Below are 144,179 nucleotides of genomic sequence, written 5' to 3'. Positions count from 1 at the left end.
TATTCAAAAAGAACACAACTTGTTACTTGATTGCGAAATGGCAGCGTGGCGTAGCGGATTAGTCCTCAGACTGATAACCTTTTGACTATTGACCGATGTGGTTCGAGTCCCATTGTTGGTCTTTTTTACAACTATATTCAATTGGTGTTTTCTTTTTTCTTTTCTGTTTTTTTTTTCTCATCACAAAAGCGTATTTTAATATAAATAATATTCAGAAATGAGTTGTTTATGCGTATTTATTTCAATTCAAAATGGTAAATTTAACTGTTAACAAATTTTATAAATGATGAAACACGCATATATATTTATTTCAATTCAAAATGGTAAAGTGTTAACAAATTTCATATAAGAGATCAAGGTGTCATTCCTTTTGCAATAAAACATTTTCAATTGGTATAGCAAATGTAAACGAACGTGACGCCTCGTGAGATGCGGCCTAAAAACATAAAATGTCGATTTTGGACCATTTTGTCATTATGGTAAAGTGATACATTTTGAAGTTTCTACTATAGGGTGCTTGCATGGAAGATCACAAAGTTCAAACCATCCTAAAGACACGCTCCAGAGGACATGCAAATGCACGGAGTACAATACCAATCACTTGTTTAACTGGTTTTGGTCAAAGTAATTCTTTGTACTCCATGCATTAGCATATATTATGGAGCGTGTCTGGATGATGATTTGAACTCATGACCTTTCGTGCAGGCACTCTATCTAAGTTTACACTTTCCCCGATACCTGACTGCTATAAAAGAACAAAACTTGTTACTTCGATTGCGAAATGGCAGCGTGGCGTAGCGGATTAGTCCTCAGACTGATAACCTTTTGACTATTGACCGATGTGAATGGTTCGAGTCCCAGTGGTGGTCTTTTTTTAAAAAGTATATTCAATTGTGTGTGTTTTTTTTCTTGTTTTTTCTCATCGCAAAATCGTGTCTTAATAGAAATAATATTCAGAAATGAGTTGTTTCAAATTGTTACATCATAATCTTTGTTTCGGATATGCCTACACTCAGCATACACAAGTTTTCCAGAAAACATTTATATATGCCTATACTCAGCAAACACAAGTTTTAGACAAAACATTTACATGTTGGGTTATATCATAAAGGGTGCAAAATGTTTGAAGTTTTGATAACATTGAAAATATTTTGGAAACATGCTGCAAAACATTGTGATATTGTAAAAAAAATGTATTTGTAGTGTTTTTGAGTTACGAGACAAAAACGAAATTTGACTACAGTAGAGGGCATAATTACGAAACTTGTGTAATTTAGCATAGGAGGTGTTTTCAGTGACCACTCCCTGAATAACCCAACATTTTATCAACAATTTTATTATGATTCAAAAGGGTATTATCTACTCTCAAATCTGGTGCAATATGAAACTCATACAACATTCTGTTTTTGAGTTATGGACAAAAACGACATTTTAGAGCATTTTAGAGCCATGATTAAGAAACGTGAGTAATTTAGCATAGGGGGTGGTTCCATTGACCACTCCCTAAATAAACCAAATTCTTTATCAACAATTTTATTATGATTACAAAGCATATAATCCACTCTCAAATCGTGTGCAATTTGAAGCTCATACGACATTCCGTTTTTGAGTTATGAGACAAAAACGAAATTTAGATGAAATATTTTGCATTCGGTAGAGACAATCAAGGAAAAAAGTCTTGGAACGCTTGCGTGTAAATAACGGAAAACTGTCCCCCCCTCTCCCCCGTGCAATGTTGAGAAATGCCAATGTCTTCAGCGGTTCCCCAATGTGTTCCAACATTGCTTGATGGGGAGACGGGAAAGGTAAATCATTGTTGTAGATGTCATGTTTCTTCCCAAACACAATATAGGTCATTTCCATGAACATAAGAAATTTTGCACGGAATTTCGACAGAGTGTGCCAAGCGTTCCAAGGACTTTTTTCCTTGATTGTCTCTACCGAATGCAAAATATTTCATCTAAATTTAGTTTTTGTCTCATAACTCAAAAACGGAATGTCGTATGAGCTTCAAATTTTACACGATTTGAGAGTGGATTATATACTTTGCAATCATAATAAAATTGTTCATAACGAATTTGGTTTATTTAGGAGTGGTCACCGAAAACACCCCATATGCTAAATTACACACGTTTCATAATTATGGCTCTAAACTGCTCTAAAATGTCGTTTTTGTCCATAACTCAAAAACAGAATGTTGTATGAGCTTCATATTGCACACGATTTGAGAGGGGATTATATGCTTTGCAATCATAATAAAATTGTTGATAAAGAATTTGGTTTATTTAGGGAGTGGTCACTTAAAACACCCCATATGCTAAATTACACACTTTTCATAATTATGGCTCTAAACTGCTCTAAAATGTCAATTTTGTCCATAACTCAAAAACAGAATGTTGTATGAGCTTCATATTGCACACGATTAGAGAGTAGATAATATACTTTTGAATCATAATAAAAGTGTTGATAAAATGTTGAGTTATTTAGGGAGTGGTCACTGACAACACCTCCTATGCTAAATGACACACGTTTTGTAATTATGGCCCTCTTCTGTATGATACTGAGTCAATTTTCGTTTTTGTCTCATAACTCAAAGACACTACAAATGCATTTTTCGTACAATATCACAATGTTTTGCAGCATGTTATCCAAAATGTTTTTTTTTTTTTTTTTAAAACGTTATGTACCCTTTATGATATAACCTAACGTGTAAAATTAATGTTTTCTCTAAAACTTGTGTTTGCTGAGTATAGGCACATCCGAGCGAATCAGAAAGATTATGATGTAACAATTTGAAACAACTCATTTCTGAATATTATTTATAACAAAATACGCTTTTGCGATGAGAAAAAAGAAAGAAAAAGAAACAACAATTTAATACACTTAAAGAAAAAATATAGAACACCATTTGTACTCAAACCATGCACATCAGTCAATATCCAAAAGGTTACCAGTCGGAGTACTAATCCGCTACGCCACGCGGCAATTGCACAAACAAGTAACAAGTTTTGTTCTTTTATAGTAGTCAGGTATCGGGAAAGTGTAAACTTGTATAGTAGAAATGGCAAAGTGTATCAGTTTACCATAATGACAAAATGGTCCAAAATCGACATTTATTTCAATTCAAAATGGTAAAGTGTTAACAAATTTCATATATGAAATCAATGTTTTATTCTTTTGCATTAAACATTCTCAATTGGTATAGCAAATGTAAACGAACGTGAAGCTTCATGAGATGCGGCCTCAAAAACATAAAATGTCGGTTTTGGACCATTTTGTCATTATGGTAAACTGATACACTTTGCCATTTCTACTATACAAGTTTACACTTTCCCTGATACCTGACTACTATAAAAGAACACAACTTGTTACTTCGATTGCGAAATGGCAGCGTGGCGTAGCGGATTAGTCCTCAGACTGATAACCTTTTGACTATTGACCGATGTGGTTCGAGTCCCATTGGTGGTCTTTTTTAAAACTATATTCAATTGGTGTTTTCTTTTTTCTTTTCTGTTTTTTTTTTTCTCATCACAAAAGCGTATTTTAATATAAATAATATTCAGAAATGAGTTGTTTATGCGTATTTATTTCAATTCAAAATGGTAAATTTAACTGTTAACAAATTTTATAAATGATGAAACACGCATATATATTTATTTCAATTCAAAATGGTAAAGTGTTAACAAATTTCATATAAGAGATCAAGGTGTCATTCCTTTTGCAATAAAACATTTTCAATTGGTATAGCAAATGTAAACGAACGTGACGCCTCGTGAGATGCGGCCTAAAAACATAAAATGTCGATTTTGGACCATTTTGTCATTATGGTAAAGTGATACATTTTGAAGTTTCTACTATAGGGTGCTTGCATGGAAGATCACAAAGTTCAAACCATCCTAAAGACACGCTCCAGAGGACATGCAAATGCACGGAGTACAATACCAATCACTTGTTTAACTGGTTTTGGTCAAAGTAATTCTTTGTACTCCATGCATTAGCATATCTTATGGAGCGTGTCTGGAGGATGATTTGAACTCATGACCTTTCGTGCAGGCACTCTATACAAGTTTACACTTTCCCCGATACCTGACTGCTATAAAAGAACAAAACTTGTTACTTCGATTGCGAAATGGCAGCGTGGCGTAGCGGATTAGTCCTCAGACTGATAACCTTTTGACTATTGACCGATGTGAATGGTTCGAGTCCCAGTGGTGGTCTTTTTTTAAAAAAGTATATTCAATTGTGTGTGTTTTTTTCTTGTTTTTCTCATCGCAAAATCGTGTCTTAATAGAAATAATATTCAGAAATGAGTTGTTTCAAATTGTTACATCATAATCTTTGTTTCGGATATGCCTACACTCAGCATACACAAGTTTTCCAGAAAACATTTATATATGCCTATACTCAGCAAACACAAGTTTTAGACAAAACATTTACATGTTGGGTTATATCATAAAGGGTGCAAAATGTTTGAAGTTTTGATAACATTGAAAATATTTTGGAAACATGCTGCAAAACATTGTGATATTGTAAAAAAAATGTATTTGTAGTGTTTTTGAGTTACGAGACAAAAACGAAATTTGACTACAGTAGAGGGCATAATTACGAAACTTGTGTAATTTAGCATAGGAGGTGTTTTCAGTGACCACTCCCTGAATAACCCAACATTTTTATCAACAATTTTATTATGATTCAAAGGGTATTATCTACTCTCAAATCTGGTGCAATATGAAACTCATACAACATTCTGTTTTTGAGTTATGGACAAAAACGACATTTTAGAGCATTTTAGAGCCATGATTAAGAAACGTGAGTAATTTAGCATAGGGGTGTTTCCATTGACCACTCCCTAAATAAACCAAATTCTTTATCAACAATTTTATTATGATTACAAAGCATATAATCCACTCTCAAATCGTGTGCAATTTGAAGCTCATACGACATTCCGTTTTTGAGTTATGAGACAAAAACGAAATTTAGATGAAATATTTTGCATTCGGTAGAGACAATCAAGGAAAAAGTCTTGGAACGCTTGCGTGTAAATAACGGAAAACTGTCACCCCCTCTCCCCGTGCAATGTTGAGAAATGCCAATGTCTTCAGCGGTTCCCCAATGTGTTCCAACATTGCTTGATGGGGAGAGGGAAGGTAAATCATTGTTGTAGATGTCATGTTTCTTCCCAAACACAATATAGGTCATTTCCATGAACATAAGAAATTTTGCACGGAATTTCGACAGAGTGTGCCAAGCGTTCCAAGGACTTTTTTCCTTGATTGTCTCTACCGAATGCAAAATATTTCATCTAAATTTAGTTTTGTCTCATAACTCAAAAACGGAATGTCGTATGAGCTTCAAATTTTACACGATTTGAGAGTGGATTATATACTTTGCAATCATAATAAAATTGTTCATAACGAATTTGGTTTATTTAGGGAGTGGTCACCGAAAACACCCCATATGCTAAATTACACACGTTTCATAATTATGGCTCTAAACTGCTCTAAAATGTCGTTTTTGTCCATAACTCAAAAACAGAATGTTGTATGAGCTTCATATTGCACACGATTTGAGAGGGGATTATATGCTTTGCAATCATAATAAAATTGTTGATAAAGAATTTGGTTTATTTAGGAGTGGTCACTTAAAACACCCCATATGCTAAATTACACACTTTTCATAATTATGGCTCTAAACTGCTCTAAAATGTCAATTTTGTCCATAACTCAAAAACAGAATGTTGTATGAGCTTCATATTGCACACGATTAGAGAGTAGATAATATACTTTTGAATCATAATAAAAGTGTTGATAAAATGTTGAGTTATGTAGGGAGTGGTCACTGACAACACCTCCTATGCTAAATGACACACGTTTTGTAATTATGGCCCTCTTCTGTATGATACTGAGTCAATTTTCGTTTTTGTCTCATAACTCAAAGACACTACAAATGCATTTTTCGTACAATATCACAATGTTTTGCAGCATGTTATCCAAAATGTTTTTTTGATTGTTATTAAAACGTTATGTACCCTTTATGATATAACCTAACGTGTAAAATTAATGTTTTCTCTAAAACTTGTGTTTGCTGAGTATAGGCACATCCGAGCGAATCAGAAAGATTATGATGTAACAATTTGAAACAACTCATTTCTGAATATTATTTATAACAAAATACGCTTTTGCGATGAGAAAAAAAGAAAGAAAAAAGAAACAACAATTTAATACACTTAAAGAAAAAATATAGACCACCATTGGGACTCGAACCATGCACATCAGTCAATAGCCAAAGGTTAACAGTCGGAGGACTAATCCGCTACGCCACGCAGCCATTGCACAAACGAAGTAACAAGTTTTGTTCTTTTATAGTAGTCAGGTATCAGGGAAAGTGTAAACTTGTATAGTAGAAATGGCAAAGTGTATCAGTTTACCATAATGACAAAATGGTCCAAAATCGACATTTTATGTTTTGAGGCCGCATCTCATGAAGCGTCACGTTCGTTTACATTGCTATACCAATTGAGAATGTTTTAATGCAAAAGAAATGACACCTTGATTTCTCATATGAAATTTGTTAACACTTTACCATTTTGAATTGAAATAAATATATATGCGTATTTCTTTCAATTCAAAATGGTAAAGTGTTAACAAATTTCATATATGAAATCAATGTTTTATTCCTTTTGCATTAAACATTCTCAATTGGTATAGCAAATGTAAACGAACGTGACGCTTCATGAGATGCGGCCTCAAAAACATAAAATGTCGATTTTGGACCATTTTGTCATTATGGTAAACTGATACACTTTGCCATTTCTACTATACAAGTTTACACTTTCCCCGATACCTGACTACTATAAAAGAACACAACTTGTTACTTCGATTGCGAAATGGCAGCGTGGCGTAGCGGATTAGTCCTCAGACTGATAACCTTTTGACTATTGACCGATGTGGTTCGAGTCCCATTGGTGGTCTTTTTTAAAACTATATTCAATTGGTGTTTTTTTCTTTTTTCTTTTCTGTTTTTTTTTTTCTCATCACAAAAGCGTATTTTAATATAAATAATATTCAGAAATGAGTTGTTTATGCGTATTTATTTCAATTCAAAATGGTAAATTTAACTGTTAACAAATTTTATAAATGATGAAACACGCATATATATTTATTTCAATTCAAAATGGTAAAGTGTTAACAAATTTCATATAAGAGATCAAGGTGTCATTCCTTTTGCAATAAAACATTTTCAATTGGTATAGCAAATGTAAACGAACGTGACGCCTCGTGAGATGCGGCCTAAAAACATAAAATGTCGATTTTGGACCATTTTGTCATTATGGTAAAGTGATACATTTTGAAGTTTCTACTATAGGGTGCTTGCATGGAAGATCACAAAGTTCAAACCATCCTAAAGACACGCTCCAGAGGACATGCAAATGCACGGAGTACAATACCAATCACTTGTTTAACTGGTTTTGGTCAAAGTAATTCTTTGTACTCCATGCATTAGCATATCTTATGGAGCGTGTCTGAGGATGATTTGAACTCATGACCTTTCGTGCAGGCACTCTATACAAGTTTACACTTTCCCCGATACCTGACTGCTATAAAAGAACAAAACTTGTTACTTCGATTGCGAAATGGCAGCGTGGCGTAGCGGATTAGTCCTCAGACTGATAACCTTTTGACTATTGACCGATGTGAATGGTTCGAGTCCCAGTGGTGGTCTTTTTTTAAAAAGTATATTCAATTGTGTGTGTTTTTTTCTTGTTTTTCTCATCGCAAAATCGTGTCTTAATAGAAATAATATTCAGAAATGAGTTGTTTCAAATTGTTACATCATAATCTTTGTTTCGGATATGCCTACACTCAGCATACACAAGTTTTCCAGAAAACATTTATATATGCCTATACTCAGCAAACACAAGTTTTAGACAAAACATTTACATGTTGGGTTATATCATAAAGGGTGCAAAATGTTTGAAGTTTTGATAACATTGAAAATATTTTGGAAACATGCTGCAAAACATTGTGATATTGTAAAAAAAATGTATTTGTAGTGTTTTTGAGTTACGAGACAAAAACGAAATTTGACTACAGTAGAGGGCATAATTACGAAACTTGTGTAATTTAGCATAGGAGGTGTTTTCAGTGACCACTCCCTGAATAACCCAACATTTTTATCAACAATTTTATTATGATTCAAAAGGGTATTATCTACTCTCAAATCTGGTGCAATATGAAACTCATACAACATTCTGTTTTTGAGTTATGGACAAAAACGACATTTTAGAGCATTTTAGAGCCATGATTAAGAAACGTGAGTAATTTAGCATAGGGGGTGTTTCCATTGACCACTCCCTAAATAAACCAAATTCTTTATCAACAATTTTATTATGATTACAAAGCATATAATCCACTCTCAAATCGTGTGCAATTTGAAGCTCATACGACATTCCGTTTTTGAGTTATGAGACAAAAACGAAATTTAGATGAAATATTTTGCATTCGGTAGAGACAATCAAGGAAAAAAAGTCTTGGAACGCTTGCGTGTAAATAACGGAAAACTGTCACCCCTCTCCCCGTGCAATGTTGAGAAATGCCAATGTCTTCAGCGGTTCCCCAATGTGTTCCAACATTGCTTGATGGGGAGAGGGAAGGTAAATCATTGTTGTAGATGTCATGTTTCTTCCCAAACACAATATAGGTCATTTCCATGAACATAAGAAATTTTGCACGGAATTTCGACAGAGTGTGCCAAGCGTTCCAAGGACTTTTTTCCTTGATTGTCTCTACCGAATGCAAAATATTTCATCTAAATTTAGTTTTTGTCTCATAACTCAAAAACGGAATGTCGTATGAGCTTCAAATTTTACACGATTTGAGAGTGGATTATATACTTTGCAATCATAATAAAATTGTTCATAACGAATTTGGTTTATTTAGGAGTGGTCACCGAAAACACCCCATATGCTAAATTACACACGTTTCATAATTATGGCTCTAAACTGCTCTAAAATGTCGTTTTTGTCCATAACTCAAAAACAGAATGTTGTATGAGCTTCATATTGCACACGATTTGAGAGGGGATTATATGCTTTGCAATCATAATAAAATTGTTGATAAAGAATTTGGTTTATTTAGGAGTGGTCACTTAAAACACCCCATATGCTAAATTACACACTTTTCATAATTATGGCTCTAAACTGCTCTAAAATGTCAATTTTGTCCATAACTCAAAAACAGAATGTTGTATGAGCTTCATATTGCACACGATTAGAGAGTAGATAATATACTTTTGAATCATAATAAAAGTGTTGATAAAAATGTTGAGTTATTTAGGAGTGGTCACTGACAACACCTCCTATGCTAAATGACACACGTTTTGTAATTATGGCCCTCTTCTGTATGATACTGAGTCAATTTTCGTTTTTGTCTCATAACTCAAAGACACTACAAATGCATTTTTCGTACAATATCACAATGTTTTGCAGCATGTTATCCAAAATGTTTTTTTGAATGTTATTAAAACGTTATGTACCCTTTATGATATAACCTAACGTGTAAAATTAATGTTTTCTCTAAAACTTGTGTTTGCTGAGTATAGGCACATCCGAGCGAATCAGAAAGATTATGATGTAACAATTTGAAACAACTCATTTCTGAATATTATTTATAACAAAATACGCTTTTGCGATGAGAAAAAAAAAAAAAAAAAGAAACAACAATTTAATACACTTAAAGAAAAAATATAGACCACCATTGGGACTCGAACCATGCACATCAGTCAATAGCCAAAAGGTTAACAGTCGGAGGACTAATCCGCTACGCCACGCAGCCATTGCACAAACAAGTAACAAGTTTTGTTCTTTTATAGTAGTCAGGTTCGGGGAAAGTGAAATAAGTATAAATGCAAAGTATTTCAGTTTCATAATTCAAAATGGTAAAGTGTTAACAAATTTCATATTTGAAATCAATCTCATTAAAGCGTAAACATTCTTCAATTGGTATAGCAAATGTAAACGAACGTGACGCTTCATGAGATGCGGCCTCAAAAACATAAAATGTCGATTTTGGACCATTTTGTCATTATGGTAAACTGATACACTTTGCCATTTCTACTATACAAGTTTACACTTTCCCTGATACCTGACTACTATAAAAGAACACAACTTGTTACTTGATTGCGAAATGGCAGCGTGGCGTAGCGGATTAGTCCTCAGACTGATAACCTTTTGACTATTGACCGATGTGGTTCGAGTCCCATTGGTGGTCTTTTTTTAAAACTATATTCAATTGGTGTTTTCTTTTTTCTTTTCTGTTTTTTTTTTCTCATCACAAAAGCGTATTTTAATATAAATAATATTCAGAAATGAGTTGTTTATGCGTATTTATTTCAATTCAAAATGGTAAATTTAACTGTTAACAAATTTTATAAATGATGAAACACGCATATATATTTATTTCAATTCAAAATGGTAAAGTGTTAACAAATTTCATATAAGAGATCAAGGTGTCATTCCTTTTGCAATAAAACATTTTCAATTGGTATAGCAAATGTAAACGAACGTGACGCCTCGTGAGATGCGGCCTAAAAACATAAAATGTCGATTTTGGACCATTTTGTCATTATGGTAAAGTGATACATTTTGAAGTTTCTACTATAGGGTGCTTGCATGGAAGATCACAAAGTTCAAACCATCCTAAAGACACGCTCCAGAGGACATGCAAATGCACGGAGTACAATACCAATCACTTGTTTAACTGGTTTTGGTCAAAGTAATTCTTTGTACTCCATGCATTAGCATATCTTATGGAGCGTGTCTGGAGGATGATTTGAACTCATGACCTTTCGTGCAGGCACTCTATACAAGTTTACACTTTCCCCGATACCTGACTGCTATAAAAGAACAAAACTTGTTACTTCGATTGCGAAATGGCAGCGTGGCGTAGCGGATTAGTCCTCAGACTGATCACCTTTTGACTATTGACCGATGTGAATGGTTCGAGTCCCAGTGGTGGTCTTTTTTAAAAAGTATATTCAATTGTGTGTGTTTTTTTCTTGTTTTTTCTCATCGCAAAATCGTGTCTTAATAGAAATAATATTCAGAAATGAGTTGTTTCAAATTGTTACATCATAATCTTTGTTTCGGATATGCCTACACTCAGCATACACAAGTTTTCCAGAAAACATTTATATATGCCTATACTCAGCAAACACAAGTTTTAGACAAAACATTTACATGTTGGGTTATATCATAAAGGGTGCAAAATGTTTGAAGTTTTGATAACATTGAAAATATTTTGGAAACATGCTGCAAAACATTGTGATATTGTAAAAAAAATGTATTTGTAGTGTTTTTGAGTTACGAGACAAAAACGAAATTTGACTACAGTAGAGGGCATAATTACGAAACTTGTGTAATTTAGCATAGGAGGTGTTTTCAGTGACCACTCCCTGAATAACCCAACATTTTTATCAACAATTTTATTATGATTCAAAAGGGTATTATCTACTCTCAAATCTGGTGCAATATGAAACTCATACAACATTCTGTTTTTGAGTTATGGACAAAAACGACATTTTAGAGCATTTTAGAGCCATGATTAAGAAACGTGAGTAATTTAGCATAGGGGTGTTTCCATTGACCACTCCCTAAATAAACCAAATTCTTTATCAACAATTTTATTATGATTACAAAGCATATAATCCACTCTCAAATCGTGTGCAATTTGAAGCTCATACGACATTCCGTTTTTGAGTTATGAGACAAAAACGAAATTTAGATGAAATATTTTGCATTCGGTAGAGACAATCAAGGAAAAAAGTCTTGGAACGCTTGCGTGTAAATAACGGAAAACTGTCACCCCCTCTCCCCGTGCAATGTTGAGAAATGCCAATGTCTTCAGCGGTTCCCCAATGTGTTCCAACATTGCTTGATGGGGAGAGGGAAGGTAAATCATTGTTGTAGATGTCATGTTTCTTCCCAAACACAATATAGGTCATTTCCATGAACATAAGAAATTTTGCACGGAATTTCGACAGAGTGTGCCAAGCGTTCCAAGGACTTTTTTCCTTGATTGTAGGTTATTGCTTTATAATTTGTTCCTTTTGTTGTTTTCATTTATATTTTTATGTCTTGTTTATGTGCTATATGTTCCCATCTTGTAAAAAGAAATCATAGAAAGTTAATATGCAAATTATGTAAGAAATATGTTCACAAATGTTGCAGTGACCTATCTGCAAAGGAGTTCAGAAGTAATGACTTTACCAAATATTGGCATTGTTCTAATTGTAATGAAAATCTGGCACTGCCTTTTAATCACTTTACTGATGAGCGTGAATTTCAACTTGAACTGTACAGGTGCTTTGAGGATATGTCGGCTGATACTGAATATCTGAAATCTCATTTTGAAAACATGAAGTATAATCCTCTAGACAAGAGTGATGCATTTGAAGTAAATGATTGTAATAACAACACACAGTACTTTTCCACCGATAACCTAAAAGAAACAGCTGGTATCAAAAGCAACAATTTATCCTTACTTTGTAGTAACGTAAGAAGTCTGACTAAAAATTTCGATACACTAAAGGAGTTACTCTCAGAAATTGATGTCAACTTTCAAATCATTGGACTGGTTGAAACTTGGTTGAACGAAAAGCCTCATGATTACTATCATCTAAGAGGATACAACCTCGAATTGTGTAATAGAAATGACAAGAGAGGCGGTGGTGTATCTATGTATGTTGACGAAAATATTGCTTATAATGTTAGACATGATATTAATGATCTAAATCAGCTGAAATATACTGAATCGTTGTTTATAGAAATTGAAAAAAGTAATTCGCAAAACAGTGTAGTTGGTGTAGTATATAGACCACCTGACCAAAACATTGATGAGTTTAATAAGTATATTGATGCAGTATTATGTAAAATAACGGGTCAGGAAAATAAGCTTCTATATATAATGGGTGATTTTAACATTAACCTATTTAATGACGATGTTCATAAACCAACTGGTGAATTTGTAGATGTTATAACATCATACTCTTTATACCCTAGTATAACTAAACCGACTCGGATAACTAGAAAATCAGCAACTCTTATTGATAACTTCTTTACCAACAATTATGCAAATCAAACATCTGGCATTATTCTTACTGATATAAGTGACCATCTTCCTATATTTGTGTCTACAAACCTAAGTGTTTATGGTAAAGATACCAATGATGTTGTCATAGAAATTAGGGATATGAGTGTTCAAAACATTGATACACTTAAAGATAACCTTCGTAAGGTTGACTGGGCCAATGTGTGTGAAAATCATGATGCTAATACATCGTACAACAAGTTTATTGATAAATTTAAAGAGGTATTTGATGAATGTATTCCTAAAAAGGTAGTTAAGAAATCTCGTACTAAAAATAGGATGCCTAGGGCACCTTGGATAACCTATTCTCTGCTGAAATGTATTCGTAGAAAGAACAAGCTGTTCAAAAAACAAATCCAAAAACCCACTGATGCAAATGTACAAAGATATAAGATGTATCGTAACAGGTTAAACTCCTTATTAAGGAGGGCAAAACAAAATTATTTCAGTTCCCAACTGAACAAAGAAAGGTTTAATATGCGAAATACATGGAAAATTTTGAATTCGGTGCTCAGATGTCCGAAAAAGACATCTTGTCAGAAGTTTGTAAGCAACAATGAAACTTATACTGACCCCCTAAAGTAGCAAACAAATTCAATGATTTTTTGCAAGCATTGGTCCCTCATTAGCTGCTTCTATAAAACATCAAGGTAAAAATTTTGATGAATACCTAATTAATAGCAGCAACTCTACCTGTTTTTTCCAACCAACTGACGAAAATGAAATCCTGAAGATTATTAATAATTTGGGTAATAGAAAAAGTCCAGGTTATGATCAAATAAAGTCTGATGTGGTAAAATTGGTTGCCGATGAAATTGTATATCCATTGAAAATCATATTTAACAAGTCGCTCACAGAAGGAATAGTTCCTGATGCCATGAAAATAGCAAAGGTAGTGCCTATATACAAGAAAGACTCCCTACAATCATTTGGTAATTATAGACCAGTATCTGTGTTGCCTTGTTTCTCCAAAATTCTTGAAAGAATTGTTCATGAAAGATGTAGTAACTTTTTAAATGCCAAAGAATTATTGTACAATAGACAATACGGGTTCCGTCATAAACATTCTACCTATATGGCCGTATTAGACTTTATTAAAGATACAAATAAGGCTATTGATGAAAATATGTGTACTGCAAGTATCTTCATGGACCTTTCAAAGGCCTTCGATACTATTGATCATGACATTCTATTACAAAAGTTGTACCATTATGGCTTTCGTGGTGTATCATATGACTGGTTCGAAAACTATTTGTCAAATCGTAAACAATATGTATCCTTTAATTCAGCAAATTTATCTCATACCAGTGTTAAATGTGGGGTGCCACAGGGTTCCATCCTGGGGCCACTACTATTTATTGTATATATGAATGACATCAGTGAAACATCGAAACTTCTATCTTTCATATTATTTGCAGATGATACAACTGTTTTTCTTTCTGATAACAATATTCAAAGGCTTTGTGATAATTTAAATAAAGAGTTGAAGGAAATTGTTAACTGGTTTAAGTGTAACAAGTTATCCTTAAATGCCAGTAAAACAAATCTTATGTTTATTGGAACACCTCATTAAACAAAAAATGTAACTGAAGTTCACAATGTATTTCTCGATGGATGCAAACTTTCACGTGTGTATGATGTCAAATTTCTGGGAATTACACTTGATGAAAACCTTACTTGGAGGTCACACATTAACAACATTTGTAAGACCTGTTCTAGGAATATTGGCGTCTTAAACAAAGTAAAGTTATTTTTACCTAAACCAAGCTTGTATCAGTTGTATTGTACACTAATCTTACCATATTTAACTTACGGTATAGTATTGTGGGGTTCTGCTAATAACTATAATTTAAACAGAATTGTGAAGCTCCAAAAAAGAGCAGTTAGAATTATCACAAATAGTTCGTATCTTTGCCACACCAAACCACTGTTCGAAAAGTACAATTTACTTAATATATGTCAATTATTTAATAAAGAACTGGGTATTTTTATGTACAAATATCATATGAGTTTATTACCAAGATCATTTGACAATTTGTTCATAAACATGAAGTCTATTCACAATTATAATACCAGAAAGAAAGAGAACTATCGTACTGATATCCATAAAATGACTGATGTTCTAACACTTGGTCCTAGGTTATGGAATAGTTTGCCAAGTGAAATTAAAGAAGCTAAACGGGTAAATGAATTCAAAAATAGCATTATAAGGTATTTAAAATCTAATTAATACCTCTCAAAATCTCATAATTTCTTGTTTTTGCCGACTCTGTACACAATTCACCATAATGTATTATCAAACACTGCTAAATTATTTGTTGCTTTAATTTGCATTTTGCATAACTTAAGATGGGTTCTTTGTATGTTTTTATGTTTTTGTGTATAATTAATGTTTTGATTATTTAATGTACAATTATAATTATATGTTATAAGGTGGTACATCGTTTTCAGGCCTCTTGGCCTTGTGATGTGCCTGCCTTCATCAATACTTGTTAATGTGCAATAATTTAATTTACCTCTGTTGTTACATTGTATGCTTTATGAGATTGATGAAAAATAAAAGATTGATTGATTGATTGATTGATTGATTGATATCATTGCACAGATTTCCTTCCATTATACTGAATACAAATCAATAGAATTTACTGCAACTTTCAAATCGTGGGTTACATTGATTTAAATGTACGCTGTGACATCGATATTTAACAATTGCTACAAATGAGGTGTCAAAATGCACAGAAATAAATTCTTCTTCCAACGCATTTTACAGATTTTAATACAATCGCCCCTTTTGAAAAAAATGCCGTTATTTAAGGGGGGTTAGTTACTTTTTTTGAGATGTTTATATATTGTACGAGGCATGGCTAAGGATTCTGAGTCTGAAAGCTGTTTGTTCAAGAGGGTATTAATGCTATTTTGTCTCGGAGGGGGTGTAATACTAGTAAGCTCCTGCTCAGCACAGATAAGACGGAGGTTATCACCCAGTTGTGTGGGGGGGGTGCCCTCACTTTTGTCAGTGGGGAAAATGCACCCAATCAGGGGGAATTAGGGAATAAGCTATTACGGCGAGCGAAGTGAGTCAAAAATTTTAGAACAGTCGGGGTAATCGGGACCCGTGGAACCTGACTTTTGGAAACCTGCGTATGCCACTGTTTATGACTTTATGCGCTGGCCAGATTGAGAATGATACTATTTGGCACTCTGATATCACCTTTCTTTTGCAAAGCCTGTTTAAGTACCTCGGTGTTCGATTAGATCAAACTTTGTCTATGTCTGAACATTATTATCAGTGATATCTGCCATGGCTCATATCTAGCTTTGAGACGTACAGGGTGTATCAAAATGATTGGGACTCATCAATATCCCTTGAGCATGGCCAAGACTGTCACATCAAAATGCAGTACAACATCCACCTGCAGTTTTATGTTATGAAAGTTATGTAATCTGTTGTCATTTCAAGGATCTAATGCTGAATATGGAAGAAGCAGGTATTTCATTAGACAAGAGCTGATGGGCACCAATCATTTTGATACACCCTGTATTGGCTAAATTCGATACTTGTTTGATAAAGCAACACCCTGTCTAGTTAATTCAATAATTCTTTCGCAGCTCAATTTCTGCAATCTTTTTTTTTATTCAAGTTGGAGAAATAAAATCCTGCCGAATGAGGTATTGACCACTTTATTTTATAATTTAGTTTTAGTACCGTATCTTGGGAAATTGCTTTTGTTTTAACTGTAGGCTACAAATGATGTGCTTAGTACCTAAATTGATCCTCACTCACTATCCTAGCTCATTTCTGTAAGTTCTGACATTTATGTCGTGTTTTTTTTTGTTTGTTTGTTTGTTTTGTTTTGTTTGTTTTATTATTCATTTATTTTTTATTTCTGAACTATGCAAGGCATTAACAGTTGCTCTCAGTTCTATCATTTCTGCATTCTGTCTTTTACACCGGCCAGCAAAATGCATGTGTGTTATGGCGGGGGTGGGGAGGCAAAATCAACCAATTGCTGCAAAAAGTGAAAATGTTCGTAATTTTGGATTTTTACGGGGGGAACTGGGGGTAAGAGTTCCGACTATTGGGGATTTTCCCCCATGCCCCCGTGGCGCCATAACTGGTGTTATATAATTATATATTAGTACTATCACACAATGATCCCCAAATACCAGAGTGACCGGACCAGCCAGAGTGTTGTTGACAATACTGGAAGCCTCTAAAGTTCAACTTTATCAAGTTAAAATTCACGAAGAGAAGCTACATTCGCAAGTACCAGGAATGAACGAGGATTGAAATTTGCTTCAACAATTTTAGCTGTGCCAAATATTCCACGTACAGCTGTAACGTGTAGCATATTAATTAGCCTAATAGATATATTTGTATAACGACAATCGGCATTCTCGTGAATATTATTACAAAACAGGCCCCGGAACAGACTCAACATTTAAGATCAACACGTTTTTAAGAGTTGGTGTATTATTTTGTTTTTCGCTATTTTTATAGAAAACTATTTATGTCTCAGTAAAACATTGCCCTTTTTTTATTAGCGAACCATGCACTTATTTGCCTACAATATTTTACAGCACAAATTTGTTGCTACTTGACTTACTTGACTTATCTGCTCAGGCCGGTATGGCCCTTTGCACTCTGCCGAGTAAGCCTCCTCCACTCAGTTCGGTCTGTTGCTTGTGTCTTTGCTTCATGTGGGGTCATTCCCAAGTCCCTCTGAATTTGGTTCTTCCATCTGGTTGGTGGACGACCTGGTGGTCTTTTCTTGCTAAAGTCATTAATGTAGGCTTGGTAGGGAAGCCGATGTAGAGGCATTCTAAAGATATGCCCAGCCCATTTCAAACGTCTCCGGCAGATAACATCATTGATGGAGCTAGTGATGTTGAGACTCTGTCTGATGGAATTGTTGCGGATTTTGTCAAGTAGTGAGCCTAAGGCATCGCATTTCAAAAACATCCAATCTGTGTCGATCAGATTCACGTAACGCCCAGGATTCTGACCCATAGGTGACAATAGGGAGGATGAGCGACTGGTAGATCCTTACTTTCAGCGATCTGGTGATGTCATGATTAGACCAGATGGTATTTTTCAATCTACCAAATGCCCAGGCTGCCAACTTTGTGCGACGTTTAATATCCTCTTCTACTGAGGGCACACTACTACACAGAAAGACAAAGTTATTTACTTTGTCAATGGGCATTTGGTTCAGCATGATATCTCTTGGATCGTCAGACATGATCTTGCATTTTGTTGGGTTAATTTTCATTCCCCAGCTGCTGCATGCTTTTTCCAATTCATTCGTGGAGATTTGCAGGTTCTCAAAGTCCATATCCATGAGTGTGGTGTCATCTGCATATCGGATGTTGTTAATGCACATGTCACCCATCTGCACACCGGAGCCAAGATTTTGGATGTCCTTCATGACAAACTCCAGATATAGATTGAAGAGGCATGGTGAGAGAAGACATCCCTGTCTAACCCAACTAGAACTTCAAACCAATCGGTGATCTTTCCATTTACCACGACTGAGCATTTGGTTTGCTCATACATTTTTGCAATGAGGTTCACCAGTTTGGCGTCTACTCCTACTGATCGCAGACATTTCCAAAGGGCCTCCCTCCATGGTGTCAAATGCTGCTTTGAAGTCTACAAAGTTCAAGTGTATTGGAATGCGTCTTTCTTTAGCCTTTTCAAAGACTTGGCGTACTGTAAATACCGCATCTGAGGTGCCTCTGGAACTCCTGAACCCACGCTGTTCCTTATCTACAGTCTGTTGAATTCGGTAAATAAGAACCATCCTACAGAATACTTTTCCCGGGATTGACAGGAGGGTAATAGCTCTGTAGTGGGCTGGGTCCAGTTTGTCGCCCTTTTTGTACACAGGGGTTATTAGACCTTTACTCCAGTCTTCAGGGATTTTTCCTTCAGCCCAGGCAGTGTTGATGATCTTCAACAACATTTGTTTCAACATGGGTCCTGCTTTCAACACTTCTGCTGAGATCTTATCCCAACCACACGCTTTGCTGTTTTTAAGCTTCTTGATGGTCTCTTCAACTTCACCTATTGAAAAGGGCAAACTTGCTGTAGCGGGGTTAACAGGCTCCGCGATGGAGTTAAGTATATTACAGTCTCTGGGGAATTCTGTATTCAGATGTTTACTGAAGTATTCCTCCCAGCACTTCATTACTTCCTCTGGGGCTGTTTTCAGTGAACCACGTTTGTCTTTGGCTGCAGTTTGAACTTTGGTTTTATCACCTGCTAGTTTTGTGACTTTCTTGAAGAGATCATGGCTTATGTTCTTTGCATGGGCTTCTTCCATTTCTTGAACATCTTTTTCAAGAAGTTTTCTTTTCCACTGCTTCACTTGATATTTGACCCCTTTGAGCACGGTGGCCGAGCGGAACGGGCTAGGACTCATAATCTGAAGGTTGCGGGTTCGAGCCCCGGCGACGCCATCGTGTTGTGCCCTTGAGTAAGGCACTTTATCTCGATTACTTCTCTCCACCCAGGTGTGAAATGGGGAGCTGTTATGAATACTGTCCATTGAGCGCCGCCCAAAGGTATGAGCATGCCTTGGGCACTGTATGGCAGCTGACATATTCTAATGACGGCGGAATAAATGTAAAGCGCTTTGGTACATGTTCACATGTGAAAGGCGCTGTATAAATACCAACATTTATTTAAATACCAACATTTATTTGTTCAGCTTCCGATAGCAGTTCTTGTTTGGAGCTGTGGGGTTGTTTAACATCAAGACTCTGGCTTTTCTTCTCAAGTGGCACATTTTCCTGACTTCTTCAGGCAATCCCTTCACTTGGCGAGCCCTCCTAATACCAACTGATTCTTCAGTAATTTTGTTTGTGGTGTCTCTGAACTTAGCCCACAGGTCTTCTACATCAGTATCCTCCAGTTGAAGCAGGGGTTCAAAAGTGCCACCAATCTTGGCTCTGAACTCTTCTGCAATCAGGGGGTTGGTAAATCTTCTGACGTCATAGCTTTTTGGAGTTGTTTTCAGGCGTTTGGTTCTGACTGGTGCTGACACCACTTTAGCGATCACTAGATTGTGATCTGAGCCCACATCAGCTGAGCAGTATGATCGGCAATTCTGGATGGTACTTAGGTTCTCCTGTTGAGTTATGACAAAGTCAATCATATTTTTGTATTTCCCACAAGGTGAAGTCCATGTTACCTTTCTACAGGCTTTATGCTGGAAGTGGGTGTTACAAACTGTCAACTTGTGGAGCATGCAGAATTCCAACAGTTTCTCTCCTCTGCTGTTGATCTTACCAATACCATACTTGCCCATTGCGGGAGTCCACGCTTTACTGTCAGAGCCTATTTTGGCATTGAAATCCCCATAAGGATAAGTTTCTCCTTCTTATTGACTTTCTGAAGGTGATGTTGTAGCCCATCATAAAATTCATCACTCTCTTCATCACTGTGCGTAGTGGTGGGGGCGTAAACATTAATGATGTTGAGTATTCCATCCTTTATTTTGAACTTTGCTGTTAGGATTCTAGAAGAGACGGATTCATAGCTGACAAGGCATTCAAGAAGTGGCTGTGATATTAGAAGCCCAACACCTTCTCTTCCAATGCTATCTTTCCTACCTGCTAGAAGGATGGTGTATTCATCTTTGTTGCTACATTTGAAGTAATTCATTTTGTAAAATGCATTTGTGAGCGCAAATTTCACATAATATTTTGTCCTTTCATGTTCTGACTAAATACATTTCTTCTGTCTTTTTATTTAATAAAAAACCCGCTAAATTTTATACTACATACAATGTTTGTACAAGGATTGAAGCCATAGTTTGCCTTACTACGTACTATGCCATGAGCGAGGAGTCAAATGTCAATCCTATTTCATCGGGTTATCTCATCTCTGGGGATAGGGAAACCTCCTCATTGTACTGCAAGTACGCTTCGGGTGAAAACCAGTTAAGGGAAATCAGTCAAAATAATTTAAACCATTTAAAAAAATACTCAAATTATGTTGTTCTTAAAATATTGTGTGTGAGGGAGGGGGCGTAAGGTTTATTGGGCGTTCCATTTAACAAATAAATGTAAAAATGCTGACATCCAAAGACATTTCCGCTCTAGTGATCAAACTTGGTGAGTCTTTACAGTTCAGGTAAGTAAATAAGGATAATATACCGGGTGGGCAATTTAAGTTATTTTTGCCTTCAAATCAGGAAAGATAATAATCTGGGTGTGGACCTGCTTTTGAAGAAATCGGTTTTGATGTAAAAAGTGAACTTTACCTCCTAAATGGATTTTTGATGGCTCTTTTTGTCAAATCTCAAAAAATGGACCTTTTGTGATTGCCATGGTTCAAGAGAGGACTCCGAATTATATCATCATCATCATCATCATCATCAGCCGTATTCAGCCCACTGCAGGGCAAAAGCCTCCCCAAGTTGGCACCAAAGTTTCCTGTCATTTGCTTTTGCCATCCACCTGATCCCTGAAACTTGCTATCTCATCCCTCCATCTGACTTTCTGATATACAATACAATAAACGGAATTTATATAGCGCCTTAGCATAAGTATGAACATAGTCTTAGTCCTATAAGTCATGATAATTGGCGCAATGATGGGGGGGGGGGCAAAATTTCAAATTTGTCCCACTCAATGGCTTACATACGAAAATGTGCAATTTCTAGTTATGCTAAAATCCCGAGGCAATGTTAGTCAATTTAGTCAATTTAGTCAAATTAGGAATTATGAAAATTTGTTTGCTTGTCAATTGGTAATTTTTTGTGTGTGATAAAACACCAGGAAGACTTATATCCTTTGCGTATAAATCCTCGCACAGATGACAACCTCCAATACGTTGCTGCTTTCACCTATCACCCATTTTTAGGAAACAGACCACAAATAAAATGTTGTTCCACCTGTTTCCATTTAATGTTGACGGACATGTTGTTATATAAACCAGACTTCAGCAAGTCGACAGAAGAATATATTCCCCTTTTTGGAAGTGAAGAGTAATTTGTTGCACTCGAAATTTCCTTCATTTGTGTAATGATGTGGACAATACCTTCAAAATGTTTGAAGATATGTTTGATCCAGGAGCGCAATTGGCAACATTGGAAGGATAAATAGCAAAATATCATAACATGCATGGAACCTTTATTTTGTAAATGACCCCTGTGCATTTAAATAAATATGAAGCGAAATTGCTTTGGTATTATGGTTATGACTTTCACAACCGTTAAGTGTTATTGCCAACTATAACTTCAGTAGGGGTTCGTGGGTATCTAAATATTTGAAGGTATGTATTCGTAAACGGCAAAATAGAAGGTTAGAAATCGAATATAATAACGATAATGATATCTTCTCACGGATGAGAAAAATGATAATTTAAGGCAAACTATTGACACAGTAGAAAACCTTAAAGTCGTAAAGTAATATGATATCTATATTGCATGTGGCATGCCTGAGGACATCTAAAGCTGTCTATTCAAGAGGATATTAATGCTGTTTTGTGTGGGATGGATAGTAAAAGCCTTTTTAGTACCTCGGTGTTGGATTACGTCAAACTTTCTTTATGTACATTATTATCTGTCATTCCTGATTTCAAGATTTGAGACATATTGGATGCATTCGACCTTCCCTCCCCTTTACGAAATTACTTTCGTATTATATGGTTATGACTTACACAACCGTTACGTGTTATTGCCAACTATAATAGTTAAGTAGGGGTTCGTGGGTATCTAAATATTGGAAGGTATGCATTGGTAAACGGCAAAATAGAAAGTTAGAAATCGAAAATAATACCAATAATAATATCTTCTCATGGATGAGAAAAATGATAATTTAAGGCAAACTATTGACACAGTAGAAAACCTTAAAGTCGTAAAGTAATATGATATCTATATTGCATGTGACATGTCTGAGGACATTTGAGACAACTATATCTGTCTATTCAAGAGGGTATTAATGCTGTTTTGTGTGGGATGGATAGTAATAAGCTCATACTGAAAATGACGGAGGTTATCACCGTTTTAGCATTTAGTTAGCAAGATTGGGAATAATACATATACTATACAGATTTCAAAAGCCTTTTAAGTACCTCGGAGTTGGATTACGTCAAACTTTCTTTATGTACATTATTATCTGTCATTCCTGATTTCAAGCTTTGAGACATATTGGATGCATTCGACCTGACTCGACCATCACGTCTAGTTATAAGAATCGCGGCTCGATTTCTGCAATCTCTTTTTTTTTTATTAAAGTCATTGAAATAAAAATCCTATCGTGTCGAATGAGGTATTGGCCACCTTATTGTTAATTTAGTTTTAGTGTCTTAAAGGAGGATTTCGTGATCCTAGCATTCTCTTTTTATCACATTTTTCAGTAGATATCCATCTTTTTCCGAAAATTTCAGTTGATTCCGACTTTGCGTTTGCGACTTTTGCATGATTGTGTGTAATTTACACTGCTGCATATAGGCCACTGTTGTAATTTCGTTCTGGTATAAACCAGAACGAAATTCAAATTTGACGATATTTTTGCCCAAACGAATTAATCTGCAGAAATGTTTGGTACATAAACATTATGTAGCCAGAGGTTTACAGTGGTATAAAAATCTCAACTATTTTTGAGAAAATTGGGGGATGAGGATGTGGATCACGAAATGCCCTTTTACGAAATGGCGTCTGTTTTTAAGTGTAGGCTGCATTTGGTGTACGGATACTTTTTATGGGTACTAGTGATATAACATATATTTCAAATAATTATGCCCCCATTCCCCCGATCAATGTTGGTATTTTTTTGGTCATGCAACCCTACAAACATCCAACATTGACAGTGGCGTACCGTGGCCGCCCCAACCCCGGGGGGCTGAAGCACGAAAAGGTTGACCCAATTTTTTTCTCGGTCGTTAGAAAAGTGAAGAGCCAAAAAAAAAAAAAAGGGTTTCAGGCGCTAGTGTCCTAAAAGCACATTTTGATGTATAGTACCATCAAATTTTTCCGTCCTTTTTATGTACTAATTCTTTTTGCCGCCCCTTCGTTTTTGCCGCCCCTGTTTTTGCCGCCCCTTCTTCTTCCGCCGCCCCCCTTCATTTTCGCCGCCCCCTGCTTTTATCCCGGGGGGCTGGCGCCCCCAAAGCCCCACCCCCCCAAATACGCGCATGATTGATTGGTGGGGCAGGGGAGAGTTGTAGTAGTCGTTAACGGTTCAGACTTCACACCAAAGAAAGCGAAATTTTAATATGTAAAGTATAACAGAAATACGGTTTCAAACAGTCCTACTTTGACACAAGTGTTCCAACTATTTATGACCGGGATTGTAGCTCATTTCTGTAAGCTCTGACATTCATATCGGGTTTTTTTTTGTCTGAACTATGAAATGCATTAACAGCTGCTATCTATTCTGCATTCTGTCTTTACACCGGCCGGCAAAATGTGTGTATCCCCCCAGGGGAATATGTAAAATCTAAAAAAATTGCCAAAAATTGCTGAAAAAAGTAACAATGTTCGGAATTTTGGGTTTTATAGGGTGATGGGGTCGGGGGTGGGCAAGAATTTTGACAGTGGGGGATTTTCCAGGGTATTGTTGACAATACTGCATATGCCTCCAAAGTTCAACATCCAAAAAAAAGACCACGTTCGTAAGTATGTACCACCAATTTGTAAAGTGCGCCACCACGGATGCAGGGTAGGGTGTAAAGTTAAACCTGGGATGAACGAGGATTGAAATCTGGTTCAACAATATTAGCTGTGCCAAATATTTCACGTACTACAATAATGTGTAGGATATCAGCCTCGTAGATGTATTTTGATAACGACAATCGTACGTCATACTGAATGTTATTCCAAAACAGACACCGGAACAGACTCAACATTTAAGATCAACTCATTGAACAGGTTGGTGTATTTTCACTATTTTTCACTATTTTTATAAAAATTAAATTTATACCCTATAGTAAAACATTGCTTTTTTTATTACCGAACCATGCGCTATTTGCCTACAATATGTTACAGCACAATTTTAGTATTTATATTTGTTGTCACAACTCAGTACCTGAGTTTTAGCAACTCATTTGGTGAAAATGCATTTGCGAGCACAAATTCCTGTAATTTTTTCTTTTCCTATGTTTTGTCATAATGCATTTCTCTTGTCCTTTTATTCTTGCTGAATATACGCGTACGGCGGGTTAAAGTCAGTTCGTGTGAAACCCCACACTACAATGTTTGTACAAGAAGGGGAAGGATAGTTGGCCCCTATACTACTATTAATGAAATGCCATGAGCGCGGAGTCAAAATGTCAATCCTATTTCATCAGGTAACCCGCACCTCTGGGGTAAAACTCGTCATTGTACTCAAATAAGTACGCTTGGTTGCAAACCAGTCATGGAAATCAGTCATTGCGCACGAGCAAAATATCCTCAAAATATTATAGGGTTTATTATGTGTTGTGTTTTTTATCCATTTAGCAAATAATTGTATAAGTACACACACACCCAACTTAACAAGCAAGGGCAAATTTAATTTGTGAATTGGGGAAAATCTTGATAATTGGGCGTCATTTCAACGATTACACTCTGGATAATGTTATTGCGCACATTATTTGGTAACATCAGCCTATTAACAATGATCAAGTTAAGGGTCATAAAATCATAAAAAGCCTGATTTTTACCCAAATTTGAAATATTTTTGGTGAAGTTGGTCACAAATAAAAAAATTAAAAATTAAAAAAAATTAAAAAAAATAAAAAAAATTAAAAAAACGGTTCCAAGATATTTTATATATTTTTTTTTTTTAATTAATAATTTTCTTTTTGGCCCCAGAATTTTTTGTTACGTTGATCGAAAAAATTTGAGTGAAAAATGAGCATTTTGGCACAAATTTGACCGCACAGATGAATTTATCAGGTCTTTGTGTATACTTTTATATACTTCAGACCAACAGTTTAGCAGTTACGAGGTCCGAAACTTTCCATAATTCCAGGGTTAAGACCACCCTTAAATGGTAATCGCCTATCTATTACATGCACTCTATGACGTACGAATTGAATTACAATACACTATTACATTCTCAAACATGTATGTTCGCATTTATATAATAATATATAATTATGGGAATATGTCTATTATATATAAGCTTTTTATGGTCTCATTTTATTGTACATGCAACGTAGTTGAACTGGCTTTGAACCTTTGAAGGTATTAATATTGCTTTAGGGTTGATATCGGTATCAAGGATTTACTTTTCAATTTCAGAAATGGCTTTTCGAGCACTACACCAACAAGTTCTGGTGCTGATTATATTAGGTAGGTACGTTTGATAACTACTTTGATTAGGTTGACATGTTTTAAAATGTGAGTTTTTACTTGATAAAGTTTGACGTGACCGATGTATTTTCTTGATTACTTAATATTAGAATTTGGGTTTGTGCAAAATTATGAGGGACAGGTTTTTTAGGTGGACCAAGCATTTTTAACAGGTCGAAAGATAGGTGTTCGCATTTTTCCCAGATCGAAGGGGTGATTTTTGGTTTGAGAATTCATCCTCGGGCCGGGTACCCCTATAATTGAACAATCACACAGAAGACCGCAAATTGTGTAAATTGGAGGATCAGACATTCAAATTACCAGTGATATCAAAATATAATATAGGCTCTATAGAATGTAATGTAATATAATACAATGTAATGCGATGAAATGCAATGCAAATTACTGTAATGTAATGTAATGTAATGCGATTCAATATAATGAAATATAATGTATAGAATGAATGCTTTTTACTATCCTATAAGAAACTGAAAATTTGATATTTCCAAGTTCCGACTGATTTTGCTTGATCGCATCACATATAATGTTATGTAATGCGTTTTAATGCAATGCAGATTACTGTAATGTAATGTAAAGCGATTCAATTGAAATATTATCAATCAATCAATCAATCAATAAATCAATCAATCAATCAATCAATAAATCATGTTACAATTATGTATTGTAACGTGACGCAGTGCAATACATGAAATAATGCGATGCAATGTACTGTAATCATGTGATGTAATGTAATGTAATATGTAATGCAGTGTACTGCAATACAATGTACAACGCAATGTATCAGAAAATGTTTATAAAAGGTCAATAAAAGGTTAATTAAAGGTTAATCAAAGGTTAATGAAAGGTTAATAAAAGGTTAATAAAAGGATAATGAAAGGTTAATGAAAGATTAATAAAAGGTTAATAAAACGTTAATGAAAGGTTAATGAAAGGTTAATAAAAGGTTTATGAAAGGTTAATAAAAGGTTAATAAAAGGTTAATAAAAGGTTAATAAAAGGTTAATAAAAGGTTAATGAGAGGTTAATGAGAGTTAATGTGTGGCCGAGTGGATAAGGCGCCCGACTCATAATCCATAGGTTGCGAGTTCGAGCCCCGCTCGTGCCAACGTGTTGTGTCCTTGGGCAAGGCACTTTATACTCATTGCCTACTGGGGGATGGGGTTGGGTTGGATTGGATGTTTGTATAGTTGTTTGTTTCAATGTTGCAATATTGGCGCTGATTAAGCTGCTGCCTGCAAATTGCATTGTGTCTGTTTAGGTGTGTTTAATGTACAATTCTAGCAATTTGACCTGCGGGTCACCATTAGAGTTTGAAATTTAAAAAAAATAATAATGAAAGGTTAATGAAAGGTTAATAAAAGGTTAATGAAAGGTTAATGAAAGGTTAATAAAAGGTTAATAAAAGGTTAATGAAAGGTTAATAAAAGGTTAATAAAAGGTTTATGAAAGGTTAAGAAAAGGTTAAGAAAAGGTTAATAAGTTTCACTTATCAAACATGCTAAAAAATAATGAATGTGTCTTTATTAATTAATAAGGTATCCTTATTGTGACCTCCGAACCCATGCCAAAGAAAAAAGGAGTCTCTTATGTCAACAGTGGGAAGTTCCGCTTTAAACATGACGCCGATATAAGCGAAAGAGAATTACGTGATTGTGACCCCACCCCAACGGTAAGACGGTGTGGCAATCATTATCGTTTTTGTTATAACTTGAATTAGTATAGAAAATTAAAAACCATGTTTAAGAAGCGCTTGGCAATATTAACATGATTTAATAAGTAAAAGCTGGAAACCACCGTACTTTAGTTAATTTGAGTATGCTGATATTTTAATATTTTACTGTGATATGATCTTCCAAGAACTCCAGAATCTTCGTATTAAAAATAAAAAAAGATGAAATAATGGTGCAATTTTTTTTTCTTTTTTCCAATGCAAAGTTCTTACCACCAACAACCATCAAAACTGACGAGCGATTGAAAAATCTTCGAGATTTAATGGCGAGTCAAAATTTAGCAGCATTTATGGTACCTTCAGAGGATGCACACCAGGTAAGAATTTAGAAAACAAAAATAAGAACATGTAGAAAGAAACAGATTGTTGTTGATATCAAGGTTTGTATGAACACTGGAATTATGGGACCTATTGGGCCTCACTGTTAAATAATTGTTGGTCTAAAACATGTAAACGATAAAAGTATACATATTTAGAATCAGGGGTTATTTTAGGAGAAAACAGTCACTGCACGTTAGCAAAAGTATAATAAGTTGCCTAGTTGATATGGATTGGACAAACAAAGGTAAAATATGTACCAAAATCACAAAAGTGAAGCTTATGAAAACCTATCTACTCTAATGGTATAGGTGACAAGAAATGCAATTATTTTCAAAATTACTGTAGTTTGGTTGTGGAAACTTTATACCTATATGCCTTAATACGGTTTCGTTGAAATAATGTCAGTAGCTCAAAATACACAATTGAAATTATAAGCATTTTAACTGATTTGTTTTTGATGTGTGTGCGTCACTAAAAAACACCAACTTCATTAAGTCATTAATTTATTCGCCACTTATTTCCATTTCACATCTTTTATATATCAACATTATTTCTCTAATGTGTTAGCAACGCGTATCCAAAATTTTCAACGAAATCTAAGTGAATTAAAACAATGCAGTATATAATTCAAACCATAGTAAAAAGATTTCCATTTGGCTCAGAATAAAAGGATTACTAAAATAAGTTTCCTTGGACCTTTACCTTTAAGATGCATTTCATCATACGATTTTTCAGAAATAAATTGAATGTGCCTACCCGAATCAAATATGATTTTGTCAAAACATTACGTAACCTTAAGTTACCTGATTGGACTCTTGACACTTTCGAATTATAAAGCAATACTAAGTCTGCAAACAAGCACACAAAATACTATGTTTACTTTTACTTTGTGACGAATTAGTACACAAAAATCTCACACTTTCACTAAAAAAACACCCTGAAATGGAATGAAAAAAGCAACTTGACCCAGCAAACACAAAACGTTTTCGACATCATTAGCAAAAGGTTATAAAAGGTTGTCAGAAAACGTTTAAATGTCGGGTTATATAAAGGGTATATTAAGAGTATAAAACGTTTTCATAACCTTAAAAAACATTGTTTGATAATCTAGTGCTCAGCAAACAAAAATGTTTTACAGAAAACGTCTAAATGTCGGGTTATATAAAGGGTATAAAAACGTTTTAATAACATTCCAAAAACATTCTTGAAAACTCGATACAAAACATTCTAAACAGAATGTTATTTTTGGGTTGAAAAAGTATTTTGCGAAAATTGTTTGCCCAAAATATTTTCAATAACGTTTTAAAAACGTTTTCATGACCTTTATATAACCCGACATTTAAATGTTATTAAAAGGTTTTGAAAAAAACATTTTAAGAACATTTTTGTGTTTGCTGGGTTCAAATATTTTAACATAATGTTATTTAAGTATTGACACAATATTTGACAAAAATGTTTGCAAAAATAGTTTACAATAACATTTTTTGAAAACATTTAAAAATATTGTTGTAGTGTGTTTTCATACAAAACGTTTTTAAAACGTTATCGTGACCTTTATATAACCCGATATTTTAATGTTATTAAAACGTTTTTACCTAAACCAAAAGCCAAAATATAACTTATTTAAAACGTTTTTAAAACGTTTTTTTTTGTTTGCTGGGGACCAAAGACAAAATGATTTTAGGGTGAAAACACTGCATTTAAACGCTTTATTTATTGTCATGCTTGTATGCATTGTAGGCAATGTTGCTTCCCCAGCACTCATGTTTATAAGTAAAAAATAATAATGTCAAAAACGACAATGCATGGATATATTTTTAAAACAAGAATCAAATCGAAATTGAAAGGCTTTGAAATGAACCAAAAGTCAGATCATGCAGTGGTCCGCAGCCAGATATTGGTTTGGGTTATTTAGAAGGGTTAAAGGAGTTTTTCGTGATCCTAGCATCTTCTTTTTATGATATTTTTCAGTAGATATCCACGAAAAAAGCTTATTGCCAAAATTTCAGTTGATTCCGATTTTGCGCTTGCGAGTTATGCATGATTATGTGTATTACACTGCTCCATAGACAATGTGTTGTAATTTCGTTCTGGTATACCAGAACGAAATTCAAATTTCACGATATCTTTGCTAAACGAATTAATCTTCAAGGAATTTTTTGTACATAAACATTATGTAGCCAGAGGTTTCCAGTGATATAAAAATCTCAATGTTTTTTGAGAAAAGTCGGGATATGATGCTGTGGATCACGAAATGCCCTAATGTATATTCATTTAATTGACTTGTCGTTATTTTTTATTACCTACAGCTCCATGAAAGTACACACCAGGTTCTCTAATGTCATTAAGTTTATGGTATTATGATTAAACGATTGATCAGAATGCAAAAAAAACGAATACAACTCTGCATAAATGCATAAAATGCACACAGGTGCCTGCAATTGCACGAAATTAAGCTCTGAAAAATGTAATGATAGTAGTAATAAAAAATATTTCGATTTATCTATAAGGGAAGGTTGTCATTTAAAAAAAGTACACAGCTGGTTTTCTGATATCAAGTTAAAAGGTATAATGTTAAAAAAATGTTAATCATGAAAATGAAAAACGCATACAAAAGTATGTATCAAATGTTGCAAGAAATGCACGCGTGCCCCTACCATCTCTTAAAATGTCGCACAGTGTGATAAAATTCTCAAAAACGAACAAACAAAAAAACCAAAAACAAACAATTTTTTTTCAGTAATTATCATGATTAAGCAGTGCTTTTATTCACTGACCTGGACTCCTCTCTACTTATATGTCGCAAATAAATAAATTATATGGTCGTAAAAGGTTTCTTTGAGCATGTTGGGGAAAGCCGCGCTTTAACACTAATTCACACTGATTTGGCCGTAAGTATTGTAATTTTTGATCATAAATGAGTCTAAAAGAAGAGGTCCGGATCAACTGCACCGAATTTGTTGCCGAACTTGTCCCGATATTGAGCCAGAGGGATTATCAAGATGCCCCCATTACCAGGTCTATATGCCATTACAGGCTGCGCCCTTGCTTTTTACTGCTGTCCCCAGTGGCAAATTCCCGGGGCAAATCAGGGGTGAGCAGCGATGAAAATGTTCCTGGTGGTCATAATTTTTGGCCTCTTTTACTGGGACAATTGTGCATGAAGCGCGATAAACATTTCCATTTTACACTATTTTCGCCCAAAACAAAGGTGATATGTTGCCCCAAATTAAAGTGTTTAACGGTATAAAAAAAAGTTCTGGTCAATTTCGGTAAGTCTGGTCCACTGCCCCCCCCCACGCCTGCTGCGGATTTCCTGGTTCAGAGGCTTGACCTAATAATTGGGCAGAAAGGGCGTTGCCAGAGGCGTTGCGAGGCAAAATTTCTTGATTTTACCCCGCCAAATGAATGTTTGACTGATTACCACAAACTATACCCTTTTTGCATATAGGATTTTCCGAATCGATCAGTCTTACTTTGTGGAGGAACTTCTTTAACTTCCTGGTCAGTTTTTCGGGCTGAAACTAGTATATTTTAAGCACGGATTTTTTAATTCTCACTGCACTGATTTTTATTCTCACTGCACGAACGTGCCTGGAGGCATGTTAAAAATAGCCCCTGTTTAGAATGGAAAAATTGAATTTCGGTTCAAAATAAAATGCTTTGTTATGATTTACTGCATAATAAAGATTTTTTACATATATTTGACGTCACAGCTGGATTCGTCTAAGGTTTTCTATTCTACTTGTGGGTACCCGACAATGAAGAAGATACGTCACTAGAAATTTTACCATTAATAGATTCCCGGATGAGTCTGCTAGACATGTGTGATTGGAACAACCTTGTACAGGGTGTCCCTGAAAGAACTGTATATCGGAAACACCTTCATTTTCAAACCTTTCCACGGATTCAAATATCAATCGATGATCTGTATTCGGAGTGCTAATCGCCGCGCATAGCTCATGAGGCGTCTATTGTCATTGATATATATTTGAAAATGAGGTTGTTTCGTAAAAAAATTTATTTCTAAAACGGAGCGGTTAATTGTCAAAATTCAAAAAGTATGTGATAGCCGATACATTCCTCAACAACCAAGTTATGTTTGGTTTATGCGTTAAACTACCCATAAAATTCAGTTCTCGATGATACAGTTCTTTCAGGGACACCCTGTATTATGTATTCCTACATGTAATACATATAAGGTGACAAGTAACACGCATACAAAAATAAAACTGCAATTTTGACAAGGTAGCCCAACTGGGTCAGATGAAGTTGTTATAACATTTTTGTTCAGGGTATATGATTCGGATGATACTATAATTGGCTCATATAATAAAATAATTACTTTTTGTGTTTTTTATTCATAAATCTAGAGTGAGTATATAGCAGAACGTGACAAAAGAAGGAAATATATCTCTGGACTCAGTGGTTCTGCTGGTAAGTAACCCAGCACACACAACACGTTTTCGACATCATTCGCAAAAGTTTATAACAGGTTGTCAGAAAACGTTTAAATGTCGGGTTACATAAAGGGTATATTAAGGGCATATAAATAAACATTAAAAATCATTTTTGATAATCTACTGCTCAGCAAACAAAAAATGTTTTAGAGAAAACGTTAAATGTCGGGTTATATAAAGGGTATAAAACGTTTTAATAACATTCCGAAAATATTTTTGAAAACTTGATACAAAACATTGTAAACAGAATGTTATTTTGGGGTTGAAAAAATATTTGACATTCTAATGTTATTAAAACGTTTTTATGTAAACCAAAAGCCAAAATATAACATATTAAAAACGTTTTTAAAACGTTTGGGATTTTTGGGATATTATGGCGCATAACAGCAGTGTGTGGTCAAAATTCTACTCTTTTCGAAACTGACTGGACACGTACCTAGTTGTTTTTGTACGCGGAATGCATCAGCATCCCCTCCAAAGGACGAGGCACTCTCATGGTAGTATATTTGTCTCAATTTAAACTTAGCAACACGCAAGAAATTGGCGATTACACATTCTAGTTCAAGATTATGGGAGAGCTTGGCCTAATGGTTCGGGTACTTGTCTTAAGTGCTGGATAATGACTGGGGATGTCTGAAATTAATTGACAACCTCTGTAGATTAAATTCAGACTGCCGTTATTCACATGGTTCATTTAGAATTGGGTAAATGAATCGTACTCCGTCCTTTGGAGGGGATGTTTAGCCGTCGGTCCCGTGTACAGAGAGCCGTACCTGTACATGTATCTCACAGCCAGTGTCGAAAAGTATAAAATACATGTATGTGTGTTCAAAATTGGGTGACTTGTGTTTGGCAGGTGTGAAATACATCTGACTGGGCGTATCAATTATGCTGCCTAGAGCTGTTATGTGTTTAGTCTATACACCATCACTGACTAATGTTCAGAAATTTGACACATGAATAGCTTATAAACGTGTTTACAAAGTGAAGGCAAAATTGTGTTTAGAAAAGTGTTTAATTTCTACACACTGTTTATCATTCCTTTCTTTTCCTTTCTCTGTATATCCTTATTCTTTCCTGGGCCTACACTTTATCACTCCCTCACTCTTCTTCTCTCTCTCTCCTCCCTTCTCTCTCCCCTCTTATTTTACTTTTTGCCCCCTTTCACTCTCCCTGTCATTCCCACCATTTTCCTTATCTTTCTATTTATTTACTTCTCTTTGTTGCTTTCTCTTCATTTCTTCCTCTTTCTCTCTTCCTCCAGGCTCCTCCTCTCATTCTCCATATCCCCTCCTGGACAGCTGTCCCCCGGGTACGCCACTGTGTCTAAAAATGTGTGAAAAACATTTATAGGGCTATGCTTAAACATGTTACATACGTTACCATTATACAATACTATAGACACGTGCAGCCTTAATACGTTCTTATGTGTAATCGATCAGCAAGAGCATTCAATTTCTTTAAATAAAGCGTCTAAAGTCAGATGGGTGATAACGAACTGTACATCAACGGTTAAAGTGTTCCTTTTGTGCTTTCGGCTAATCAATCACACCCTTGGGGTGTATGGTAACAAAAGGTACCTCTCGCTCGTTTAGGCGCTTTCACGTGACTTTCGTTTGGTCACTTATTGACAGTAGCCTGTCTATTATAGCGTTAATACGCTGTCAGGTCAGTTACCGATTTAATGGCGGAATCCCTTTGTCACGAACAAAAGGTACCTCTCGATGAATAGCGTGTCGGTAAATCAAATCGGCACAAAGGAACAATGCGTTACGTAATCTATTGCCACTCTATGTTGGTAAAAGTTCTTTGCTTCCATCAATAGAGGCTTTCTTGGCTTACCCAGGGTTATCAAAACCCGAACAAATCAAATTATAAAAATGACTGCTTTAGGAAACTAAGATATAGTTTGCCTATTACTGTTATCATATAGGTCTAGCCATAGTTACTGCTGAAAAGGCTGCATTATGGACGGATAGTCGATATTGGTTACAGGCAGATATGGAACTTGACTGCAATTGGCTGCTCATGAAATCGGGTAAAACGACTTTATGTTTTCTTTGTTTTCATATTCTTTAATTCTTTAAAATACTTCGTGTCTTTTTAGATTCTTTGAAAATTGGCAATTGACATTTTGTTGGAGTCCTGTCAAACACAAAACGTTTTCAATCATTATTTGCAAAAGATTAAAATATGTTACCAGAAACCGTTTAAATGTCGGGTTGTATAAAGGGTATATAAAAGGTATAAAACATTTTCATAACATTCAAAAACCTTTTTTTTTTTTGAGAACTTACAGCAAAATATTTTAACATTTATAATATTATTTAAGTGTTGACAAAATAGTTTGAAAAACAAAATGTTTGCAAAAATTAATTAAAATTAAAACCAAAACCCCAAATGTAATATGTTTAAAATTTTTATGTTTGTTGGTAGTCAATAAACGTCTTTGAAATACAAACGTTTAGAATTAAACAAAAGACGTTTTTACAAATAGACTTAATTCAAACATTGCTTCAGTAATATTACAACCCAAATAGAACTTGAAATCTAGTTTTGTTATGGTTTCACAAAGCCCTATTGATATTTAAATGTTTCTTATTTATGTATCTCCAGGAGAACCAGATGTGCCCAACTCTGCCAACTGGTTAGTTGACAACCTGAATCCCGGTGTCTACGTTGGTTTTGACTCAAGACTAATGGCAGTTAGTAAGTTGCTAAAAGAGCGGGAAATTTAAAGCACGTGGTATACTGCATGTACTATTAAGAAAATAACGGTTACAGGTCTGTAGTCCGTAGGATCATTTGTCCAAAAACCCATTAACTTGGTTATAAACCCTAATCCTTGCCCTAATTCTAACCGTAAATTTCACCCAAACCCTAACATAAACCTAATCCTTAATTGTAAACCTAACCCTAAACATAGCCCTGACTCGAATCCAATCTCTGACTCTAATTTGATTAAATTTCGAGTTTGTTTAATGATTATTTTTGTTTACATTTCAATATCATAACTTTCCCTTTATAGTTGTAAAATATATAATTCCTTTCATTGATTGACGAATTCGCAAGCGTGTTTAATACAAATAAATAGGATAAAGGTTGAATTTTATTCACTACTAGAGATTATAATTATATTAATAACACAATTATTTTAATAATTCGGAAACTTGTACTAAAACATTTTTTCTCTTTTCCATTTCAGTGTTTCTGTTATCTGTTACATTTATTTATTTATTTATTTATTTATTTATTTAACCAACATACCTTCCAGAATATGTAGTCGTCACTCTGAGTTTCATGCCTAAAAGGCTATCGTCAGACGATTATTGATTTATTTTATTTACCTTTTTATCCGTTATGTATCTATTTGTTTTGGTTATTTTGTTACTTTATTTACGTTTTGTTTGTGTAGTTTTCTTTCTTTCTTTCTACAGGCACATATGACTATTACAACAGCACCTTTGAATCCGCCCAAAACGGTGGTCCCGTTTTGGTTGACGTGTCAACTACCACCGGCAATCTAGTTGACACCATCTGGAACGCAGACGCTGAAAACCCACAGCCTTCCTATCCAAATAAACCACTTCTGATTGTGAATGCAGAAAAGTATACAGGTAAGGCCTATTAGTCTGGTAGGAAGAGGGAGAATAGTTCCCATTTGGCGACGAAAAAAAACCCTGTTCTACGGGCCCAACCGACCCAGATTTTGAACAATTTGGGAGAAAAAATTTTCCTGTACAAATGAATGCCGACCCAAATTTCGGAAAATTTCAGGAACAATTTTTTTTTGTATTTTCTCAAATTGCAAATTATTTACAGATTTTGGTGATTTTTTCGGGTCATTTTCAAAAAAAGAAGAAGAAGAAAAAAAAAAGGCCGACCGACCGACCCTACTTGAAAGGTCCGTCCGCCCGTAGAACAGGGTTTCTTTTTTTCGTCGCCTTATCGGTAATGTTTCGTTAATATATTACGCGGAAAAGAAGTTATAGGTGTATGATCTAATGGAAATTTCCCTTTTAAACCAGCTTTTCAGTTCTACCTTAGTAATTATGCATCATAGTTGATGGAAGCTATTTATTTAAGGCCAGTATAAAAATTATCGTTTTTTGTAGTGTTTTTCATTGCGATAAAAGCTGCGATTTGTGGTTAAACAATGCGATTTGCGATTCTCGGATGCGATTTTTCTGTTTTCCGCTGCTATTTGCCGTTCTCCGCTGTGTTTTGCAGTTCTCCGCTGCGTTGTGCGGTTCCCCGCTGCGTTTTACGGTACTCCGCTGTGATTTGTGGTTCTGCGTTGCGATTTTGGGTTCCCCTCTCCGATTTTGGGTTCCACGCTGCAATTTGCGGTTAGCTCCTCTCCAATTATCGGCTCAGCTTTGCGGCTTTGTTTTCCAACGTTAATTTTCCATTGTCTTCCTTTAATTTTCTACTCTTTTTATCCAATTATGAATCATCTAAGGTGAAACCTGGCGACAAAAGATATGGCAGTTTCCCGAGACAGAAAGCATACGAGGTCAAATGTCAGCTAAAGATGCAGATGCACTGGTGGTCACCAAGCTGGATGAAATTGCATGTAAGAATAAGTCAATATCGACTTTTATCTTTTATTTTGCATTTTTATCAAGTTTTTGACAGCTTGAGTTCCCAAAGAAATTCTGTAGCTGTCACTAAGATAAGATAAGTAGTAACAGCAGAATCTTAATAATCTGAATTGCCGGCGAATTACCATTTGTTTTTGTTTTCTAGGGATATTCAACCTCCGTGGTGAAGACGTTCCCTATAACCCAATGTTTGTATCATATGCCATAATTACTACTGATACAATACAACTCTACCTATACGACATGAACACAAGGTTAACGGACGAGATACGGAATCATCTAGGCATTGGAGGTCCCGGATGTGAGAGTAATGGTGAGTTTGTGCAAACTGTCGAATATGAAAATTGGTCAAGTCGGATTAAGAAAAGAATTATGGCGAACATGTAGGAAACAATGTAAATTAAATATTATAGATCCCAATTTTCAGTTGTCTTTCCCGCAATACTATTTTTTCCTTTTATGTTGATCAGAGGATATTCATTTGAATTACATAATATTTTTTTTGTTATTGAAAAACTTTGATGAAAAGTAACTTTTATTTCAATTTTCACTTTAAAGGTATAATATATACATTGAATTTGCATGAAATCACTCAAATCAGAACCGTTTTTGAGGATTATAGCCATTTAGAAGGAGAAAGGTGACGAATGTGTTTCTTCTTTTTTTCAGACGGAGATGAGTGCGTCACTGTGAAAGACTATGAAGATTTTATACCAGATTTAATATCACAATCGTTGACACGAGATAAGATTTGGATTAGTGATACATCGAGTTATGCAGTCTACTCAAACGTACCTGAGGTAAAAGACTATTATACACATTTATTATGTTTGATGAATCCAAGTGTGTGACAATATTTGGATACCAAACATAATAATGATAAATTTGGATGCTTTACGCCCAAATGTTATTGGTCCCGCGATGAGTTTTAAAATATTGGAGTCGAGTACGTCTCGTCCAATATTTTAAAAGTCATACCTCGACCGACAAATATGGGCTCAATCGATCAAATTTAATACCGAAAAAAAAACCCAAAGAACTTCTGACGAAAGGCACTGCATTGTCTTTTACATCTATCTTGCTTAGTTCGGCCCTAATGCCGACATTATGTCATGGTGATTGCGTTGATTCACAAAATGGCAAATGCTTATTTCGTCATGTTCGATGCATGTTATTTCACTGATTTTGGTATTTTAGGCTACGTCACTGTCTCTTCCTAAAATGTCTCTCACCTGGATTATATAATAGACCATTGATTTCAGTAATTCCTGGAAGCATTTGCCAATTTAAACGAGAATACATAATCGTTATTGCGCAGTTCAATCATATTCAGTATAAGTCATTAAGACGTATGAATGTTTGAATCATCCAATAGTATAAAATGGACAATAATATGAATCAAATTGTTTGACTAATCAATGATTTTTAGTAACGTTGCGATCCGTTCACCGGGTATTCATCAGACTGCGCAGCGGAGATAAGAAGGGGGATCTCTGTTTCCTGCTATCGCACGTCAAGGAACCCACCGTAAAACTATATACTTTCTTGACGTTTACCATCACGTAACCAAACCATCAGTCAAGTATCTACTCAGTCTGATGAAGACCCGGTGAACGGGTCGCAAGTTCGCAACGTTACTAAATATCGTTGGTGAGTCCACAATTTCATTCCTATTATTGTCTATCATTAGGACGTATTTCGCATTCTGGGAATTATATGTAAATTGTTTCTTTTCAGAGTAAGCGTTTGCTTGAGGCATCACCCATTCTCCTTATGAAGGCAGTCAAGAGTGAGAAGGAAATTGAAGGCATGAACTACGTACATGTAAGAATTACCGTAATGATTAGTTAAAAATTTACTAACTTTAACCTTTAGAAATCCAATAATTAGAAAAACATTTGAAATTTGCCAAAAATGTTATACTATCAGTGAAAAGATTCATTTGAGTAGGATTGTTGAGATAAACTGGTTAATTTTCTGTAAGTCAAATCTATATGATCCGATACTATGATTTTATGGAAATCTAGTCCAAGATCATTGGATTACGCAGTAATTGTATAAAGTTCGTTATTTTCATGCTACTGTCTAATTAAGTCATAAATATCCGATATCATTTATACTTTTTTGGTATAAAAAGCAAAAGACGTGGCATAAAACTGATAATAATTATTATTTGATTTCTTTATATCGACATGTTTTCCATTTTCTATAGTATAAGGATTCAATAGCCCTCTGTCAGCTTGGAGCGTGGATGCAGGAAACGGTCGATACTTTAGAGGTAAGCTTTAGCAGAGAGACCCATCATTATCATAAAGAAGGATATCCTGGATATTGAGCACACAATAAAGGATTTTCCTCACACAAAACAAGAGCAAGATATCTGATTGCATATTTTTGTACGTTTGAAAGAATTAGAATATCCTACGCATCATAACCCTAAATCCAAACACTAACTCTACCCCTAAACTTCATCCTAAAACATTTGCAGGATGCGTTGTTGTTTTATTTCAAACACCATTTTGATTCAGTGTAAATTACAAAATACATGTAGTTGCAATAAACTGGTTGTATATTAATCTTTACGCTTATAGGACCCCATCAACGGTGACATCAATGTAATAAGTGAATTAATTGTGGAAGCTAAAGCAACAGAGTTCCGCAGGTAAGGATGATTAATAACAAACGACCGTATTTTCTAGAATATAAGCCACAGCATAAATTGCATTCACTGTGCACTCACTCACAAAGTGCACACATCCCGTACATATATACATGTATTTTATACATGGGACTATTTCATCAACAGTAAAGAAATATCGAAACAAGCCAAGTTTATATATTTGTAATAAATAATAAATTTAATAGCAATCAAAAGTTATCATGGATTATATAACTCGTACAAAGTTTCTTGTCATTTGATTGGCCAATTACTATTGATTATTTCTGCTATTTTTTAGCGGCCAGCTGCAAAAGGACTATTGCACTCCGCGCGAGTGCAGTAGTCATTTTTCCATTGGACTGACGCGGAGTTACCATAGCAACGCTGACACACCCGCGAGTTTATAGCGCGAAGTTTCCACCTCGACTCGCCAATTATAGGTGTGGATGATACTTCTATAATAAATGCATTTAGATTATTTTGATTTCCTGGTATTTATAAAATTAAGTGGAAGCAAGGGAACTTATTTTTGAGTTGAATGTTTTTATTTGTTCAATGGACAGAATATTTCCATTCGGTGAAATATGAACTGTTCTATTCAACTCGGCATGGGACAGTAAATATTTCACCTCATGAAATTATTCGTAGCATTGAACTCTTAAACATTCAATATTTGTATAATTATTCAAGTTTTTTGTTATCATTTGCTATTCTGGGAATACGTTTAGATTTTGTTACACGTTTGTTCGTTTGTCTTTTTTTCAGCGCACAGCCTGATTACCGTGGCTTAAGTTTTCACACTATATCGGGATTTGGTCCGCACGCCGCTGTTATTCATTACGGGTAAGATAAATGATTAGACAAAGTAAAAGAGCGAAATAAAATTACATCTTCTTTTTGATTCGATCTCTCATTGTTTTACAACCTATCGTTTCCTGTACTGGCCATTGTATATAAGGTGTTCACAGTTAAACCAATCTGTAAAACGCTATAACTTTGTCAATTCAAGAATATTACAAGAGAACAAGGTTATCTAAGATTCCCTTTAAAATCTGTCGAATATAAACCTTTTACGTTTCCTCATGTAAAACAATCATTAATATGGAAAAGGTCAGAATAACGTCGGCCATCTTATATGTGTGCTTTGACGTTTTGATTGGAATACGTCTGACTTTATAAACCTTCTTTCATTTTTCATCGACAGTTCTTCAAAAGAAACAGACATTCCAATTACCAAAACGAGTACCTTTCTGTTTGACTCAGGGAGTCAGTATCTGTAAGTGTAATTTTTACCGTTACGTTGGTCCTTGATATAACAAGTTGTTGTACCCCATAGAGATGAGTAGTCAGTTACATAGTTGCATTCGATGTTCAGTCCAACTTTCCAGGACGTGACCTTCGCCTGCGGCAATATGTTGTAAAATGTTTTGATGTAGGTGTAAAACTCAATACACACATATGTACACGTAACACATTGTGTCCATGCGGGTCGTATTGGCACGGTAAATGCCGTGCTGATATTCTGTATTACATCATACGTACGGGCACGGTGTACCCCGTTGTAAATTTTTAACACTATAGAATATAAAAAACAAGTCGTACATTATATTTCAAGATCGTTACATTACTCAAGGTTTTAACATTAAGGTTAATTTTTTTAGAGACAGCCCGGCACCCTTACGGTTACTCATGGGATCCCATTTGGAGTGTTTAGTTGTCGCATGGGAGTCGTCGACCTCGAGCCTGACGGTCATGCGGCCTTGATCAAAAGAGTACCTCATCCTCATTAACCATAACCTCAACCAATGATCAGCTTCAGAATTTTTGTTTGTTTTATTAAGATTACCCTGATTAACTGTTTCATTTCTAATACTATTGTGTATTAATTGCTTTATTTATGCCAGAGATGGTTCAACGGATATCACTCGTACTTTTCATTTCGGCACGCCGACGGCCTTCATGATAGTGAGTCTTATTGTAAAAATTGCATAAAAGATTAATGATTGCATTGACCACTTTGACTTTGTGTGGCGATCATTTTGATTGCGATCAAATAGTGATAGTAATAATCTGATTACACGTAACACTTTGATGGTGATTTTTCAAGGAATTTTCTGGGCTGCGATAGTTATTTTAACTGTAGACTGATTTGGGTACTGCGCTCTGAATTACGCCAAAATGTCTTGTTAAGCGCAATAATCTGATTTGATCAATTAATCTTATAATGTATAAATGTTTACATTATCAAAATATCAACTTGCACAACGTTAAATAGCAAAATGGTCTTTTTGGTTGTGTTGCTTTTGTGCTTCTTTTTTTTTTAAAGAAAATGCAAAACATGGGGAATAAATGTTATTGGGTTAATGTTACTTGGAAGAGCTGTGTAGATAAACAGTTTTGCACGCTGCAGTATGCCTTTTGCTAAGTAACATTACTAAACATGCTCAAACAGTGTGTTTTGTTGTGTATTCTGAAGTGTATTTGAGTAAAAGGTGTTTTGGGGTTTGAATCATTAACGACTCGTAAGAACATATTTAATAGCCTTATTGTCCTATCCTTGATTTTTTAGGAAGCTTATACACGGGTTCTAATAGGGCATATCGATCTTGCTCTTGGGGTGTTCGCAAAAGGACAGATTTACGGTAAGAAATTCACACTGCAAACAAAAATAAACAACACATTAAAATTGGTTCAAAAATAAACAACATAATGAAGTATATTCTATTTGCTTTCTATTTACTTTTACAAAATTTCAAGCTCAAGTTGTTTATATGTGCCATGTTTAAAGAACTTATCATGTTGTTTAAAACTAGCTTTTAAGCAACTTGAGTTGTAGAAAATATTTTTTGCTGTGCAGAATCTTAATGGATCAAACAGTTAATACTAAATTTTTAATACGATTTTGTAATAGAAGTAATAATCTAGCATTAGAAATTGATGGAGAGTATCAATCGCTTCTATAAATAGTAGCATTAAATACTTTTCGTAGGGCCCTATGGGTCTTCGGCATGCAACCGGATTCAAGGCCTTGTAATTTAGGACGGTCCGCTTTATACATCAACCGATCAAGTCACTAAGATCCACAACATGCTCATCTATCAGGGGCACAGTTCTTAACCCCCAATACATTTGTACATTTATGAATGACCTTTAAAGATTTAGGTACAAAAACTCATACTCTGCAACTTGAGGTCACATTTTGCACTATGATTATGTAATTGAGGTTATTGGACTGTGCCATTCGGATGAGGCTATTGTGGTCCATAGTGAGTGGTCGGGGCACCCTCTTGATTTACATCTGTCGACTTTTAATTAATCTTTAACGACTGTTATTTTTTCATAACATCAAATTATTTGATTTTGTAAATCTTCAGATAAATAAAATGTTTCCGGAAGTTCTCATGGGGTAATAATGCATTATATTAAAGTAGTTACACATCTCGACGGCGACAAAGTGGTACACCGAAGCTCAAACACCTACGCTACGGTCGTGAATGACATGACTTGTCCGCATTTACAGTAGGCCTAGTGAAGACTACTGGTCCATAATAGTAATTGTACCTACTTCCCGACTCGAAGTTGACACAGTTAAACAATACCTTGGGACAGTTAGCGTTCACTACTTACCTTAGTATATTGTGGATCAATATTCTTCATAGGTCGTGACATTGATGCCTTTGCACGTGAACCACTATGGCGAGGAGGCTTAGACTACAAGCATGGAACAGGGCATGGAATAGGACATTTCCTTAACATTCACGAAGGTATGTGCCTGAGTACCCGGAGTATAACACCCAGCACTGCACCTTCAGATTAGGTAAAATGCGAGCCTAACACTTTCAATTGTCTTCAAATTGTAAGCCTACAAAAACAACCATTTTCAAAGTTCACTAACTTATGCGGAACATTTGGCCTTTGTATTTAGTATTAGATCCTGAACCTGAACAATTTAAAATACCAACAACCCAATAGTGGAATCTCGCATTTCTTTGCCTAAAGGCTAGTGAACCAATAATTTCAAGTTAGAGTGTTATCTAGGCCTACAGGCACTGCATTAACTAGGGACAATCTAGCAAGAAAGATAAACTTCCCCAGTATGCCCATAATGTTTTAAAGATATCAGTAATAATAGAGGTATGTCTGTAATAATTTCTTTTGTAATCCTATATAGCTCCAATCAACATTAATGCCGATTACGAAGGAGAAGAACCTATTGATCTTAACGTTTGTGTCTCGGATGGTAAGCTCTATGCCTCTTTTTCCTTCTTTCATACTGATCTTTTCTTTCTTTCTGGATGTGTCTTCTTTCTGTTTTGCTTATCTTCATTTTCTTTCTATTATGTTCAGCGTATTGCACAAATTGGGAAAAGTGATTATAACATCATATGAGGAATACCAACAGGAAGTGTTGTAATGTGACAGAATGGTCAATCAATAGGTCATGTGTTTTTTTTATGAGTGTAAAGGTTAAAGCAACTTGCTCTTGGCAGAATATGAAGAGAGTTTGTAAGCTCTCCATGTGTTGGTCGTCGTGCTTCAAAACGAGATACATTTGAACCAGTTTGTATAGCCAATATTTGTGTTATTTTAATACAACAACGAATGAGATTTTGAGAGACTTGCTGGAGTCTGCTTTATAAAACAACACATCTGTCAATAAAGTGGAGCAGTGCAGAAAGAATCGCGTTTCCTGGAGAAAGAGAGTGATTGGTGAAAGGAACACCCTTTTTGGAGATTGTCATCTGAGTTAAGTGTTTGGTGAACTGCGCAAGGAGTTATGTGTTAGGTGAACGAGCAAGGAGTTAAGTGTTTGAAGAACTGCGCAAGGAGTTAAGGGTTTAGAGAACTGTGCAAGGAGTTAAGTGTGGAGAAAGCAGCACCATTTCTGTGCGAGGATTTTATACGCAAAGGATTTTATACGCAAAGGACTTTACGCAAAGGATTATAAATTATTGAAGTGTACAGTGGACTTCGCTGGACAGTGATTTTCGCAGCACAAGTTAATAAGTATATACTTCAGCCATCCAGAACTCTATAATCACCAAGAAGATGACTGCCGGCTAAATAGTAATTAGTTAGGAGTGATTATATTTGATTATATTGTATGTGCATTTGTTGTCAAGTATCAAGCATAATTTCCTTTCAATTAAAGACTTGACTGATTTTGTTAACTTAATCAAACAGTATATTTTGTTGTGCATTCGTGTGAAAGGTGATTTTGGCCTTGTGTCATTACGGCTCGTAACAATTTATACTCTTAAACCCTATTCGTAAGTAATATCTGATCTTGGTTGGATTGTTTCAATTATTTTCATTTTGTTTGTCAATTATGTTTGTTTGTGTAGAGCCTGGTTATTATCAAGATGGTGAATTTGGTATTCGTATTGAGGATATCATGTGTAGTGTGGAAGCAGACACGGAGGTTTGTGAAACATTGTTGTTAATGTCAGGAAAGTTGATATTACATTACATTTGAATCATCCAAACACCCAGCAAACACATACGTTTTAAAATCCTTAGTCAAAACTCTTTAAATACATGTAAATTCAAATATCTGTTTCATGTTTCAAAACCATAGTTAAAATGTTTTTATGTTGACAAAATTGTATGCAACATATTTTGGCCAAATTGCCAAACATCTTTAACAAGTTCATTTCATTTTTGTTGTTGTTTTAAATATTGTCAGTTGCGGTCATTTTGTGGTAAAAAGCTTTTTGTGAATAGTGATATGTTGATCTTGTTTCACCCTTATATAAAATAAAAATGAATAAAATAAAAATGAGATCTAAAACATTTTTGAAGCTTTTTATCACGATACGACGTTGTGTAATAATACTACTACACATGTCTTACTCACACAGCATAAGTTTGATGATGCGACATACATAACGTGGAAAATGGCATCTCTAGTTCCACTGGAACCTCCTCTAATTGATTTCAGTATGTTCACTGATAGGCAGGTAAGATTGGTATCAACTGACAATGTATGCGTTAATACACGGAACTTGATCCTGGCTGCTGTGGTGCATTCTATTTAGCCTAATAAGGGTACTGCACATGTATATTGTTGCGTTACTGTTAAGGTTAAATGAATTGTGAAGTTTTTAAAAATACTATTAAAAAGGAAGTTTCCGGCAATCACAACATTATGTTAGAAAAATAATTATCAAGCACGCATCACGTGATTTTATTTTAAACAAACTCATATTGGGCATTAGAAATGAATAACAGCCGTCTCTCAACACGCGATAAGCCTATTCTAAATTCCCGGGTACTAATTGTCTAGTGCAATGACGTCTAAGTACAATGACGGCTGGCGACAATTGAACACAAATAACCATTACGTCATTGCACTAGAAGTTTTCGACGCGGGAATGTTGAATATCGTTTTTTGAGAGCCGGTTGTTTTTATTCGTTATTATGGTCAGTATTAGTTTGTTTACGAAATGATGTGATTCCGGAGAATTCCTTTAAGACGATTGGTTTTGCCCACAGCTTGATTGGTATAACGCCTACAACCAGCGTATTCGTACTGAAATCGGATCAGCTCTCCTCGCTCTAGATGACAATAATGACGCATACAACTGGATGATGTCAAAGACCAAACCTATCACGTACAAGTTCTCACTAGGCTCATCAGGGTATTCTAAGAGTCATGCTAAGACTGTCGTTATATGGTTACTGGTATGCGCGGTGGTAATTTTAGCAGTTTCTTTGATATTTATTGCAACTAAACAATATTATAGTAGACAAAGATTAAAAAATAGAGGTTTTTAAGACCAAAATGATAAAGTACCTGAAATGTTAGATTTATCATTTAAAGTTAGGTAAACATGGTAGAAACTTTATCCTAAACTCTGGAGGCAGAGGGATCAGTAGTTTCCTTTTATCAGCACATTAATTTTATATACGTTAATATCTATGGTTACCGCAGGTTTTTTTTACATATTATATTTTATTGGAAATCGATAAGTGCTTAAACAACGCAATGTGCCTTGTGCCAGATTCAATAGTTTAGTTAGAAACAGAGCAACACCATTAAATAAACATTGTTCTTGAGAAGTAATATCCATCAAAAACAAAACTATGAACACCAAAACAACGTCATACCGACTAGCAGCCGGACTAATTCCAGTGAAAACGAGAAATCACGAAAGTAAATTTCTGTTATTTTACATTTGAAAGTTTATTATAGTATGAAGTAATCATGATTAAATTAAATTGCAAGTACGATTTACTCTTACATTCGATTTCCCAACAATTTTCGGACATCACTGTAGATTTATTCTCATGCTTCACCACCATGTTGACCATACGGCAAGGCAATAAATGCTTACACAAACTGTACATACAAACTTTCAGGTCTGCAAACTTTATTCAAGTTCGCCTATTAAGTTATTTTCTTCTTGGTAGATATAACGGGCAATTGTGAGTTCTTTATATTGCTAATAAGATTCATCCTTAAATAAAAAGAGGTGAGTTGTGATTCCAATTTCTGTAGAGTCTTATTTATATTTTATTTATACACCTTATTTTAATTGATGGAAACATTCAACATTTTGATGACGTCCTATAAACAAAGGGGAATGGTCGCGTTTGTAAGAAAATAGTTTAAGTATCGGTCAATAATGATAATTTTGGTTGGAATATTCAATATTTTTCGTTAAAGAGGAAGGACAAATGAAAGCACTTTTGTTTATAAGATGTCATCGAACTTTTGCTTTGTTCCCTTACATGCTCCTCAATCATGTTAATAAACGAAAGGCTAATGCATCTAAGACTGAACCGTGTGCCTTATTTGCATTTGGTCTTGGCTCAAATGACAAAAATCCGCCCATTTCTTCAAACAGAAATATATGTTCTTGTCCATCGACAGTCTATCCCCAATTGTTCTTCATCAAAAGTGGGATTTTGGTATCAGAAATCTCATATTTTTCTCATTATCCCATTGAAAATTTTCAACCTTACTAACAAGTAAAAAGTCAGTAGCTCTTGGCAAAATGTTACAACAACCAAATGAAAATCAATGATTTGACTGCAGAAACCAATGATGGGCCTCACCAATCCCCTCTATGGTTTGATGGCCAGTCATACCCCCGTGTAAGGTGCTGGGGTAAAACATTTTAGTGCAAAGGAATGATCTACGATTAGCTTAGGTCGTTTGGACGTAAACGCGTACGGTTTTTCATGACGGATAAAATATATTGGGGTGGCAAAACTCCCTTTCGTAGGGTTAAATGGTGTGAACAAAAACGTAATGATTTATGAGTAGGTATTATCTTAAGGGGCATGGTTATACACGTTTTTGCTTCTCATATCAAATCGACTGGAACAGTACAACGCGAAATTTGGAAACATATTGTTTTAACGGATCGGTCACCCAACTTTTCACAATATTTTTGTGGGGCCTGAGGGCACATCGGACATGGCGATATGTATTCTGAATACAAAGAATGTCCTTCTGATATCAAATAATTTTGAGTTTTTGAAATTCGTGATAAAAATAATACAGTTTTTTGGGCAAATTATTAAAAACTTATAAATAAAAGGCGTTTAAAAATACTTTGAATCTGGCGTCTGTTAAAACATCAAGATTTTCGTCCTTACCATGCTAAAAACTATTTGTTTAAAAACATTATCACTGTCTTCTCTAAAACTTTAAAGTACCAGTAAATGGACCAAAATACACAAACATATTTACACTTTACCAATTAAAATATATCTTATCATAACAAACAAAAGAACATACACTACTAAAAAAATGTAAAGGAACAGAATCTGACAATTTTGATTTTCCCCTTTCTTTTTTGTTCTTATGGTGCTAACAGGTCTTGCCGTTTGAGGCGAGCGATCCCTCTCGCTCGCCACCGCTCGCCCATACTTGATTTCTAGTGAGCAATTTTCCACTCGCCATAGACACTAAATAATACTCGCTGTGAATCTCCCAAAATCAGCCATCGAATCAGCCAATTCATCGGAGAAAGTCACAAATTTTAGCGCACTTCTTGCGCATTTCATCATAAGTACATGAATACCGTTTTAAGCCGATCTACTTGTAAAAAGTGGCATTTGTGAAAATCTGACCACACGCCTAGCATAATACTAGCGAGTGATTAACTACTCGCCTTTAAAATCTAAACGGCAAGGCCTTAACCAAAGTGTATTTCAGTATCACTGGACTTCAGTACTTGGTAGTGCAAGTGTTCTGTTGCCTAAAACATTACCGAATGAAATGACACTCGTCTGATTTACAAGGTTAATGCTGTTTTTGAAAAATGTTAATAAATAAGTCTGATCACTTTAATTTCTTTGAGTAGTGTATGAATGAAAGTGGCGCTCAATAATTCACGTAGTCGTAGTTCGAGGTGGTAGAGGCATGGGTTGTATTGCCTCATAATCTGGATCATACGGCCCTGCGTTATCTGCAAGAAAAGAAAAAATACCAATTTATCAGAATGTATACGGACATTCTAGTTTGGTACAACATTTCTAAGATATGGGGTATTTGTCAATTTGAATGGTCAAATACTGAGTGCTGCAGCCAGCCTGTAAATAGCGTCCATCCAAAAAGGGCTATACATGGTCATCAGCCTAACCAAATTATCTAAATATGGACAACAAAATAGTTATCTGGACTCTTGTTGTTCCTCTTGTAATCTATACTGTAAACTGAAATATAAAGCGTACCTTCATGCCTTGCAATGTTCTAGAAATTTATTTTTGTATTCTCACTTAGGAACCTGTCCTTCTCAAAAAAAAAAAGTAAATTGATTTATTCAAAGTATTATTGTCACTGGGCGGGAAAAACATCATATGTACTTTTTGCCCTTGAACATGGATGAAGCAAATCATTTAATATACAGTCTACACCTACAAGACTTTATCCATTTTCAAGGACCAAAAGTAAATATGAAGTTTTTCGTGCATGTACTTTTGGCCCTTGAACATGGATGAAGCAACCTCTTCAATATAAAGTCTACACCTACAAGGCTTTATCCATGTTCAAGGGCCAAAAGTACATTATGAGGTTTTTCCCGCCAAATGACGTTATGTAAACTCACCATATGTATTGTCGGTGTACGATGTAGGGTGATACGTGTTGCTACTATTATCGTACGTGTGTCCGTTGCTACTATTATCGTATGTATGTCCGTTGCTATTATTGTCATACGTATGTCCGTTTTCAAACTGCGATATCCTGGAGGACACAGCAAGAGGAGACATCGATGATGTTGAGATCTTCTGTTGCTGGGTGATGCGGCGAGTTGTGGCATCATTGGATGGGTAAGCTGGAAAGAGAAGACATTTTAATGTCTTGAGTGATGTAGGTGAGATTTCCGTGTAGGGATACGACACCGAAGATACTGATAAATGCAATACCGTTTTTTGCAAGTCGCAACATCGACAGGAAGTTATAAGCTGTATACACATGTTGCAACGTCTAGTTAAAAAATTTGCTGCACCTCATAATTATCATAGGCTGGTTTCTGCACCATCTTGCACTTCCTCAACACATTTAATGTATATTCCTCTTTCCACTCTTCGTCATCGTCGTCATCATCGTCGTCGTCGTGATCGTCATCATCATCATCATCATCATCATCATCATCATCATCATCATCATCATCATCATCATCAAACAGCAATATTTCCATTCAACCCATAGCCTACACTACATTCCTGTTCTTTTCCTTAGTTACCGAACATTCTTATTATTTATTAACCATTAAAAATTATCTACGAATGCTTATAAATTTTCAAAGTTTTAGGGGCCCGAGCTTTCGATCCTAGCATGATCTTTATCAAAGGCAGAGTGACCATTAATGCTTATAAATCTCATAAATACTTACGATCATCTTCAGGTGGTGCACATTTGGGACAGCACACCCTAAACCATCTTCTACGTATATCAGGATTGAGAACACATTGAAAAAAGAATAGACTGAATCCTTGTAATGAGTTGAATATTGCGAACAGGTAGCTGAATGTGAGATCTGCACTGCCCACGGCGAAGATGGCCAGGATCCAGGTTAGCCCCAAGAGGAAAGTTATGCTGAAGGATTGAGAAAAAGATATAAAAAAACAATAAAGACAAGGAGAAAAATGACCAAAATGCAGCACATCCCTTACGGATGGTCTTAACCCTGGAATTATGTTAACTTTTGAGCCTCATAACTGCTAAATAATGCTTACGTAAAAATAACATACTTAAGAATTATTTAGCAGTTATGAGGCTCAAAAGTTTAGGCCTACATAATTCCAGAGTTAAAATTGCATAGAATATATAACAAGAAAAAAGATGTTGGTCGGTTGGTTGTATATTGGTTCAAATTGAATACATGAATACAAAACCCACCCAAATACATGAAAAGTGATTTTGAGAAAACTATTAAAAATGTGTATCATTTTAATTCCTTCAGTTAGTTTTTTTTTACATGCAAATGAGTGGGTTAATTGAATTAGTTTTGACGATTAGCATTTCGGGGACTTCGTGGAGTGTCATTTTGTATGCCGGACTTGGGTTGTTCTTTTAATCATATAGTTCGTGTATTCTTCACCCTTTGCTCTCAGTCTTTTTTCCTATTATTTCTTCCCAATAGAAGCACGTAGATGGTGAATTTGTGTTGTTCTTTTATACATTATGATAGGGTTATATATTTGCAACAATTTCACATGTTTAACTTAATTTGGCCAAAGTATGGAATTGGTGGCTTTTGGATTCAGGTATTCAATTGATTTTTAGGTTTTTATTATTTCATTCAGGGATTTCAAAGAATTAAGACACTTGTTGTTTCGTCTGAAATGTTATGATATATAATACAAATGAAATAATAAAATGTGGGTTTAATTTCAAAGTTACCTGAAAGAAGCTCGGAGTTGGGCTGCCAGATCAAAGCTGTCGGATTTTGTGATTTTTCTCTTGCGCATGTCACACAACTGTTTTGTCACCATGATGAATACAATAGAATTAAACAGAAGTATTAGACACACAGGAGCGAGAAAAGCAGCGTAGAATGGAATTGTAGACAACCAACATCTAGAACGGAAAAAAATGGAGAAAAGATTATTATCAGCGTAGAATGGTATCACGGACAACCAACATCTTAACGGAAAACAATGGGAGAAAAAATTATTATCGTTTAATGCTCTGCATGATAGCCCAAGTTTTTGAGTTATGACGATAGGCTAAAATAAGTTTTCGCTATTTCCCCCTACAAGGAAAAATCATGCACATGGTGGAAAATAAAACCCATTACAATGAGCTTTGGGATCTTACGTATTAAAACCGTAACCATATCTTCCCAGTGAGTGTGGGCTTTATTTTTCTCAATATGTGAGCACCAGGCACCACTAGTTAAGGCACCGCTCCAACTCACCTTGAGCAACCTATACTAAAGCAAACAAGCATTTTTTATCTTGACAAATCCCAAAAATCAAACTTGGAATTATGTGAGTCAAGTTACTACAAGTTTTCAAAAATATACATTTGAAATTGAAAAGAAAAGTAAGACTTTATAACTTGCAGTATTACTTACAGACCACTGTGATATCCATAGTTGTTGATATCAAATCCAGCTGTGAACGCAATAGCTATGAGTGGTAGCCCTGAAAGAATACAAAATGATACATGAATAGTGTGATTGTAAGAGAAAAAAAGTAATTTGAATTTGATTAGAATGCTACCATAAAATCATTTACTATTTTCAAGACGTAACTCACCCCATCCGGCAACGCACATCTTCAACAAGTAGTGACTATAATAACTTTCAAACACTTTCACCAGAGCCATATACATATCAAATGCCTCCAATGCCATCCACATCATAGCCGATAATAGAAAATAATGGAGGATGGCAGCCATAGCAACGCATAACGGACCAGAACCACTGTAATCTGCCACTAAGGCGCCACAGATGAAGAAGAGATTCACCAAGAGGAGGGCGACGACAAGGTTGAGCAGGATCTTGGTACGCTTATCACGTCGTCCGGATCTGTGGTACAATGTATGAGTAGATTGTAGTAAATATTAGTCTTAGGCAATAGAGCCAAATTCGTTCAATCTTCTGATCGATCCTTATTATTTATGGAATATCAATTAGCTATTATAATTGTTGTAACATTTAATATTTGTAACTAATGCATTGTCCAATACAATTTACCCTAACTTTTAACTAATTAAAATTAGTTGATATAACAAACATCACATGCAATAATGTTAATAACTTTTATTATATTATATTATATTATATTATATTATATTATATTATATTATATTATATTATATTATCAATCAAAAATAATACCTTCGGCAGAATTACACAATACGAGGTTTCGGTCTGTATAGAACACTTACAAGTATTAAAACATCGTACACCCAATAATAAGCATAACTCTGTTATCAAAAATCGAGTAGAGTAATACTTGCTATACTAGAGCGTACCAGCTATATTTAAACACTTTGTTCGATTACAATTCTTGTTATTCCGGATGTTTATATAAACTTCAGTATAGAAGAATATATTCTAGTTATGACTAAATTCTGAAATACAGATGTACAGAAAATGTAAGTGTATTACCTGCGGTCTCTCCTCTTTCCTTTCTTCTTGTCTCGACTGCATATGAAATGAAATGAATGGAATGCGTGCATATGGAGATGAAAAAAGCTACATAATTGCAATGTTAAAGCTATAGGCCACTTGACATCATTGTTTATCAACAAAGGCGAGGGACTGGTCTATCGATATGATTGAACGAACCGCTACACTGTTCAATGGCTTTCTTGTACCATATGAAATGTGGTGGGCGATTTAAAATGCACGTGCCCTGAGCAAACTACGATGTGTACGCACACTGCAGGGCAAAGAACAATGGCAAATGCCATAATTCGCTCGCATACTACCGGACAATGACGTCACGTGTGAAGTGGTCTTTACAATGAATATTAACAAAAACTGACAAAAGATATACTGGAATAAAGTTCACCTGTGTTGGTATAAATCTGATATCCAAACACAAGGAATTAATTCCTACCTCGGAATTTTCAGATGGTACTCCATCTTTCATTAGCGAGTGAGTGACTGTATCAGGTCGTGATCTTTTTGACCTTTGACCTTATAACAGACTCGTAGACTCCTGAACGTTTGAACCGGCGAAGTTTGGTAAAACTAAACGCTCTTTGAAAACGTGGTTTTATGAACATAGGAGGCCTAGTAGTACAGCATCTGAGGTCTCAAACGTCATTCACATCGGGTCTCCTGGATACTTCGTGGACTTGGACAAAGTTCACATACTTGACAGGGACAGCAGCTGGTTCCAACGTGGAGTCAAAGAAGCAGTTCACATCAAAGCCAACCAACCATCTCTCAACAAAGACGGGGACCGGTTCAAACATTCAGGATTCTACGAGTCTGCTATCTGTCTATCGTTTTTCACATGATATGTATCGTCACTACAGAATTAAAATCGTCACCAGGTGCGTCACAGAATGTTCTCTGAATGTACGGAGTAAACAAAATAGCCTACTGCCCACAGTTACCACTGTGTCCCTATCTGGGTTATTGAGTAAAGCGCTGGATGCACGCGCAGAATTTAAACCACTTCGATTCATGGACACATACCAAATTGGTTACCATACGAACATATATTATGAACTATTTTCTACACAACATCAACGCAATTACAGTTACCATATAACTTAAAATCAATGGCGATACTAATTGATTTCTCATTTACTTGCAAAATGACATCGTGCAACTACATTTATGGATTGGAGCTGTTGGTGCAATAACTTACAATTGAAGATGAATAACATTACACTGATGATTTCTTTATAACTGGGTGATATGAACAAAATGTATGCGTGTGGAATTGGTTTGAATGCTGGCCTAACTCTAACACTTACAAATGGTCATTGCGTGAATTCTGGTGCAAATCATATTTAATGCATTTACACGGAAGAGACAATGAGCATGTTTATGCCAATATTCAACATCATAGCCTATATTGAGCATGATGTTTATGCCAATATTCAGCATTTTAGCACGCACGCTAAAGTGACCGGTACTGACCAACAGCTATCACTACCTTGGTCTTGTTTATGCCAATATTCAGCATTTTAGCACGCACGTACAGTGAAAGTGACCGGTACTGTATAACAACTATCACTACCTTGGTCTTGGTATACATTTCCGTGGCAAACATTCGGGATCTACTTTGTTGCTACTCGTGACTACAGGAACACTTATATAGCCATGCCTATACTTACATTCAGTGTTTCCAAAAGTTGGACAGTATTAAAAAAAGTAATACAATTCTGTTAGCACTTGTAACAGGGTAGAATGCTGATGGGGATCAGACCCTTTTTCAGAATATTCTTGTTTGCTTACAATTTACAATATAAAGGAATAGAAAAACTGCACCGTCGTGAGACAATTTCAGATTTTGGATTCCGATCTTTTTCAAATTCAGATTTCGGATTCCGATCCTTTTCATAAAGGGCCATAGTCAAGTTATGAAAAGGATTCGGAATCCGTTGTCCCTTATCGGGTTGTCCCTTATATGACTCCTTAAAGAGTGAAGATTTCAATCTTTTGGAGTACCAATTTCACTCTTTTGGAGTGATTTCACTCCTTTTGGAGTGCATAAGTACTCACTCGTTTGGTTCACTCTTTTACATTAAGAGAGTACACTAATAGTATGCATTACTTACCCGCACATTGTATAAGTAAGCAATGTTAACAGTAACGCTATGAATGACACAGCACATCCTATATATGAAATCACTGACAAGGCGATGGTATGTCCTCTGGATAACTGGCTACCGTCTTTATATACATCCTGAAAAGGAATGACAAAAAAACTAATTTGAAGTCCACACTGCACTATCCCTGTGGAAGATTTTGCTAAAGTCTACCACTGAGGGAGTATGAGTTTCGAATAGAATAGACAGTCGGGTAGCTGCCATTTGAAATACTCACCCAAGTTGTAGAAGATATAGATAAAGCCATAATGGGGGAGTGTGGGTTTCAAAATGATTAACCCTGACCAATTACATTTGAAAAACATACTCCTGTGTGCAAGATAATTCCAAAATCTTCCACAGGGGGAGTGTGGATATCAATTGGAATAGACCATTGTTATCAAAACTGTAACATCATTTATGACGTCAAGGAAATAATATACTAATATAACAAATGGTGTCTTTATATAACTAGTAAGAGGGTGTATTTATCATGTGTTAGAGTTAATAAGTAGAACAGTATGTAAATGAAGCACATCAAAAACAAGACACCTCCTCTGGTCTGAGCTACCAATCATCGGGATTCATTATTAAAATATAAATTGTTGGGATTGTATTTTTGTAATTCACTGAGCAGCCGACAGAAAGTATCTCTAATGAAAAACACTTTTAAGAGTGCAAATAATCATTATTATTTGTAATACACTCGTTGGTAAATTGCTAAAACAAAGAATCGTTCGTCAGGCCTTCTTGTTTACTTACCATAATCATAGCAAAGTTAGTAAGATGATCGCATTCGCACACAGTCAACGATTTACTGGATTCCTGTTCATTAACTCTACATCCCTTCTCAGACCAACCTCCTTTGCCGTCTGAAATACAAAAAACAAAGTTATAACCTGAAATGAATACCAATTATTAGAATGGCCATAAAGGGTTCACACTAAATTCTCACATAAGACTTTTTAACATTAATAGTCTGTTATGAATTAAAAATTCAATGGCAGTGTTAACAAGGGAACTGCCCATGTAAATTTATATCTTCATAGTTTTTCCTCCACTTGAATTGAAACTTACTTTTCATGTTAACATCCCAAAATACGCATCTCGGATTGAAGGCATCCTCGTTAATGTTACGTAATTTGATAATAGCAGGTTCGTCTAGATCGTTGACCTCCAGGTCACCGATACTACCGGAAATGACGACACTGTTCAGTATGGTGATGATATCCTCATTGTCACCATCTTGTTGATTATCTTCCTCATTTGGTGATTCACAGTCTGTCGCTTGGAGCGAGTCGTCGCTGGTTGACGGGTTGCAGGCTTGATCCTGTGAATTACTGGTTGGTCCACCGACATCGATTACCTAGTAGGGTTTATGAAATAGGGATATTGGTATAATTATGTAATGGAGAAGCGAGCATGTGCATACGCACACATAGCCGCATCCCCATACAAACAACACACACAAACATTAAACTAAAAGAAAAATAATATATAGTACAAAATACAAATGTGCAATTCCCACCCAACACAGAAACAAATAAAATTGCTTCATTTAAGCAACAAGTTTTGGAGTTTTACCAGTCCAAATTTGCTCGTACCTTTAAAGCAACTTGTGTTTGCACTTCATTTTTCCACCTCAAATTTATTTTTCCCTTCCCTTCTTTTTGGATTTAGTGGGCGGTCTTAGAGGTGCCTATGCATCTGTTCGCTCCAGTCATTCACTGGACTTTTAAAACAAAATGTGTTCCTTATATGCTATTGTGTGCAATATTATATCTTTGTAATTCTGTACCTGTCCAGTGATAAAGTGTAATAAATAAATAAATAAATAAAACTGTGCAGTTGAACACGTAGGCCTACTTTGTTTCTCTTATCTTTGCAATGTTAAAGCATTGTTTTCTGGCCGTAAGAATTCAGCCACATAATAAGACAAACCTCAAAGAAAGTGGTATCTTGGAATAAATTGAATTGACACCTGTCAATATCATCAGCAACAGTTTGCAGAAGTGAGTTTGGTAGAAGTATAGAAGCCTGTAGAATATCATCATCGTCCACAATATTAAATCCAGTTAGTGAAAAATTCAAGTAGAGTTCAGGCTGTAACATGAACAAAATCAAAATAACTTGTTATGATTTGATTATTAAATCAATCATATCATGATATCACTGTGTATTTTCGAAGCCGTCCTCTTTTCTGACCCATTAGGGTCTTAATTAACCCCATGAGAACTACCTGGCGATTGGCTAAAATGAATACCGTGTCCAATTTTGAACCAATCAAGGAGGGTAATTAATAAGATCATCTGCAAATGCAAGTTTGACCATAAATAGTTTTAAAACCTTGGCAATTGAAATGAGCGTTTCAAGTTACCAACCAATCAGAAATGTTGTTAGACGACCAGTAGTGTCCAGTGGGTTAAAATGAATTACCTGACTACGTCGCCATCTTTATCATGTTTATGGGCGCTCGGCCATATGCAACCTTCAAGAATCATTTGGTGTTTGAAATTAAATCACAGTGTAATCTTCTTATTAGCCCCTTCGTAGAAATGATGACGAAAATTAATATGGCATACATAACGAAACCTTAAATATGTGTTATCGAGCCAAATATGACTTCAAATTGAAATCTTATTTGATCTTTTTCAACATACATAAGGAAACATCATATTAACGTTTCACGTTTTTATGGGAATGTATTTGTTATCATTTAAAATAAACAGAAGAATTCCCTCATTTTTTAAAACGTACAACAGTTAGTATCCTACCTGATAGTTGGTATCCTTGGTCCCCACAGAGCGAAATAAAACATCAGTGTTCAGATTTGTGTTGTCTATCTTAGCTACGGCCATATCCACTGCCTGTGTGTTTTGGATTATAGATGTGTCTGTGAACTGCACGCGCAGGGCAAATTCGTCCACTGTCTTCAGAATTCTGTCAAAAAGAATTGTATAAATTATAAATTGAGTTTGTTAGAACTTCGTGTCTGGGTGTCTTTGTGATTGAATGTGCTTTCAGTAAAAGGAGATCTCAATATAATGTATCTGTATCCTGACAATTTGACACCACAGTATAAGTATAAGAGTGCATCTTCTGTTCAGAATTTGTGCAATATAACTTCTAGTTGTCATTAATACCAATGGACCACTAGCATCATTGTTCCTCTACCCAAAAAAGGAGGCCATAGTCTCAAGACAAACTGCCGTGAATATCTTTCCTGTCATTACAACCAAAGCTTACAACGAGACTAAATGCAGTTTGAGTTGGGAACATTATTGAGGACTCATCTAAGGTACTATCTAAAGGTACTATCTTCATGTCCAGATAAGGGAATTGGGGGTAAACCCCATCGTGCCACTTCACGCAGTGTTGTCAGTTTACGTCGTCCCCTTGGCGTACGGTGGCACTTTAAGGTATTTTGACACACCTTAGAGTATTACATCGGGATGACTTTTGAGGTGTGCGTCCCCTTGGTGTACAGGGGCTTCTTGAAGGCGTTTTTTCAACACCCTTGGTGTAACAGTTCCGGGAGACTGTTGAAGTATTTGGCCCCTTTGTGTACATTTTCAGTATGATGTTTCAGGGCGTACCACCACCTTGGTGTTCGTCCACTGGTACATTCTCTTGGTGTAATTGCTGCTCCAATTTGCTGTGAGGAATGTGGTAATGTGGATGTCAGATGCATACTGTTAAGCCTCTCCGAAGGGAGGTCTGAAATGAGGGTTACAAGTATGCATCACCATTTTGTTGGTGTCAGTTATTGATAATCAAGTCTATCACAAATACATTTCTGCTACACTTTCTGGATTTTGGAGAAAAGGAGTGCCACTTAGGGATGAAATCAAAACTTGACCGACGGTCAAGCGCCGTCGAGTTTTGATTTCATCCCTACAGTAGTTTGCTGTTTAAACAAGCTGCTCTCTGTCTCTTTGGACACTCTTTGCACACACACACGCTGCAGCCCTTGTCATGATGCAATCTCTAAGGAAGACGTGACCACAGCTTAGGCACCGTTCTAGCAGCTGCCTTCCATCAGTAGAAATCACTCAGGGAGATCACATTCCAGCTGCAGACTTTCATTTGGCAGGTTTTATTCAAACGTGTATGCAGCAGGCATGATTCTGGCATTAAGAGATGGTAGGAAGAATTCCTGCGGTTTAAAATCTGGTGAAGTGTGTATGATCTGTGCCTCCTGATTCTGTGTCATGATCTTATTGACTCAATAAGTAATCTGTTGCCTTTGTTTCGATTACATTGAAATCCTGGGGTGATAAAGAGTGACTAACTGAAAAACTCTTGGCGAACTCCTCACCAGCTCGTACCATGGATGACAAGGTCAATGCGCTCTCTCTCTATCTCACTATGTTCGCACCATTGTGAGGATGGATGTATTTTCCGTATGCTGTCATAATAGAGTTCGATAAACAGTTCAGTCACATGGACATACCAGATACATGGAAATGGTCTTTGTGGAACTGATTGTTACAAAGCCATAATAGAGTGGCACGGTCGTAATGGTGCCGCTTTCATATCATGAATAGCGGACCTGATCTCCTCATGGTGCTGCTGTACATGGCAAAATTACGAGACTTTGTACTTGAAAATAGCTGGAAAATGCAAAATAACGATAGGAAGCACATCCTCCAGTAGATTGTACAAGCATGTGTACTCAAGGGTCTTTATGATCCAAATGCACCAATGACCTGGCTTCTCACCTTTTTCCAGCCAGGAAAGGTAGCAGTATAGTAATCAATTTACATCTGAACAGTTTTGATTTTAGAGGTCACTCCTTGCCAAATAGTTGAACTTATTTAACATGTTTACTTCATACAGACATCTAAAGTTAATTTTTTATTACTTCCGTGGTCCAAGCTGTGCGCCAAGCGTAGATGAGCGTACACACAGGAGAAATAAACAATCACGCCGATTGGCTGATCAACGCACTTGACAACAAGCCGGTTGACCAATTGGTCGTCGGCGCGGAGAGTAGTAGGCGACCTTGTCACTTCTACGCGATCGCATTATTCACCAGCGCGTACCCGGACCACGGAAGTAATAAAAAATTAACTTTAGATAGCTTGACAGTTACCATAAATGGCAAGAAAGAAATAAGTTAGGCTGCAAGGTGTATAGTTTACTGCTTATTACACTCAAGCAAATACAGGGTGTCCCAGAATGATTTGTACCGTGTTTGCAAAAATAACTAAAAATAGAAGACGGGCAGTGTATCTATTTTTGATACCAGCATTATAAAGTTGGACATGTCTCCTACTTATTCTGTTAATTTCAGCACGCTACCTTTATTTGTTTTGGCGTGGCATGCAATAATGTAAAATCGATGAAAAACGACTCGCATACCTTTGAAAAATGGCACGATACGATTAAATGAAGAACGTGGGATGTTTGGCACAGCATTTCGACGACAACTACTGTTGGGGTCACGCCTTAAAGCTTGCCGGACAGCTGCAATGTTCGCTCTAGTTCTTACAGTCTTACGAGCACCCGAAGCTTCACTCTGCCGATTCCTGACAATTCCGTGCTCGTCAAACTTCTTTACGTTATACACTATCGTCTAATGAATCTTCTTTGCGTCTCAACATAGCTGCCGGTTTGCCAGTAAGTTTTTGAAAGAAATCCACGCTACTGTACAGTAAATTGAGGAGCCGTCTTTTCTGTACCACAACCAGTTTGATCTCTGCAAGCATTTCAAATGACATGGACCTCACACCACATTAACTATATTTAAAACTACCGCCAAAGAGAGAATGGGATTAGGCCACAAATCCTTAATTCCATATGATAATTGCTTCGTAACGTCATAAATAATAGATAGATATCGGCTATTTAGTGGAAATATGAACAGGGCACAACTAAAATACCTGCATAACTTTTTCCAAATAACTTTGTGCTAAACGGTTAGTAATGTTACAGATTTTCAAAATAGGTTGCGTTGTCAAAACTTAGAATTCACCATTTTTACGCAATCTTCTATAACTTCTACTAGAAACGTCCAATTTTTAAAATCTAAAAAATCTGAGAAAGCTAAATATATGTAGAACTAAAATTGCAAGACAATATGACCATTCAACATGCCCTTCATACCTAAAAAATTCCATCTTTCCCGGTACAGATCATTCTGGGACACCCTGTAAAAGGTTTTACAAATAAAAAACAAATACCAAAAAAAAAAAATCTTTTTTTAATTTTTTTTTTCGTTCAAAAAGTTGATAAAATTTGTACTGTCAGGTTACAGGAAACAAACCATTATTTTTGTAGGCCCAATTTGCAATTGGGTGATATTGGGGAAACCCCACCCAAACCAGTTTCTCTTTAATTATGACTTGGTGTATGAGGAACTGAAACTGAACTTTTACTTCCTTGTGAGCATCTAGATATATACAGCCAAGTACGAAACAAGCAACATGATTATAGAAATAGTATGCAACTATAGTGCATGTACTAAGCTTGATGTCAAGTTTCATCATGGCTTCTATACTAACACACCACACTGCTAATATCGTTCTCTTTTCTTGGGTGCTGTATTCCTTCTGGTTTTTGCTAACTGATCAACAACCAACGCAGGCAAAATCGTGTTATCCACAAGGAAATATTGTATGTAAAACCTGGAATCGTACTAATATTGATTGCAGCTACCGAGAACTAGTCTGTATTCCACCACTACAGTATGTTGCTTCAATAAAAGCACTTGATCTAAGTTCTAATCAACTCAGTGTAATATCTCATGATGCATTTCATGAGTTTCAAAAGTTACAACATTTGGTGATTTCTGCAAACAGCCTATCGTCCCTGGATGATGGTACGTTTACCAGCCTTCGTGAATTATTAGATTTGGATTTGAGCTTCAATTTGATTTCAAATATACAAGCCTATCTATTCAAAGGTCTTCACAATTTGCAGCATTTGAATCTTTCTTACAACCATATTTTAGCACTGCATGATGGTACATTTGCTGGACTTGATCAGCTATTAACTTTGAACTTGGCTAACAACAGGATCTATTTTATCAGCGACAATGTCTTGAGTACACTAAGCAGACTTAGCCAGTTAGATTTAGATGAAAACTTTTTGGATGCATTACCTGGTTTCCCATTTAAAAATCTTGTCTCGTTGCAGACGCTTCAACTAAGTTGGCAAAATGAGTCATGTTTTATCATGACGTCGCTTGCCGGCTTGGAAAACTTGTCATCTCTGACTATATCATTTCAAGATCAGATCAATAACAGTAAAACAGGCATGCCTCTAGCTAACCTTGTATCTTTACATGACCTGTCAGTTCTTAATATATATGACTGTGATACCATTAAGAACCTTTGCATTGGGTTATACAACCTGCACTCTCTTCACATCTCAGTTCAGAATTCCTGTCCCCAACTCAAATTTTGCTCATTGTATGGAGAAAATTCTAACCACATGAATGCAAGTCATAAATGTAGGAAAGTGGTTCCTTTGACACATCTTTCCTTTTTGAGTGCTATGAGTCTTCCAGCTCTTGACGAACTTCACAACCTCAGTAGTCTTCAGCTTTCTCTTGTTGACATGCACACAGCCATAGAGACTTTAAACGCCCTAGATTCACCACTTCAAAATCTAACTCTTACACTATCATACAAAGTCTGTTTGAATTCTACAACATTTGCATCATTGGGTGATTGGAAAGCATCACTACGGACACTGGAAGTATTGGTTAATGAGCTTGAGTTTGAAGGTGCACCTTTTGAATGGTTTACAGGTTTACAAGCTTTAGACGTCACAAGTTTTGAACCTCTCCTTAACATATTACCTGTGAATGCCTTTGAAGGTTTGATAGCTCTAAATACACTAACCCTGTTGTATGTTTTAAATACTGATCTGCCTTCGTCTGGTGCTATCAATGTATTTAGTAGCTACAACTCTTTAACTAAGTTAGATCTAAAAGGTAACCAATTAAGTGGCAATTTTGACTCTTTCTGGGACCAGCTATGTAACATTCAATCACTTGAATACATCGACTTGTCCCACAATGAATTTGTTAGCACATCTACAATGCATTGGTCATGCTCTCCACAGAATTTGCAAGTACTAAACATAGGATACCAAAGAGATACGTATTTCAATGCAGATATATGTCAGGTCGCAACACAGTTGAAATCATTTGATATTAGTTCATCAAGAGTGTACATATCATCTTTAACCAATACAACCTGTCTCCATCTAGACACCCTAATTTTGTCACATTGCGCCTTACTCGTTAGCCATGGAGAAATACACTTACCTGTTTTACAAAATTTGCACCTAAATTCGCAAATTTTCAGAACCGAAATTCTTACTCAACTTAATGCCTTCAAAGCACCTAAATTGCAACGCCTTCATTTGAACAACAATGGGATTACAGATATTGAAAATACTCTTTTAACATCATTTAATAAGATAGCATATCTAGATTTGAGCTACAACAGACTGACGTCAGTAAGTGATTTTAAGTACTTCAGCAATATAAGAACATTATGTCTTCAAAATAATGAAATCAAGATAGTCACCAAAGCAATTCTATCTGCATCTTACCATCCATATTTGGATACACTGGACTTGCGCAAAAATAAATTCCAATGTGACTGCCATGCAGAGGCACTTAGGAACTGGATTCTTACAGATAAGGTTGTTAATTTTCCAGTTAGGTTCAGAGATTATCTCTGTTTTTCACCCGATTCAGAAAGAGATTTCAGCATTACAGACATAAATTTAGATTGTCAATCACACATGTGGAAATATGTTGCAGTCAGCATTGCATGTGCCATGGTGATACTAATAGCGGGTATTTTGACGGTCCGTTATTGGTGGCATATTAAATACAGTTTTTTTCTGCTCTTCAACAGAAGACGACGCCAACAGCACAATCTTATCGAACATGATGATGACATTATTGATGATGATGAGAATGGCATCCCTCGATATGATGCCTATGTCCCCTACCATATAGAGGATGAGGACTGGGTAGATGGAGAACTCCTAGCTAATATTGAGGAAGGTGAAGAACCTTTCAGACTTTGCTTACGTAGACGAGATATACGGGCTGGGAGACCAATTTTTAATGAGTTATCTCTTCACATACAGAGAAGCCGTAAAATTCTTGCAATACTTTCGCCGAGATTTGTTGAAGACAACTGGTGTTATTTTGAATTAAACATGGCGCATCATCGAGTCCTTGAAGAGGGGCGCAATGTGATGATTCTAATAATTCTAGAAGAGATTCCAGATAACAAAATGACACTGCTGTTGAGGCAATTATACTGTAGAGTGCAGTGCCTGAAATGGCCAGGCGATGGACATGGACAGTATTTGTTTTGGAGACGTCTTCGAGAGGAGCTTAAAAGACCTGTGCCTCTAGACCGCCGCTTTAATATTTAATTTTAATTGCTGTACATATTTTTGGGTGAGATCCCTGCGGCGATCTCTTTTCACTCACAATAGGCCTACTTTTCACTCATAGCATTGCAGAAAATATTTGTGCTGTTTATATATCGAGAACCTACAGAGGCGACAGTGTACATTGACTTTTAATTTATAAATATTACTTCATTCCGATATTTAAAGGAAGGTGACCTGATATTTGGAAAATCGATTTCTTTTAAACTTACGTATAACATAAAATGCCTTCTCTTTCAAACATTCATGCAAAAAGAATACATAATGTTCCTTGTAACTAATTCCTTATGGAATTACTGACATTTATACAGCGTAATACCGGTAGTCTACAGAGTTTTTATTAATGATGATCATCATGATCATGTAATAAATTGGTATCAAATGAGAGATCATATTTTTCTCATTAACATATTGAAATTAGGAGTTCCAAATCGGTGTATTTCCGAAGATATCATCAAAAAACTGTTGAATCAGTCTCAAACGTGGTATACCACAGTTAAGACTATTAAATTCAACAGTTTTTTGATGATTTCTCCGGAAAATACCGATTTGAAATGCCTAATTTCAATATGTTAATGAGAAAAATGAGCTTTCACATGATACCAAATTCTGCATTTTGATGGAGTTAAGTGGGGTGAGGCTGTCAATCAGGTTACCCACCTTTAAACAGTGCGATAAAGCCATCATCATCAAAATTGCTGAAAATTTAAAAGGCAACTTATAATTATACATTGGGGGTTCTGTTTTTTTAGTATGTTTTCAATAACTAAATTTTGAAAGTTTTGACCGACGGAAAAAAAGTTATCGACGGAAACTCTTACAATAATACTACAAAGTTGCAAAAAATGACAAATTTGCTAGAAAATTTGGACATGCATTCCGCGTTTCCAATTGAAATACACAGGAAGAACACCCGCTGTGCCAGAGGTCACTTTTCCAGACATCCTGTCTAGACGCTGTAATGTCAGCGCCCATCTGGTCACGTGGGCATTAAATTAAGTGCCTTTATTTATATGCCCTAAGACGACTGCTGGACATGGTCTTCTATGTTGTTTATGTAAACATGGAACGAACCTTGACGTGGTTTAATGATCAGAAGAATCTGGCGTTGGGCAATGAGATGTTTGGTGTGGTACCAGTCTGGCCAGTCTACTATAAAAGGTACAGCACAATCATGCAAATATGAAGCCATGGATGTCTTGAGGCCTTTGAAAACCTGATTAATAATAGTTATATCGACCACCGGTTGAACCGCATTCCATCCATTGTTTAGAACAATAAAACCCGGCTCCAACCGAACGGAACCACCCTTCGCCATTTTGCTGCTAAAAGCTGTTGCCAGCCTTCTTTTGCACACTCATGGTGAGCATAAACTGCAGCTTTTGTCATCCATCTCTGCGGAGACGTGACCACAGCTAAGGCGCCGTTCTGGCACCGGCTTCCATCAGTAGCTTGATTGCACCCAGGCCGGAGATATCACAATCCAACTTTCATTTGGCAGGTTTGATTCAAACGTGTATGCAGCAAGCATGATTCTGGTGTCCACGGTGGTATCAACAGATGGGAGGAAGGATTCCTGCGGTCTTACATCTGGTGAAGTGTGAATGATCTGTGCCTCCTGATTGTGTGTCATGATCTTATTGACTCAATAAGTAATATGTTGCCTTTGTTTCGATTACATTGAAATACTGGGGTGATAAAGAGTGACTGGCTGAAAAACTCACCAGCTCGTACAATGGATGACAAGGCCAAAGCTCTCTCTCTCTCTCTATCTCACAGTGTTCGCATCATAGTGAGGATGGGTATATTTTGCGTATTCTGACATGAAAGACTAGAGCTCGGTCAACAGTTCAGTCACATGTACATACCATCCTTCTGTCGTACTCCTGGAAATGGTCTTTGTAAAACTGATCGTCACAAAGCCATGATAGAGTGGCACGATCGCAATTTACGATACCACTTCCATATCACGAATAGCAGGCCTATAGTCTCCTCATGGTGCTGCAGTACACGGCAAAATTACCAGACTTGAAAATGACAGGACAATGCAGAATAACGATAGGTAGCAAATCCTCCAGTAGATTGTACAAGCATTGCACGTGTACTCAAGGTTCTTGGTGATCCAAATGTACCAATGACCTGGCTTCTCACTTTCCAGTCAAGAAAGGTAGCAGTATAGTAATTAACTTCCATCTGAACAGTTTTGATTTTAGAGGTCACTCCTTGCCAAATATTTGAACTTATTTAACATGTTTAACTTGAACAGTAGTTCATATAGACATCTAGATAGTTGGACATTGTCTTCTATGATGTTTATGTAAACATGGAACGGACCTTAACGTGCTATAATGATCAGAAGAATCCGGCGTTGGGCAATGAGATGTTTGGTGTGGTACCAGCCTGGCCTGTCTACTATAAAAGGTACAGCACAATCATACAGATATGAAGCCATGGATGTCTTGAAGCCTTTGAAAACCTGATAATAATAGTTATATCGACCGCCGGTTGAACCGCATTCCATTGATTAGAACAATAAAAACCGGCTCCAAAAGAAAAGAACCACACTTCGCCATTTTGCTGTTAAAAGCTGTTGCAAGCCTTCTGTCTCTTTTGCACACTCCTGGTGAGCATAAACTGCAGCCTTTGTCATCCACGATGCAATCTCTGTGGATACGTGACTACAGCTAAGGCGCCGTTCTGGCACCCAGCTTCCATCAGTAGCTTGATTGCACCCAGGCCGGAGATCACAATTCAGCTGCAAACTTTCATTTGGCAGGTTTGATTCAAACTTGTATGCAGCAGACATGATTCTGGTGTCCACGGTGGTATCAACAGATGGGAGGAAGAATTTCTGCGGTCTTACATTTGGTGAAGTGTGTATGATCTGTGCCTCCTGATTCTGTGCATCTTATTAAACAGACTCAACAAGTAATCTGCTGCCTTTGTTTCGATTACATTGAAATCCTTCTTCGAGAGGGGTAGTGAAGAATGACTAACTGAAAAGGTCTTGGCGAACTCATCACCAGCTCGTACCATGGATGACAAGGTCAAACCTCTCTCGCATAGTGTTCGTATCATAGTGAGGATGGATTATTTTGCGTATTCTGTCATAATAGAGTTCGATAAACAGTTCAGTTACATGGACATACCAGATGCTTATCCTTCTGTCGTACTCCTGGAAATGGTCTTTGTGGAACTGATTGTTACAAAGCCATGATAGAGTGGCACCATCGTAATGTTGCCGCTTCCATATTATGAATAACAGGTCTAGTCTATCCTCATGGTGCTGCAGTACATGGCAAAATTACCAGACTTGAAAATGACCGTATAAAGCTAAATAACGATAGGAAACACATCCTCTAGTAGATTGTACAATCATTGCATGTGTACTCAAGATTTCTTTCAAATGCAAAATGACCTGGCCTCTCACTTTCTTCCAGTCAAAACAGGTAGCAGCACTAATTATAATAACTCACAATCATCTGAACAAGCTTTTGTTCATCATTGCATATGATATAGCCAAAAGATCTTGGCTATATTCTGTACTGGTTGTTGACACAATTTTAGAGGTCGCTCCTTGCCAGAAATGAACTTGATCAGTAGTTCATACCGACATCTAGATACCTGGACATGGTCGTCTAGGATGTTTATGTAAAAATGGAACGGACCTTGACGTGGTATTATGGTCAGAGGAATCCGGCGTTGTGCAATGAGATGTTTGGTATATGGTACCAGCCTGGCCAGTCTACTACAAAAGGTGCAGCACCATCATACAGATATGAAGCCATGTATGTCTTGTGGAGGTCTTTGAAAATCTAATGATAATCATCTGCATTTTTCAATAGTGAAAATGGGTGCCTCTCAGGGGCGGCTTCAAACTCGACAGCCGGTTGACCGAGGAAGAATTCCTGTGGTCTTTCATCTGGTGAAGTTTGTGTGTGCTGTGCCTCTGCTCCTGTGACAAACTTCAACGCGTGCTAGGGTATGGTTGATTATGATGTTGTTGTTGATGATGTTGGTGTTGATGATTATGTTGATGATGTTGTTGATGTTGATGTTTGCGTGCCAGTCGTATAGAATCAGATTTCAAGCAGAAAGACACCGTGGGCTTCAAGCAAAAAGACACCGTAGACTTCAAGCAGAAAGACACTGTGGTTTTCAAGCAGAAAGACACTGTAGATTTCGAGCAGAAAGACACCGTGGATTTCAAGCAGAAAGACACTGTGGACTTCAAGCGGAAAGACACTATGGACTTCAAGCAGAAAGACACTGTGGACTTCAGGCAGAAAGACACTGTAGACCTCAAGCAGAAAAACACTGTTGACTTCAAGCAGAAAGACACTGTAGACTTCAAACACAAAGACACTGTAGAATACAAGCAAAAAGACACTATAGACTTCAAGCAGAATGATGACACTGACGCAGACTTAAAACAAAACGATGGCACACCTGCAATTTAAATGCGCGCAACCCACACAAGTTAGCGACTTGCGGAAAACCGCCCTGCTGACTAAACATTCAGAAGGTTCAGAAGGTTATAATTTACAATTCCTGAGTAAAATACGACGTAATTACTAAACTAACCTTGAAGACGTGTTTTCCTCACGCTGACTCGCCTCCAATTCAATGATTGGCACATCAACCATGTTGTTCACTGTCGATAAGACATTGGTTAGAATATCGGTAGTAGTAGTAGGGTTAAGCGTATCGATAGAATCAGACAGATGCTCTATAGTGATGACAGCATTGTTGATGTCATTATCATTCAAGGAGTCTGGATTTGAGGTTACTACAGCCAGCATATCGGAAACTTCTTCAGCATTGTCTGATGATACAAGAATAGATTGAAAAAAGACACGTAGTATTAATCTAAAAAGATTGATTGATTGATTGATTGCGCGGCGATAGCGACATAGGACCAAAGTAAATTAACGTGGCGCCTAGGTAAACAATGTTTTGATCATGGCTATTACCTTCAGTGATGTCTTCATCAGCTAGTTCCTCGAGGATTTCCGTATCAGTTGGGCAGTCATCAACATCAGCTACCATCCAGTAAGCACCACTGGTGTCCGACCAAGCGCTGTGAAAATATTATCAATTTGATGTGATCACATATTTGTGCACAAGAAAACGAGTATCTGGTAAATAAGTCATTAGACAGGATTAGATTTTCGCACGTTGCGGTACGTAAATGTGTGACGTCAATTTGATGTCACTTCAACCACTGAACCAATCAGCAACTCTTGAATCACGTCAACCTGACGTCACGAGTTAGAGCGTCTACTTGCGAAATTCTAACCCTATTTTTTATGACTTATTGGCAAAATATTATGATGAAGGGCTGACAAATGTATATTAAAGTGCTCTGGTGATAAATTAGGCATCTAAGCCAGGCATACACGGTGCAAGATGTATTTAAGTGGGTGTTGTTGTTTTGAAGCGATGTTAAGCTTTTTCGCATTGGGAATGGGGATACAGTAATATGGTAAGAAAATTGTTCTCAGGTTCCAGGATATTTCAAGAGTTGGTTGGCGACATAATAGGGTTCAGACTTGAAAACATCAACTGCCTCAACATACACTAGAAATATTATCACAACCACGCCTAATGTGTGTGCAGAATATTCCAGTTAATCTTCCCGGGTAAATTTTGTCGTAAAATTACAAAGTTCAACCTACCATGTCCTTCTGGCATACGTAGTATCACCCACTGCTGTCTGATATGGACACTTGACTTTACTGGTCACCTCCGGAATGGTCTCAGGCCAAGATATTTTGCCTTTATCGCCTTCATTGGATACCTCTGCATAGCAAACCTCCGGTATGACTGGAATCGTACCCGTGACTGATACCATGGGGGCTGAGGTTGTTCCTGGTGTTAGTATGGGACCTGGAAAAAGTTTATGGCATAAAAAATGTTTAAAAATCTTTCACAACCAAATTGACAGTGTTTGAGGGATATGCTGGCACAGCGGCGTAGCTGGGATATTTTCCAAGGGGGGCAAGCCTGTATGGGGCGGGGCCCAAATCCACCAAATTTCCCTGCACTTGGGGGAGGGGGCGGGGCCCAACTAGACAATTTTTGCCAGGCTTATTGATAATAATCGTATGGTATTGCATGTCGTATGGTTTCTCCATCTCTCTGCCCCTCTTCTCCCTCTCTCCCCTCTCTCTCCTCTCCTTTTCCTCTTTCCCCCTCCTTTTTCCTCTTTTTTCCTTGCACTAGGGGGCGGGGGCCCAAATAGGCAAATTTTGCCAGGGGGCAATTGCCCCCCTGCCCCCCGGCAGCTACGCCACTGTGCTGGCACTTGGTTTAGGGTACTGAACATGATATGATATAGTCAGGCCAAATTGGACAATTGTGATAATTGAATTGTAACCTTACTATAACTGTTATCAATGTTTCTTCCAAGAACATAAATAATTGTTTTCTATGGTGTAATTTTAGAATGTCAAAAAGTGTCGTTCAAAATTGTAACATTCGAGAAAACAAGCTATGAAGCGTTTACTGGGAATAGCTGTAACAATCAAATTATTATTTAACTATCATGACTAGTATTCAACTATTTGCAGATTTTATTTTAAATTAGTTTCAAACAAATTTAACTACCAAAGGGCAAATATAAAAACAATTAAAAATAAATCAAGATAACAGAACAACATGTAGGAAAAAATATAACACACAAAATGTAACACACAACTACAGAGAGATCTAAATACTTGTATAATTATAATACTAAAGAATAATCTTATGATTTTATGCATATAGCTATAAATGAAATGTGACGCCTCAAACGAAAAAGTATTCCAAGTCTTTTTCCGTTTTGCTTAAAATTTAACTTATACTGTATAAACTATTGAAAATGAGATATGTTAAAAATTATTTTCTAAACAGAAATTTAGTTTGGCTTCTCTTTAAAAAAATACATGACTTGAAGTACTTATCGATATGACACGTCACAAAATATGGTATCTGGCATGCATGACACAACTAAAAATATTATACTATTTTGTGATATTTTAAACTATCGCATTTTCTTAGACTTTCTTACACTCAGGGTGGTTATCGTATGGCATTTAGTACCGATATGCCTGTGATGGTATATTTGAAATACCGATTTATATCGATATAATCGTGTTCTAATCGGTATGTCGTGATATCGAAACACCGCGGAGTACTACTTAGCGGACGTAAGTAAGTCCAATGGTAATGATAACACCCCGGAACTGCGTGAAGTCCAACAAATTACGGTTTCAAAAATATAAATGAAAATGGATAAGCACTATAATTATGATAAAAGGCCTACGTGTACAAAATGATGACAAATGGAACTTGTATTATGGTCTAGCTAGCAAATAGCAAAAGTTAGTTTGATTGTTAGATTTCTCAAGCTATTTGGCTGTACTGTTTCAACCTGAGACCAGGTTTCAACAACGATCGTAATTGTTATGGCAGCAGACCCAAACTGCAGGGAAGACATAAAAGCAGCAAGCGTGACTTTAATGAGCATTTAGTCCAACTTTTCACATTCTCTACGGGTTCGATTCATGATAGCAACTTAGCAAGCTTGTGGGTTCCATCCTCGGCGGTGCAGTGCCATCGTTTTGTTCATCCAAAACCGGCATTTCACGTCCATTGACTTTCTCCACTCGGTGTACGGTACACAATGAATGCCTACAGATTCGCTGTGTAGAAGTGTGGCGAACCCCCAACAGCGCAACATTATATCCGGGTATTATTCAGTGGAGCCTGGTCCCAATAAATGGGCACACCGGTCTGTAAATAGGGCTACATGCATGGATTTTTTTCCTATTCCACCTTTAAACCTTCTCTTCCAAATAAAACCCCGTAAAACCTCGTCTACAAGCATATAGAGTGCTTTTGATGAAAGCTTAATTAATCCAGGCGCCCACCATCCATAACTATAACATTATGAAGCTTGAGCAAATAAATTTCCGACACAAGAATAGTTATACAAACAAGTATTGTTGAAAGACAAATCTTTTGCATTGTCATATTTACGGCTACTTCGTATTAAATGTTGTAGTCTTGTAGACGAGGTTTTACGGTATTAAAATGTGTAGTCAACAATAAACATTATAATTATTATCTCATTTTGTTCGGCTGATTCACCGGTATGTACTTTCAATCCGCCAATGATGAGAAACGATGTCAATTAAATCGAGATTTATAAAATAAACACAGAAAACTTCGGCAGGTATCCAAATTGTGTAATTTATTCATTGTAAAAGCTAGTTTATGATAATGATATAATATGATATGATATGATTTTATTAACCTGCACAACATCGCGGCCAAACGGCCGAATTGCATTAGGCCTATACAAGAAACAAGAAACAAATATTATGAAAGAAACCAATTACACATAATTATAAAGCAAAAAAAGAAAAAAGGCAACTTGGCATGGAAAACAGCAGAGAGATGCAAAAGGGCACAACGAGAAGCTACCAGCACGCAAGCAACTACTGCTTATTCAGCAGATTAATGTAGTAGGGAATGGGGCTTTCAGCAAATCTGCTTGTGCCCGCACGCAATTTGGAGATATGGGCTGCATTTCTCAGCTGTCTTCCATGGACTTCACTTCTACTAGGAGGGAGCAACATGTTTATAAGACAAATTATTTTTACAAATTGATTTACTTGATATAATAAATATTCTTAATATATAATTTAATCGAATTAATCCATAACGATAGCATACCTAGTGGTTTTTCACATATGTAGGGATTTAATCTCGTACAGGGGTTATCGTTCCATATTCCACCTCTACTAGCCCATAAACCTACACAGTCTTCACCGCTACCGATATTATTAGGTTCTCCCTGTTTCCAGTCGGTAAAGTCGAGCTGCAGAAAAATAAAACACCGGGAATAAAACACAAGATGGGGACATGCTATGATAGTCCTAGACTGCTGCCCTCATTCGTCAACCTTCTGCATTGACGAAGCATAGTACATGCGCAGTGTATACGGCTGGTGGAGTTAGTCTATCTTGCGGGCGATTTTCCAAATGACTCCTTTTTTTCTTCTAAAATTCATCAAATTTCACTGTTTTGTCAACTTTTATATTTTGGCAACAAATGTTTTGCAGTCTCCCTGCAAGACCTCCATTTTGGTCAAATTGTCCCTATTTTCTTGGAGAGCCCCCCGTTTTGTGGCCTTCACAACCAAGTACCCGGTTTTTGGTATCAAATCTCTCACCGAAAGACCACTGGTTTTGAACTGGTATCCCCACATCACCGTTATTTCCAAATTAGAGTGCCCCCCCGGATTTCGGAAATAAGGCCAAAGCATATGTTTGTCACAAAATTGCAGTCACAAAATTCAGATACTTGATACAAGTCTAAGCATTCATAATATTACCATTTTTATGTTCATTGTTAAGAGTTTGTTATAAAACAGAATTATATTTTTTTTGCTAAAAATTAAAGCGCATAGACTAATAACTAGTGGTAATCGATTAAAACATGTCTATTTTTAAATCGTTATCATTCTTGGTTTTACTAGAATTTTATTGGAATTTGCCGGAGAATTTGTTCTCCTCTCCTACTTTTTGTTCTTTCAATATATAAAATATACAACATGAGAAGTAAAAGCCTACATACCGGTGTACCATCTACCCACTGAAACTGTCCTTCAATTTCTATGTCATCTAGGCCAATATAGTAGGAGTGCAACTCGTTATTCGGATCTTCGTGTATGTTAGCTGTGGAGGTAAAATAAACGAATATCATTACGGTAAACCAGCCTTAAGAAAAGGTCGCATTTTACTTCACAAAATTATTCCCTGAAAATTAAACCTGCGAGGCACGGGGACACATTTGGGGATCTGAGGAAATGCTCAAATCAAACTGAGTCCAGGACAAATTCCTCCGGTCCTCTCTTGAACGTTTCATCAGGCCTCATGCTTCATTACCGAACAATTTAATGTGGGCTATTGTAATGCTAAACCCACTAGGCCTCTGCACACTTTAATGCAAACATACGTGATAAAAAGTCCTGTTCTTATTGGGATACTTTAATGCAAACATACCTGCTATAAAGTCCTGTTCTTCTTGGCTATGTATGACAGCCAGCTGAGCGTCTAGAAGGCTGCATTGTGTCTTAGCGTCCACGTAAGAAACGTATTCGTCGCTATGCTGAAACAAGTAGCATTCATTGTTGAACTCGCTCCATCCTTCATGGCACGTTGGAATATCTGGATTGGAGAGAAAATACAAGGGACTATAGTTTTCTCAGAGATCGCAGACCTTGAATATAATTATTGTAAAAATAATCACTATTAGTCATAATGTGGGATAGTTATTTACGATGGGGAGTACGGTATATAACAATAGGTATGTTTTTAGCGGGTTCGCCGTCGGACAAGTTTGGAACTGTCAAGCACCTAAAGTACCTAAGAAGGATAGGCCGCCCCTTGTCTGCTGTCGAAAAGGGGCAGTCTTCAGTGAAGGCTCTTTTCAGAGCCACCAGTAGGCAAGGGCCGGCCTACATGTCTCATTCTTAGGTACAAGTTGTCCTGAAGAAGTCAGAGCTACTCCTGACGAAAGCTTGACAGTTTTAAACTTGTCCAACGGCGAATCGCTAAAAACTTACCAATCACTATTTTAAGCCGGGATATGAACTATAAATTTTGCTGACCTCCTTCCGTCGACCGTATGGTCCTTATCTAGATTTACACTTAAAACACTTCATCAAAAGTAGCAGCTTCATTAGCTCAAAAGGTTGAGTTACCTTCACACAAATACTCTATCTCCAGATATTTGAAGATCCCTGGACATGGATCACCAAATACACCATTGCTTGCCAGGACGTCACATGTTCTGAGCCCCTCACATTGTTCTTGAACAACTGTCAGTGAATTTTCGGCGGCGCAATCAACATAGACAGACCGTTCGGTACACACATCGGGTTTTTGACGGCCATATAACGCCGATGAAATAGAAATCGTTTGCCCAACGGCACATTCAAGGTGAAATGTATCACGTTCACAGACATAATTATCCATTTCAGCATCTAAAAAGAAAATATAAACGGAGAAGAGGCTCAGAACATGTGACATCCTGGCAAGCAATGGTGTATTTGGTGACCCATGGGACCTTCGAATATCTGGAGATAGAAGGTAACTCAAGGTAACTGAGCTAATGAAGCTAGATAAGGCCCATACGGTCGACGGAAGAAGGGGGTCAGCAAAATTCAATCATATTAAGTCTGTCATATTCCTATGATAAACTCATAACAGACGTTGTTGTTTCTTTTGAAGAATTGACTTTTTTATATGTATGCACTTTTTTTTATAAATACAAGGAAAGAAAATCCAGATTTGTAAACCCCAACTGCAGTTTTTTATGGATTTTTATTTCACTGGCATTCTGATGGATATCACCAGCCAAGTACCTTGGCGACGGGCTGTACAGGCGACCGCGATCGGACTCTGGTACTAATATTCTTAAGATTATAGACTAATACACCAACCAACTTACCTAAGTATTTCGCCATAACAAATTATGATGCCCCAGCCACCATTTCACAGCCTTGAGTTAGTCATTTATTAGTCATACGTTAGTCATTAAGGTACAGACATTTTTGACAGAACAATTACACATCAGACTCAATTGTTAATTACCCGTTACAATTCACCTTGTTAACAATTTTGTTATGTTCTATCTATAGTTTTGTAGACACAATTTTTAAAGGCATTACTCTAAGTTTCTTAAAGGTTTATGCGTGTTTTCTGACAACCGGCATTACAAAACATCATAATTGCAATGATTATCAATAACAATTGTTCATATCATGCAAAAATTTCACCTTACTTATACAGCGAACGTACAATTTTGACTCGAAAATTTACGGCTCAAATTGTTATTGCATTAGTACCATAAGAATAGAACCATTAAGTCTAAAACGCATAAGCCTTTGAAGAAACTGACAATACCTTTAGAAACCAATTGGCATCACAATTTTAGTACGAAGTCCACCAAAAGAAGTTGTAGTCAGTGCATCCTCCTTTGAGAAGGAAGTGTTTGTTGACAGAGTTAAACAGAGGTCCCAAAGATAGAGTCACATTGATCTAATGTTAGAATATTACTTGTCATGCTTGTTGAAGTTGTTGGCAGCGGGCACTGATAGTCTGCCGGCCAACTACACCACTGAGTTTCTGGATTAAAGATGGTTCCATCAGCGCAAAATGTCCTTCCTGTGATTTGTCCATCACTGCATGTGAAATACGCCGCACAGTTGTCCACATCGGCAGGGTATAAACCATCATCTCTTTCCAGGCATGAGAAGTCGCTAACACCACTACAATCATAATTTTGTGGCCAGTCGCAGCATTTGCAGTACGGATTGAAGACGAGATTCGTGTCACATGATATATGAAATTCGCTTTGACCATTGTCTGAGCATGCGTAGAATTTCATGCAGTCTTCAGGATCAGGGTATAATCCGTTTTCTTTACCAGCACATTGTCCTTCAGGAACAGGACTTTGAGATTGATCAGGACCTGATGGACTAGGAGATGGTTCGGGGTTAGCTGTGTAAGAAAAAAGCGCAATGCATGATAGCATGGAGTTTTGTGAAAGGAATGTCACAAATGCATTAAACGTAATGTTTGAATGGACAAAAACCGCTCACAAAACTGCAACAGCGACAAACAACTTGGGCAACCATGGCAACATCTAAAATAAACATATATGGACTGGACTTACAACGCAAAATTAGCCGTTTGTCACGCTAGCATGCATGCATAGTAACATACCGACAGTTCTTTCTGTTTTAATGTGGTTAGGGTTTTAATAGGCCGCAATATAGGAAAATACATGTTAATTAAGGTACCTACACCTCACTTTTTGCAAACACCTTTCGCACTGCCCGATTTGGGGCAGATAGTGTTATGGGGGTAAACATGACGTCTGGTTTCAATTCATGAATTGGCTAATTGAATCACGTTATCATCACATCAGTACCTCATTGGCCAATTAATCTGCGCAGCATCGCATGACGCAGTCGTGACCTAGTTCTTTTTACGCGAATCGGTCGGTCGTGCGAAAGGTCTTTGTAAAGTAGGGTAACATCCAAACTAATCCTCTGTTGACATAACAAACAATAATCAACCAAAATCCCATCAAATTCTTACTTTTCAACATTTTACAAATAAACCCATTCTTATCCGTGCATGCTTGGTCATTCCATGATCCACCCTGATTAAACTCAGTGCAGTCCTCCTCATTTCTATAATTATTAGGTTCACCATCCTTCCAAAAGACAAACCCAACCTAAACATAGAGAATAAAAACGCAACAGGAGCCTGTTTAGTGTCAAATTCAGTCTCTTACACATACCTTGAGATTTCTTGCAAATGTATTTGTAGGTATCTGAGCATGGAATGTCATTCCACAGGCCAGTGTTAGACCCTCCGTTCTTGAGATGGACACAGTCTTCCATGCCTTGGTCATTATCTGGTTGATAAATGGCCCAGAACTCAAAATCCAACTGAATGAATGACAAGTTATAAAAATAAACATCTACTTCAAAAACCCAAATATATTTGTGTAAATTTAAAGCTACAGCTCTAAAAATCAATCTTTAACACCACTGCTATTAATCGAGGCTGGAAAGTAAAATCAAATTTTGTGATTTTCTCGTAAACTGCTCATTTTTGCAGGAATCTGCTAGGTGGATTCCCTGTGTCACTTCCTTTCTCAAAATATATACTTATCATCATTACGTTCAGAGAGAGGCAAAAGGAAAAACAATTAAAACAATGAAATTATTAAAAACTCGTAATCGGCGGGAATTATTAGGCTTTTACCCCTACGCTGTAAAGTAGACCAACGTTAAGAGTGATAATATACTGCGCCAATAAAGTATCCTTACACTTGGAAAAATAATCACAATTTCAAAACTGAACAATATTGGGGTAAATTTGTTTTTTAATATATATACTATATAGCTAATCCTGCACATTATGACACCACGTTGAATCCAATGTGACCTCAAGAAGTAAAGTTACAAGCAATTGAATAGACGAAGGTCCAGTTTTAAAAGTGACAAACTGGCCTATATACAAGGCGTAAGATTCCAACAAGTGCCACAAAGGGAAAACACCGTTTCTTCAATGAAGCGTAATTTAAAGCAGTTTTTATTTCAGTTTTTACTTTTTTACTTCTCTGCACTTTTCATAACTTTCATTTTATTTGTCAGTTCTTTTGTATCAGTTTTCTTTTGTTCCTTTTGTTTTAAATTAAAGCCAAACGCATAAATTAGCCATTCACCACTCTCAACCCAGACGTCTAGTCTGTGGAGTTTTGAATAGGCCAGTTTGTCACTTTTAAAACTGTACCTTCGTCTAATCAAATGCTTGTAACTTTGCTTCTTGTAGGCACATTGGTTTTTACCCCAATATTGTTCAGTTTGGAAATTGTGATTATTTTTCCCAAGTGTAAGGATACTTTATTGGTGCAGTATAGCTGATCTGCCTGGTCTGTATTTTGCGTGTCAGAGAAAGTAAACAAAGTATAGGACTTCAATTAATAATTTGTAATACTTCTGGCGAGATGTTACAAGACAATTTTCCAAATAAAATATATTGCTATTAATCCGCGATGTTATAAGGCTCGCCGATTACGAACTGATCAAACTATAAATTACTTACCGCGCCGAATTACTTACAGCGCCGAGTGTTGTGTCGCTTGAAAAGCGATGGGCAATCGCTCTTGAAAAGCGATGAATAGCTCGTCGCTTTTGCATTGATACCATCCCGAGCGACCCCCTCGACACTTGCAGACGACAATTATTTATTTTTTATGAGTTAGTGATTGAAAGTTAAAATTTTAAGTCTTCCATATGGGGTGTATGGATTTCAACTGGAATAGGATGCATTGATTTTAAACTATTATTGATCTGAAGGCCCGTAACTAGGAAGGGGACGGACGTCCCCGATCGCCAAAGGCCAAACAAGTTTTCAGCCAAAAAGTCCCATTTTTGTGACGCTAGTAACGGAAAAAACAGAAAGGTTTTTATGCCTTTTTGGTCAAAAAAGGTCCAAATTTTGACAACAAAAGTCCACTTTTTCAAATCCACCAAGTTCTTTTTTTTAAAATCAGCCCCCCCCCCCCATCAATCCTGGTTACGGGCCTGTTTATATGATATCAACACTACAAGCTTTTGTAGATATTTATGATGGTATGACCCGCTGTTTTTACCTGAGTTCCATCTATCCATGTAAAAGTGCCCTCTACGTCTATATCATTTAAACCAATCCACTTTTGTCCATTGCCTGCTGCCACTAGATCTGCCAATAATGAGGGAAAACAATGTTTAGTTCTTTGGGTATCAACAATTTCCTTACGAAATTGTTTACGAAAGCGACGAAAGGCAGAGACACCCTCCACAAAAACTCATTTAGCGGTATGCTTTTCGCTGGAATTCTACCGTATTTTTTATTTGAGGATCAGATCTGAAGTGCTTTGATTTGACTGTTATAATAATTTCATCAAGTGAACAACCTGCTTGATTAAACATATTATGGGATAGGCTTCTACGACGGGAGTTCATAACAATTAGTAAGTTTTTAGCGGGTTCGCCGTCGGACAAGTTTAGAACTGCCAAGCTTTCGTCAGGAGTAACTCTGACTTCAGGACAAATTAATAAATAATAATAATAAATAAATAAAGTATACCCAAGTATGAGACATGTATGCTGCTCCTTGCCTACTGGTGGCTCTGAAAAGCCGTTCACTGTGAGCAGTGAACAAGCAGACCTCGCCTACCTGCCAATGTAAACGTTTTTGGTGGCTCTGAAAAGAGCCGTTTACTGAAGAATGCCTCTTGTGAACAGTAAACAAGCTGACCTGCTTGTTCTTTGTTGACAAGGGGCAGTCTTCAATGAACGGCTCTTCTCAGAGCCACCAAACCTTTTTATATCAGCAGATAGGCGAGGTCTGCTTGTTCTCTGTTGACACGGACAATCTTCCGTGAACGGCTCTTTTCAGAGCCACCAAAAACTTTTACATTAGCAGATAGACGAGGTCTGCTTGTTCCCTGTTCACAAGGGCAGTTTTCAGTGAACAGCTCTTTTCAGAGCCACCAAAAACGTTTACATTAGCAGACAGGCGAGGTCTGCTTGAACGGCTCATTTCAGAGCCACAATAGGTAAGGGGCGGCCTACATGTCTCATACTTAGGTACCGGTACTTTGTCCTGAAGAAGTCAAAGCTACTCCAGACGAAAGCTTGATAGTTCTAAACTTGTCCGACGGCGAACCCGCTAAAAACTTACTAATTGTAAATCTGTTTGATTTGTAACATTTTGTTTGAGTGAATGAAGATGACTGACTGACTGACTGAATACAAATATTTTCACTTACCAGACAGAAATTCTTGTTCATCTTGATCATGTATTGATGTTAACATAGCATTCATTCCTAGACACGCGGTTTGAGCGTCATCAAATGTAACCGCGTCCGAACTAACATAATAGCAGTAATCACCGTGGGTACTCCAACCTACTGGACATGCCGTTACTGATTCTCGTTTACTTCTTTTACGTTTTTTACCTGATGAATGAAAACGAAAAAGGTAAAAAATGTTCTTTTTACTCATCTCCTGTATGTTTCATGTGCTAAATTAATTGTTTTGTTATTTTTCAAATCAGTGCTAATATTGTTTGTACATTAAGTCACAGGAGAGACCATGCAGTATTAAATGTTAGTACAAAGAAAAAAAAGTTTTGAAAAAAGTTTATGATTCGATTTCTAGATTATGTAGGAAGAATGTATCAATAATAAATGATTTGTCTTTCGTAGTACCCATTTATATTTTTGCACCAGTATTAAAGGAGTATTTCGTGATCCTAGCATCCTCTATTTATGTCATTTTTCATTAGATATCCTCGAAAAAAACCTATTCCCAAAATTTCAGTTGCTTCCGATTTTGCGTTCGCGAGTTATGCATGATTATGTGTATTACACTGCTCCATAGACAATGCGTTGTAATTTCGTTCTGGTGCACCAGAACGAAATTCAAATTTCACGATATCTTTGCTAAACGAATTAATCTGCAAGAAATATTTTGTACATAAACATTATGTAGCCAGAGGATTCCAGTGATATAAAAATCTCAACTTTTTTTGCGAAAAGTGGGGGGATGAGGCTGTGGATCACGAAATGCCCCTTTAATCAAAAGAGTAGCTGTTTATTTGAAAATTATGTGAAAAAATGATGCAAGAACAAACAAGGAATATCAAAGTGCTAAAGATAGTACTAGAGTCACCAACCTAAAAACACCAAAGAGCAAACAATGCATGCCATGGTTAGGGTTGTCTACTTAATCCTTACAGTAACTAGAAGTTCAAAAGAACTATTAGAAATCTTGTTATTCAATCATGTATAGTAACATTTCCAAGTGAAAGACTTTCCTTTCGGGACAAAAAGTACAGATTACTTACCCATTTGATCTTGGCCACTATCGCAAACCACATACGCATATTGCGATTTCCGACATTCATGGTGTTTCCATCCACGATGCTGACACGTTGTTATCCTTTCCTCATTACCTATGCATGTGACGTCATCAAGCCAAACCAGGGACTGAGGAGTTGTAGCACTACCTTCTTTTTGTTCGCCCGATGAGAAGGTGGCAATGGCTTTCTCCAACCCAAGTTGTCGGCACACAACCGACGCGCTTTGTATGTTCCATTTTGTGCCGCCGCATATTCTTCCCCATTGTCCGCGGTGAAATATTTCCACGTGTCCTTGTGTTGATTTTAAATTTCCCGCCAGTCGAATGTCACCATCTTCAACTTCATCATCGAATGGGATAGCTGGTAGTGGTATTGACGTTGGTAATAGTAATGGCGCCCAGTTGGTGTCTACCGAGTAAATGGGTAAATGTATGCAGCGTGTTCGCACTTTTATCAGCTAACTATATTCTCAAACTGTTTTTTAATTGTGACGAGCGCATTTTGGTTATATTAATTAGTGAAATATGTTCGCCTCTTTAGGTAAGTGTTTTTCTAAATGAGAAACTGATTTTAATACGTTATTTATCTATTTCAAAACGTATGCCACCTTACAAAAAAGCTACAAAAAAATAAAATAATTATAATAATAAATAGTAACATAAAATAACAAATATATACAAATAAATGACATACCAAATCAACATAGTTTATGTGTCATGCATGCCAAAAGGTACTTTAGTATTCGGGAAACAAATAAATGTAGTATCTGATAAGCAAATCACATGTATAAGGACGGATTACATTATGTGACGTGTCATGTCAAAAACAGACACTTTTGGCCCGGGACTTTTGGGCATTGGTTTTTGAATATCATAAATATAGAGATATTTTGCTCCAAAACGCCGCTTTCCCCAATGAAATTGGACATTCCTAAGCGAAGATATTGAGTTCGTAAGTTATGGTATTATAAAATTGGAAACTGAGATGTCGGCCTTTAAAATTATTATTGACAATGTTGAGAGTAGCAATGACCTTGAAAATTGTCTGAAAAATACAAGATGCCAGTTATATTCCGGTCTGAAACTATCAGACAGAATATTAAACATTATTAGCATCATAAATTTGCAAAAACCCAAACTGTGAAAAAACCACCACGGGCAGATTTTTGGCTATTTCTCCATTTACGATCCTGCCTAAAAGTGTCTGCTTTCGATATACCACGTCACATATAATCTAGTGTTCGTCAGTGAGTGGAAATAATGGCGATTAATTCGATTGTTTGAGCACAAAAAAGTTAACTAAGTTTAACAATGGCGGTTAACCTTTTTGTGCTCCAACATGTCCTTTTTTGTGCTCTAAGCGGTCAACATATCAATTCATTACAGGATTTCAAATCATTCTCCAAAAATAGGAAATCATCATAACATACACAAATAAATGCATCCAAGTTTTATTTAATCACTTACCGTAGCCACAGAACGTCCACTGGCCAGTGCTTCCCCAGCCAGTTGATATTCCGATGAAGTTGATGGTCGGTTCTTCGTCGAATTGATGCGACAAGATTGGAGCCATACCAACAATTCCGACATTTATTACGGAACCTTTGAATAACAATACACATATAGAAGAGATGCTTACAAAATAAATATTAAGAAGAAAACGATGCAATATGCCCATGTCATCGCTCTGATTAAGCAGTAACTTGACTTTTTAATCATTATCCGACCTTACACCGAAAAACGAGATACATTCATAATACATGAAATGTTGTTACGCAGTTTACTTGGGGTCAAAGGTCATTAAGGGATCATTTCCGGTCCGAGACGAAATACCTTCAAATTGCATATTCTGCCACAGACAACATAGCTGAGTATCGTTAATCACACACATGAATTGACATAAGCCAGTGTCTATTAGATGTTCACGGATTCGGGGTCAAGGGTCATTAAGCTGGCCGGCTTGTTCGTGTTGTATGCAACACTAGTTTGTTCTTTGTTCTCAAAATTACCAAAAATGGCAATTATCGTAGCAGGCTGAAGACACCTTACCTTCAAATTTTATGTAGAAATGTTTGTCTTCCGTTGGAGACATCAGCAGGTCGGGAGTGGACGCCTGGGCCAATGGAGGACATTGTTTGCATGAACGTATCACCGATTGTTTATTGTCCCAGCCGCCTAAAACTGTAAACAGAAGCAATAAGTTGTTATTAGGATTGACAGAGTTTATGTACCAAACGGAAGTGTGGGTACGGGGATGTGCGGCAGATTTGGGTGACTTTTCAGCCATTAAAGACTAAGGGTGCATTTCCAGCTATTGTGGGTTATTGATGGCCCTCAATTTCACGAAAATTTTGTTTACGAAAGGGTGTATTTTGGATGTTTTTCAAAATTTTGTCGAAGAAGTGCCTAATTTCATCGTTTTTTAGCAAAATTTGCCACAATTTTCCAAAAAATTGATGTAATTTCGGATCTGTTTTTCGTCAAATTTTTAGTGTCCCAGCCGTGAATCCCCACTTAACATGCTTAAACCAAAGTTGAGAACCCACGCTTTAAATAATCACACAGAAAAAATGGCTGACATAATGCTACGCACCACAAATGAAAAAAAAAAGTTCGATATATCTTTTCTTTTAGTCGAAAAAATAAAATGAAATTGTAACATTTTCTGAGAAGCCATCAAACACACATATCTACTCACCTACTTCTATAAGTTCATCTTTATCATCACGTTCATCGGACAAGGCAATATGGCCGTCATTATTGGCGCGTAGTTTAAATGTTACTGCGGTAACACTACTAGGAACTCTAGGCCATGGGTATCTGTACACATACCGATTGGGTGTTTGGTCCACACGACAGCCATCAACTGAAAAGAATAGTGAAGACAATTAATTATTTATTTATTTGTTGATAAAACATAAGTAAATCTGAAAGTGATATTTTCCTCTCTCTCCCTTTTATTTGTTCTTACAATAATAATTGTGGGACCATGGAAACCGAATAATAACCTGACAAGGGTCTTGCAAAGTATGTCCACGAAGGAAGCGTGCCATCGGTGAAAGATATATTGGCATAGGGAGAAATTTATGTGGATGTTGTGCAAATACCGAATTTTTTGGAGAAAATACATACAGTGCGTATAAAAATACAGTAAACAGTTTGATAAATGCCACTAGATTAAACATTATGAGGTATTTGGTCAAAGTGCTCTTCAGTTGATAGCTGAATCAACATCTTGTCCTCCAACAACTTTAAAATCACTGGCGTCTGACCATTGATAAGGACTCAGTGGCTATTTTTGTGAGTCGAGTAAAAATGTAGATGATTAAAACCAAAACAACATCAAAATCAAAACAAAATGCAAATCACCAATTTCTTTAGAGTAATTGCAGTCTTAGTCATAAACTCCTAGCTCAGCATGGCATCAATACCATGCCCTGCTACCAAAGTGATGATGCAACAGGATTAACTACCATAGCAATATGTTAAAACAATTGCGAATATCGCCCTGCACTACAAGTAGGTTGCACCCATCACTTGTGTATGTCTGCAATCATAGATTGAACACAATACCGCTCTTTTCAAAGATACTAATCTTATAGGGGCGAGTGATCAGCATGATATGGTTCAATGCAGAGGTACCGCGTAAATGTAAATGTAAAAATTGTTTAAACCTATTGTTATTGCAATTAATCATGTTACATTATCACTTCTACGGCGAATACCTATTTGTGCGCAGAGTAATCAGTAATGGGAATCATGTGCAGGATGAGGCGAAGGGAACGAAAGAAAGAGTCGGGATCTTGACAGTGCAGATAACCTTTACAACTTGACCTCATCAAACATATTTATTTACATACATTTTTGGTGTGCGTTTTATGATCGAAACACATAGTTTTCTTTTTCTGTTCGAATTTTGATATGGTCATTCGATTAATTATTATGAATGTGCATATTCTTGTTTGACAAAAATAAAATAAAAGTACGTCAAAGAGTGCGTGATCTAGTTTGTGCCAATCACAGGCGTATCGGCCAAATTTCCGTGTGTAAAATTCAAAAATCGTCCCGCAGACAGGACAAAAAGGGAGATGCATATCACAAAATAATGTTATGTTTTGTTCAAGAAATTCAATCCAGCGGGACTTTCCCACAGTTAGTACGCAAGTGCCATTAAGAGTTCAATGTGCAAATGAGAAACTGATTGACTTGTGTCTAAGATGTGCTAACAATAAAAATAGCGGCTTCCTTTTCGCGACATCGGCGCTCGGTTCTGGATCATGAGGGTTTGTAGTCAAAGGAAATATTATCGTAAAGTTATCATAGAGTTAAGGAAAAGCGATTATAGTACAGACAATAACTACATATTTACAAGTATACTACAAATAACAAAAGTACATAAAAGTGCACTTACATGCAAAATCACCAAAATCACAACAATCTTGATACCATGCACTGACCATGCTGACGTAAATAGCTGTACACGTTACTGTGTCTTCGAGATACTGCAAATTGGTCATGCAGGTACTAGCTCGAACTTTGATATTCAAGTGTCGATATTGTTCACGAAACCGTATGTTTAATTTACAATTTTGTCTCTCTTTTCATATCTACATTGGTATAATGTTAAATACAGTTTTATCTGACAAAGTCAGGCAAAAATGGAGGCTTACTTATTTTTAACACATTCGTCAGTGTACCACCGACTTTAGGAAAGCTGGTATTGTTCTGACGATCTAACAGCTGAGTGACTTAAATGTGTCCAGACTTACTACAAGCACGTCACTCAGCTGTACCATGGCCATAACAATACCCACTGCAATAAAGTTTGTGGTTCACTGACAAGACTGTCAGCAGAACAAGTACGATTCTGGTTTTGTGTATTTAACTTCGATAACAAAACTTCTTTATATTTTATTTTGTTATTTCATTTTGATACATAAGGCTCTTCCTGTGGATATGATAGAGTTATACTTAGACCATGTTCATCCGAATTTCTAATTACTATAAAAACTATTTTCAAAAAATTTCTCAAAGCTTCCAGAGATTTTCAAAAATTTTAAGTGACAGCGGATAAAGAGAAACGCACTCGATAACTCCTATCGCACGTTTCGCAGTATATGGCAAAACCGAATTACTACCACGGAATCGAGCCCACGACCTCGAATTTTTTAGGAGAAAGTAAGACCTATGTTGGATGCTGGATGATGAAAGATGCGAGACAAAGACTGAAAAGATGTGCGAAGGTAAGGAAAGGTGCAGAAGTGCAAAGAGTAGTATGCAAAACATGCAAAGATATTATGGAAAGTATACAGTAATGATATTTTAAAATGTTAATTGCCATTTCACGACCCGCATATTTCACATATAACTTTTAATACAAACAGATGAGTTGCATACTTAAAGTAAATGTAATTTTATAGAAACCACACAGGATTGGAACCCAATTCAATGAGATATACTGCCACAGTTCTTAAAACAGAAACAGTTCTTATTGAGTTCGATGTATTGTTTACTCATTTACAAATGTAATCCGTTCTTATCACATCCTGTGCGAATCATTTGGTCAGATATTTCTGGGTGTCAATTTCACACGTTCAATATATATGGTGCTACATGAACAAGGACGAGGGGGCTTACAGACTAGATGAAATGATATATGAAAGCTCGTTTTTAAAGGGCAACCCAGATGTTTGGTGACCTCATCTGGTAATGTCAAAATTCAAGCTAGGAACACTAAAACAGATTCTTACAGGAATTGAAACATTTTTATACAACAGTACAGGTACCAAATCATTTCGTCGGTCGCAACACATAGTGGCGTAGAGTGATTTTCCAAATTTTCTGTTTCACATAGTGGCGTATAGCTTTAGAGCTAACTATTATCCTATAACAGTTATTCCTTGTTAACTATTAAAGACACAGTTTAATAGTTTGAACCTTAAACTTCAATTTCAAATGGAATCGGGCCACTGAGAGATAACAGTGGAGAAGTATAGACTCCGTTACTAGTAGCATATCCTTCAAAAACGGTTTGCTCGGAAACGTATTTTGTCCTTCACGTACGCCACTATGTGTTGCGACCGACGATTTTATTGTACCTGCGAAAGAATTTGTTCTGCTCTAAGGAATAACACGGGACATACATGTACAATACATATACGACATGCTGATGTTAGTAGCTGTTAGTTCATGATATGATAAAATGTAATGAGAGTTGGTTAATTAATTGCCACTATACTTACTAACAACCGCCGTTTCAGGCATATTGCAGAGGTCTCCTTGACAACAGTGCCAGCAAGCACTGTCAGGCTGATCGGTATCACAACTCTCCAGATTGCCGCCATTGTTGTTAAGACATGCTTGGAGTTGTTGACAGCCTTTGGAGATACGTTTAACGCCGTTACTGGTGCGGATTACGTTCTGGCACGCGTCCTGTTGGTGCGAACAAAGGGAATATCTTGGTGTAGAATATTCATCCAGTAGTTCAAAACATTATTTTTTAAATTAAATCTAATACTGGAACTAAAATTTGCAACTCACTTTGCTACGTTGCGTCCGAACAACATCTGACGTCATCACAACATCTTCAATCAGATGCCTGATGAAGTCCGATGCTTTCGGACGCAACGTAGCAAAGTGATTGCAAATTTTAGTTCAGTATTAGATTTAATTACAAAATAAACCAAAAGGAATATTTGAGCGTTCTGCATTTATATGGGCAATGTGCGGAAATAACGAAAATACAACACCGTAACTTATGCGTATTGGGCACCAGTGGACAATTGCAGCTGAATATTGACCTATTTTTAAAGTTAAAGAGTATTGACCTATTTGTAAAAGTTAAAACAAGAACTACGAAGGGGTTGTACCACCCAACGGGAAGGTTTTTCATCCGTCATAAGAAGAAATTCGCGTCTTTACGCCCAAACAACCAAAGCTAATCGAAGATTTATCCTTTGTGCTCATTTTAGTGATAACATTTTACCCCAGCACCTTACCCAAGTTAGGAATTTAAAAAATGCGCGTCTTTACGCCCAAACGACTAAAGCTAATCGTAGATTCATCCTTTGCGCTCATTTTAGTGATAACATTTTTACTCCAACACCGTACCCAGGGATTGGACCGACCACTAAAAATGACCAGGGAGATTGGTGGTCCACCATATATATATTTCTCAGTAAAATCCATTTTTTTTTATTACGCTCTCGTTAAATGATACCAAGAGATATTGATTTACACTTATTTTGGTATAGAGGGGACCCATTAGCTATGATACATTAGTACCAAATACGGTTTATGACGTTAGCAAATATGGCTCAGTAGTTCTAGGGTTAAATATGTATATAAATATGTCATACCTGGTCAGCGCTGCAATCTTGTATACTGGTACAGTCTTCATTTGATGCGGCGTTATTACATTGGTAACATCTACCGGCTGGAAATTGTATTGTATAAAAAATGTTGAAAATGATAAGAATAGATGACAGTGAATGCACTAAAAACAGAGACAACAATTCCTGGTACTTCGAAGAAAAAACACGATTACAATTTAATACATGGCTATCTACCAGGTTTGACAGACAGAAGGATAAAGGATTGTACCTCAACAGGATACCAGAACAAAGTTGAATATTTGCTATACCTTTATATTCTCTAGCGCTACTAAAGTAATTGGCCATATAGTGCAATTTAAGAGAAGTATGTGGCTGATTACATTGTGTTCAATAATCAATTTATTAAACCAAGGTAGACAGACAGACAAACAGACAGACATAAAATACAGACTTACAGATAGATATACAGACAGACAGACACCCAGACAGACACCCAGACAAACGGGACAGACGGGACAGGGCAAACGGGACAGACACGACAACATTACCTTTAGGACAGAATTGTGCATATGCCACCTGTTGCCTACGAAGGCTGGATGGCGAATAACACACAGACATACAGACACACAGACAAACGGGACAGGATAAACGGGACAGACACGTCAACCTTACCTCCAGGACATAATTGTGCATATGCCACTTGTTGTCTACGAAGGCTGGATGGCGAATAACATTCGGCTCCATTGACAATAGGAGGCGCAAACCTTGTGTTAAGTAGCCAATTCTTCAACCATAATATATCGCAGTTACATGCCAACGCATTACCCGTAAGAGTTCTAAAAGGAAGAAAAATATATGAGAATTAAAAAGTGGTATTCATCAAAACAAAATACTCATTTTGGTAGTCAAGTTTGTTAGGCTCTGCGAAAATATTTATAAAAAGAATGTAAAATTATATGAATTTACAATATTCCAAAAAGATAGCCTAACTAGAGATATGCCAAAGTAATTTTTTTAATACCCTCACATTAAGGAATTACGATGGCTTTTAACGCTATATGTAAACGACTTGACGTAGTGAGACACAAACTCTTCATATCATACGAAGATTGGAAATACGAGGATGCGAACCGATACACAGACTTAAGCTATTAAAAGGGCACTTCGTGATCCACAGCCTCATCCCCCACTTTTTTCAAAACAAATTGAGATTTTTATAACACTGGAAACCTCTGGCTACATAATGTTAATGTACTAATTCTTGCAGATTAATTCGTTTAGTAAAAATATCGTCAAACTTGAATTTGAACTACCACAGTACCATAGTAATTTGAATTTGAATTACCGCAGTGGCCTATCATGCCTATGGAGCAGTACAATATACAGATTCATGCATAACTCGCAATTAACGCAAAATCAGAATCAACTGAAATTTTGGGAATGAGATTTTTCGTAGATATCTACTGAAAAATGTCATAAAAAGAGGATGATAGGATCACGAAATCCTCCTTTAATCAACTGATCTTTAATGTTCAAATCAATTATTGTAGATTTTGAATACTTTTTTTTGAATATAAACAATAACAATAATACATTTTACTCACAGTGTTTGTAGACGATCGAAGATAGTAATCATTCCTTGCGTAATCATAGGAATATTATTGTCAGCCAGATCACTGAAATGAAAGTCATTATCAGAAACTAGATAAGTGGGTTTTTTTCACTGGTTTTAATTAATTTACTGCTTAAATCACGTTAGAGTACAATTTACATGTCTTTATCTTATTAGGCCAAAAAAACAAGTTTGTTTCCCGTAGGGCGCGCATTACGTTTTTGACGGCTTCTTTTGCGCATTAGAATTATTTTCACTTTTTCAAAGAAAAAAAAACCCCAAAAAAACCCGCAAAAAAAATCGCAAAAAAATACTACTGGAGTAAACATTTACACATTACACAACAAACGAGCGTAGTGAAAAAATTACTGCAGAAAACATCACACATTTTTAATACCTTTTTTAATCTGCAGGTTGAAAGGAGATCATAAATACTCTTGAATATGCCATTCCAATTTACAGCAAAAAACGATATTTTTTGTCATTTGAGTAAAAAAAAAACTTGACTTTTTTTGACCTGCTACAGGAAACAAACATGTTTTTTTGGCCTTACCCCGTGACAATAGAATGTAAATAGATCATTCCTATAATTGGCACTGTCCTGTCGTTGATGGGGTGAACATCGATAACACGCCATTCTTGGCCTCGCTGTCGTTATTCTATAATCACAAGATACCCTTCTTGTCATCGCTTCCACAACGTGTTGGTCTGGGACGGACATTTTAAAAATTAAGAATGGCTGTAGAAGTGGGTTATTCTTCACATGAATCTACAACAGGCAAATAAACATAATTAATTTGTTTACTTACAGCCAAATTAGCGATGTGAGAGGTTGTAGCAATGCTGTCATGTGACTTGTTTCAGGTCGAATGCGGTTGTCGGACAAATCTCTGAAGAAAGCAAAGTATTAAGACAAACAAATGTTATATTTAAGATGATATTTAAAGGTAAAAGAGATTTTATTTATCATGATAAAATTCTTGCTATGAATAAGCTTTTGTAGACTGACTAATGTCAAAGGGGTGTGATCCGATGGACAGTCACGTCCCCTCCCACACTTACCCCCATGCGATTTTATCAGCCGAAAAAAGTCTATATATTTTTCTCATAATCCAGTAAAATGTTAGGCCTGAAAGATGTTTCATTCAGAAGATATGAACATAAAAGTAGCCTCGTCCATATCCCAAGGTGGTGTGCAACCCTTACTATTTTTATAGGCCATTGTGGTACATGTTTCTGCTTCAAATATCCACACCAACACCACTGGAGCCATTTCACGCTCAAAAACTGTTTATGCCGCAAGGAAATTTCAAGACGTTCCAATGTTGCATTGGCAGAAATAGGCTTTTCAATAATCGTCAAAAACAGAAGCGTATCTAGGTCCACCAAACTTTTTTGACTGTTTTGAGTTTAACACAGTGGGGTGTTAAAGTATTATCATTTCATCATACATGATTATTATAAATATACATTTTGTAGATGAGAAAAGTAACTTACAAATACTCGAGATTCTGCAGATTCTGAAACGCACCAACACTGATCATATCACTCCGTAAGGAATTGCCATCAAGATACCTAATTAGTTAAAACAATAAGATATTTAGAATTTTAAAAAAGTAAATAGCGTGTTTGGGGCTCGAGCAAACTGACATATGAAAATATTGAGAGATCAAATATCAGGAATTTGTGTCTCGCATTGTCTTACGCCCTGATAGGGTGAAGCATTAAGGCCGCCTCCTTCTTCATTGTTTTTTTTTAAAAAGGAAATACATGATGTTATTTATGAAAGTCAATCGGCATTAATCTGAATTTATACTTCATCTCTGAGCGTTTCTAGCCAATGAGGTAGCGCGGTTTTTGTTGCTTTGGGAAAAACGCGCTACCTCATTGGCCAAATACCAATCGCTCGTTATGCAGAAATCAAATCAAATAATAAATGATATCATACTCACAACCTCTGTAGAGAACCTAGATATTTGAAATCGTCAACACCAACACTGCTGATTGAGTTGTCCGATAAACGTCTGAAACGAAAAAACATGAAAGTTTTATCCTGCCATGTCTTATTATTGTCTTTGTGTTGAAGGCCCATTCAGTGATTTACTCATCCGGACGATCGTAAAAATTATCAAAATTCAGATTTTGGCACCTTTGTTAGTGTCATAGATGTGCTAACATAGCCTGCTAGTGGTTCAACCAAAAGCCGCATATTTAAGACAAAATAAGACATTCACATTTGTGATGTGCCCTCAGTAATTTAATTTGATTATTTAACTTTGTCAACAAAATTACATGAGTGATGACATTTTGGGGGAATACCCCTCTCAAATTGAGCAAAACAAGTTGATTCATATCTAATTTGGAATATTTGGAAATCCCCCTGAGGTTGTAAAGTGAAGATGACATCACGGGATTCCCCTCAGGAAATGATGTCATGTGAAAGGTTGATGTTATAATTAAGGCTTGGGAATTTCCAAGATCACATTTGGCTATTAATACTTGGGATTTCCCATTGCTTGATATATAAGAAAATGTAAACACAATTATTGTCACAGTTTATAGTGTTGATCTGGGCTAGCTAGCTAATATGCTTACAGTCCAATTCCTTCAAAGAAAGGAAATTGCTAACCAGAATTAATTTAAGTAGTCAATGCACTACTACCTGCCAGTGTTGTCGGAGAAGATCTAGAATACGTCAAAGAACGTACTTCTTCCAAGAAAGGAAAATATATATTCTTCTGCCGATTTGCTGCAGTCTGGTTAAGGGAGCAACACAACTGTCAAAATAAGTGGGGACAATTGCATCGCAGTCCTGCTTCCTGAAGATATTGTGTGAAAGGTGGAAATAGCACCAAGTTTGGAGAAAGCAGCGCAAGGAGTTAAGTTTAGAGAAAGCAGCGCAAGGAGATAACGGTTTTGGAGAAAGCAACGCCATTTTTGTGTGAGGATTTCATAGGCAAGGATATTTATAAACGCAAGTGTACACTGGATTTCGCTGATTTTCGCAGGACAAGTGAATAAGGATATATTACATCAGTCGACCAGAACATTGCAAGAACTTTATGATCATCAAGAAGAAGAATGCTGGCTAGGTACTAAATAGATAAAGCGTGTTTATATTTGATTATTGTGTATGAGCATTTGTTGTCATAATAGTGTACCAATCATAATGTGCTTTCAATTAAAGACTTAGATTTTGTTAGCTTAATCAAACAGTGTATTTGTGTTGTGCATTCGTGTAAGTTCGGGTAAAAGGTGATTTTGGCCTTGAGTCAAGTACGACTCGTAACACATTATGTGTGCTAATTTATATCCTGACATTATATAAATTAGCATACACATAAAAAGAAGAAAATGTGTAAATTTACTCCATGTTTATTCACTACAGTCTGTTTCGCCCTAAGGCTCCTCAAGTGAATTAGCATATATGTATTTGAATGGGGCTCCAACTAGCTTCGTCAATACTGCTGTTTTCTTCGTTTTATTTTATTTTACTTTTTTGTGTCGAATTTTTCATTCCAAAAATACTAAATGACAATTTGAATGATTTATCCTTCATTTTTGAGCAATAAACAATTTTAATACACTTGCGCTGGGATTATTGAATGGGAGTTTAATTGTATCTTTGAAATCGTACATTCATTTTTTTCGTGCTGTATACTTATAGTGGCAATCAGTTCAATGGGAGAGCGTGGCCTAATTGTATATCAAACATGAATATTATATAGTAATTGAATATGGAATTTGAAAATAAATCGAATTACTTTTGCAAATTTGAGTACGTATAGCTATTCTTTTTAACAATTGCTTTCTATTTCGAATGTATTTTCCAGGACTCCCTGATAAGGCAAACATCTTGTCAAGTGCAAGAAAAAAACGTCCCAAAAAATGTCACTGTGACCGAATTACAAAAGTGACGTTATCATGGTTAGGGTATATTAGCAACGAGCATATAAAATAAATGACTTCATATCCTCTTACGTCTCCATCTACCTCATTCAATTATAAAACACTCATCGTCTTCGTTTATAAAATACCTGCCCTATATACACATAACAAACAAATGTGAGTTATTTGCTCAATAAGAAAGTTGGGCCAATTGCAGGTTGCCCAGCAATGCTTAGATACATCCGCATAGCTTCGCATCCTGGTCGTCGTAGATGTAAGGTATCTTAAATTAATTAAGGATACCACAACTGCCAGTCTGCATGCCAGTTGAAAAATATCCCAAATAGGGCAATGTTTAGAAATTTTGAATATACCAGGGCCCGTGAATAATTATATGGAAAAATACAATTACTATAAATTAATATAAATAGGCTAACCCTGGAATGAATAAGGTGATAAGGGCATTACATATGGTATGTGTGTTGGGGGTTCTTTTAACATGTTTAACGTAATGTGTGTAGCTACATGTACTTTCTAAGCGTGACCCGGGAGCGTGACATTCTTATATAATAAGGGAACAAACCAAAAGTTCGACGACGTCCTATAAATAAGAATCCTTTCGTTTGTGGAGAGCGGGTCAAGAAGTCGGAAGACGTTTGTAAAACAAAAATCAATATTTCACACTTACGTCACTGGGAAGGAAGAAAGGGGTTAGCCTCGATCAGAAAGCACCTTCGTTCATCGAACTTTTGGTTTGTTCCCTAATGGCAACAATGATATTTGCTCAATTTGTTATAGGTAGACGTTTGAGTTTATGCTTTCCTTTTATACTAAACCAAAATTAAATATTTGATTTGGTTTAGCCTATCCATTGCGACACTCGCAAGTAATGTCCTAATGTACTGTATACAATAAGATTAACTCGGCCAAATTATTCCGAAATTGAAAACAAGAAATTCAATAAGAGTTTCCACTGTTAACTGAACCTGAATGCCAATTATTAGAATGTCGCATGGGCAGTGGCAGAACATAATATTGCATAACTTTGGCTGTTTTATGATATTTTAAAAACTGAAATGTGAGACAACATTCAATTTGGGACATTATAAGAAATCTACAGCACTGAAACTTTTCGACAAGTTCGAAAAAAAAAGCCCCAATGTTTGTTTTTCAATAGTTTTTTTCTTTTGGGGTTGGGTTTAGGGGAGGGTGAAATTGTCTTTTGGGGGTTGAGTTGAGCTGAAACTTTTCGTCAAGTTCGAAAAAAAAAGCCCAAATGTTTGTTTTTCAATAGTTTTTTTTCTTTTGGGGTTGGGTTTAGGGGAGGGTGAAATTGTCTTTTGGGGGTTGAGTTGAGCTAGCAAACCAAATCATTCTGGGGGTAACCCATCCATCCCTCCCCATCCCACAAAGCCCACATTGCTTTGCACTCATACTAGCGAAAATAAAAATAACTACCTGTATACCACATTGGTGACGCGTGTTACGTTATGTTAAAAAAGGATAAATGAAAAAAAAACGTGGATAAACGAAAAAAAAAAATGACTTACAAAACGACAGTTTCCTTTGGTATATCGGCTGGAACTGCTGTTAATTCCCTCGCTGCACAATTCACAATCAAACCCTCCGTCTCCATCTCACATGAACATGGCGTGTTACAAGCATCACTTAATACGTCCATTGCCATGGAAACACATACAATTGTTACGAAAAATATCTTGTTCAGACTGGGAGACCCATCAAGTTTTTGACGATCCATTGTATTTTAAAATTCTACCAATAATAGTTTAGAAAGTATGTAGGACGGCGTCCCTTTTATAATCGTTATCGCAACTTTTGTTATATCTGTTGAATCTCAATTATGTTATTATTCCAGCGCTTGCGTTATTCCCCTCTGTCATCAGTTTTCTGCGAAGCAAAACACAGATACAAAATAAACATGAATATTTTGAAGGCAGATTATACTATAGGGCCTACTAGAATTATGACTTCCCTTTCGTCTATACTTATTATTTGTACTTAATTTGAGGCATAATTTTATGTTACTATTCTGACCCTAAATTATTTTTTAGCAATTGTAGGAACATCAAGGGAATAATTGGCGATTGATGTTTCGTTACTCAAGAAATCTGCAAATGCAGCAAAAAAATGATTATATGAACCGTAGATATTGAAGATCTATGAACGAACATACTTCACTTCAAAAGAGTTAGGGGCCTAAGTCAAATAAGTTTTAGACGTTTCAGAAGTTTTACACATTTCATTTTCTGATCGGAAGACCAACACTCTCACTCTTATCCACGAAGTGCTCTGTTCCTTGCATTGTATATCAAAAATCAAAGGAACAATGTTATCAACTGTGATGAGCATGATGGTGGAACATAATCATCATGAATACGATCAGCTACGCAAGGAACAAGACACTTAATGGAAGATGAAACGTCTAAAACGTGAGTAATTTTTTGGACAAAATTTGCCAATAGTATATGGTATATAGCAGTGCTAAATTCAACATGTTCAAAGAGTTAGATCCTGAAATGAAAATTTCCGTTTCAGGTTAAAATAGTATAGAAATGATGTAAAGAGGAAACTTTACAAATTATTTCACGTCGTAGTGATGAAATTTTGCTCTCGAACTCGTCAAATCCTTGACCAAACTTTGGTCTGTCAATCACGTCAAGACACGTCAATACATCACCTATTCATCCAAACAGGAAATTGTAATAGACAGATAATGACATGTATTGTCAAAACTAAAGTGCAGGACTGTCATGTCACACTTGAAAATATTTAATTTGCGTATGATTTCAAAATGAATTGACATAACTCTTTTATTATACGTCAAGGTTAGAGTACGGATTATTATTAAAATACGGATGCTTAACAATGCTAACCAATAAGCATGGCTTGAACAATGTTTAAGCATGTTAAGTGCAAATTACCGATTGTGTCTTTTGCGAGGTCTTTTGCTATCTACTGAAGAACCAGAGCCCCCCCCCCCCCCTGAAAAATTCCTGGCTTACGCGCGCCACTGGATCTATCGAAAATTACATGTACAATAATAATCCTTATTCAGTGCGAAAATAGCTACTAATTTGCTATCTTCAGAAGACAGTTCAGAAGACAGCAAATATATCTGTTACTTGATATGTACAATCTTCTTGGCTCAATCAATCAATCAATCAATCAATCAATCAATCAATCAATCAATCAATTCACCTAATCCGAAGCATCGTTTTTGCATGAAGATCATAGATCAAAAATTCAAATTAATAAAAGCCTACATGTAATGTTTTGGTGACCTCGAATTCATAATGATCAACCATGCTTACAAATATTTTTGGAAAATGACTGTGTAAAGAATTTATTTTCATTATTTGTGGTTGAAGCACACGTGCTATGCTGTACATGTAGGAAAATGTACCATTTTAAAGGTGGGACTGCGCCCCCTTGATAAATGTGACTATTTTTGCATTTTTCTCGAAAAATAATAATACACTGGTAACAAAAGTTACGTATTTTTTCATATTATAGGGGTAAGGACTGTCACTTACTATACCGCAATTTCAGTGACTCATGACAAGCGGTACATTATTTTATTTATGATAAGAAAAGAGGTGCCGCTAGAATGTACCTCATTTCTTAACATATAATTATAATGAACCACTTGTCCAAGTTGAATCACTGAAATTTCAGTGAAGTAATTGGATTTCTTGCCCATAAATTTTGTTACCAGTGTGTTGTCATTTTTTGAGAAAAATGCAAAAACTCGCAACACTTGCCATGCAATTATTTATGTTTACTAATCAACCGATTAAATTATGAATGTCATGCCAGCGCGTGTACTATTATTATGATCACGTAATACAAAATGCAATTGTTAATGTTGATATTTAATATCAATAAATCCAGACTGAGCAGCATATACTACAATATGAAAAACAAACAAACAAACAAATAAAAAACAAAACAACAACTAATTTTTTATATTTCTCAAAGTACAAGTTAGTTTTTGGTGTGTTTTTTTCAGACAAAATATTTACTTGTTATCTTGTTATTTTGTTAACTCATCCGGCGAGTCGCAAGAATTATCTATTCAAAACAAGTGAACTTTAATACGCGACCTTCGGTGCTGGGAAAACTTTTCTACCCGTCAATGAGTCAAAGATAAACTGTCTTTCAATAAATGTTCTTAATTCTGTATGCATTATTAACAATTTGACCGAGCAGGACCTGCCAATTGATTTGAATTTCTGTACCTTATTGTTCTTCATCCTTGCACACGCAAAGGTGATGGTCATGGCGAGTCACCCGTGATAAATATACAAACATTTACACAACAATCCAACGGCAACCCATGACACTTTAATAAAACGAATTGTTTGGCAATTTATTTTGCAAGCTATGTTGTCTTATGTGTAATGGATATTAACGTTTAGCGACGTTTTCACCTATTTTTTGTGGGAGCTGAGAGTACACCAGACCTATCGAATTGCATTCTAAATACGAGGAATGTCCTTCTGATGTCAAATAATTTTGATTTTGTGAAATTCGCGATGTAATTTTATGACAAATTATTAAAATTTGATATTTTTAAAATGTTTGATATTCAACAGTCCTCGAAGTAAACTTTACAATTCGATATGCCTGATGTGCTCTCATGTCCCACAAAAAAAAACCCAAACGTCCATACCCCCATCCCTTAATATTTAGTGGTTTCTCAATAGTTTTTCACTTCTCCTTCACTTCATTCTTCAAGTATTTTTTTCACTGATTCTTGTTTTTATGGCCTCAAGTGTTTAGTCATGGTGCAGTGACATCATAAAGTCTTTTATTGCTTTACATAGCGGAATTAATTTTCTTTAGTATCCGACATATTTTACATCACTTGCTTAGTCTTAATTTACATATTTACATGTACATGATATACTCAGCAAAGTTGAGATTCACATTCCTGCATACACCTTTAAATATTCAATTCATATATTTGACCCGAGTGTTTGACAAACCTTCACTTTCTTGTGACATTAAGGTGGTACTACACCCCCGATAAATTTTGTGACTAAGTTTGCATTTTTCTCAAAATAAACTACACATTGGTAACAAAAGTTATGTATATTATAGGGGCAAGGAATCCAATTACTTCACTGAAATGTCAGTGATTCAAGACAAGTGGTTCATAGGCCTATATGTTAAGAAATGAGGTACATTCTAGCGGTACCTCTTTTCTTATCATAAATAACGTACGTAACCGCTTGTCTTGAGTCACTGAAATTCCAGTGTAGTAACTGGATTCCTTGCCCCTATAATATACATAACTTGTGTTACCAGTGTGTTATTATGTTTTGAGAAAGATGCAAAACAAGTCACACATTTATCAAGGGGTGTAGTACCACCTTAAGGACATGACAAAATTATTAACGAAATAATATTACACTAATTTCAAATCTTGGTGTTTCCTGACAAAAAAAGATTGCACTGAAAATCGCAGTAAGTCTTCTCTCAGACTGATATATAAATAACATGTTTAATAATTCACAAACAACTTTACATCATCGACATATCTTACCTTTTTTTAGCCCCGGGCAGTTTGAGCTCATTTTCAGCATAGAACTAGGCTGTTGCTTTGTTGCGATTGTGTTAGTAAATCTCGATGTCTGATCTTCACTCAATTGTATTCCAGAATTTTATGACAATTTGTAGTTGTCCCGATAAATAAAATCACCATCTATACAAGTGGATATAATTCTTGAGAGAAGTGTCACTTACATGTCATTTCTTAATAATAATGGAGCCCATTGTATTGTCCACATGTACACGTTTGGGTGCACACAAATCGCCACCAAAGCCTTGGTTGTTGTTAGTGAAAGTCCGTAACAGCCGGGCGACGTTATTGGTGTCCTGCTTTAATAAGAGAGCTAATAATTAACCGAGTTTGGCATAAAGTGTTTAGAACAGTTTGTTTCCTATAGAGTTTTAACGCAAGAAACAAAATCGAAGTCATGTGTGTACACAACACATTCTAGTACAATTCATCATCATCTTCGACTGGTTCGTCATCACACACCAAACCCGGAAACGATCTTGGAAGATGTTACGTCATCATCTACCACAATACCAGATCAAGGACATCTCTAAAATGCAAATCTAGAGCTACCAACATACCTAAACACCAACAAGCCATTTTGGTCACGCTCGATTTGCAGTTTTTATTTTACAGACTGTGTAATAAAAAGTATTAAAACTTGTTTTGACATGAAAAGGAAAAATACGATAACAAAAGAACAAAAGACAAATAAGCAAAAATAAAATAATTTTAATTAACAATTTACCCTTTTTATCTTTTCTGCTTTAAAAAACAGAAAAGATAAAAAGGGTAAATTGTTAATTTATTTAAATTTACAGACTGAAGGAGACTAAGACTAAAGAAGGAAAAAGAAAAGAAAAATGCACTTTCATTTAAAAAAGGAAACTAAACTCAATTCAAAACAAATAATTACTGGAAAGCGAAAGTCAAAAACCAAGAAAGCACTTTAAGGCCAGGAAAGTAAACCGTAACTAACCGTAAGGCAAGAAAAACTTGAAAGAAAGGAGAAAGACAGAAATATAAAAAAGAGAAAGGAACTTACACGAAGACTAAAATTGGAAGAACAAAAATAAAGGAGAGATCAAAATGCGTAACACAAAAATGTCCTTTTAAATGTTCTGAAGATATCATCATGCTACCGTTATTTCTGACAAAATAGTCTTCGCATCGATCGCTTCCGACTAAAATTATATAGGGCAATCGATTTCATTGAGCATGAAACGATATACTTTTGACAGCCAAGTGCGAAGTTAATCGTGGTGGGCACAATTATATTGTCAATATTACGTCTTGGGGGTGGAGGTAATGAGATGGACAGTGTACTGTTGGCGCCATACATTTCTTTCGTGGGGGTGGGGAGTAAAGTGGGGGGATCAACAAATTTTGCGTAAAATTGCCACAAAAAGTTGCAATGTTCGTAATTTGGGTTTTTAAGGCTAACAAGGCCTTAAAAGGGTATGTGTGTGTGTGTGGGGGGGGGGGGACTAGGAGGGAAAGAAAAATATGGGGGAGGGGGTACCCGCGCGTAGTGCCGCCATTGAGTAGACAATTTTGTGAGCGTCATAATTTTATGTCCCTCAAACAAAAGATCAGTGTAGGTCCTATACTTTACCCTATCAATCTGTTTAAAACATGCTCAGAGCATTTCCCAATTTTAAAAAAGTGCCTCATAAGACAAAGTAGCTTTATTCTAAAAATGGCTCGACTAAGATTTTCAAATGTTCCCCATAGGCCTATAGATTGTACAGTGACTCGAGTCATTTGACTTGACTCGACTCCAGATATTGCAAGAAATGAATTGAAATGACCATGAAATGACTCGACTCGAGTTATATAAAGGGTATATAAAACATTTTAATAACGTTGAGACAACATGTTTCAAAACTTGATGCAAAACATATCAGTAATAATGAAACGTTTTGACCAAAACCAAAAACGCGTTTATAACACGTTGATGACGTTTAAAAAACATTTATATATTAGTATTGAAGAAATTATTATCTATATTTTACTGCAGATATTGACATTGATGAAGTAGTTATCTACTGCTGATATTGGTGTTAACGATGTAGCTGTCTACTACTGCTGATATTGACTTTGACGAAGTAGCTATATAATACTGATATTGGTATTGATGAAGTAGCTATCTACTGCAGATATTGATATAATATTGGATGGCTGAGCATGATACCATAACATATCGGATGAGTCATAAAAATATCGGACGAGCCAACGGCGAGTTCGATATTTGTATGACGAATCCGATATGTTATGGTATCATGCGAAATACGCCATCCAATATTAACATTATTAGGTTTTCTTTACTCCTAATAACCCTGAAAACATAATAATGGTATTAATGATGTAGCTGTCTACTGCTGATATTGACATTGATGAAGTGGCTATCTACTGCTGATACTGGCATTCATGAAATAACAATCTACTGCTGATATTGGTATTGATGAAATAACTATCTACTACCCCGATAATGGCATCATGAATTACTGATATTGGCATTGATGAAGTAACAATCTACTGCTGATATTGGCATTGATGAAGCAACAATCTACTGCTGATATTGGTATTGATGAAGTAACAACTGCTGATATTTATCAACTGCTGATATTGGTATTGATGAAGTAACTATCTACTGCTGATATTGGCATTGATGAAGTAGCTATCTACCGGTGATAGTGGTATTGATGAAGTAACTATCTACTGCTGATATTGGTATAGATGATGAAGTAGCCGATGTTGGTATTCATGAAGTAGCCATCTACTGCTGATATTGGTATTGATGAAGTAGCTGTCTACTGCTGATATTGGTATTAATGATGTAGCTGTCCTAATGATTGATATTAATGATGTAGTTTGGCGGTACAAGAATTTCTATCCTGAAGTACGCCGATGATACCACTCTTATTTGTAGCAACAGAGTAGAGCTGATTGATCTTTTGAAGCGCATCAAAGAGGCCAGTGAAGAAAAACACCTTCTCCTGAACACAAAGAAGACAAAAATAATGGTTGTAGACAGTACAGAGAGAGAAAAAGTGATGAGTTTGTGATAGATGGACAGCAGATTGAGGAGGTGAAGCAATTTGAATATCTGGGTTCAATGATTAACAACAGTGGTGACAGCACAACTGAAATTAAGAGAAGACTGGCTATTGCAAGGACAACTGTGCAGGGCATGTCAAGCATATGGAAAAGCAGAGGCCTATCCATTGACCTCAAGGTACGCCCACTTCGTGCAACTGTGTTTTCCATTGCCACTTATGGATGCGAGTCTTGGTATTGATGAAGTAACTATCTACTGCTGATATTGGCATTGATGAAGTAGCAATCTACCGGTAATATTGATGAAGTAATTATCTACTGCTGATATTGGTATAGATGAAGTAGCCGATCTTGGTATTAATGAAGTAACCATCTACTGCTGATATTGATGAAGTAACCGCTATCTACTGCTGATATTGATATTGATGAAGTAACTATCTACTGCTGATATTGATATTGATGAAGTAACTATCTACTGCTGATATTGGCATTGATGAAGTAGCAATCTACCGGTGATATTGATGAAGTAACTATCTACTGCTGATATTGGTATAGATGAAGTAGCCGATGTTGGTATTAATGAAGTAGCCATCTACTGCTGATATTGGTATTGATGAAGTAACTATCTATTGCTATATTGGCATTGATAAAGTAGCTATCTACTGCTGATATTGGAATTGATGAAGTAACTATCTACTACTGATATTGGTATAGGTGAAGTAGCCGATGTTGGTATTAATGAAGTAGCCATCTACAGCTGATATTGGTATTGATGAAGTAACTATCTATTGCTATATTGGCATTGATAAAGTAGCTATCTACTGCTGATATTGGAATTGATGAAGTAACTATCTACTACTGATATTGATGAAGTAACTATCTACTGCTGATATTGGCATTACTGAAGTAGCTATCTACCGGTGATATTGGTATTGATGAAGTAACTATCTACTGCTGATATTGGTATAGATGAAGTAGTCGATGTTGGTATTAATGAAGTAGCCGTCTACTGCTGATATTGGTATTGATGAAGTAACTATCTACTGCTGATATTGGTATAGATGAAGTAGGCTCTATCTACTGCCGATATTGGTATTAATGAAGTAGCCATCTACTGCATAGTGGCACTGATGAAGTAACTGTCGGCGTCGTCAATTCAATTTTTTGGAACACACCATAGAAAAATCCAAAATTTGACTCTTTTTATTTTTAATCTAGACAGTCGTATTGCAGGGAATGTTTATTTATTATTTTCTTTTTAAATATTGGCCTGATTTTTAGAATTATTGACCAAAAATATGAATATTTTGGCTAAATCTCCCCAGTTCGATTTTGACCTCTTTATAAGATGAAGCAGAACTTTTGTTGTAGGTTCACTGTTTTTCCAAATTATTAAGTCGCCACCCGAGTGATTATGTTGGACACTTTGTGCACGACCAATATACCATGTTTTTGTTCATATTGCCCAAACGAAACATATGCCTTTCACTGGGGTTCAGAGGAAAACATAGCGTTTCAAAAGCACAATATTCTGTAGAAAATGGCGCACGCATATTCATACAGGATAAAATTGAATACCTGAGTGGAAGAAGGGCCCAACTCCAATTTTTTACAAAAATAAGTTACACCCAGCATTTTATTGACTACAGGCTGTTCTTCCTTGTGTGTGAAAGATGAGTCAAAATCCACTCTCTAAATAGTCTTCCATGTACATTTAATCATGGTTTTAATGGAAGAAAGGTCCAACTCCATGGAATTGGGCCCTTCTTCCACAAATATTGGGTTAAAGAGGAATTTTGTGTTCATCCATGAAATCTGATTTTCGCTACAATAAACTTTCTTGCTAACGTATTACATGCTTCTACTTGGACAATTAATGGATAATTATCAAATTTCTGTTGCTATTTTTAACACATCTGCTTACGGAACTGGCACTTGCCGTATATTAGTGGAAGAAGGGCCCAACTCCAGCTCGTATTAAGACCTGTATCGTTACCATGGAAACATCATATATAATTGTGAATATATGTAATATTGTATGTTCATGTATTAAAGGTCCCCTGAAGATGAAAACATTCTGTTTATAAAACTTTCCAAATATCTCAAAAACAGTTTTGATGGAGTTGGGCCATTCCTCCACTCAGGTATTCAATTAATCAGCGACATCAACGACAGTTTTGATTTTGTCAGCCACCATCTTATTGACAGCAGATGGACCCTTGATAGCTCCAACGATACATACTATGATGATGGCGATACTTCAGGGGACTGATTTAAATCGAGGAGATTAGTGACGTCATTTTTCGTTTGTTGCACATTTTGGAAGTGTATCTACACCTCCAACGTTTCATTTATGGATTTTCAGATTCTGAGTACAAAAACACTATTTTTTTCCAATAAGCAAGATTTCCGAAAGTTTCACTGGGTTTCATTTGTTTGTACCGCGCTCTCTGTCGTTGCTATGAGCTAGCAGATGACAAATGGCTATTCACGGTACAAAATTATAGTATTAGAGAGCTTGCGAAATGACGTTACTTTAACTTTAACGTCTAGAGGATTATGTATTCAAAACCAAGGTTACACCTTGGTTTTGAATAATCCCGCTCTAGACGTTAAAGTTAAAGTAACTCCATTTCGCAAGCTCTCTATTATCTTGCATAATACGGAGATTAACACTTGGTTTATTTTCAATGAAAATTATTTGTTGTACTTCATGAACTATAGTTAATTATGTGCTATATTGTTTTTCTAACCAGCATTCGTGACATTTGTATTTTGCATGCAGGTCTTTGTATGAGTGTTAAATTGCTCCTTGTAATTGTACTATTAAAACGTCTGAATTTCAGATGGATAAAAATATATGCCACAAAAATTACTGCTATAGTACATGTGAATAAACTTTAGTTTCAAGGTCAATCTATTGGCCAACATTTTTGTATTGCTACAAAAATAACTAGGGCTACTGTGATTCAAGAGCCACGAATACAGACGGGGGGCACTCAACTTTGGAAGTGACGGGTATGTGCCTACCGGGGTCGCGAAGTAGGCCAATATTTTGAAAAAAGGGGGTCATTGAGTATAAGATTTCAAAAAAGGGTCATCGGGTAGCAAACATGGCAAATTTCCCTCGTTTCTGGACAATTTTTTAAAACATTTACACACCCCTTACACACACAACTACTGGCTATTTCGGGTGATGAGAAGCAAAATTTAAATACTGGTCTGTATGTGTGGCTTTCCTGTAGACCAGTAGCTTAACAGAACCATCAGGTTTACGCACAATCAACGTGTCTAAAAACGGTATGGATCTTTCTTGCTCTTTCTCGAATGTGAATTTGATACTGTCCGTGGGGTCCGTTTGATTGAGGTGTGTGGTGAGATTTTCAACTTGATCTTCCTTTACAATTTCTAAAATATCATCCACATAACGTTTCCAGAGGCGCGGCTTACAGTCTAAAGGCGCTGTGGCTATCGCTTGCTGCTCCAGAAATTCCAAATACAAGTTCGCGACAACTGGTGAAACCGGGCTACCCATAGCCGCACCAAATCGCTGCTTGTATATTTTTCCACGAAACAGACAATATGTGGTGGTAAGCACAAATTTCAGAAGAACAATAATGTCATCCACCGCGAGTAGAGTCCGTTTGTGCAGAGTCTTATCCTGTTGTAATCTAGCTTTGATGACATTAAGCGATTCGTCGATAGGCGTATTGGTAAAAAGGGAGACGACGTCATGATACGGAAGAGAGCACCGAACACAATGAACAGAGACGAGGGGGCCCATTATCTTAGCCACGTATACGACCCACTTCTGGGCGCTGGTGCGACCTCTGTTGGTAAACAGAAGGTGGAGAGAAAAACATCACTCTGAAGATGATCATCGTCCAAGATGGTCGAAACTGTCAGGTCAGTAAATAACTTTTGGTTTTGACAAGATGAAATGTATATTATGAGTTTCTACAAACCTAATGAACCTCTTCAAGAACTGACTGTACCTACTTGCACAGTACCAATGCTGCTACTGCCCTGAACCCACCAGCTGTGACACTGCACAGGTATTACACTGGTCTGTACAGTATACAAGGGAGGAACAGTGTAGTACCAGCCAAGTACCTTGGCAAAGGTTTACCTATGCAGGCGACGCCAATAGGAATCTTGTCGTTTATGTGACCCATTCCCACAAAACCTGTAGTATATTAACATTTTCTTTTCAGAGAGTGTCACATAACTGTAAAGAATAACAAACATGCTTTATATGACGCCCAAATCTGTTTTGTTACCATATCCATATTTTGAAGACAATTTTTCAATGGCTCATTTAATAGATATAGAGGTTATTTTCGTGTAGTCAAATGGGTGCCATTAGCATTCGATCCTTCACGCACTAAATGTAAAACACCGCACCAAAGCATAATAACAGTTGCGTGATGCGCTGCCCTCTGAGAATAATAGCTGGGTTGATAGGATGAACAAAACGTAATCTTTACCCACATAAACGTCGAAAAAAACCAAACAGTGCATCTGGCCGGATACATTTTTATAAACGTTTATATGCGCTGGCTGCTCTGGGTAATGAATAAAAATTTTGTTAAAAACTTAATCTGTTTACCAAGTTATAGGCAATGTATTACGTGCCTAAAACAATAAGAAACAAAAAAATTTGAGCACCATTCTTGCCTATAATTCAAAATCAATATTAAGGACATGAGACTCAATTCCCTCGATCATGTCATATATGCGCTCAAGCAAAATCAGTCGGAAATTGGAAATATTAAATTATCAGTTTCTTATAGGATAGTAAAAACCATTTACAAGTCTGAATTTTGCAGAAAACTCCATTGAAATTGAACAACGAGTTCCAAAGATATAAGCAATGAAAGAGTTTCCAAAATACGAGAAAACAAAAGGAAATATTTCCTTTGTTTAGCAATATCTCAAAATCAATATTTCCGAGTTCCGACTGATTTTGTTTAATCGCATCACATAATGTGTACCGGTTCAAAACCACTAGAAATTCTTATGGTATGTATATTTTAAAAGCATTTTATCGAAAAAGCTGCCATATTTGGGCTATTCCAGTTGAAATTCAAACCCCTATAGAAGACATGGCCTTAATCTCCCATAAGGGGTGTAGATTTAAAATGCTATTACCTATTCAGATTCACGTAACCACATTTGACATTCACACTCCCTGTGTGGAAGATTAAGGTCATGTCTTTCATAGGGTGTATGGATTTCAACTGGAATAGTCCATTATATAGTGGGTTTTGTAGGAGCTTGTCACATTCACAATAAAGTAATTATTTACAATTTATAAGCTTTGGCTAATCCTCCAGCAACAAGAGAGTCTCAGAATTAAGTTGTTTTCCCATGCTTATACATATAAAAATTCAAAAGATGCTGACATGCTTGCATAAGAAACCCCAAACATGACTAGACTGTGACATATTAACGAGTTGGTAGGAAACGGTCACGGTTCCTTGTCCAACATTATGCGTTAAGCAGCATGTTTTGTCAAGAACACAACAAAAGAGAAATTACAGCAATAATCTTGAGGTGGTCATAAATTATGCTGTTCCCTTATGCATGTCAATAAACTTGGTCCTGACCTGCGTTGATAAACACTGTAGACTGCGGCTTACATGGTTCTTTTTAACAATCCCGGTAAAAAAGTTGTTGTTTACTCACATTTTTAGAGACGATTTACCACTACACTAGTGGTTTCATTAGACTGGCAACTAATCACATTTTACTGCTTCCTTTTTTTTTTTTAGGCGAGGCGACCTACGTTATTCACTCAATAATATTATTTGACCAACTCATCACGCCCCCAACGGTGGTCCATGTCGCCTATAAAAGGAAACAGTCAGATGTGAGGAGTTACCAGTTTGATGAAACCACTAGTGTAGTAATGAAACGTCATTAAACATGTGACTAAACAGCAACAGTTATTACCAGAATTGTAAAAAGAACCATGTAAACAGTTGAATCAAACATTCCACATGAACTTGTTCAAAGAACTGCGGTCTCTGTTTGATAGAGTAATGTTTGGCGCCCTTTGTACACGGCGCAGGAACCAAACCAAAGTACAAGAACGCCCTCAGCCCAGCAGTGAATCAGAATATCAATTATGTGCTCTGAGAAATGCAAGCTCCGTTTAATTTGTTCTGTGTTATAATCTGAAACAACAACTGCCCACTTGAAGATTAGCCAAGCTATTTGGTGGCTATTGTATTTGAAATCTTCCATACCCTGTGGAAAATCTACAAAAAAAGGTTTGCACAGAGGAAGTATGTTTTTCAAAAGAAATAGTCTACGGTTAATTATTTTGAAATACATACCCTACCTGCTTTACCTAAACCTTTCACAACTGGAGTGAGTATTTCAAATGTAAGTTATCCAAAGGTCTATTCTACTTGAAACCCATACTGCCTCTGTGAAAGACTTTAGGTACACCGTCCATTGGGAGTGTGTATTTAAATGGAATACCCCATTTAGTGCATAGCGAATTTACCCTTTCTAAATTACGCTACTTATTACTATGTCCTGTAATAGTGTTTGTTAAATAAAATCATTCGACATATTTAGCGACCCTTCCCTAATAAGCACTGATTTCAATGACAACTGTCTAAGCATACCCTTTAAATGTACCTGTAAACTCTATCAAATCGTTGGGTACACTATAATGACGGATACTGACGGATGACATTACATAGTAACTGATGTTGATCGCAAATTTATCAAATAGGCCTAAATGGGCATTGGGAAGACGCTGAGTAGGTAAATTGTATTGGGCATAAATTAGAAACTTGCCATTAATGTTCAGCAATTCATGCTCCTATTAAAAGAAGACCCTTGAAAGTTATTTTCAAAACGTTACAATGTAGCAAAATCGTACGTTTCACAAATGTAATAGATTGCCAAAGTTATCCGTCACTACGGATTGCGCAATTTTTAAGAGCTCAGCATCCGTCAGTATGGATTTTACCGTAAAGTGTAGATCCGTCACTTCACTATGTAATGCACCCGGCGAAGTGTCTAGAATATACTCGTATTATACAATCTTAGTTGGCGATGACGATGACTTTGCCTTCGGATGCAAATACAAATGTATCTTTTAATGTCTATTTGTAAGTGCCCAATTTTAACTTTTATTTCATTGTGTTGATAAGCGCCATTTATTTAAGTGCCCAGGGTGCTTATTAGGTCGAATAAATAGTCATTATATTGAAATATTTCTGAGTACTTATATTTCTAATTGAATCTGTACAAGAATGGCCTCCCAAAAAAGTAGGATTTGCAAATAGCTGGAAGTCTGGATATGCATCACTAAAAAATAATAATTTCCATAAAATTTTATCTACCTTTCCCTTTACTCCCGATTCTCATGATTCTAGAAAAATACAGCGATAATTGTTTGTGATTAAAAATATATTATCCTGGCACTAAAAGTACAATTTTAATATTCTACCAATTTTTGGAAATAAGGCCAAAAAGCATGCTTTTTATAGGGTGTTTTTGTATGCTGTGACAATCAATCCTGAAGACTTTTACAAGTCTAATATCAGTCTATGTACTCTAGTTTGTAGCCAACAAGTTTCCTACCCAATTATTAAACATTAAGTTAAAATAGTAAGAATAAGAGTAATATCTTAGCTTTATATGCTTAAGATTCTAAATGCTAACATTTGTGTCAAGTCTTTGCATTTTGTGACACTAATTGTAAAAAAAATTGCATGCTTTTGCCCCTTAATCCGCCAAATTCCCAAATATAATATAAGAATTAATCTTGACTAATATACATAGACATACAAAATGACACTTATTTATCAAATCCCAGGTAAAGTAAACTACCCAGCAAACACAAAACTTTTTCGACACCATCAGAAAACCCGCAAATAAGTTCATCAGGATTGAAAATAAAACAGATAATTAAAGTTTCTTGTGTACAAATCCAAAATTTGGGTTGATGTTGCGTACCTCAATGACAGTTTCGTGCTAAGGCTTAGCATTTTTTCAAATTGACTGACCAATCCTCGACACCCTTATTGTCAAAAAGCAGGACGGCTCCATCAAACTGCTCATATATCGCAAAAAGACACATACCGATCAGTATTTGAATTTCAATTCGCATCACCCCTACAGCACAAACTTAGCGTCATACGCACTCTCATGGATAGGAAAGACAAAGTAGTAACAGAAGATGATGATAAGAAACAGGAAGAAACCAAAATCAAAGAAGCTCTCAAGTTGTGCAGCTACCTGAATGGGCTTTTAAACAAACGCAAAGCAAAAATAAATCGCATAGCAAGGATCAACCAGAGTCTAAATCCAGAGGAATGGCAGTCCTCCCTTATAAAGAAGGGCTCTCCCAGCGCGTGAGACGGGTCTTTAAGAAGCACGGCATTAACACCGCCTTCAAACCTCACCAAACGCTGAGAAATATTTTAGTGCACCCAAAAGACAAGCGGGACGTCACACAAACATCTGACTGCGTATACGAGATCCCATGCCTCAATTGCGACAAAACATACATTGGAGAAACCGTCAGACTGTTTGGAACTAGACTCAAAGAACATAAAACCGAAGCGGAAAAAGCTTCAAAGAAAGCATATACTAGATCTCAAAGACAAGCATCCATTACAGGGGTGGACAACAAGTCCGCTATAACAGATCATGTCGCAGAGGACAATCATGTAATTGGATGGGAAGAATCACAAATCAGAGACAGAGAACAGAACAGAAAGAGAAGACATATAAAGGAAACCATCTGGATTAAGAAAGAGGGGGGCCAAAACACTCAACAGAGACGAGGGGAACTACTTTCTACCGCACATCTACGACCAACTCCTAACAGCGCCACCAACGTCAGCTCCAACCGGAAGCAGCCGTCAAGGTGCAGGAATTGGTCAGTCAATTTGAGAAAGTGCTAAGTCTTAGCACGAAACTGTCATTGAGGTACGTAACATCAACCCAAATTTTGGATTTGTACACAAGAAACTTTAATTATCTATCATCAGAAAACGTTTAAATGTTGGGTTATATAAAGGGTATAAAACGTTTTTATAACATTCAACAACGTTTTTTGATAACTTACTGCAAATATTTTCCCATAAAAAAAAAGTGTTGACAAAATATTTATCCAAATATGTTTGCAAAAAAACATTTTACAATAATATTTTAAAAACATTAAAAAAAATGTTTGTAGTGGTTTTTCATACAAAACGTTTTAAAACGTTTTAATGACCTTTATATAACCCGACATGTAATGTTATTAAAACGTTTTTAGCAAAACCAAAAATCCAAAATATATCCTGCTCAAAACGTTTTGTGTTTGCTGGGATATACATGATTGTACTTTTGTGCCAGGAGAATTCAGTTCAAACAATGATTTTCGTTAATATTATGTACAGTAATTATTGCAGTTACAAAATACGAAATTTGGATATGGAGCATGGAATTAGAAAGTAAATCTGAAACTTGAGTTCCAAACGGACTCATATAGATGATGTGACATGACTATGACGTCATATTAACGAGTTGGTGGGCAAAGGTAATTGTTTCCTTGACCAACTTTAAGCGTAAGCTGAGCAGCAGCTTTTGATAAAGAATACAATGCTATTAACTCACGCCAAAAGAGAAATTGTTACCTTACGCAAGTCAATAGACCAGTTCTTTAGCTGTGTTTATAAACACTGCGTCACTGTTTGATTGGGCAATGTGTGACGCCTTTTGTACATGATACAGGAACCAAAGCAATGTAAAATAGCTCCCTCACCCCGCAGTGAATCAGAGAATTAATTATGTGCTCTGAGAATGCAACAATGTCCACTTGAGCCCACTTTGAAGACTATCCAATGCATTAAAATATTCCATTTAAAATCTTCCATACCCTTACAAAAGCAGTTTTGCACAGAGGAAGTATTATTTTGAAATCCATACACTACATTATGGTGCTACCGTCCACAACTTATATTTAAACCCCATACTGCTTCTGTATTAGCCCATTACAATATCCAAATTACGCTACTTAGGGACCGATCGTTATTTACGGCAGGGGGGGGAATGGGTGTTTTGGCAAAAATATCGACAATAAATTTCGTGTTCCCCCCTCGCGTCCGCTCAAAATTTTCGCGTTCCCCCTTGTTTTCCCAATTTTCTCCATTTAAAATTTAACAATCCCCCTCCTGGTTCAACTAAAAATTTCAGGTTCCCCCCTCAAGACCACACAAAAATTTCATGTTCCCCCCTAAATTTACCCTAACGATCGCTCCCTTATTACATTATATTATGTTCTATTAATAGTGTTTGCTAAAATTATCATTCGACCTTTCCTATTAAGTGCCGATTTTTCTTATGACAACTGCCTAAGGCACACTTTGAATGCACCTGTAAAACCAAAGTCTATCAAATGTCTATATTATTACAATCTAAAATATTCTAGCTGACGATGATATTGACTTCGGATGCAAATACAAATGTATCTTTCAATGTCTATTTTGTCTAAATTCACAATTTTTCCTTTCATTTCATCGTTTTAAGCGGTCATTATTTAAGTACCCAGTGTGCTAATTAGGTCATATAATAATACAATTGAAATATTTCTGAGTACTTACATTATTTTCATTGAATCTGTATAAGAATGACCTCCCAAATAGCATAGGCGTAGAGCCTGGGAGATGGGGAGGGGATAAATCCCCCCAATATTTTGATAGGGGATGGTCCATGCAATCACCCCCAATGTTGACGCATGTATGCTGGTTTCTGACCAAATTAAACTCATACAGACTTGACATTTGATATGGAATACTTTTTTCGCACATTCCAAGGCTGGTCTGGTAGAGTTCTGCATAAACGGCACGGGCTAAATATTAATTGGGGTGTGTCGGGAGATGGTGAAAAATAATTGTTTGACAGAAAATGTGGTTTCCATTAGTTTACATTATGGCGCTAATAATGTAGTAAATTAGCCTAAAATGGCGGATTTAAGGAGACTGAATTTGAATTTTGTGGGGGTAAAATTTCTGAATTTGAGCAACATTATTCCGATATTATTAAATTTATTAAAGTTTGAGGCAATTTTATTGAACCCAAATACCAATAAGTGTTCTTCAGAACTGAAATGCACCTGTACTGTGCTCTACCAGTTTTGAAAGTGGGAGGAGCTTTAAAAATATGGCACTATAAAGTGGTATGCACTCAGAAAATTTGAATGGTCACCTGGGTCCAAATGTTATAAACTTACTGTTCACAAAGAAACATTGTGAGTCCATGGGACAACCAGGAATCCGCACAGTTGTTTTTGTACCGTAAGTTTATAACATTTGAACCCAGGGGGCCATTCAAACTTTCTGAGTACAACTTTTAAGAGGCCTATTTTTAAGCTCCTCCCCTGTTCAAAAACTTGGTATATTGTAAGTGTATTTCAGCTGTGATGAATACCAGTTGATGACGAAGTTTAAAAAATATCACCTCAAACCCCTTTAAATATAATAATAACAGTACCACGTTGCATAAAGTCCGAAATTGTGTCCCACACAAAGCTCAAATTCAGCCTCCCTAAATCCGCCATTTTAGGCACATTTGCTACATTATGAGCACCATAATGTTAACATATCGAAAGCACATTTTCTATCAAACAATTATTTTACACCATCTCCCGACACACCCCCAATTAATATTTAGCCCGTGCGGTCTATGCAGACTCCATCCAGACCAGTCTTGGAACTTTGCAAAAAATATTCCATATTTTAATATGGAATATTAAAAATGTCAAGTCTGTATTTGGCCATTTTAACTATGTTAACCTAAATCTTTTTGTTTTTTGCGCTTCTCGTGTATTTATTCCATATTTCACCAGTTTAGCTTCAATATGCCAAATTATTTCTAGCGCTTCGCGCGCATTTGTTCCATAAACTTATTATGTCGCCAACAGGTGCTGCATTCACTATTCTGCAAGATTTTTACGAAATCTACGCCACTGCAAAAAGGTTCTGATTTGCAAATTGCTTCAGAAAACTTAGGTCTGGATAAAAACCACTAAAAATTATTTCTAATTTATCTACCTTTGCCCCTACTCCCGATTCCACACAAATATTGTACTATTTTAGGGGGATCATAGCAATATGAAAGATATACTGTTTTGCCAAATAAAACATAGCTGAATCCTAATCATTTAGTTGAATATAACTGGCATTAAAAGTAAGGTTTTAATATGCTACCAATTTTCGGAAATAAGGGAAAAACATTGCTTTTTAATGTGTTTTGTATGCTCTGACAATAAAACCTTAACACGTGTACTTGTGCAAATTCTATTAGCAGTCTATGGAATCAAATATTTAGCTAACACGTTTCCTATTCTATTTTACTTACCAGTTCGTTCCAACTAAAGGATAGATTAGACTGTTTCATTTGGCAAAACAGGATAATCATGGTATTATTTTAATATTAAACAATAAGTGCTCTTTTGTCTAGAATTGGGAGTAGTGATATACATTAAATGAACATAAAAATCTCTATTAACCAAAATATAATAATTTATACTATTATATAACCTAATATGTGATGTGATCAAGCAAAATCAGTCTGAAGTCGGACATATTCAATTTTCAGTTTCTTATAGGTTTGCAAATAGCATTTGCAAAGCTACATTTTGCAGAAACCCCCATTGAATTCGGACAACCAAAAGATGTGAGCAGTTAAAGAGTTTCAACAATAGGTAACGAAAGGAAATGCTTCCTTTGTTTGGCTATATCTCAAAACCAATATTTCCGACTTCCGACTGATTTTCCTGGACGCATCACATAATCCTTGTCCCTAGCTATTTTCTGTTCAGTACATGACCATATCTATTATCCCATGTTATCTCATATACCCTTTCAATGTCATGCTAAATCTGTCTCTATAAATGGCCTCTTAACAACGTAAGTATTTTCTATGATATATCGGCAACATGACCTTTGACCCATTTTATACGATCCATGCATTTTGGTGTAGGGTCACTTTATGCTGAACAGAATTATTACAGTTACATAGCAAATGAAAATAAAATATCTTCCCATCCACGATTTTAACCAGGGATCTTTGGTGTATTGGTGTGATACACTATCCTGTGACTGAGCAAAAGAAAAATGCAAAAATAGGCACAAAATTGGGCAGGGGTGTAGTACCCCCTGGAATGCAAACAAATAAATTATGGGGTCATATATCGGGGTCAGGTGGTGGCTTAAAATTAGAATCAGCATATTAGTTCGAAGGTCATTAGTTCGAAGAGGGTTTGGTTAGGGCTTATGGAATTTCGAGTTATGGTTAGAGTCAGAGTTAAGATTAGAGTCAATATTATGCTTAGGGTTAGTTTTAAGCCCGGGGTTAGGATTAGGATTTGGATTATAGGTGGTCAAGTTTATGGTTAGGGTTAGGACAATGATTAGGGTTTATAACTAAGTTATTGGGTTTTTGGACTAATCACTAAAATGGACGCAAAGAATGTTTGTACTTTTATGCCATTTGGTGGTTTACCTTTAGCCATATGTATAGCGCTCTGGATAAAAACCCACAGGGTTAAATAAACCCCCAACACCACCCTCCCCCCTTCGATATCGAAGGTTACGGATTTGGATGGAGGTAGCTAAGATTATCGGTTCCCGATGTATCGATGTCTGGATGTTGATACGTCGATGCGTAAGAATATGTGCCGTTGGATGATTGATCCGATGGGTCGTCCGAAATATATGTGGAGTATGATACAGGAATATGGTTTGGAATACTTGTGCTATATGTGTTGCTGGGTGGACGCTGTGACGAGTTGTTCTGATGAGATATATGTAATACAGGACGTTCTGGAAGTTCTGGACTAGATGTGTTGTTGTTCCGAGGAGGCCTGTATATACCGTATGGTGGAATAGAAGGCTGTTCTAGAACTTCTGTGTGCTTTTGCCTGAAAAGTGATGCATAAACATAAATGGATTAGAAACTCCTCAGTTACTTTGTTACTGGTAACCTCAGACCAGTATGACCTCAGGGTAGGTTGCCAGCGGCTAAACTGATATCCTGGAGGAATCTGACGAGGGAGGTGGCTGGAAATCTTGGTGAAATTGAAAACAAAATCCGACTCTCTTTAGGACGTATTAGCACAGTTTAAAACATACACTCTCACAAAAAAAAGGTTCAACTTAGAACCTTAAAGAAAGATTCCTCAAAAGGTTTTAAGTAGAACAGAAAAAAATATTCTTTATCCAAGAAAATGATTTTTTAGTACCAAAAAGGGTTAACACTACGTTTTACTTTTCTTAACTTTGTGATGAGTCCCTGCATGATTGAATTAGAATGTCCCCAGGTCTATTTAAATTAAAAGGTTCTTTATAGAACTTTTTAAGGTTGTTTTTAGAACCTTATTACTGCTTAGGGTTCTGCATACAGGACAAAAAAAGGTTCTAAGTTGCACCTTTTTTTCTGAGAGTGTAGGCCATCCAACAACGATGGAAGGCTATTGCATATTACCGCATTGTTTGTCGTTTATGCATTTATGATGAGTTCAACTTCTGCAGAGAAATGACAGTGGATAGTGAGACCTCCTGCCGGAAGGTGTCTCAAGTGCTACTGTTAGAGGCTGGATGTCATCATGACGCTCACGTCAAGCCGTAGGTCTCGTGCAGCAGAAGAGAAATACCTAGCACGGGTATTAAGGTCACAGACTAGTAGGGGATCATCCCGGGTCTGTTATCAGCTCACCCACTCCTGGGTTCCAGAGGACTTTCAGTATAGCCTCAATAATGGAATAGGAAGTATAACCACTAAGCAAACAGCTGCTACAATAAAGCCAATTTAAGGTGTATGTATGAGCTGATATTATTCAAAATAATTGGATATCAGATGTGATCGCCGAAAAACAATTTTGACAGTTGTAACCTTGAATGCTAGAACAACGAAACGAGGGAGGGAAACTAGAATAAGGACGAAATGTCAATCTCTCTGGAATATTAGAAATTTTACGGACGGACAGGTAAACGAAATTTTGCCACACTTAGCAATGATCATGCGATCTACTATTCTGGACAATATAGCAAGAGAAAATATTAAGTCTTGTCAACTCAGACATTGCCAGATGTGTTCTTGGCTATAAAAATCCAATGAATGACGGAAAAAATTATGTCCATCTGCATTCAAGGAACACCAATTAACACCACATTAATATAAGTATATCGTTATAAATTTGTCAAAGTGACGAATCTAGAATTTTGAGTAAATTGGTGTAAGCTTCGGATCATGTTTCAGGTGTTCTTTCATTTCAACATTCATCACATGACGTCGCCCCGGGGACGTATGATGTAATACTGTGAGTACGCGCGTCTAAAATTGGGAAATCCCAGGAAATTGTACACAACATCACATCAATATAAGACATCGTTATAAATTTTTCAAAATTTCTCCAAAAAAAAACCCATGACAGACTATTCAGAACTTATAATACATATAAAATGCCAAATTTAAAGTAAATGTCCGTAGAAAAAACCAGTAATTTCTGCAAATCAACGATGGGTGCCCGGGATGAATGCTATGCACGATATTTAAGTCGAAGCTTTGTACCATCTTACCTCTTGCAATAAATGACAACGCCGACCACTATTATGATTACAAGTATCCCAACTCCTGCTGCACTGGCTCCGATAATTATTGAGGTTTGATTAGACTCATCTGGTAGTTAAGAAGTTAAAATGGAATGGTACATATATTACCTTGAATTACTTTCTACTTATGTCAGTCACGGTAAAGGAGGTGTTTACAGGTGCTTACAGGTGGGTGTTCAGATTTTGTCATATTGTGTTTTGTACCTCACATTGAGGCCTGTACCAAAATAATCCAATTCCCAAGTTTTGAGGAATTTCACCAGGATTATGAGCTTTCTTCAGACGGCAAAACTCCAATTTGATAGGTAAAGCGGGTTGGGGGGATGAGGCGGTCGAACAGGTCTTTAACATGTTTATCGAAATTCTTTTATTGCAATCCAGAGGAGGGCGCTCGCATTATTAGCATCATGTGTCATCTACCACCCGACACGGTAGTTTGATGTGATCATTTATTAAATTTTGTATCAGAAAACATTATATAATGTTCAATTCTAGACCTGGAAAATACCAACAGCTATCACACTAGTACACATATATTTTAAAGCTATTTTGAAAATATATTTTCGTTTCTATATCAAATTATACATTTTTCCTGCTTTATTGTGGTAATTTTTATTCTATAAACTGTATATTTGTGTGCAAATTGAGGGCGCTATTTACATATATTTCAAATTTAAATTAGCCGAATAATATGTCTTGTTCCTTACATTTCATGATAAAAAGTTTTTTTTTCAAAATTAGCTTGTCATTTGTTAGTCTGTTTGCTGATGTTCTAATACCATTATACAAGTGTCTTTCCCTTGTAAAGATGCGAACCAGATTTAAGATAAATAGCGCCATCATTGTTCAACTTTTCTTTAAAATGACGCAGTTTTACATTACATCAAACAACCGTGCCGATGACCCTCTTTTTCGGAAAAAGTATACATGAGCCCCATATGTCATATACTATTGGCCCAAGGCCCCAAATGTTAAAATAAGGGCCAACAGATTGAAAAGGCTAGTTCTAAACCTACAAGGGCACTAGGGCTCATATGTGGCACATGTTTGAACCCTAGGTTGTAGTTGTCTTTTGCCCATTTTGGCGCCAGATGTTCAAGGCTATGGGCCCCAGAGGCTGAAATGTTAAAACGAAGGGCCGGCCGTTTCTCAGCAAATAAAGTAGCTACAGGGTTCAGATTTGGTACACTAATAGGTCTTCAGCATAATCTTGTTATATGTATATATGAGCTCCAAAGTGTCAAATAATATGGCCCCCAGGGCCCCAAACGCTAAAACCTAGGGCTGGTCGTTACTCAGTAAATAAAGCAGCTACAATACCCAGCTTTAGTCTACTGATAGCTCTTGAGAAGTATACTTGAACATGAGCCCCATAATTCAAAATAAATGTTCACATTTATACAGCGCCTTTCACTTGAATCAAGCGCTTTACATTTATTCCGCTGTCATTAGAATACGTCAGCTGCTATACAATGCCCAAGACATGCTCATACCTTTGGGCGGCTCTCAATGGACAATATTCTTAACAGCTCCCCATTTCACCCATGGGTAGAGAGAGGCATGTGAGGTAAAGCGCCTTGCCCAAGTGCACAACACGATGGCACCGCCGGGGCTCGAACTCGCAACCCTCTGATTGCAAGGTAGAGCCTGTACCACTGCGCCACCGTGCCCCCCCCATAAGTCAAATATTATGGGCCCCATGGCCCCAAATGTTAAAACAAAGGGCCGGCCGTTTCTCATCAAATAAAGCAGCTTCAGGACTCAGAGTTTGTACACAGATTGCACCTGAGAATTATATTGTTACTAACACACAAACACCCCACCCAATACACGTGGGACTAAACAGACAGGCCCACAGAGAATAGCGTATTATAATATAGATAATGTTAATTGGAAATACCAGTGTGAAGCGTTAAGGCTGTCCAGTTAAATTAGATACCCATAATAATAAGGACTATATATAAGTTTGTGTTCACTGATAACATGCGGGTATAACCGTATTTGTGTACAAATATAGGGCCTTCTAGTTTCTATTGCACTTTAGCTACGTTAACTCTGAAGAAGGACATGACAATTGAGATTATGGTGGCGCCCGTTTTCATTGCTTTGACTGTTTTAACGAGTTTGTGCTTTCTTCACTTTTAACTTTGCCACAAGCATCACTGCCCGTGACCATACTTTGTCACATGACAATCGTGAGGTCAAATGTCACACAAAATATCCTACAAATATTCCCTCCAAAATGCACATCTTCATTTATATATTCAAAGTTTAATATACAAAATATTATGCTTACTGTGTGTCTGCATTCTAATACAAACCTGGACAATTAACTCCCCCACTGCAGCCTTCAGTCTCGGTACTATCACCGGGGCAACCGGTTGATTCAACACCACCAGATAGGCATCTCCTTGTTCGAGATCGCATGCATTCTGCCGAACATATACTCCAAGATCCCCAAGATGACCATTCTATTAAAGAAGAAATATAATGCATTTTAAGTATGTTATTGCTTACAGCCACTAATGATTGAACATGTAAATTAAATATTGCATCACATGTTTTTGAATGATGTATGGGATGTTGTACTCACAAAGACGTGCTCCATATTATTGAACAACCAGTTGTTTGTCTCTTCAGGAGAGAGCGAGGGAGAGAGGGAGAGAGAGAGAGAATGGGGATAAAAACTACAATAAGTTCGTAGTGTAGCCCCTATTGCGCCGGTTGGGCCGATATACCTATTGGGCCCACAATGATATTGGGCCTACAGTGCTGTTGGCCTGGCGCGTTGAGGTGATGCAGACAAAGAATTGATGAATTTGCAAGATCGACAAAATATGTGCGCAGCATAGGCGTAGGATGTGGATTCCGGGTGATGGGTGATAACCTCCTCCCAATATTTTGCTAGAGGATTGTCCATACAATCAGCCTCCCCCATGTTAACGCCTGTATGTGGCTTTTTGACCAAATTAACATCATCGTTGGCCATATTAGCCACAAAAGTGCAAGTTTTTGCGCGCTTCGCGCGAATTTATTCCATTTTGCACCCTATTTTAACATTAATTGCTTCAATCTGGAAACATTTTTCGCGCTCTTCGCGCGCATTTGTACCATAAACTTATTCTGTCGCCAAAAGGTACTGGATTCACTATATTTCAAGAATTATTCCAACCCCATCCCCATCAATGTCAAAAAGAAATGTACGCCACTGTTCATCAGCACCAATTGAGATTAGCCATAGGGCAGGGAAGCAAGTCAGTCTCCTCCCCTGCTCAGTCGACAGATATGTTGTTACAAAATGTATGAATTACATCTTACTTTTTGGTCTATTTTAGACCCAAAATTGACCCCATTTTGGCCCATTCAGTATTGAAAAGCTAAATTGCCGCGTTTCGCGCGAATTTATTTCGGGAAAGCCATTCTGTGAGCTGCGAGACGTCCCCTTGGAAATTCCGGTCTTTTTTTTTTAACTTAACTTGAACGCAAATCGCATAAATGAGAGTTATAATTACAATCTCTCTATAATGTAAATCGTAAATAATATGAGTGCTACGGCAGCTCCTCTGATGCCTGGAAAAAGCATAAAACTTGTATACTGTACCGTATCAAAATACCGGGACTAAATTAACCAAAAATGTAAACGGCCTATGCATCTTTCTTAGACACGATTAGCCTCAATTTTGTTCATTTTAGCCTCGAGATTGCATCTTTTTTGAGCGCTTCCCTCGCATTTCTCCCGGTAATGTTCTTTTAGTAGCAGGTTAGTGGGGCGATATGGACATTTGGCCCTGGCTCGGTGACTCCGGTAGAGCCCCCTTTGGCTTTCCCGGTAAAGGAATTCTATCCAAAGAGCAATAGGTGGCAATCATGTCCTGAGAAAATGGTCTAGTGTCGACCCTGAAAGGACATCTTTGCTGTGTCTGCCCATGTCTAATGAAGGAGTAGGCCTATATAAATTAAATACTACTTGTGTGTGGGGAGGTTGGGGGTGTGTGTGTGGGGGGGAGGGGTGTATGATTGACGGGACATGAAGAATCTCCTTTTCATGTTTTTGATTAAATTATGCGTTTTAGGTTGCACTTCATACCAGAACACATTCGAATATCGCAATTTTGAAACTCTTGATTTTCTCCAGGGCACTCAGATGCATCTCCGCCGTCAGAAAGACATCTCCTGGAGCGGATTGTTTGACATCCTTCAACTGTTGAAATGCAATCATTCCACTCATTCCACTGCGTCCAATTAATATTTGAACCTGGAGAAAACAGGGGGAATATCAAAACTGACTTTGTGATTTATAACGTAGGCAAAGACAAAAACAGGCGTGATCAATATGTTCATACATACTCACGATATAACGACGTTTCTGATTGGATTTGCGCTCTCTTTTGCTGGTCATAAATACCGTTTATGACCAGTACGCAGGGCATAAACAAGCTGCGTCACGCAGCGTTGGAACCCAATTAACACGATCCACGATTTGCTAGTGTTGCGTACACGCGCATGTCACCGCGCCCATCTCACGCGGAGCGCAAATGATGACGCGTATCACGCGTTGACTCCCGGCCGTTGACCTCATGAGCCGAGCTGCTTCCTGCAAGTAGGCCTACTCATTTTCTTCCAATTTATGAAGGAAAACGGTATGGAAATGTTATTTAAACTTGTAAACCCTTATTATTTTCATCTGTATTGCCTTGCTAAGAATGTTGGGTATGTATGAACGGGGTTCATTCATAGGATTTCGGGCATGATCGCTGTTTATGCCCTCGGCTTTCGCCTCGGGCATAAACATCGATCATGCCCTCAATCCTATGAATGAACCCCTAATTCTTTAGATGCTCTCATAGTAAACATTATGGACCCTTTTATCTCCTCTTCTAACTACCTAGCCTATGTGTTTTATTGAATACATACTTAAGTAATGATATGATATTTTTCATCATGAGTGGTGTATATACCCAGTGGTGGATTTAAACTTAGTGCCGACTTGAGTATTTTGTCCATAGTAATTTCAAGGTCATCAAAGGTGACTTAAAATGATAAATATAGGCCAATAAACCTGACCAAAATTGGCGACTTTCACCTGATTCTTTGGAAAAGTCCGAAACCGTTACGTCAATCACCTTTGGAAAACCGGGATCTGTCTCTTTGGAAAGGCCCCCATATGGATCAGGCTATTTGACTGACAGGGCATTTCTCCTTTTAATAACAATCTATCTTATATACTAATTTGACCTTTGATTTACCACTGATGACGAACAGTTCATCTCAGGGGTATAAAAGAGAGCTCGGCTGGCAGAAGGAAAATACGTAAAATCGGCCATGTTGGATCCTGTTTCCCCTCTAATTGGGAAGACTGACCCACATGCGGCATCTGTTCCCGGGTATCTGTCTCCTTGATAGCTAGCCCGGTGCACCCCACATGTGCATAAACACCCACATACCAACCTGCACTCCTCACAACAATTAACACACCGATGCAAGCACGCATTTGAAGTTTCGAAATTATGGGTATATTGATCTCTGTTTTTTCAATTATGAAGATGCACCAACTTTTCATAGCTAATGATTGATTGATTGATTGATTGATTGATTGATTGATTGATTGATTGATTGATTGATCATGACGCACATATTTCTTACAACTCACCTCATGCGTATTAACAAATGAGGTGACAGAAAGAAAAGATAGCTGCCTTGGATTTGTGTCAGGGTTTTCAACCAGGACAAATATATTACCTTGAATTACTTTCTACTTGTGTCAGGCACGGTAAAGGAGGCAACATTGGGGTTACAGGTGGGTGTGCAGATTTTGTCATGTTGTGTTAATGTGTTTTGTACCTCACATTGAGGCCTGTACCAAAATAATCCAATTCCCAAGTTTTGAGGTCAATTGCACTAGCTGCATTGATATTAGAAGGAATTTCACCAGGATTATGAGACACATATTAGCTTTCTTCAGACTGCAAAACTCCATTTTGATAGGTAAAGCGGGTGGGTTGGGGGGGTTGGGGTGAGGCTGTCGATCAGGTCTTTAACATGTTTATCGACATTCTTTTATTGCAATCCAGAGGAGGGCACTCGCATTATTAGCATGTGTCATGTGCCTGTCAATAAACCCCGTCTGTTCTTGGACATCTACCACCCAATGACCCTCTTTTTCGGAAAAAATACAAGTATACATGAGCCCCATATGTCATATATTATTGGCCCAAGGTTCCAAATGTTAAAATAAGGGCCAGCAAGGGCACTAGGGCTCATATGTGGCACATGTTTGAACCCTAAGTTGTAGTTGTCTTTTGCCCATTTTGGCGCCAGATGTTCAAAGCTATGGGCCCCAGAGGCCCAAATGTTAAAACGAAGGGCCGTTTCTCAGCAAATAAAGTAGCTACAGGATTCAGATTTGGTACACTAATAGGTCTTCAGCATAATCTTGTTATATGTATATGTGAGCTCCAAGTGTCACATAATATGGCCCCAGGGCCCTAAACGCTAAAACCTAGGGCTGGTCGTTACTCAGTAAATAAAGCAGCTACAATACCCAGCTTTAGTCTACTGATAGCACTTGAGAAATATACTTGAACATGAGCCCCATAATTCAAAATAAATCGTCGGCCGTATCACATACTGACGTATTCGACATTTTTAACATTTTTGAGAAAATTGGTATATTAGTTTGTTATGTTCTACCCTATATATTCACCAAAAACTATGCCTCAACGTGGCTTAATTAGTAAGATATTAATTAATTTAATTTTGACGTATTTACAAAACCTTGAAATGTCTGTATCACATAACGACGTATTTGCCGATCACCTATACTGCGCAAGCCCAGTATGTCGTATCTGCAATTTGAAGAATTTGCCGTTTCACATACTGACGTATTTGCGCGACGTATTTGCGCGACTTTGTCATTACACGATAAAATCGCTGTTTTGTCCTTTTCACATACTGACGTATTTGCGTAACTGTTTCACATACTGACGTATTTGCGCGACGTATTTGTCAATTGAACAGTGAAATTGTCATTAGTCCTTTTCACATAGTGACGTATTTTATTTAATATTGTTTTTTTTGCAGAATAAGTTATGCTCTGATAGTAATAAGTGAATTATATTAAAAATATAGTATATTCGCGTTACTGCTAACCTGGTTTTAATCGACAATAATGTTTTAATCAAGATTATGAAGCAAATGAAAATCTCTAAATTTTCAAGTTCGATTTTCTCGAAATGCGTATTTTGCAAATACGTCAGTATGTGATGCGGCCGACGAAATGTTGACATTTATACAGCGCCTTTCACATGAATCAAGCGCTTTAGAGCCATTCGATGTCAACTCCAGGGATGTGCACCGCAGCACCTCTTCAATTTTTTTCTTTTTCTGTGTGGTGGTAGATATTGATGAGAAAGTAAAATCCTGAAAATTTGAGCTTCATACTCCATTTCGTTTTCCCGTGGCATCAAATTGAAATTTAGAGGGGTCAGCGTAAAAAATGTGTCGCAACGCGAAAGACGATGTTTGGAGGTCCATAAATGTATAAAGGGAACCCCCAACAACTTTGAAAAAAAATTGAAGAGGTGCTGCGGTGCACATCCCTGGAGTTGACATGGAATGGCTCTTTACATTTATTGCAGCGTCTTGTTTACAATCCTCACACTGACAGGGAGCCAATGAAGTTGGTTCAAGAGAGGGGTAACACGCTCAAATTTTGGTTTGAGACATATTAAACGTGCACACTTATTTTGCAACTTCTGCAAACGATTTAGATCTTTCTTTGATATACCATTAAGTAACACATTACAATAATCAAGACGTGATATAATGACAGCTCTAACAGTATTATGGCAAGTATCATAATCAATGTATGGTCGAATTCTGTATATGTTTCTTATCAGCCAGTTGACAGACTAACATAATTGAGTTACATGATCAGACATACACATGTGATGATCGAAAACAACCCCAAGGTTCCGAACAGACATAGACGGAAATATCTCAACACCATCCAGAAGAAGAGTGATGTTTTCCAATCTCTTCTGATGATGCAGAGAAGAAGCGATGAAAACCTCAGTCTTGTATTGGTTCAACCTAAGTTTGTTCTCAATCATCCAATGCAGAATGTCGGCAACACACTTAGAAAGTTTAAAAAGGGCACATTGGACATCACCAGGAATGCTGGGATCAGGGGTGAGATATATCTGAATATCATTAGCATAAATGTGATATTTTACATCATGATACCGTAGTATTCTACCAACAACATGGGTATAGTAAACAAAACCCAAAGGTCCTGTAACTGAACCTTGTGGAAGGCCATATTCCATGTAAAGGTCTTCTGAATATGCACCAGAAACAAAAACTTGACATGATCTACTTTCAAGATAAGAACTATACCAACAATGGGCAGAACCAGTTACACCAAAATCATCTTGAAGCCTTTGCAGCATAATCCTATGGTCAACCGTATCAAATGCTGCTGATAGATCAAGCATCAGCAGCATAACAGCTTTTTGGTCATCAAGGGCGCGCAAGAAGTCATTATGGACGCAGGCTAAAGCAGATTCTGTACTATGCTGACTCCTGTAGGCTGACTGCAAAGGCTCAGATAGACTATGGGCATTGGTGTATTCAATTAATTGAGAGGAAGCACATTTTTCCAACATCTTCGAAGTAAATTGTAAATTTGCCACTGGGCGATAGTTACTAAGCACATTACGATTGAGAATGGACTTTTTTAGAACAGGAGTAACAATGGCTTTATGGAGATTATCCGGGAACACACCAGAGAGCAAAGATGCATTTACAATTCTACATAAAATAGGAAGCAAGACACCTATGTGTTGCTGAACCAACCAGGTAGGCAGAGGGTCAAGCGCACAGGACTTATTTGGACACTTCTTAATGATCTTAAGAAACTCTTCATCAGTAACACTTTTAAATTCAGGGAACAAACATGTAACTGGGTGTGACTTCATACATGACTTGCAGCTTGTATTACAGTTGGACACCAAGCCATCCACCTCGTTACGTATGTTTGTTACCTTCTGAACAAAATATTTGCCAAATTTATTAGCAAGATTTTCTGGACAGTCAGTATCAGGGAGAGATTTATTGGTGTTATTAAGAAGCTCATTTACGGTCTTAAACATGTCCTTGATACTACAGTTATTATCCACTTTTCCTAATGAATGGAAAAAGGCAAGGGTTACACCTATATACAAGGAGGGTGACAAAAGTGATGTTAGCAACTTTAGACCTATCTCGGTTTTACCTATTATTTCTAAGATCTTAGAACGTGCTGTACACGACCAACTGTATTATTATCTCACATGTAACAATATTTTAAATCCATGTCAATCAGGCTTTAGACGTAATCATAGTACTAATATTACTCTATCAGATGTGACAGATCATATATTAAATAACATGAATAATGGCAAAGTTACAGGTTCAATCTTTTTAGATTTAAAGAAGGCCTTTGATACTGTTAACCATGACCTTCTTATTCATCATATCTTAAGGGTAGATTTTAAGCTGTAAATATAAATTCTTCTCTATCAAATTTTAAAAATATTGACATTTGTGTTCCACAGGGCTCAATATTGGGACCATTGTTATTTATAATATTTGTTAATTCATTGCCAGAAGCCGTAAATAATAGTTGTTAGTGTGTAATGTATGCAGATGATACTCCTCTTTTAGTAGAGCTCATCTGACCCCACTGTTCTTGAAAATAATCTTAATGCGAATCTGAAGAAAATTGCTGACTGGTTTCAGTCTAATCATTTAACTCTAAATACTAAGTAAACGAAATTAACTAATTATAAAAACATATCCCTCACTTATAAAAGTGAGAGCATTGAAAGAGTTGATAAGTATAAGTATTTAGGAGTTACATTTGATCCACATCTTTCTTGGGATGAGCATGTTTATTATCTTTCTTCTAATGTATCAAAACGTATTGGTGTTATTTGTAGAGTGAAAAAGTATCTCCCTGTTAGATCAGTCAAAACACTTGCTCAAGCCTTTGTCTTTCCTCATTTTGACTACTGCAGCTCTGTTTGGTTAAATTTTAGTGCTTCCCACAAAAATGAGCTTCAGATTCTGCAGAATAGACTTGCCCGTATTTTACTTTCTGCAGACATTAGAACATTAGTGGACAAAATGAAGAAAGATTTGGACTGGGTTAAACTTGATAGTAGGTGGGAGAATCAGTTACTTATTTTAGTTTTTAAATGTCTAAAGAACATTGCTCCACATTACTTGTCATCTGACTCATCTCAATTTACCTTCACCTCCTCTACTCATTCTAAGAACACTCGAAGTCAATCACATAACAAATTGGTTGTTCCGAGGTGGAAATTATCTTCTGGGCAGAGAACATTATTTTCATTCCCGGTGGTGGATTTAAGGAAAAATGCACTGTCAGTCAAATAGCCTGATCCATATGGGGGCCCTTTAGTCCAGTCAAAGTGGGTTTTGACTCGCCACTAATTGCAACAGAATTTTTGTCACTGCTATAAATGTCAGAGATGTCCCTGAACAGCATACAAAAAAGTATACTAAAATATACTTGGTGGAAAGGTAGTTTTGGCGGGAAAAGGTCATACAGGGGTCAAATTTCAAAATCGTTCCAATCATTTTAAAAACTATATCAAATTATTCCTCTAGTCATAAGGATTCAGAAAAAATATAGTTTGCCATATATGTGATGTACGATTCTTGAGTTATAACCGAAAAGGTCAAAGGTCAAATGTTGGGTTCAACAGAGGTCAAAAAACTAAAAATTGTCTGATTTTAACCAAAATGGTCTCAAATTGTTCGGCTTGCAAACATAATTCATTTAAAGAATATTTGCACTGTTTAGATTGTTTATTACATGCGTAACATCGAAAACTAGGTCGGGGTCAATAGAGTTCAATGGTCAATGACCTCTTTTACCCTGCTACCTAGGTAACGAAACATCCAAGATATGGCAAACTATTCTTATTTTGGAGTGTTTTAAAGGACGAACACATTGAGACCATTTTAAGGAGATCGGAGCATTTTTTCGAAGTTGACCCACGTGGAGCCCAAAATTTGACCTTTGACCTTTTTGCTTATAACTTGAGAATGGTACATCACAGATATGACAAACTATACTTTTTCTGAATCCTTAAGACTAGAGGAATGCTTTGGTATACTTTTTAAAAAGATTAAAGCAATTTTGAAATTTGACCCTGTATGACCTTTTCCCGCCAAAAACTACCTTTCCACCAAGTATATTTTAGTATATTTTTGGTATGATGTTCAGGAGGACATCTCTAAAATGTATAAAAGTGAAAAAAATTCTGTTGCAATTAGTGGTGGGTGACACCACTAATTTGTTTAGATTGACTGGACTACTTCCAAAGAGACAGATCCCGGTTTTCCAAAGGTGATTGACGTAACGGTTTCGGACTTTTCCAAAGAATCAGGTGAAAGTCGCCAATTTTGGTCAGTTAAATGGCCTATATTTAGCATTTTACGTCACCTTTGATGACCTTGAAATTACTATGGACAAAATACTCAAGTCGACACTAAGTTTAATAACAATCTCTTAACTAATTTGACCTTAGGCACAACATCTAATTTGGTAACGATGGTTCCTTTTATCATACCCTGAACATTTGCACAGTGCTTTCATTTTCTATTTAAATGAAAACGATAATACTATGCAAATATTAATTATTAATGCTTGATACAATTTATTCCATTACCAGGGTATGGCAAAAAGAGTCATCGGTACCTAACCGGCTATACCAAATAAGACCTGGTGCTTTGGGTATCCTCTTTCTTTTATCTTGTTTATTTCTACAAGCTTCGAGCAATATTTATGTAAACTTTTTGTGCGCTTCGCGCGCACCTGGCCCGTTCATTGTTCATATATGATCACTTCGTAGATCGTAGAAATAATCAAAATTCAAAAGTTGTTGCATCTTTGTTCATAGATGTTCAAAGATAGCCTTCCAGTGGTTAAGCTGAAAGCCGCGTACTAACCCTAGAGTAGCTATAGTAGAGTACTACCAAGGGAAGCATTACTTATGTAAAAAAAACACTCGCTCGTATGTGATGATGTGCATACAAAATATGAATACCTCCCAAAGTTTGCTTGTGGCACTTTCAAATTGTCTAATGTCTAAAGATGATTCTAACTTGCTTTCTACTTCACTGCAGAAGAGAATGGGGGAAGAGGCACTTCAGAGGACTCGTTTTGGATTAATAACACAGAAGGCCGAAGCAACCAATCATTTCTTCACAACAAACCCCAAGTACACGATGAAATGCTGGGGAAGTGCTGTCCCCAAAATCAATTTTACATATACTTCTGTATATAGCCAGCATTTCCCAATTTTGAAAGAGGGCGCTCACATTATAACGTCATAGCCCGGGCGTCATAGCTTCATCATGTGGGAAATATTTGTACTTATGTTGGTATGACTGGATAGAGAGAACCCATAGCAATACATTAGTACCAGATATAACGGTATATGACGTTTATAATAATGAAAATTAGGGGGTTGCAACCCCCTTCGTAGTCCAAGTTATAAAATATGGCTCAGTAGTTCTAGGGTTAAAGACAATGGAAGGCATTGTACTCGAATATGTAATTTCTCTACTCAGTCGAGAAAGTAGCTACATCTGGTCTGATGGCACTTGGACGAGTGGTCAGACTTCAAATATAAATTATCTATACAATAATAGGCATCCTCTGTCTATCTGTGTGTGTGTGTGTGTGTGTGTGTGTGTGTCTGTCTGTCCGGAGACTAGGGGTCGCACGTTCCTCAAACTTGGTGGGTGGGTGCAGCTTGGTATGAGAAAGAACGAGTTTATATTTTTTAAGGTCAACAGTCAAGGAGGGTGTCAAGTTCAATTGAAGTCTAATTTCAAACACTTTAAATGGTTCGATAATGAACCCCCACAAAACTAACTTCAGATTAATTAAATACAGTAAAATTTCATTATTACTGGGTGAGAGTCGTCGAAATTCGCCGTGTTGGTTAGGCGCCGATCACTCAGTGTGCAAATTGAACGGCGCGTACCAGTGATCACGGTAGCTGCGAAATTCAGACCCGATTTACTTCCGTGTTCCGATTGTATGGAAAGTGCCAAAGCTGAGCAGTTTTGCCGACACTCTCTATCATGCTACGCCGCCTGGTTTCCACAGTGACCTTTTCGTCAGACCTACTGTTAAGAGGTCATAGGTCAAGAAAGGTACAGATTTCAAATTGCCCCTATGGAGCTCAAACTTGGTGGGTGGGTGGACCTTGGACTAACAAACAAAAAACAAAAGTTTCTACGGTGACCTTTTCATGAGTGCACACCAGTAAATAGGAATCTCTTATATCCTTTTTGAAAAGTCACAGTGTTTCAAACGAGGAAACGTGCAATACGACTTAATATATTTTTTATTTATTTTTATTTATTTCAGACATATTTAAAGAGGGTAGCCAAGATCAGTGATCCAGCACTGCTTTACACAAGGGCCCTCTGTACATGACATCAAGAAAATACAAGTACAAATAAGGTTACAAAGTTACATTATAAATACATTATAAATAGGCATTAAAAGATATAGTATTTTTAAAAGCACATAACAAATTAAGTAGCACCAAAGGGATACAAATATCATACACCAATACACAAATCATTTAACAAAAATATATTATAGCACCCAGACAAAAAGTAAAACAGATACAATCACTCTTCACTTCATACCCGATAAAATACACATGCACCCTGACACATACCAACCTCTCCAACCCCAAGACAACGGAGCACCAAATATACACCTACCACACACATTACACACACCCACCCCCTCAGAGCACCAAATACACACCCCTGTCACAACACACTAAGCCAAAAACATACAATATCCGCACACAAACACAACACTTTGCTATACACACCCCACGACATACCTGACACACCTTCATTGACACCCCACTAACGTTCATCATACACAACCAAGGCTCAACACACACCCAAAAGATGCACACACGTCCTTCATACCTCCGCATATATACGTACGCCCATACAGACACCACCTATTCACTCAGCCCCCCCACACACACACATACCCCTACCCCAGGAAAATAAATAAATAGATTAAAAAACAAATAAAAATAATTATTTAAAAATAAATGAAAATTCAGGAACCTGAGTCAAGTATAAAAGCCTTCAAGTTCTTTTTAAATACCTGTATACTGGTTGAATGTTTGATATGGCAAGGAAGATGATTCCACAGTCCTGCCCCGTGTTTCCTGAAAGTACGCCTTCCCCAGTCAGTTCTGCTGCGTCCAATATAGATGTTATTTGAACTCATGGATCTTGTACCATAACTGTGGGTTTTCATGCTACTAACGATGTTATGCGCCAGGTAATCCGGGGCAAGGCCATGTACACATCTGTAAATAAGAGTTAAAGTAAAATAGTCAGCACGTTGTCTTACAGTCATCCATTTCAGTTCATCGTATATTGCACTAACATGTTTGTCCCGTACTTTACACCTTAATGTTACTCTAGCAACATGATTTTGGAGGATTTGGATTTTATTAACATGCTTATCAGCAGCAGTAGACCAAATTGGGCAGCAATAGTCAATATGAGGTAGTACAATAGCATTATAAAGCATGTTCATGGTATCCTGGTCAATGTATTGCCTAATACGTTTTAAAATACCCAGTCTTTGAGAAATTTTGGAAGTAGTTTTGTCAATGTGAGCTTTCCATTTGAGGTGAGGATCGAAAAATAGACCAAGATATTTGAAAACTTGGACCTGCTCCAACATGACCTGATTGAGGGATATATTGAGTTGAGCATCTTTTAATTTGTGGTGAGAGCCAAACAACATGACTTTGGTTTTAGAGGCATTCACAGTAAGCTTATTATTTTCCATCCAATTTGCTACACTTGAAAGCTCCTTATTAAGTACCTCCTCAATATTGGATACTGTCTTTGCATGAAACATGATTGCTGTGTCATCTGCATATAAAACAGTCTTGGCTTTAGACACAACATTGGGCAAGTCATTGATGAATGAGATAAATAAAAGGGGACCAAGGATTGAACCCTGGGGGAGTCCAACAGTGACTTGTTTGAAGTCAGACTGGACATTATTGAGTAATGTACTTTGCTGCCTATTACTCAAGTAGTTTGAAAACCAGTCCAGCGCTCTACCCTTAATGCCCAAATGCTCTAACTTGGACAAGAGAACATTATAATTGACGGTATCGAATGCCTTTTTCAAATCTAAAAATATGGCACCAGTCAGCTCACCATGGTCCATATTGTCAAGAATGTAGTCAGTGACATCTAGAGCAGCTGTAAGGGTAGAGTGCTGGGGGCGAAAGCCAGATTGGGTATTTGTGAGGAGATTATTTATAAGTAAATGATTATACACCTGTTGATGAATGGCTCTTTCGAGGATTTTAGATACAACTGGCAAAACTGATATGGGTCTATAGTTGCCACAATCTGTACGGGGGCCATCTTTGTAAATAGGGGTGACAATGGCAGTTTTCCATTCTGCTGGTATAATGCCAGAGGAAATAGTGATATTCATAATGTGAGTCAATGGCTTGGTTATTTGAGCAGCCCCCACCCTCAGTAGTCTGGAGTTTAACCCATCAATACCTGTAGCCTTTCCAATACAAAGGGTTGAAAGTTGTTTAAAAACAAACTCTTCATCGATTTTAACAAATTGTAATGGTACACCTGTAAACTCTTCAAGATCTTTCCCTGGGTTACAGCTCTGATTGAAACCTTGAGCTAATTTCTGCCCAATTCCAACAAAGAAATTGTTAAACTCATTAGCAACCTCTTTGGGGTCTGAGATCAACTTACCATCTACAATAACCTCTTTAGTACTGTTATGAGCTTTTGAAGGCAGAAGGGTTTTGATGGTTTTCCATAGCTGCTTACCATTATGTCTATTTTCCGTTATAATACTAGTATAGTAACACCTCTTTACCTGTTTTACCATATTATTTGTCTGATTTTTTATATGACGATATGTTTCCCAATCTATGGCACTCCCAGATTTTTGTGCCTTACCTTTATAGTAGTCACGATCTTTACACAAGGACAGTATCTCTTCAGTAAACCAAGGAGGCTGGTTACCTTTAATACGGACTTGGAGCAAAGGTGCATGCTTGTTAGAGATAGCAATAAATGTATCTTTGAAAATAGTCCAGGCTGTTTCAGGATTCTCTGTCTGAAAAATAACATTCCAGTTCACACTGTTAAGGTCATTTTGAAATGCATCATTGGAAAATTTACGGTAAGTTCTAGTTTTTACAATCCTAGGCTTAACTTTTACAGGACATGTTTTATATGCCATATACACTAAGTTATGATCGCTAAATCCAACTGGTATATTACCAGTTGCATACACTTTCTTGACATTTGAAACCAAAATGAGGTCAATGCAAGTTGCACTTTTTTCAGTTATTCTTGTAGCAGAATCAATAATACTCAAAAGTTGAAATTTTCTACAAATATGATTAATTGGCTTAGCAGTTTTTGGTTTAAGCATGTCACAATTAAAGTCACCAGTGATCACAAGATCACTTTTTTCAATCGAGTCAGTTACATGGATTAGGTGATCATGGAGAACATCAAGAAATGCCACTTTTTCATCAGGCGGTCTGTAAATAGTGCCAATAACAACAGATCTGCTATTTTTTAACATGATTTCAACCCAGATGGATTCCACAGAGTCTGTAGTAAGATCTTGTCTTGGGGAAAACTGCAACTTATCTGTAACGTAGATGGCAACGCCTCCACCACGACGATTTCGATCATGGCGAATGACCGAGTACCCATTTATTGATAGCTCTTCAGTTTGAATATTGTCGGATAGTCTGGTTTCATTGAGGCATATTATATCGAATTGATTGTTTCCAATAAAAATCTGTAGGTTGTCCAGTTTTGTATTGCCATCCCCTAAAAGAGTGACAATGTTAAGATGCGCTATTGTGATACCCTTGGCAGAGGATAAATCCACTACCGGGTTGCAGTTACTGCAAAGGTCGGATGAATTACAACATGGTGGGCCAGGATTAGATTCAATATCATTAGAAAGCTTTAATCGTTGACCACGATAGGCACAGGTGGAATTTGCACCATAGGCTATGGGCCTACCGTGATATCGGCCCTGTTCGATGGCTGTGTAATTACATGTTCGAAGTACAAAGGGAAGATGAACGACAGTCACTAGAGTAAGCCGCTGTATGAGATGACCGTCATTGCTACACGGTTGGGTAAACTTGTTGTCTTGCGTATACGGGTAGTACCTGGGTCCTACTGCATGTACATGTAGTAATAGCAGGCGGCTGACACTGAAAAATTTGCATGGAAAAATGACCCGTCTCCTCCGCAGCCAATTTGGTTCCGCTCCATCGAAATCAAGCCGGTCACGGAGGAGACTACCCTCCTTTGTGTTTGTTCATTTGTGTATGGAGAGCCCTTTTGGAGTCCGGAATGACTTAGGCTACGCTCTCAGCTAGAGTCCGACGCTGCATTGCACTAGAAATACCTTTTCTGTGAAATCGCTATAGAGCCAACCGGGAGCACGTATTCGTTTTGAAAATATAGCATTAAAATTAGTATCACCCTTGTGGCCACCGTGCAGTGGAAAACCTTAATTCTTTCATTAAAAGGAAATGAAAATTAAAAAAACACGGATCTACTTGTGCACCAATAAAATTGGCACAGCAATTTGTCTCAAATATGAATGAATTTTAAGAAACATACGGGGTATGATGAACATTGACCTGACGCCATGATAGTAGGATCTATTAGTCGTTTTATATACAATGTATATACCGTATTGTCATAATACCAATATTTGTCATTATATATAATGAGTAATATCTAGCAACGTAAATGTGCAGTTCATATGCACAAACGAATACTGATCTTTATGATATTCAGGTTTTTGTACATCACATATAACATGTCACATAGGAGGTCATACGTGTTGACCTTCATCTATTGTATTTGTTCATCTGTGTATGGAGAGGATTAGCGCCATTAAAACGCCATCAGTATTAGGGCGTAGTTCAGTGAACTCACCGGATTGCTATTCCAAGTACTTTGATAATACAGATAATATGTATTAATGGGTCGAGGCGATTGCATTGAAAAACCTAATAAATTATTCATAACAGTTACGTAATCAATCGATAGTGCGGACACTTTTATTTGCAAACCACCAAAATTCGTGATCTTTTAGCGTTGGAAAAGAAACCACGTGAATAGAGTGCCCTCTCAAGAATATCAACTCTCTGGTAATAGCAAGGCTGTTAAGCTTAATCCAGTGATGGTATACATAAGCAGAGACATCATTGAGGTAGAGATATAAAAATAAACAAAACGATCTCACCTTTATTGACTGCAGAAAACGTACTTAGCAGTTGAGGATGCTAGCCTATTTGAAGAAGTGCTGGTCTAGTTGCACTGGAACAAGGCTGTTGAATTCCACTGGCTATCATCAACAACACAGTTAGGTTGGTTAAAAGCACAGGAAATCACCACACCAGGAAATTCAGCTGGCATTTATAGTGTAGTGAAGGACTAGTAAGGTAATATTAGGGTTGATAAACTAGTGTACTGATGAGTAAAATGTTATTTTTGGGCAAAAACGTGGGAGCCCTTGCAGTACATGTCCTTACAGTCCGGCAGCCATCTTGTTTCTATAAAACAATAGGAAAGGCTTAAAAACAAACAATTAGGCCCTGATTCATATTTAATCCTCATTTAGGCCTGGGAAATAGATTGTCTGTGAAAAATGAGCAGGATCCGACTTTTTATGAAGATTTAGCTAAACTTTCAAAATGTTTAATGTATTACATTTCAGAAATACCAAGCTATTTGTGAGTCGCCGTAAGCTGTATAATATGTAGGGTGATCTAGTCAGCAACTTTCTGAAAAAAAAAACCCAGCTGGACGTTTTCCCGGACCCTGTTTGTACAGAAAGTCAATGGAGGCTATTTACTGGTGTGCACCCTCATAGGTCAAGAAAGGTAACAATTTCAAATCGCCCGTATGGTGCTCAAACTTGGTGGGTGGGTGGACCTTGGACTAATGCACAGTTTACACGAGGACTCTATTGCTGGAAATTTATTTCCAGCAAGGGAAAGTCCTCGTGTATATTGGTAATGTTGCCAGGCAATACCCCTGGACCTCTGACCTTTCATAGTTTCCTCAAAACAGAACCGGGGCTATTTTTTCAAGACAGTACTACACTCTCCAGAGAGTTTCTCTGGAATGTGGAATGCGTTTTATAGGTCACATAGGGGGGCCCCAGATATAGTTGATTCAGATCATATTGCTGGAAGCAAATGTCCCCATGTAAATTGCATCGCCAGGGCAAGTCATCCATCAAAATAATATTTATGGTTATTATGTAGGCAAGGGTAAAGTCCTCATGTAAATAGGCCTTAACAAATAAAAGTTTCCAACGTGACCTTTTCGTCAGACACACGGTTAAGAGGTCATAGGTCAAAAGGGTATAAATTTCAAATTGCCCCTCTGGAGCTCAAACTTGGTGGGTGGGTGGAACTTGGACTAACAAACAAAGGTTTCCACGGTGACATTTTTGTCAGATCTACAGTTAAGAGGTCATAGGTCAAAAATGTAAAATTTCAAATTGCTCATGGCGCTCAAACTTGGTGGGTGGGTGTAAATTTGGCCAAGAAAGCTGCAATTGAGTTCAGCTGTAAGGACTGTGATCCCAGCCAAATGACACATCCTGATTTTGAGATCTGCAAAAGCCAACAGGTAACCGCTCTAGTATAAAATGATATCTAATCCGGTGCACACCGCATGTGCATAAACACCCACATACACAACCCAACCCACTCATCAAACAATTAACACATCGCTGCAAGCACGCCTTTGAAGTTTCGAAATTATTATATGGGTATATTGATTACTGTCAATTCACTACACACGGGTGAATGGGAGATGTCTTCTAACTTTTTCTAATGGTAAACAAATGAGGTGACAGGACGGTCGGGATTTCCAACCAGGACAAAGTTCTGAAAGACTGACTCACCTATTTGGCATCTCCTTCCCTGATACCCAGTCCCGGTGCAGTTGCATTTAAAATAACCTATTTCATCAATGCACATTCCTTCGTTGTAACATGGGTTGCTGGCGCATTCATCACCATCTGAAAAAAGAAATATTAAACAATGTTGAAAACCAAAAATTGTGACATAAACTCAGTTGCTGAAAAGTATAAAAATTAACATCTATTTAAGGATCCAGACATGCTTAGGCACAACATCTAATTTGGTACCAATGGCTCTTTCTATCATACCCTGAACATTTGCACAGTGCTTTGATTTTCTATTTAAATGAAAATCGATAACACTATGCAAATGTTAATTAATATGCTTGATACAATGTATTTCATTTCCAGGATATGACAAAAATAAACCAGGATATGACAAAAAGAGTCATCGGTACCTAACCGGCTATAGGACCAAATAAGACGTGGTGTCTTAGGTATCCTCCCTCTTTTATCTTGTTTATTTCCACAAGCTTAATTTGTGGTGGCTATGCGCTATTAGCAAGAACTATTAATATCCGTAATAAAATTATGACACCGTTTCTGTGCCATGTTGATTACATGAACAAGGAAACCAGTTACGTACCTTTAAATATGTGTAAGGCTACTGCTTTATCAAACACATGCGATCCTACCCCTCTTGCAACTTGTTCACCATATTTGCTCAGTCTTAATATATCATGGAACGCCCAATCTGCCAAATACAGGTATTCGTCATATATACCAATATCGAAATAGTGACTGTTTTGCATGCTGATGTCGAAGAGCTTTATCCTATTTGCCCCATCGAAGTCTGTTGTTTCAATGGTGTTAAGACCAGAATCACACCAATACATGTTGTTCCCTGAAATGCAATTTTAATGTATTTAGCGCAGATTACCCAGATTAAAGGTCTATTGCCATTTGGTCTAATGCCATTCCGTATAATACCGATTCAGTTTATATACAGTTGGGCTATTACCAGAAAGGCCAATTATTACTTAGTCTAATAATCATATATTTTAATATCCATTTAGTCTAATAGTGTTTAGTCAAACTAACCAGTATTTCTACTAACCATTATAGTCTAATAACCATTTGGTCTAATATTTTTAATAACCATTTGTTAGGTTCAATAATCATATGGTCTAATAACCAGTTAGACTAATGCCATTTCTAAAAACAAAAAACAATTGCCATTTCGTCTACTACTCGTTACGGGCTGTAAATCATGCGTGACGTTTGACCCCAAATGGGCCATGTCAAATGTAAAGGCTGGGGTAGTTTGATATAAAATTGGATGGTTTTTTCACCCAATACACAAATTATTGGTCGAGCTTTGAGTTTTAAAATATTGGACGAGACGAAGTCGAGTCCAATATTTTTAAACTCATAGCGATCATTATTATCATTATTATGTTTTCAGAATCTTTTCTTGGTCAAAAATGTGGTTTTTGGTCAAAAATGCCATTTTTTGGTCAAATATGTGATTTTTGGTAAAAAATGTGATTTTGGTCAAAAATGAGCAAGTCAAAAACGAGTTTTGGTCAAAAATTGTTGAAAACAAATTTTTTTTGGGAAAAAGTGAGCCTATCCAACACAGTCTAAGTTTTGAGTCCAAGTGTTGATTATATTGGACTCTTCAACTCTGTACAAAGTATAGGAAGGAAGATTCTGAGAACATAATAATGGTTATAATCGGTCAAATAATTAGGGAGCTAGAGCCAATTATGTCAAATGTTGACAGAAGAAAGAAAGAAACAGAACCCGCTGAAATGCAAGAGTCCAGCCGTTGCTCGGACTAATCAGAATCTAAGAAAAAGAGACCCTTAGCCAAATGCCATTTGGCTAATAGGTTTTCCTGTTTTTGTCGTCTGCATATTATGGAGTTATACAGTAAGCCAAAGAATTAAGGTCTGTTCACCCCTGTATGTCCTAAATAAAGACAAATATGTCAAAAATAAAACAAGCAGCCAATACCTGTTCTCTTTAGCTCTGATTTAAGACCTTATTTGTTGAAATTATTTGGTTGAGAATTAAAGAAACGGTGATCTAAAATCTAATGAAGAAACGAAATCAAAAGTTGCACTTTTGTGTTCTAATCAATGAAAGCACGACGCTAGTTTTAACGTGCTAATCAATCGAAGCGCAGGGCTAGTTCTCTTGTTCACGAACGTTTTACACAAATCAATAGGGCATTTAATGCAGCAAACACTTTTAAATTGGTTTCTTCCTTGGGTTTTGGGATCGCCGTGTATTTATTTCTTGAACAATTTAAACGAATGAGGTCTTAAATTCGAGCTAAAAGATGCAGCCATTGGCTGCTGGTTCCAATTATGACAGATTATATCTGTCTTTGTTTAGGATATACAGGAGTTGAACATAACTGGTACCTTAATTCTTTGGCTTACTGTATGTGTATTCTAAATCTAATCTAAATCTAAACAAATACTCAATAAAATCGCAAAAGCGACATCTAATTGAGAAGAAAAATGGCCTACGACGAAAACACAAATACTTTTACGAGAATACAGATACATTAAGTTACATTACATTATTACATAGTGCAGTTTTGAAGTGTTGAATACTACAAGACTCTAGAGCAGATGATGGTAGGTTACCGTAAAACCCCGTCTACAAGCATATATAGTGGTTTTTTTATAAAAGCTTAATTAATTCGAAGCAAGCGTTAATATACCAATACAATAGATCGGTCTTAAAATAATACTTGTTTGTATATGCTTGGATCCGTAATTTATTTGCTCAAACTCCATAATGGCGACTGGATTAATGTAGCTTTCATCAGAAGCACACTATATGCTTGTAGACGGGGTTTTACGGTATTCCATTCTGATATGGTATTTGGAAAGAAACTGTATTTGTAAACATTTGATGATACTTTCATGGACCGGAACTTCAGAGGATGATATTGTCTGGTTTGCCTGTGAATATAACCAGGAATTGGAATTGCTATATCTTCTGATTGAATTTTATACATAGTTGCAAGACGGATATTTTTTCGGCGTTCTTGTAGTGTGGGCCAATTTAACTAATTTAGAATGCTAGTTACGGTACCTTCGGTTCTTTTATAGTTATTAACCACAAACCTAGCTGCTCTGCGCTGCACCATTTCTATTTTTTGGATATCAGATGTTGTATATGGATCCCATACAGCGCAGGCAAATTCTAAATGAGGACGAACAAGAGCTATATACATTTGTTGTTTGATGGACTTGGGACAACGGTGTAAATTTCTATGTATAAACCATAGGGTTCTGTTCGCCTTGGCGACAATATTGTTTATATGCAGCGACCATTTTAAATTATGAGATATTTCGACGCCTAAGCATGCATGATGCGTCACACCTTCAAGAATTTCATTTCCCATACTATAAGTACATACAATTGGATGACGTTTTGTGGTGACTCTAAGTGTTTTACATTTGGAAATATTGAAACTCATTTGCCATTTGTTTGACCATTTGTACAGTGATGTAAGGTCAGTTTGCAGGATGTCGTTATCATTAGGTGTTCTGGTAACCCTATAAAGGAGGCAATCATCTGCAAAAAAACCGAATACGGGTTGAATTGTCTATGTGGGAGGCAATGTCGTTTATGTAAACCAAAAACATCAAAGGGCCTAACACCGTACCCTGCGGGACACCAGATAGAACTTGGGCCGGTTGGGCTGATTCGCCATCAACGACAACTTTCTGCGTTCTATTCATTAACCAATTTTGTATCCATTTCCAGATTGAACCCCTTATACCATAATGGTCTAGCTTCTTAAGCAGTCGTTGATGCGGGACGGTGTCGAAGGCCTTTTGAAAATCGAGAATTTGTAGATCTGTTTGCAAGCTATTATCAAGATTTTGTGCAAGGTCTTCTATGGTAATTATCAATTGAGATTCACAGCTATGGTTTGATCTAAATCCATGTTGAAAGTCAGAAAGAATATTGCATTTTTCTAAATGAGACATTATATGACGAAAGAGAATGTGCTCCATGATTTTGCATGTGACTGACGTGAGGGACACTGGCCTGTAATTCACCGGATTGTTTTTCGGCCCCTTTTTAAAAATTGCCGTAATATTGGCAGTAAGCCAGTCACAAGGGA

At 36.7% G+C, this 144,179-nt stretch overlaps 3 protein-coding genes across 3 annotated transcripts; 1 reads left to right on the top strand and 2 right to left on the bottom strand.

The window, feature by feature from the left end:
* Positions 1–24,860: 24,860 nt before the first annotated feature.
* On the top strand, positions 24,861–48,104 carry LOC140140804 (xaa-Pro aminopeptidase 1-like). The gene is made up of 23 exons (XM_072162562.1): positions 24,861–25,027; positions 26,384–26,434; positions 27,991–28,124; positions 28,391–28,501; positions 32,879–32,942; positions 34,899–35,003; positions 35,582–35,674; positions 36,403–36,582; positions 37,428–37,541; positions 37,715–37,882; positions 38,239–38,369; positions 39,307–39,393; positions 39,782–39,847; positions 40,161–40,231; positions 40,994–41,071; positions 41,433–41,504; positions 42,133–42,193; positions 42,798–42,870; positions 43,888–43,992; positions 44,400–44,468; positions 45,574–45,650; positions 46,090–46,188; positions 46,724–48,104. The coding sequence occupies exons 2-23, from the start codon at positions 26,386–26,388 to the stop codon at positions 47,003–47,005; spliced, it is 2,289 nt and encodes a 762-aa protein (XP_072018663.1). The 5' UTR covers positions 24,861–25,027; positions 26,384–26,385; the 3' UTR covers positions 47,006–48,104.
* A 1,335-nt stretch (positions 48,105–49,439) lies between these two features.
* LOC140141680 (uncharacterized) lies at positions 49,440–101,783 on the bottom strand. The gene is made up of 36 exons (XM_072163591.1): positions 101,279–101,783; positions 97,260–97,617; positions 93,774–93,845; positions 93,319–93,396; positions 92,631–92,711; positions 91,814–91,885; positions 90,882–91,045; positions 90,234–90,310; positions 89,118–89,307; positions 85,574–85,741; positions 84,925–85,056; positions 84,343–84,477; positions 82,862–83,284; positions 81,783–81,971; positions 80,622–80,710; positions 78,759–78,909; positions 77,507–77,950; positions 76,150–76,431; positions 75,449–75,613; positions 75,021–75,121; positions 74,118–74,262; positions 71,075–71,285; positions 70,370–70,476; positions 69,981–70,221; positions 58,742–58,907; positions 57,909–58,070; positions 57,045–57,333; positions 56,730–56,839; positions 55,938–56,065; positions 53,806–53,841; positions 52,949–53,220; positions 52,765–52,834; positions 52,089–52,265; positions 51,079–51,281; positions 50,290–50,517; positions 49,440–49,650 (listed from the first exon to the last, which is right to left on the bottom strand). Exons 2-36 carry the CDS (start codon positions 97,466–97,468, stop codon positions 49,574–49,576), a joined length of 5,844 nt encoding a protein of 1,947 aa, XP_072019692.1. The 5' UTR covers positions 97,469–97,617; positions 101,279–101,783; the 3' UTR covers positions 49,440–49,573.
* Positions 101,784–116,922: 15,139 nt separating this feature from the next.
* On the bottom strand, positions 116,923–128,645 carry LOC140141679 (uncharacterized). The gene is made up of 5 exons (XM_072163590.1): positions 128,381–128,645; positions 124,067–124,234; positions 122,301–122,450; positions 119,947–120,046; positions 116,923–118,289 (listed from the first exon to the last, which is right to left on the bottom strand). Exons 1-5 carry the CDS (start codon positions 128,643–128,645, stop codon positions 117,959–117,961), a joined length of 1,014 nt encoding a protein of 337 aa, XP_072019691.1. The 3' UTR covers positions 116,923–117,958.
* Between the last annotated feature and the right edge of the window lie 15,534 nt (positions 128,646–144,179).

The sequence above is a fragment of the Amphiura filiformis genome, chromosome 19 (assembly GCF_039555335.1).
Source record: "Amphiura filiformis chromosome 19, Afil_fr2py, whole genome shotgun sequence".
In the NCBI taxonomy this organism is placed as follows: domain Eukaryota; kingdom Metazoa; phylum Echinodermata; class Ophiuroidea; order Amphilepidida; family Amphiuridae; genus Amphiura; species Amphiura filiformis.
The sequence above is the reverse complement of the archived record's forward strand: the minus strand, read 5'-3'. Positions and strand labels throughout refer to the sequence as shown.

Excerpts from the sequence above, each read along its gene's own strand:
- LOC140141679 (XM_072163590.1), bottom strand. The coding sequence starts at position 128,645 with ATGTTGGAAAAATGTGCTTCCTCTCAATTAATTGAATACACCAATGCC. Across the intron at positions 120,047-122,300 it reads TGGGGGAGTTAATTGTCCAG|ATGAGTCTAATCAAACCTCA; the intron begins GTTTGTATTAGA and ends CTTAACTACCAG. Across the intron at positions 118,290-119,946 it reads GTTGTCATTTATTGCAAGAG|GCAAAAGCACACAGAAGTTC; the intron begins GTAAGATGGTAC and ends ATCACTTTTCAG.
- LOC140140804 (XM_072162562.1), top strand. The coding sequence starts at position 26,386 with ATGGCTTTTCGAGCACTACACCAACAAGTTCTGGTGCTGATTATATTA. Across the intron at positions 35,675-36,402 it reads CTCAAGACTAATGGCAGTTA|GCACATATGACTATTACAAC; the intron begins GTAAGTTGCTAA and ends TTCTTTCTACAG. Across the intron at positions 37,542-37,714 it reads CAAGCTGGATGAAATTGCAT|GGATATTCAACCTCCGTGGT; the intron begins GTAAGAATAAGT and ends TTTGTTTTCTAG.
- LOC140141680 (XM_072163591.1), bottom strand. The coding sequence starts at position 97,468 with ATGGATCGTCAAAAACTTGATGGGTCTCCCAGTCTGAACAAGATATTT. Across the intron at positions 92,712-93,318 it reads CTGCAGAATCTCGAGTATTT|AGATTTGTCCGACAACCGCA; the intron begins GTAAGTTACTTT and ends TGCTTTCTTCAG. Across the intron at positions 75,614-76,149 it reads GATAGAGTATTTGTGTGAAG|ATATTCCAACGTGCCATGAA; the intron begins GTAACTCAACCT and ends TCTCCAATCCAG.